At 40.8% G+C, this 141463-nt stretch overlaps 1 protein-coding gene and 2 long non-coding RNA genes across 7 annotated transcripts; all 3 read left to right on the plus strand.

Annotated features, from left to right (window-relative positions):
* Nucleotides 1–10881: 10881 nt before the first annotated feature.
* On the plus strand, nt 10882–20877 carry LOC309697459. Its single transcript, XR_014273832.1, has 3 exons — nt 10882–11078; nt 20487–20624; nt 20715–20877. It is a non-coding gene; the product is annotated as an uncharacterized lncRNA (long non-coding RNA).
* Nucleotides 20878–24571: 3694 nt separating this feature from the next.
* On the plus strand, nt 24572–95049 carry gata5 (GATA binding protein 5). Of its 3 annotated transcripts, none has more exons than XM_082519364.1 (7): nt 24572–24840; nt 81110–81770; nt 84548–84717; nt 86924–87052; nt 87268–87352; nt 87619–87746; nt 93528–95047. In XM_082519364.1, the coding sequence occupies exons 2-7, from the start codon at nt 81251–81253 to the stop codon at nt 93645–93647; spliced, it is 1152 nt and encodes a 383-aa protein (XP_082375490.1). In that variant the 5' UTR covers nt 24572–24840; nt 81110–81250; the 3' UTR covers nt 93648–95047. The 3 variants fall into 3 exon arrangements, with proteins under 3 accessions (XP_082375490.1, XP_082375491.1, XP_082375489.1); XM_082519365.1 differs by lacking the exon at nt 24572–24840 and adding an exon at nt 80146–80629 and having other exon boundaries at nt 86927–87052; nt 93528–95049; XM_082519363.1 differs by lacking the exon at nt 24572–24840 and adding an exon at nt 80147–80629.
* Nucleotides 63376–66483, plus strand: LOC309697246. Of its 3 annotated transcripts, none has more exons than XR_014273776.1 (5): nt 63376–63410; nt 63532–64148; nt 64525–64672; nt 65034–65121; nt 65703–66483. It is a non-coding gene; the product is annotated as an uncharacterized lncRNA (long non-coding RNA). The 3 variants fall into 3 exon arrangements; XR_014273778.1 differs by having other exon boundaries at nt 63382–63664; nt 64085–64148; XR_014273777.1 differs by having other exon boundaries at nt 63382–64148.
* Nucleotides 95050–141463: the final 46414 nt, after the last annotated feature.

Here is a 141463-nt window from a genome sequence, read left to right on the forward strand (position 1 = left end):
TGATAGGTTTGTAGCTTGAACCTATTCGCTGGAACGTTGAAGGCAATATAATTACACAGCAAGCAAGACACGAAGTAGGCAAAGTTCTTCATGTTTCTCGTGCACGGGAGAGAACCGGACAAACGCCGTTCCTTCGCTTGACCCCAGTTGCTCTCGTCCGTTCTCCCGTAACACTGCTCTTTTATTGAGGTTACATGAATATGCATAGGTTCATGTGTGTGTGTGTGTGTGTGTGTGTGTGTGCATGCATGTGTGTGTGTGTGTGAGGTCAAGATGTGACCCTGTGAAGACCCTCCCCAAAGCTGGTGCCAGGAGTCCAGCGGGTCCATCTGAACAAAAGGCTCTTATACTTAAAGAGATATATACGTGTGTTTGCTATGCCATATATCAGCAAGAGAAGATACGACCTCTCCTAGGAGGTGTGTGATCTATGCCAGAACACTCTGTAGAGGAGTGGACGCACCCCCCTCTTCATGCTACACAAAGTTGTTACAGACCTCCTAGGATGAGACATTCTTTCAATCTACAAATGATTATATACTTCTAAGCATATATGAGTAAATATTTCTAAGCATAAATGGCAATCAACAATACAAAACCTAACAGTCCCAGATATAAACCTAGTGGGAGTATCGCCCCACAGAGGGACAAAAGGACCCCCTGATGATCCTCTAATCGCCTGAGCCAAGGTGTGAAACTGGGTGTGGGTCCCAATCAGCCAGAGTTTCGGGTGTGTTCATTGTGAAACCTGGCCCCACCTTATCATGCAAATTCCTGAGATCAGATGGCCCAGGATGTGAGTGGGCGTTAAGGCGTCTGGGAAGGGATCTCAAAACTGGATTATAAATGGCAGAGAGTTGGTGTCGTAAACCACCGCCTCTGTTGAAAGATGGTCGCTCACAGTGGACATAGATGGCTTCTTTCACTCCTCTTTCAAACCATCTGTCCTCTCTGTCCAAAATGTGAACATTGGCATCCTCGAAAGAGTGTCCTTTATCCTTAAGATGCAGATGGACTGCTGAGTCTTGTCCTGTGGAGGTGGCTCTTCTGTGTTGTGCCATGCGCTTGTGAAGTGGCTGTTTGGTCTCTCCAATGTAGAGGTCTGGGCATTCCTCGCTGCACTGTACAACATACACCACATTGTTAAGTCTGTGTTTTGGCGTTTTGTCTTTCGGGTGAACCAGTTTTTGCCTGAGCGTGTTGCTGGGTCTGAAATGCACCGGGATGTCATGCTTGGAGAAAACTCTCCTGAGTTTTTCTGATACACCGGCTACATAGGGGACGACAATGTTGTTGCGTCTGTCTTTCTTATCCTCCCTCGCTGGTGTCTGATCTTCTTTTCTGTGCCTCTTTGCTGACTTTAAGAATGCCCATTTAGGATAGCCGCACGTTTTGAGTGCTTCCTTTACATGTGTGTGTTCCTTCTTTTTTCCTTCAGGCTTAGAGGGAACATGTTCTGCCCGGTGGTGTAGGGTCCTAATTACTCCAAGTTTGTGTTCCAGAGGGTGATGGGAGTCGAACAGGAGGTACTGGTCCGTGTGTGTGGGCTTCCGGTAAACTTCGATGTTGAGGTTGCCATTCTCTTCAATGTGCACAGCGCAGTCCAGGAAAGGCAAACAGTTGTCCTTTGTGTCTTCCCTGGTGAACTTGATGTTTTTATCCACAGCGTTAATGTGCGCAGTGAAGGATTCCACTTCTTGTGTCTTGATTTTGACCCAGGTGTCGTCTACATATCTGTACCAGTGGCTGGGTACTCTTCCTTTGAAAGAGCCAAGAGCCTTCCTTTCCACTTCCTCCATGTAAAGGTTGGCTACAATAGGTGACACGGGGGAGCCCATGGAACAGCCATGTTTTTGTCTGTAAAAGCCTTCGTTGTACTTGAAATATGTAGTGGTGAGGCAGAGGTCTAACAGCGTGCAAATCTGATCGGGTGTGAAGTTGGTCCTGTCCTCCAAGGAGCTGTCTTCTTGTAGTCATTTTCTGACAGTCTCCACGGCCTCCGTGGTGGGTACGCAAGTGAAGAGGGAGACTACATGAAAGGACACCATGGTTTCATCTGGATCCAGGGTAAGTTTCTGGACCTTGTCGGTGAAGTCGGTGGAGTTCTTGATGTGGTGTGGGGTGTTCCCCACGAGAGGAGCAAGGATGGTAGCAAGGTGTTTAGCAATGTTATAAGTGGCTGAGTTTATGCTACTGACTACGGGTCTGAGTGGGACAGCTTCCTTGTGGATTTTAGGAAGTCCGTAAATGCAGGGTATGGCATCCCCTGGGTAAAGGCGGTGATATGTAAGGCGGTCAATAATTTTGTCCTTTTCAAAGTCTTGAAGGCAAGCTATAACTTTCTTTTTGTAGCTGCTTGTGGGGTCTCGCTTTAAGGCTTCGTAGGTATTGTTGTCACTGAGGAGAGTAGTGATCTTTGTATTGTAATCTGTAGTGTTTAGGACCACGGTGCATCTTCCCTTATCAGCTGGTAAAACAGTGATGTTGTGGTCTTTGCTCAAGGAAGCGGCGGCCTTCTTTTCCTGTATTGTGAGGTTGGATGGAGGGACTTTGGCACTGGAGAGCGTGGCTGAGATTTTCATCCTGATTTGCTCTGCTTCTGTCTGTGATAATTTATTAATCCGTATGGCAGATTCTGTGGCTGTGATGAGGTCCACTATGGGCAACTGTGGAGAAATGGCAAAATTGAGTCCTTTGGCTAATACTCTCTTTTCAGGTTCGGTGAGAATCCTGTCTGAAAAGTTCTTAATCCATTTCTCCTGACTGACTTCAGGTGTGCTTTCTTCTCTGGGTTGTGTAGGTTCAGGATGAGGAGTGTGTGTTTTTGAAAGCAAGGTGTGAAATTTCCTGCGTTGTCTTTCTTTTCCTTTAGAGTGTTGGGCCCGCTGAGCCTTGTCCACAAACTTGAAAACCTCTTCTAAGATTGGAGAGGGTAGAAGGGTTTCCAGTTCCTGCAGGGTCTGGCTGATCTTGATCTGGAGGGCATCTATAGTGAAATGGACCTGTCTTATCCTTTCACTTAAAAGGTGATTTTGTGCTCTCTGTAGAATCAAGCCTTCTCTGTATCCCCTGACAGTGGATCCAAGGCGCAGGCTCTTAGGAACAACTCTGCTTTGTCTACATCTTAGGTTGAAACGGAGATGGTTCCTATAATCCGCTAGTTTCCTTGATTCCCTTTCATACTCCCGCACCAGTTGAAGGGTGTTCCTCCCAAAATGTACGGCAATATGTCTGTGAAGGTTCTCAGTCATCCAGGTCATCGTAGTCAAAGGAGCTTGCAAAGAAAAGCATCTGGACTTCTTTAAGTTACTTGAAGACGTTTCACCTCTCATCCGAGAAGCTTCTTCAGTTCTAAGGTCAAATGGTGGAGAGTCCCAGATATAAACCTAGTGGGAGTATCCCCCCACAGAGGGACAAAAGGACCCCCTGATGATCCTCTAATTGCCTGAGCCAAGGTGTGAAACTGGGTGTGGGTCCCAATCAGCCAGAGTTTCGGGTGAGTTCATTGTGAAACCTGGCCCCACCTTATCATGCGAATTCCTGAGATCAGATGGCCCAGGATCTTTCGAGGATGCCAATGTTCACATTTTGGACAGAGAGGACAGATGGTTTGAAAGAGGAGTGAAAGAAGCCATCTATATCCACTGTGAGTGACCGTCTTCGAACAGAGGCGGTGGTTTACGACACCAACTCTCTGCCATCTATAATCCAGTTTTGAGATCCCTTCCCAGACGCCTTAACGCCCACTCACATCCTGGGCCATCTGATCTCAGGAATTCGCATGATAAGGTGGGGCCAGGTTTCACAATGAACTCACCCGAAACTCTGGCTGATTGGGACCCAACCCAGTTTCACACCTTGGCTCAGGCGATTAGAGGATCATCAGGGGTCCTTTTGTCCCTCTGTGGGGGGATACTCCCACTAGGTTTATATCTGGGACTCTCCAACATTTGACCTTAGAACTGAAGAAGCTTCTCGGATGAGAGGTGAAACGTCTTCAAGTAACTTAAAGAAGTCCAGATGCTTTTCTTTGCAAGCTCCTTTGACTACGATGACCTGGATGACTGAGAACCTTCACAGACATACGAGTGCTAAACAAGAAGAGTTCCCAGATGGTACAGTGGACACATGTGCGACTCCTGTGATTAAAGCATCTTTCTTTCAGCTGAACGAGTGAACCGTCAGCTCATTCAAACACACGTTAAAGTCCGTTTGGCTCAACACCACCGAACAGAGGCAGCAATATAACATAGCTAACATTAACAGTGCAGTGAATCCTGTTTGTGCCATCATATTCAGGACTGCAAACCGAGCAGCATCACTGACTTTCAGCTTGTTGTGTTTGTGGATATATGACTGACTTTAATTATCCATAAAATCATCACATTCTCTGTAAGATTAAGGTCGACTATTGGACGGCGTATATTTTGAAGTAAAGGCTTAAAAACCAAGTTAGTACAAACATCACTAATGTCACATAACTTTGCCGACATGTGGCCAACAGTAATGTTTTATTGTTCCTCATTATTAAACATTTGCACATAAATAACTGACATAATATTCAGTACTTACTTTTCACATTTTACTCTTAGGCCGCTTCGCTTCTGCTGTCTGCGGCAAAATTATCCACACCGACTGCCGCGCTATGAATTGTGGGATATGTTGGGCCACGAAGTCTACACCGCCACAGCCTTAAAATTCAGGGAAATAAAGGACACATTTGAGGGCCGCATTTCAAGCAGCCTTTGAATTGGGACAGCATTCGGCGCTAAAATGTGGCCTTTAAGGCTGCAGACCCTGAATTGGGATACAGCCATAGTGAGTGAGAAAGGTGACTGGAAAGGAAAAACTCAATGCATCATGGGAATCCCCGGCAGCATAACATAACTAAGGGAGGATTCAGGGTCACCTGGTCCAGCCCTAACTATATGCTTTAGCAAAAAGGAAAGTTTTAAGCCTAATCTTGAAAGTAGAGATAGTGTCTGTGTCCCGAATCCAAACTGGAAGCTGGTTCCACAGAAGAGGGGCCTGAAAACTGAAGGCTCTGCCTCCCATTCTACTTTTAAAATACTCTAGGAACAACAAGTAGGCCTGCAGTGCGAGCGCGAAGTGCTCTAATAGGGTGATATGGTACTACAAGGTCATTAAGATAAGATGGGGCCTGATTATTTAAGACCTTGTATGTGAGGTGCAGGATTTTGAGTTCAATTCTGGATTTAACAGGAAGCCAATGAAGGGAAGCCAAAACAGGAGAAATCTGCTCTCTCTTTCTAGTCCCTGTCAGGACTCTTGCTGCAGCATTTTGGATTAGCTGAAGGCTTTTCAGCGAGTTTTTAGGACATCCTGATAATAATGAATTGCAGTAGTCCAGCCTGTAAGTAATAAATGCATGAACTAGTTTTTCAGCATCACCCTGAGACAGGATATTTCTAACTTTAGAGATGTTGCGCAAATGGAAGAAAGCAGTCTTACATATTTGTTTAATATGTGCATTGAAGGACACCATGCACAGGTTACCATCCCTCAGAACAGCATAACCTGTTGTCACATGCTCAGTTCAGGGGATTAATTTAAATGAACTTAAATCTTTGAACAATAGTGTAAATCATTTAGGGTGAGTGTGGGTTTTTTCCAGTTTCCACCCGTGGGCAGAGTCGCGGAATTCGTGTGTTTCTCCTCAACTGCTGGCAATTGAGCTGTCAGTATAAGACCAGCGCTCACCACCAACTCTTCAGCTTAACTACCATTAGTGGTGGTTATCACTGGCCATACTCACCATCGGTCGGTACGAGACAGCTCCGCGCAAAATGCTCTCTTTTTCACTGACCTGCCTGCCCTCGTGTCACAGCACCCACGTAAGACCCCACCTAGAAACAGCGCTTCCACACCCAGACCTCTTCCCCCTTTCGTGCCTAAAAACCTCCACCAACACCTTGCTGTATTACATGTTCAGAGGCCCCGTGCACATCCCCTTTGCCACTGAATTCCCTACTCTAGTTGTTCTAGTGTTTAATGCTATTCATAGTCATTTTAGTACTCTTTATTTTATTAGAGCTCCAGCTACTCATCAGCTTATCAGCTGTGACTGATGTTATTGTGTCCAGTGATCTATTATAAAAATCATGTGGATATTGTTTGAGTGACTTTGATCTATCTCCCAAGACCCATGGTATCTAAGGTAGTGTAGGACTACCCTTTTTTATTTTACCACTTTTCTGTTTCTCAAAACATCTTGTCTATCCTTTTACTTCCCTTCCCTTTGTGCAATAAAGCGTGTTTGTCAGTAGGAATGGAATTGAGAACCGGTTCTTGTAGAGAACTTGTTCCCTGTAGTCCAGTTCCTTGGAATTGTTAGTCAGCCTGCCTATTGATTCTGCTTATCAATTCTGCTTGCACTTGCACTACAGTCAGCTGATTTCAGTTCATTTGCTGGATGAGGAAAATAGTGGTGCAGTCTATAGTCCAACATGTGGATATGGACATTTTATTTATATTTTATTGCAAAAAGGAAGAGCTTGATGTTATGTGTGAACACAATGATGGTATTGTGTTCATACCTAAATGCTCATACGTATGCCTTCATGGACAGGGATTTGTCTTGGTGTGTAAGACTTTAGCCTATATGTTTATACTGTTAAATGGTAATTATGAGACATTATAGTCACATTATGAGCATTTCACAGCAGAGTAATGCAACAAATTAGCACATTTTACAACATATTGCATCCAGTCAATTTGCACGAAACGAATGTCTTTGATATGCGGCTTAGTGGTGATGCATTGCAGAGCCAATGAGAACCCAGTGAGAATCAATAAGGAATCGAATTGATGAGTTAAATGGATAATGGAATCAGAATCACTAAATTCATATCAATTCCCATCATTACGTGTCAGACATCTCACCAGTGCTGAAGAGAAAACAATATATAATGAAATGCTAGATGATGATGTTTATCTTATAATGAACAGAGATACACAGTCAGATTGTAAGGATCAAGTGGTAAAAATAACAGTGTAGGAATGTAGAAACGAGTATGTTTAAAAATCAATTACACAGTAAATATGACACGAGTCAGCAACAACGCCCTCGGGGGAACCCAGAAAATATGTTCCTGGCTGCATGTCAGTAAATCTGCACTCCCTACAAATGAATTACTAATTTTATGTACAGCAGTGAGAAGGGGGGAAAACAGCCCACCCAGTGTGTGGTAGTATATATACTGCTTATGCACACAAGCAAAAAACCCCAAGGGAGAGTATTACTAATTGATGGAGTAGAGTAAAGGATTTTTTTTCCTGCTGAGTGAGAGTAGGGAGGAGCAGAGCACAGACCCAGTGTTAACTCTGATCTTTGGGGATGTCAGCAGGTTGGTGAGCCAAAGGAAAACACTGCAGCAGCCGGCGCTTTGAACCATCCTCAAAGATTGACCTGAGGATGCTAAGAGACTTGGGGGAGAAGAGAGATTGATAAGGATAAGACCAGGAATAACTGTCTAGAGACAGAAAATGGGATGATCTAGAACCAGAACCTGTTACTGGATCATAATTAAAACTGAGATAAAGAAAGAGAACAATGGTTAAAAAAAAAAAAAAGCTACATCTTATATTGTCTTTAAGGAATGATAATTATGATAATGATAATTTTGGCTAGCAAGAAACAGGTTTGAAACTAAATGTACTTGTGTAAAAAACTGAACAACTGAGTTTAGACTGACTTTTAGTAAAACAAAATACAAACCAACACCACACTACTCAAATAGCTATATACTTAATTAAACAGATGACTTATATATAAGAATTAAAACCTAGCACTGTTTTAATTAAGGGGGAAATTGGCAATGTGACGTCTAGTATTATGGCAACTGCAGTTATGGGGTGTTTTGAGCCAAAAATAACTATATTTGGATGATAGTGTAGTAAAGTAGATTTTGGGGTAGGATTTTATGCGATGTGCTCGAATGCAGCAGCACTAACATCCACGCCTTCCCAGCTGATAATTAGTGGGCTTATAAGCAACAGCTGCACTTCACTACCACACAGAGGCATTTGGCAGTCCTTTCCCATCCAAGGTGGCTGAGAGCATTAGGCAGCTAAGCACTGCAGATCTCCTCAGGAAAGCTGCTCATTTTAGTATTGCCCGTTAGATAGTGGTAAGTGGGACCCTTGTGTAGCACTGGTGGTGCAATACTAGTAGTGGGCATGTAAGACCTGTTAGTGCTACTTCTAGCCTTCTTTGTATGTAAGTGGACCACATCAGTCCAGCTCTGAGGTCTTTACACTGGCTGCCTGTCCGTCAGAGGATAGACTTTAAAGTTCTGATGCTGGCCTATAAAGCTCTGAATGGTTTAGGACCAAAATACATTAATGACCTCCTGACCCAGTATGAACCATCCAGATCCCTCAGGTCATCTGGATCCGGTCTTTTATCAGTTCCCAGAGTCAGAACCAGACACGAAGAAGCTGCATTCAGCTTTTATGCTCCTTATATCTGGAACAAACTCCCAGAAAGCCTCAGATCAGCTGAAACACTCAGTTTATTTAAATCCAGGTTGAAGACTCACCTGTTCTCAGCTGCATTTGAATAAAGCACCAAATCCACACTTTAAGCTTAAATTTCAAAACTTACATTTAACTACTGATTTTATCTACTGTTCTGATTTTATCTGTTTTGATTTTATATACTGTTGTTTGTTTGTTTGTTTGTTAATTAGTTAGTTAGTTTATTTGCTTGTTTTAATCAATTTTAAATCATGCTTTTTATTTGTTCTTGTTTCTAATGTCTCTGTAAAGCACTTTGAATCGCCTTGTTGTTGAATTGTGCTATACAAATAAACTTGCCTTGCCTTGCCTAGTATAGGCAGTATAGTTACCTTTAGCAACAATACCAGAACAGAAGGGAAATATGGGCCAGATCAGATAGGTTCTAGATTCGTAGGAGCCAAGGGTGTCTGACAACAGAGGACTTGTACACAGTAGGTGTACAAAACAAAATTGCATTTATTAGCAATTATTAAAGTTTACCAGGTTGTGCAAATTAACAAAAGTGAGGGAGGTTCAGACCAGCCAATGATTGGTTGCTCAGTGGATCTAACAAGAACACTCTGAAGGACAAAGTCTTGCCTCCACACCATTTGTATATTACACATACATACATACATACATACATATTAATGAAACTTATGTTTACATGCTTTTTATCAGTATTTATCATATCTGGAATGGTAGTGCTGTGCAGGGCGGCTGCTGTGTTCGCTTCGGATTACTCCTCACCCCCCACCCAATCCTGTGGCTTGTCATGTCTTTCACAATGTTGTGCTGTGGACATTTATGTGCTTTTTGTGCAGAGGAGTTTTTTTGTTTCCTGTTCTCATGCTGTCCTAACATGGAAGCACAGCATGAGTAGAGGTCTCTTTTTTTCCTCTTGCACACAGCAAAATCTCCAGTGTTAAATTAACACTAGAGAGTGTCTATATGGGTCCACACTTTTGAGTGTTAAATTAACACTTTTGACAGTGTCATATGTTTAAAAGTAACCTAGTCAGTTTTGAAGATTAACAATGGCTAACACTGAGCAGTGCTGATTTTCTAACACTGGAATATTTCTAACATTTTGAGTTATTTTCCAGTGTTAGAAAATCAGCACTGCTCAGTGTTAGCCATTGTTAATCTTCAAAACTGACTAGGTTATTTTTAAACATATGACACTGTCAGAAGTGTTAATTTAACACTCAACAGTGTTGTATTTAACACTCAGAAGTGTGGACCCATATAGACACTCTCTAGTGTTAATTTAACACTGGAGATTTTGCTGTGCACTTTCCCGTTGTAGTGTACATTTCAGTGTTTTTCTGTAACCCTACCGATCTCCGACCTGTATCCCCATGTAATGTCTGTGTTGTGTGTGTAAGGTCGGGGGGGGTGTCCCATTTCACTGCAGGGCAACCTACATGTGGCGAATAAAGCTTTGATTGATTGATTGATATTAGATTTAATTGTATTTTTTTATCAATATTTATTCCCATTGTGAAATGAGTATTTAAATCAAAAGAGTATTAATATTTATGCTTTTAATCCCATTTTTAACACTGGGTTACACTTGTGTTTGTCTTCATGTGGCATATAGTAGGGTGGACCTTGATGACTGTTTCCCGCTTTTGTTACAAGATTGTGCCATACTGCTGCTGTCTTGTGCTGTCTTGTTTTATCCCGTTCTGTCTTGTTTGATTTTATTCTCTCTTGTTGTGGCCTGTTGTCATCTTACAAACGTTTATGGACTGGCCTCGACTGACTCCTGGTTTTATGGTCTTTTACTCTGAATTGTTTTATACATTTTAATCATGCTTTTATAAAGAACTGTAGCTTGGGGTGTTTTTGTTTTATTTATCTTTTACTAATTTGTTTAATGTTTTATACTTTGCTGTTTTGTTGCTTTAGTGGAGGTGCGGCCGCTTGTTGAGGGGCTAGGCACGTGAGGTGGAATCCCCTCCCCGATGCATGAGTGTACACACTGGGCATAGGTAGATTGCACCATTTAGAGTTGGTGCACCTCTCTATATAGGTGTAACTTCATATGGAGTATGAAATATTTCTGTTGTTAACTAACTCTCCAAGTGAAGATAAAGAAAAATACTTCCCAAACTGTCAAATTATTACTTTAAATAGTAGCACATGCAAAACGCGTGGAAATTATTATTACTGTTTTATGTTTATTGATTGGGTTACAAAAACAATCAAGAATCTCAAGTCTCATATAATTCAAACCACATCCTCTTATACCCTAAAATATTGTAATGCTGCACAGTGTGTACTATCACCACCAGTGTTGGGACTAACACGTTATTATTGTGGTAACGAGCACAGTAACTAGTTATTATGCCAAAATCAGGAACGCATTACTCGTTACTGGGATTTAGATAGGCTCGTTATTCGTTACTTCTCGTGGTGGCTATCGCGGAGCTTCCACAGATTCAGTAACATTAGCAAGTGGTGGAGGCCAGCAGGTGGATGAGAGAAAGGGGAGGCAAGAGGAGAGACCCGAAGCGGCCGCCGGTCCGAGTGTCAGGTGAACTGAACTTCAGGTAAGAAGTTATGACCTGCAGTCTATCTGGGTCAGATTTGAACCAAGTTTAGTTGGAGTTTATTTTCGTTGTGCTGACTTTTTCGTACTGCGTGCTAGCTAGCATGACGGGGTTTCTATACAGCTGGGTGGGTGCTATGTTACTGATGTTGAACTTTATTTTGTTCATACGGTTAATTATTAGAGTTGCCAACCGTTCCCTAAAAAACGAAATCGTCTCATATTCAGAGGAATTATTACGCGTTTCGTATTTAGGTGAAAAGGAACAGTTTGTCCCGGACTTCAGCTACAATGAAAAAGACACAAAGCTGGAGTTATTCTGTGTTTACGCTGCACAGCTGCATCTTCTCCTTTCATTCTCTCCCCCTCCCTCTCCTGTTGCTACTTTAATCATGAAACTGATCAATGATCAGCTGATCGGCTTTTCCCTCTTGTTTATCCTTTGCGCCAGAAAGAGGAAACCACCGGATGTCGCGTTAAACAACAGCAGCACGTTTGATCAGCTGTTGTTAGAATTTATTTAATATTACTTTCTAGTATCAGCTGATGTTGGCTGGAGCCACAGCTGTAAAGCTGCTGGTCATGATATTGGTTTGGTTATCTGGTGAGAGGGAAATATGAAGATGAAACCACGAGATGTCCTTACTGAATCATCAGAGCTGAACAGGTGATGGAGAAACAGGCTTACCTTTTAGGTGACATGAATGAGTTGAAGGGAAGTTATGAACTGTTTCTGAGAGACAAATAACACCAGGATCCTTTTCTAAGTAGCTGACAGCTGGTAACTGTGCAGGGGCGGATCTAGCAAAGTGTTGCCAGGGGGCCAGATAGGGCATTAACAGGGAAAGGGGGGCACAAAGAAATACTTTCAGAATCAGAATCAGAATACTTTATTGATCCCTGGGGGATCTTATTCTCATTCTTATTCTCATTTCAAATGTCTAGCTTTTAATAAATAATTATCTGAGTCTTACAACAAACGACTGTCACAACAGTGTTTGTTTTCATTCAAAGGCTTTATGATTTTTGCTATAATGGTGGGCCAAAATGCCCAGGCTGATTTTTTGTCCCAGTCCAGCCCTGTATGCAGCTCATCTGCAGTCTGGTGTTACCTACATCTTCCTATTCGGAAGGCAGAATTTCTGAGTTCTGAGTACAATCAAAAGCACCACGATTGCAGTTTTTGTGTTGGATGTAAAAAAGCGCACATGACGCTGTAACGTAGGCTAGAATCATGGCGGCGGTCAACGACGGTCCAGGCGTGGGATTTCTCTCGTGGAAATATGCACATTATTTTTTCCTTTGGTAGGTGTGCCACCTACCAAAGGCACTTGTGGCAAGTAAGCAAACTAGAAGACTGGCACATTAACAAGAGAAGTCTGAGTAAAACCAAAGTTACTTTCCCTAGTAACTAGTTACTTTGAAAGTAACGAGTAACTTGAAGTAACTGAGTTACTTTTGATGGAAGTAACTAGTAATGTAACTAAGTTACTAATTTAAAGTAACTTACCCAACACTGATCACCACATGTGTATGAGCAATATTGGTGTTTAGTAAAATAAATTCTAAATATCATTAGTACCATCACTGCTTTAATAACCGTGGACCATTAATCCTCCATGAAACTATAAGATACAAAATGACACACCCACAGAAACCTCTCTCTTTAACTATCTCTCTCTCTCTCTCTCTCTCTCTCTCTCTCTCACACACACACACACACACACACACACACACACACACACACACACACTCACACTCACTTAGTGTTTTTGCATTTTCACCAGCTCTGCATTTCCCCTCTAGTCTTCATCTGGGTCACTGGGTTGGCTTGGCAAGGCAGCAGTATTGGGTCCACCTTAATGAAGAGCATTGATCCTTGTTGGGTTATGAGCAGGCTTTAGTGGCTGTGTTGAGATGTTAATAAGCCTGGCCTTATTCTGGGGGAGCTTTAATTAGCCTGTTGGAAATGTGCTTACAGGCCGCACTGTCACTCTGTTGTGGCACACATTCCTTAGTGTGCACACACACTCACAGAAGAGGTCGCACACAATCTGTGCAAGGACAGCTAAACAGATTTGCTTGCACACGTATAGCAGAGTACAGTCAGTCATTTCATGGACCACTGAGATGGTGATCAAAAACAACATTCTCCATTTATTCAATTAATAGTTTCATTAGCAAATCAGGCACTGTGAATTTAGTTACTCGTGCCGCCCCCACACACACTCTAATCTTCAGCTACTGTATTTTATGTACTCTCTGTTCCTTTGTCTGCTTCTTTAGCTTTAAATGGGGAAATGACACAGATGCCCATGTTTGCTTTTGAGGTTAACTGTGCAGCTCATACACAGTTGGTGGTAGAGGTCCAAGAAGGATAATATTAAGGCTAGCAAAGGTTTAAGAAATCTTTAACAGCTTAATGAGCTTATCAGATTGACTGAGGTCTTTCTGTTAAACTAACAGTAACAGGGATTTTATTGCTGAAGCCAGTCCTTTGAAAAATAAAATAATATTCCAAAACACTCGGTCAAATTTTACAGCCTTAAGCATTAATTTGAGATGTTGACTGAAATACAATAGATTGCAGTGCTTGTAAAGCCACTCCAATCACAACTACTCTGCTACATGCTGTCGATTTTATAAATTCCACTTGTGAGCTACTTTTGTGGCTACAGCCAGGGAATCTCGCTCCATCATTTTTCGATCTAGACAATAATGCACAGAAAGGTTTTATAGACATTTATACTCTAAATAAAATTTTAATGACTTTGGTAATCTTTAAGTCTTTAAATCTAGCACCACCAACAGTATATTATTTTGTATTTCAACACCTGTTAGATGAACCATTATAAAATGTGGTTCTGGCATTCATAATATTATTGAACAAACCATGCTGTTATAGGCAAGTTGGTCGAGCACGCCTAAATTTCATCATAGAGTATGAAAGATGGAGAATGAGACAATAGAGAAATTATGTTGTATTCATTATAATTTGAAACAAAAAAACGAGTCTATAAATTCACTAGGAACCTGAGATCCTAGATTAACAAAGATGAGGGCCTTCTGTACAACAGCAAATCTTTTTAAGGTTAGTGAAGTGGTCCTTAAAGGCCATTTATAAAAATACTCACTCGTACAATGGCTTCATTTTTCAGATCCAGCAGCTATGCCCATCTTTTATATACCATCTATAATTCTGAGCGTTGTGGTAACTAGCTTAGTTAATCTTGTCCTTATTACTAAAAAGATGTTTCTCGAACAGATCACACTGTTGTGTGAAACTGTTGGCTACTTTACTGTAAGACAGAATAAATTAATATGTGGATAAATTATTAACTAACAAGAGCATAGAAGGAAGAAAGATGTTTAAAAGTCTGCATTCTCAAGTTGAACTATGTAAAATTAGCTGGTCCAGACCACGTTTAACTTGGAGACATGGAAAACGTTGTGAATATTCATGTTCTTGATTCCTGATGATCAGTGATTAGTTTAAACTTTGAAATTATGTTCTGAGCTAACCAGCCAAAAGCCTCCGCTCTTCCAATACTAACTTAATGGCTAGCTACTACTGATCATCAATGCCATCATCAGCGTGCACTTACAAAAAAAAAATATTTACTGAGAATGGGGCCTGTGGCAAAGATCTGTTAAACTTGTCGAAGACAACCTGGGCTACAAATTTCTACTAAAACCAGTGCTTGGGAGACATGAGACTGGTTAATGGTGAGACAACTTTACCTTTATAACTGTCTCCTGTGCAAGGGAAAGAGACAGTCTGCCACAGCCTTTACTTTAATCGATTTCCTTGCACCTGCCCTCTCCCACAATGATTCACAAAAAAGACACAGAATCTGTGTGAAACTCACATTTTCTATCTTTTTACACTGATACGGTTGTGCTCCTCAAGAGATGATTAGGATGTCTTCAAGATACACAAACACAACATGATTAATGAAATCCCATAAAAAGTCATTGACCACGGTCTGATATATTGCAGGGACAGCAGACAAAACAAATATCATAACAAGATACTCACAATCCTCTACATGTGTCCATATGTCCGCTTGCCTAATCCTGACCAGATGATAACTGTTGCGGAGGTCCAGTGAACATTGTGGTACAATCAAGTAGTTTGAATGCCAGGAGTTGACTGTGATTTTAGCTGGAACCATGAGGCTGGGCAGTAAGGCTGCTCAATTAATTGAATTTTAATCACTTTCAACGATCATTAAAAATGACTGAGCCGATTATTAGCCCCTCCCTCGTGCTTTATTCTCGCGCTGCTCCGTGTGGCAAATCGAGCGCACCTCTCTGCATTTCGAACACGCATCACAACAATTAAGAGGACCCAAGGGAAGCTCGGAAAGCTAAGCAGAAGTTATTTGGAGAGCAGAGTGATTGCCGTTGGTTGAAAAGAGAGATAAAAAAAAACTTCAGTGGTGTGAAAACATTGTGGGTTAGCGGAGTCAGACATGGATCAAGTAGACATAGTGTGTAAACTTTGCTACGGTGTCATAGCTGCACCACAAAGCAACACTGCAAAGTTCACTAAACATAGATGTTTACATTTTTCATTTATTTTTTATATTGCAAACATTTGCACTGTTATCAGTATTTGCACACTATTTTATATTATTTTTTAAAGTCATTATTCAATACATTGTTATTGTTAACCCTTTAAATCCATGTAGAACCGGAACCCCATAAGCTAGCGCAGGAGTTGTACTTACATCTTATGCCATCAGCTTGTCCTAGGTCACGGTTTCCTTCCACATAAAGCTTTGCAAAAATTGAATAAAAAGCGCTTGCAGGAACAACAACATAATATTCCAGAACCACGCTTTGCCGATCTGATCAGCTGTTTGTAACACTTCCCACATTGAAAAAGACCTCAACGCGAACTATCGCATGTCCGCCATTTCCTGTCCGGAACCAGAAGTGACGTCATTTTTGCGGAAAATGTAGTTTTTTACTTGTAGGCCTTAAAAGCCTATTCGAGTTCTAAGCATTCCAGAAACTATTCAGAAAAGTATAGAGTCAAACATGACATGTTTTTATAAGTCATGTTTGACTCTATACTTTTCTGAATAGTTTCTGGAATGCTTAGAACTCGAATTGCACTGCTGGAAATAGTTTATTTTGATGCACATGCTGTTTTCTTTGCAAATTTGCATCATAGGATTGTTTTTTGTTTTTCCTGCAGTATATAAAAATTGCTGTATCTCCAAAATAAAACTATGAAGACACTCAAAATAAATTTCCTGTGGTGGGAAACTATTTTTTGCAACTTTTTTGTATTTAAAGTTTTGAGGGATAAGCCTCTTAAATTTCCCCAAGTAGAAATATATGTAAAAAAAACAAAAATTTTCAATTTTTTTGTAGTTTATTGCACTTTTTTGCAATTAATGTAATTACTATGGACTTAATGCATACATATTATTAAAATATGGGCTATAACAGTTGTATTGATGTATAGCAACTTGAAATGCTCCCAAAAATATAAGCTCTGGCGGACTTGGTTCTATGGTAGGTCTTAAAGGGTTAAATAAATATCGTCAAATAATCGAGATCTCAATTTCAGTGAAAATAATCGTGATTATCATTTTTGCCATAATCGAGCAGCCCTACTGGGTAGGGAAGAGTTATCAGAAAACTTGCCCACCAGTATCACCACTGTCTAGGCATGGGAATCGAAAACTGCTTCTTGTTGAGAACCGGTTCCCACTGTTTCAATTCCTTCGAATTGTTTGCCATTTTTGCAAATGATTCCCCTATCGATTCCAGTCACCTCGAATGACGTCACCACATTCGTGTCATTTACCCAGCAGGAAACATGGCGCCTAAGCGGCATAAACACTCAAAAGTTTGGTTATACTTTATGAGAAAGGATGATAAAAGAGCAACTTGCGATACTTGCAAAGTAGATATTTCATCAAAGGGAGGACACACTACAAATATGCAAAAGCATTTGTTCACAAAACATACAACCTCCATCCATCCATTCATCAATCTTCTTCCGCTTTATCCGGGGCCGGGTTGCGGGGGCAGCAGCCTAAGCAAAGAAGCCCAGGCCTCCCTCTCCTCAGCCACCTCCTCTAGCTTATCCGGGGGAACACCAAGGCGTTCCCAGGCCAGCCGAGAGATATAATCTCTCCAGCGTGTCCTGGGTCTGCCCCGGGGCCTCCTCCTGGTGGGACATGCCCGGAACACCTCGCCCAGCAGGTGCCCAGGAGGCATCCTTGTCAGATGCCTGAACCACCTCAGCTGGCTCCTTTCGATGTGGAGGAGCAGCGTCTCTACTCTGAGCCCCTCCCGGATGGCTGAACCACTCACCCTATCTCTAAGGGAGAGGCCAGCCACCCTTCGGAGGAAGCTCATTTCTGCCGCTTGTATCCGCGATCTCGTTCTTTCGGTCACTACCCACAGCTCATGGCCACAGGTGAGGATAGGGACATAGATCGACTGGTAAATTGAGAGCTTCACTTTTGCACTCAGCTCTCTCTTCACCACGACGGACCGGTGTAGCGTCCGCATCACTGCAGCCGCAGCACTAATCCGTCTGTCAATCTCCGGCTCCCTTCTCCCATCACTCGCGAACAAGAACCCGAGATGCTTAAACTCCTTCACTTGGGGCAGGAACTCATCCCTGACCCGGAGTGGGCACTCCACCCTTTTCCTGCTGAGAACCATGGCCTCAGATTTGGAGGTGCTGATCCTCATTCTGCTTCACACTCAGCTGCAAACCGTTCCAGTGCGAGCTGGAGGCCATCACCCGATAAAGCCAACAGAACCACATCATCCGCGAAAAGCAGAGATGAGATTCTGAGGCCACCGAAGAGAAAGCCCTCCACCACTTGGCTGCGCCTAGAAATCCTGTCCATAAAAATTATGAACAGAATCGGTGACAAAGGGCAGCCCTGGCGGAGCCAATCACCCACCCGTAACGAGTCTGATCGAATGGCCCGTAGCCATACTCCCGTAGCATCTCCCACGGGACACCCCGAGGGACATGGTCGAATGCCTTCTCCAAGTCCACAAAACACATGTAGTCTGGTTGGGCAAACTCCCATGTGCCCTCAAGTATCTTTGAGAGGATAAAGAGCTGGTCCAGTGTTCCGTGACCAGGACGAAAACCGCATTGTTCCTCCTGTATCTGAGGATCAACTAGCGGATGAACTCTCCTTTCCAGCACCCTGGGAGGCTGAGGAGTGTAATCCCCCTGTAGTTGGAACACACCTTCCGGTCCCCCTTCTTAAAGATGGTGACCACCACCCCAGTCTGCCAGTCCAGGGGTACTGCCCCTGATCTCCACGCAACATTGTAGAGGCGTGTCAACCAGGACAGCCCTACAATGTCCAGAGCCTTCAGGAACATGGGGCGGGCCTCATCCACACCAGGGGCTCTGCCACCAAGGAGTTGTTTAACTGCCTCAGTGACCTCGCCCCCGGAAATTGGTGGGTCCTCAAGTCCTCGAAACCAAACCACTGTACCAGGCACAGACAAGGACAGCTGTAGCAGAGGAGATTGATGAGATCATGGAGGAGTATGGTATTAAAGACAAGGTTGTGGCAGCCACTGTTGATAATGTGGCCAACATGGATATAGCTGTCAAAAAGCTACAAATTCTCAAGTTTCAATGCTTTGTGTAGTGAACACCAAATGTGCTACCACATTCTGGTAAATTTTATTATTTTTAAGAAGAAGAAAGTGTGTACATTATTGTACTTTATTGAGCCCCGTGGGGAAATTGCTCTCTGCATTTAACCCATTCACTCAGTGAAGCAGTGGGCAGCCATTGGGCGCCCAGGGAGCAGTGTGTAGGGACGGTACCTTGCTCAGGGGTACCTCAGGGTAGCTGTTAAGGGGAATCGAACCCCCAACCTTCCGATCATGGGGCAACCACTCTACCTACTGAGCTATCCCTGCCCTTAAAAACATATGTCAGCAATTAAGACAATTATTATTTTACATTCATTACGTGTAGTCCATAACAATTGAGGAGAGTAAAAGTGAGAAATAATAAGCGGAACTGTTGACACTGTAGTCGTTCGCCCGCGGTTGCCTAGAGTGGACCAACTTCCTGTCCTCTCAGATGCAATTCGGGAAAAGACACGAGTGCTCCTGTGATTCTTTCTCTGAGACTCTACCTTTATTTTTACAGGTCAGTATCGTCTTAAAAATACAGTGTATGAGGGTTTTGTGCCTTGTTCTACTTCGGTGTTTACTGAGAGTTATGTTGACACCGCCGATGTAACCTTAAGTGGGGTTTAGTTGAAAAGTACTGAAGCGCGGCACCGCAGCGGTGGTAAAGCCGAGCCGCGCAGCCCCAGGTCTCGCGAGAGTTACCGCGAGTTATCGCGAGAGTTACCGCGAGAGTTCGCCAGCCCGCGGGATGTATTTAAACTTGGTAAACTCCATTTAACAATCAAATATGTGTGTGTGGTGCTCCAATTTAACTGTAAAGGCCCTGACATCAGATTATTCGAGATTAAAATACCTTATATATACTTTAAGTGTCAAGTGATGTGGAAATGTTAAGAATAAGCTAAGAATGAATGTACATTTATGTTGTTACATTGCAAAGTAATACATTCAGGTGTGTTTTGTCTAATCTAGTAAGATTTATGCACTTATATCAGATTTGTGGATAAGCTATTTTGAGTTTGCCCTATATGTGAGAAAGAGCAATAAGACGTTTAAGGCATTATATGCTATCTGCACTGCTGATGTAAATGAGTGAAGGAATAGTGTGATTAACAGTGTAAACTGGAGAAATGTAATGACCATAGATGCATATATTTGCCAAATGCCTTTTATTTACCTTTTACAGTTATTGAGCATATCTGACAAGAGAAAGCACTGGATGTAATAATCCTTTCTGTCATCGTTGTATTTTTACTCAGTTGTATATAGTATTTGTATTTGTATTCTATTTTTATCTTATTGTATATTTATTTTATTTTATTCTACTGTATATAGTATTTTATTTTATTCTATTCTGTACAGTTGTGTACTGTATTTATTCTTATTGTATTCTAATTTTTGCCTCATAACTTTTGCACTGTCCACTTCCTGCTGTGACAAAACAAATTTCCCACGTGTGGGACTAATAAAGGTTATCTTATCTTATCTTATCTTATCTTATCTTATGTAAATTATATTTGTTGATCTGAAATAAGAGATGCAATTCGGGAAAAGACACGAGTGCTCCTGTGATTCTTTCTCTGAGACTCTACCTTTATTTTTACAGATTTGTATTCTTTTTGTTATTGTGGTCTTCACATCTGGGACTCGTAACATTTGCACACACCTAAGCTAAAGCAACACTACACTGTACAAGAAGACAGTTATAAATAGTTAAGGATAGTCATGATGTCACGTTTTCCTCCCTTTTAAAAAATTTAAGGACACTGATATCCTGAGATTCCTAGAGGAGGCCAACATCTTCGACCCCCAATTTAAATCCAAAGTGGATAAGGATGAAGTCTGGGACAGGATCAGGGAAGCAGCAATTGCAGCAGACACAGAGGCAGGCGAAGATGAGGTATTTCAATATGACAGTGTCTTTCATTGTGAGAGTGAGACCTTTCATCTGTGAATTTGTGGTACTTAGTTTGATTTGTTTGTTTGTCAGCGCCCTGACCCACTGGTGTCAAGACAACCATCTCACCCTCAACGTCGCAAAGACAAAGGAGTTGATAGTGGACTTCCGGAGGTGCAGAGAAGTACACACCCCCATCACCATCAACGGCGCTGCTGTGGAGAGAGTGAGCAGCTTCCGGTTCCTTGGAGTACATCTGGCTGAGGATCTTACGTGGTCAGTACACACAAACAAAACAGTGAAGAAGGCGCAGCAGCGCCTCTTCTTTCTCAGGAGACTGAAAAGATTCGGCATGAGCCCCCGCATCCTCAGGACCTTCTATCACTGTGCCATTGAGAGCATCCTCACTGGATGCATCACCACCTGGTATGGCAACAGCACCGCCTACAACTGCAAAGCTCTCCAGCGAGTAGTGCGGTGCTCTGAACGGATAATTGGAGGTGAGCTTCCCTCCCTCCAAGACATCTACAGGAAGCGCTGCCTGAGGAAAGCGGGGAGGATCATCAAGGACTCCAGTCACCCCAGCCATAAACTGTTCAGACTGCTTCCATCAGGAAGGAGGTTCTGCAGCATCCGGTCCCGTACCAGCAGACTGAGAGACAGCTTTTTCCATCAGGCCATCAGACTGCTGAACACGTCATAGACACCTCAGCTTCACTACTGGAACTTCAACATTATGCACTCCACACTGTATATAAATGCCACTTGTTTTGCACATATTCAACTCTGTATATTTTATATATTTTATTATTATTATTATTATTATTTTTTTTTTTTTACTATTTAATTTGTAAAAATGTGTATACACACACACACACACACACACACACACACACGTAGGAAAATATTTAGTATACACATCCAGAAATGCATACACTATTATATATTGTACATATATTTATTAGTTTCAGGTTGGCCATTCTTGTATTTTGCTCGTTTGTGTTGTTGTATTTGCACATCTCTGTTGCTTGTGGGGCTCACACACAAGAATTTCACTCGCATGTGCTGTGCCAGTGTGCCTGCACATGTGATGTGACAATAAAAGTGATTTGATTTGATTTGTTTGTCACTTTCTACTCAAGCACCTGGAGCAAGGAGACACAGAAGGAGACTTGTTTGAAGATGAAGTTGAGGATGAAGAAGACTATGTAAATTTCATTCATTGTGATGATAATTTAGATGTCACGGATTGTTCATTTTATGCTTAATTTTTTATTATGTCCATTTAATTTCAGGCGCCACCAGTAAAGAACAAAATGGTGGTGAACAATGACGGACAATGAGCTGCAGTCATTCCAACAACAGCAGCCCGTTCTTTCCCTCGATGCCCCACACCTGGGTCCTGGAATGCCTAGAACTGTACAAGATCAACAGGACACTAAGAGCTTTCATCGGGAACTCAGTGTGGATCTAGCATACAACAGTAGAGGCCAACTTCAAGCCAATAGCACAAATCATGGTCAAGTGCAGGATCTACCAAGGAAATGCTCTGTCCCCACTCCTGTTTTGCATGGGCCTGAACCCCCTTAGCGAGATCATTGGCAAGACTAGCTACGGATACCAACTACTGGTGCAGTCATCAGCCACCTCCTCTACATGGATGACATCAAGCTGTATGCCCAGAGTGAATGGGAAATCAATTCCCTGATCCACACCACAAGTATATACAGCAACGACATCAGAAAGTCATTCTGACTAGAGAAGTGTAGTCAGATGGTAACAAAGAGAGAGAAGGTAGTCAGAACCAGTATCACTCTACCAGAAGGCAACATTGCAGGTACCACAAGTACCTGGGAATCCCACAGGCAAATGGGAACCACAAAAAGGCAGATAGGAAAGCTGCAACTACCAAGTACCTGCAAAGGGTCAGGCGAGTCCCGATGAGTCAGCTGAATGGTAAGATCAAGATCCGGGCTAACAACACGTACCCTGCCCATGATCAGGTACCCTGCTAGTGAGTGACAGAACCACAGTCCAGGATGAGACAGCAAACATCAACGAGTACTTCAGGAAGATGGCCACGATCAACGACATGCTCAGTGAATACCTTAGTGAAAACCTCAGGCAGCAGAAACCTAAGAAATACGAGCAAAAGGAGGAACCATCATGGAAGGACAGCCCTGTGCACGATATGTACCACCAGCAGATAGATGAAGTGGCTGACATCCAGAAATCCTACCAGTGGCTGGAAAACCCTAGACTAAAAGATAGCACATAGGCACTAATCATGGCAGCATAGAACAAACTCTGAGCACAAAATCCATAGAGGCAGGGGTTTACCACACCAGGCAAGACCCCAGGTGCAGGCTGTGTAAAGATGCCCCTGAGACAGTCCAGCACATAACAGCAGGGTACAAGGTGCTAGCAGGCAGGGCATACATGGAATGCCATAACCAAGTACCAGGCATAGTATACAGAAACATAGGTGCTGAGTATGACCTGGAAGTCCCGAGGTCAAAATGGGAGACGCCTCCTAGGGTGGTCAAGAATGACAATGCTAAAATCCTGTGGAATGTCCAGATGCAGATGGACAAACTGGTGATCACTAACCAACTAAACATAGTAGTGGTGGAAAAGCAGAGGAAGATGGCAGCCGTGATAGGTGTAGCAATACCGAATGACAGCAACATCAGGAAGAAGGAACACGAGAAACTGGAGAATTACCAAGGGCTCAAAGAAGACCTCGAGAAGATATGGAGAGTGAAGGTAACAGTGATCCCAGTGGTAATTGGAGCACTCGGTGCAGTGACCACCAAGCTAGACGAGTAGCTTCAGCAGATCCCAGGAACAACATCCAAGATACCTCTGTCCAGAAGAGCGCGATCCTAGGAACACCAAAGATATTGCACAGGACCCTCAAGCTCCCAGGCCTCTTTTAGAGGACTCGAGCTTGAAGTATAAAGACTACCCAAATGGCTGACAGAGGATTTTTATGCTGCTATAATAAGGGGTTCTTTTTGTAGTTTACCTGCAATGAGTACGAGAGCATTACTGTCCAAAAAGCTGGTCTTAGGAGTTAACAGTTGAAAACAGCAAGAAACGCCAGAGGAGCAACAACAACCCAAACAAACACTGTGGACCCACAAATTGGATTTAGAATTTTTAGCATATATCTAATTCACATAGACAAGTACAGTGTGGCCAAGGCATGGCCATTCTCTTCTCCAACGACTTTCCTCTGAAGATCAGCAATAGAAATCAGTATTAGGTCAGAGTAAGTTAATTAGATGAGTATTCTATTGTATTGAGATCTGGTGACTGCGGAGGCCACACTATATGATTCACATCATTTTCACCTAGATCAGAGTAGTCAGTGAACCCTTATGTACTTTGGATCAGAGCATTGTCATTATTGAGGTAACCAGTTCCCAAGAAATAGAACTAGTAGAAATGTTTCCATGTGATCTCTCTGAACAATTTTGTATTGATTTGCTGTGACGATATAAGGGTTCAATTGTTTCAACAGCCATATTGTTATGGGTCATGTTTAAAACCATTAGAACATGTCTCTTCTGCCCTCAGCTGAATGTCCGGCTTATGCAGAGAGCTAAACATTAAATGGCTTCAGTAAACACTCAGGAGACCATGTGGCATTCTTCAGAGTTTTACTGATCCTTATTTTTCTTTTTGTAAAACTGTAATAACAGAAACAGAATACAGTGTATTCACTCTCCATACAAATACACAAAGATTACATTAAATATTGTTGACTTATGTAAACAGTCACTACACAATCTCAATATCAACACTACACCCGCGTAGCATTTCAAGAGATACAGCTAACACCACATGCTGGTATGTTTCATGCTAGCAGGCTAAACAAAGGGCTAACAGCTAGCTTGTGCTAGTAATGTAACAAACTCGCTAAACACCAGTGTTGGGACTAACGCGTTATTAAGTAACGCGTTACAGTAACTACGTTATTATTGTGGTAACGAGCACGGTAACTAGTTATTATTCCAAAATCAGGAACGCGTTACTCGTTACTGGGATTTAGATAGGCTCGTTACTCGTTACTTCGTGTGGTGGCATCGCGGAGCTTCCAGAGATTCAGTAACATTAGCAAGTGGTGGAGGCCAGCAGGTGGAGGAGGGAAAGGGGACGCAGAAGGAAAAGAGACCCGAGGCGGCCGCCGGTCCAAGTGTGAACTGAACTTCAGGTAAGAAGTTATGACCTGCAGTCCATCCGGGTCAGATATGAACCAAGTTTAGGTGGAGTTTATTTTCGTTATTCTGACTTTTTTCGTACTGCGTGCTAGCTAGCATGACGGAGTTTCTATACAGCTGGGTGGAAGCTATGATGTTAATGATCTTGAACTATATTTTGTTCATAAGTTATTAGAATTGCCAACCGTCCCGTCTGGTATTCAGAGAAAATATTACGCGTTTCTTATTGAGGTGAAAAGGAACAGTTTGTCCCGTAATTCAGCTACAATGAAAAAGGCACAAAGCTGGAGTTATTCTGTGTCTTTGCTGCACAGCTGCCTCTTCTTCTCTCATCCTCTCACCCTCCCTCTCCTGTTTCTACTTCAATCATGAAACTGATCAATGATCAGCTGATCGGCTCTCTTGTTTGTTTATCGCCCACTCTGCGCCAGAAAGAGGAAACCAGCGGATGTCGCGCTAAACAACAGCAGCACGTTTGATCAGCTGTTGTTAGAATTTATTTAATATTAATTTCTAGTATCAGCTGATGTTTGCTGGAGCCACAGCTGTAAAAAAGCTGCTGGTCATGATATCGTTTGGATATGTGGTGAGAGGGAAACATGAAGATGAAACCAGGAGATGTCCGTACTGAATCATCAGAGCTGTGATGGAGACACAGGTTTACCTTTTAGGTGACACGAATGAGTTGAAGGGAAGTTATGAACTGTTTCTGAGAGACAAATAACACCAGGATCCTTTTTTAGGTAGCTGACAGCTGGTAACTGTGCAGGGGCGGAAGGAAAGGAAATACTTTTCTTTCTTATTCTCATTTAAAATGTCTCACTTTTAAAAAATAATTATCTGAATCTTACAACAAACGATTGATAGATTGATGCATATATACCATCAGAACAGTGAACATCACTGTCACAACAGCGTTTAATGTGAGGCTTTATGATATTTGCTATAATGGTGGGCCGGTCGCTAGTCAAAATGCCCGGGCCAATTTTTTGTCCCAGTCCAGCCCTGTATGCAGCTCATCTGCAGTCTGGTGTTACCTACATCTTCCTATTCAGAAGGCAGAATTTCAGAGTTCTGAGTACAATCGAAAGCACCACGACTGCGGTTTTTGTGTTGGATGTAAAAGGCGCACATGACGCTGTGACGTAGGCTAGAATCATGGCAGCAGTAAATGACAGTCCAGGCGTGGGATTTCTCTCGTGGAAATATGCACATTATCTTTTCCTTTCTATTGGTAGGTGGCACAGTGCACTTGTGGCAAGTAAGCAAGCTAGAAGACTGGCAAAGTTATGGAAGCAACACATTAACAAGAGAATTCTGAGTAAAACCAAAGTTACTTTCCCTAGTAACTAGTTACTTTGAAAGTAACGAGTAACTTGAAGTAACTGAGTTACTTTTGATAGAAGTAACTAGTAATGTAACTAAGTTACAAATTGAAAGTAACTTACCCAACACTGTTAAACACACAAGAAACACATTACTTTGCTGAACAAGGTACTAATAAGTGAGAACAATCAACCGTTTTGCCACACTTACAGATTATGCCATTTCAAGAGCGCCAGATGCAAGAATTTGCAGAGACACAGCGCTCGACCTTCCCTGTCGAGCGCTGGGAGAAAAACATTGCTTGAGCTACCTGGCGCTACCCTGTCAACCCACTAGATGGCAGGTTTTGCCCAGACAAGATCAGGAATAAACATATTTTCTGACACGTTGCAACAGTTAATTACAGAACGAATGATTATGACCTGCCATGTAACAAACTTATAAAAAACATACCTTAGAAATAACCCGAGGGACAGAATATTGTCAGTCAATTCCATGTTGATTGGTTTTGAATCTACAGGGTGGGCCATTTATATCGATACACCATAATAAAATGGGAATGGTTGGTGATATTAAAGTCCTGTTTGTGGCACATTAGTATATATGAGGGGGAAAACTCCTCAAGATGGGTGGTGACCAGAGATGGGCAGCAACGCGTTACACATTACTGTAATCTGATTACTTTTTTCAAGTAACGAGTAAAGTAAGGGATTACTATTGCAAAAACGGTAATTAGATTACCGTTACTTTCCCGTAGGAACGCTGCGTTACTGCGTTACTAAAACCGTGATTTTCTTGCGAGAATGTCTCATGACAGTGACGTAAGCGAGTGCGACGTTCGTGACAACAGCTGTGTGCAGATCAACAGTGGATCATATATCGAGTACGGGAGAGAGTATGAGCATGCAGCGTTTAAAGCGTGGGAGTACTGACCTTACTTTAAGTTTGATTCCATAAAAAGTGACAAAAACATTAGTGTCCATTGTGCGTGGGACGAAAACTTCTTTTTACAGCGAAAAAAAGCCCCTAAACTTCCAAGCAAGCACCGAGTACGCTATGACGTAATGGGAAATTCACAGAGAAACTCGCGGATTCTTCCACTGACCGCTGCGGCACACCTGCACCAGGGTAAACCTCTGCCTACCCTGCTCCTGCTTTACAGGTGAAAATAGAGCAAAAGGACTGCTAGTCTTTGACTTTATTTATTTTCTGCTGTGTTTTACTTGCATCTATTTGAAAGACTGAGTGTAAACACACACACAAAAAAAAATATTTTATGTGCTGGAATGTGCAGAAAATAGGTTTAAATATTAAACAAATTTCTTCCAGTCAGAGAATGTTGCATATAATTAAATTTTTGCTTGATGCATAAAGTTAAAAGATTAAAACTAATATAACAAGTTTTAAAAAGGGACTTTTCCATTTGATTACATTTTGTATGATGGATTATGCAGAAAAAGTAGAATTGGGCTGAAAGATATTTCTTTATCACCTATTCAGGTTATAAATCGTGTTTTTAAAAAGTAACTAAGTAACTAAGTAATTAATTACTTTTGAAAATAAGTAATCAGTAAAGTAAAGGGATTACTTTTTTGGGGAAGTAATCAGTAATTAGTTACTGATTACTTTTTTCAAGTAACTTGACCAACACTGGTGGTGACCATGGTGGCCATTTAGAAGTCGGCAATCTTGGATACAACTTTTGTTTTTTCAATAGGAAGAGGGCCATGTGACACATCAAACATATTGGTAATGTCACAAGAAAAACAATGGTGTGCTTGGTTTCAACGTAACTTTATGCTTTCATGAGTTATTTACCAGTTTCTGACCACTTATAAAATGTGTTCAATGTGCTGCCCATTGTGTTGGATTGTCAATGCAACCTTCTTCTCCCACTCTTCACACACTGATAGCAACACCGCAGGAGAAATGCCAGCACAGGCATCCAGTATCCGTAGTTTCAGGTGCTGCATATCTCGTATCTTCACACCATAGACAATTGCCTTCAGATGACCCCAAAGATAAAAGTCTAAAGTCTAAAGACCAATCCACTTTCCAGGAAACTGTTTGTTAGGTATTTTAGTACCATGGTAGCATTTACTGGATATTGTTTTATAGTGACATTATGCAGGAAAACTCTGTCATTCAATAAGGCCCCTTTGTTTTAGTTATTTTTCTCTCTGACCCAAGAATTGATGTGTAAGACTCACAGGCTGGTACCCCAAGGTCGAAAACACCACAGAGATGAGACCACTTCCTTACTCCCATCCTCCCTTTTTCTTTATCTCCTGGAAAAGGCTCGTTAAAGGCTAGGTGGTTTGTTTCAGAATTCACTAATGAAAGAACTCTGTATTTTATGTCTAGGAGTGTATTTTGCTGGGATGATCATAAATTATAGCTGAACTGAGAAACTACACACAGGATACTTCTTTGCTCACAAGGCAGGAAGACGTTTCCTTATTTGGTCTGTACCGGTTTGAACTGGGAAAGCTGACACACGAACCTTTTTTCCTCTATATAAACTGCTGTGTATCAAATAAACCTTTGAGTCGATTGGGAGGGCAACCTAAAGCAGTCTCTGTTTTCTTGTTCTCCCAAGCTGCTCCCGAGCTCGTACTAACACGCTGAATGGCATACCTGAGTGTTACTTTAAATAATTAGGAATCTTAGAAGGAAAGGACAAAACTCTGCTTATCGCTCACGCCACGGAGGAAACCCGGGATGGCAATTTCCTTCAATTTTGGTGTCAGAAGTGGGATTACTGACAGAAGGTAAATATGCGTCTTTCATATTTATATAAAGACCTATTATACCTCTCTCAGTGATCGATCCATAAAAAAAACGGGATATGCTGACGAAGTTTCACTTAGTGATCCAGAGAGATACACTGACTGACTTCCTCAGTCCCCGAATAAAGTAAATTAACCCTTGTGTGGTGTTGGTGGACACAGGAAGTTGCCTGTTGTCTTGAATATTTTAATTTTGTTTAAGTTGCTCACTCAGAAAGAGTGACACAGGAAGTTGCCTGTTGTCTTAAATACTTCTCGTTAAGTGAGAAGTTGCTCACCAAAGAGTGACACAGGAAGTTGCCTGTTGTCTTAAATACTTCTCGTTAAGTGAGAAGTTGCTCACCAAAGAGTGACAAAGTTGAACGGGTCTCACAGACCCGATTACCATACAAGGGTTAAAAGCAGTAAATTAAAAGCAGAAAGACACAGGAAGTTGCCTGTTGTTTTACGAGAAGTTGCTCGTTAAGCGAGAAGTTGCTCGCTAAGTGAGAGTTGCTCACACAAACAAAAAATTGCTAGCAATAAATTTAAAGTGACCTCAGCTGTGCCGCAGCGAAAATACTAACCTAAATCCTCCTAGCGTGTAAACCCCTCTGGAAATCACTGAACATGGGTCAGAATTATTCAAAGACCACAGACAGGTCCGATAAAAAATCTAAAGTACCTGTAAAACCAAAAAATTAATAAAATACAAAATAAAGTCTCAAATAACGGCTCAGTACGACTCCCATTTCCGGTTACGTGTAACCTACGTCCGCGAATCGGTGAAGACGTCCATGATCACGTATCCAGAACATGCGGGAGTGCTTATGTGACTGACTTTGTTTACAACTTAAGAAGTTCAATGCATTCTAATTTATTTCCGGAGCCTTATCCCGAACGATTATCGCCAGAAAACAGGTCAGTAGAAATGTTGAATATCATTTGTGATAAGAAAAGTAGTCTGCTTAAAAAGTCCTGTAGAAAATATATGATAGAATGCCGCGACGTGATGCATCAAATGTTACCGCTATGGACAAAAGGAGGGTAAATAATGACAAAATCGCCGATTTCTTTAAGAATCTAAAGAAATTCCTGCTAACAATGTCCAGAGACAAAAGTGACTTAAATGCAGTAACTATGTGTAAACAGAAGCCTGATGAATCTATCCTAGTATTCATGAAACGCTTTATGCACTGTTGGACAAGCTAGAGGTGCAAATTTAGCTCAGTTTTCCAGCAGCCGCAGACACCCAGAGCAAAAATGAATTTGTGTATTTAATTTAACACAAAGGGTGAAATGTTTGCTGACACTGATAACAGCTTATGTTTTCTCTGCCCTATGTACCGACATGATGGAGAAGGGACATCCTCTGTGTCAGCTGGACCCTCAGCAGAGAATGAACTCAACATCCTTTTGTCCGGTACTCCATGTCACACACTGTGCCAAAAAAAACGTGTACAGACGCCACTAACAGGTAATCCCATGACTGGGAGCCACACTTTTGTTTCTCTCACACTGTTCAACAACATGATAACTGCTCACACAAGTGAAGGTCAAACAGTGATTTTGTTACATAACTCAGACATAGGTTACGAAAAATGTCGTCACATAGATCTAACCTACCCTATCCACTGTACTATTTCTGCAGTTACATTGCCAGCTGAATACCAGAATATGACATTGTGGTCTAAAAGTGAGAATGATATAGGATTTATTGACTGTACACTTTATCACGTACACCTATTAAAACACAACGAGCCAGTATATGTCAAGCAACATCCCATTTCTGCCGAAAAAGCCGCAGCTCTAGATGTCATCATAGTAGATTTATTGACTACAGGAGTAATAAAGCCCACACTCCTGTCAATCCTGTGCCAAAGCCTAACAAACCTGGCGTATGGCGTTTCATACAAGACTTAAGGCAAATTAATGCAGTCAACATTCCTCTGCCACCTCTCGTTTCAGATGTTCACAGCATATTGACATGCATTGTGTTACGTTTTGGTGTTGTCGGTGTGTTGCTTTTGGCGTGACTGTTATGTGTTTCCTGTTTTACTTTGAAAGTCTGTGTTATCTTAGTGTTTTCAGTTTACGTTTCCCTGTCTCGTCAGGTCTAATTTGCCCCAGCTGTGTTTCCCTCCTGTTGTCCATTCCCTGATTGCCCTTCTATGTATTTAAGCCTTGTGTTTCAGTGTGTCATGGTCGCGATCTTCCCCCCCGTTGTAAATAGTTTGACGTCTGGTGTTTGGTGATGTAAATAAATGTGGTATTTTGCTTTAAATCTCGTTTTGGGATTATTTTTATTTTCCTTATTTTTATTTTCCTGCGTTGCACCCCGGTTGCCTAGGCCGGGGTGTAACATATGGGGGCTCGTCCGGGATCGCTGGAGGGTCCGAAGGAGGGACAGCTTCGGCCTTCTGTCTTCGCTGGAGGATCCGAGGGACCGCTCCAGCCTTCTGCAGCTGGTGGGCTGCGTGTCCGTGTGTGCAGCTGGTGGGCTGCGTGTCCGTGTGTGCAGCTGGTGGGCTGCGTGTCCGTGTGTGCAGCTGGTGGGCTGCGTGTCCGTGTGTGCAGCTGGTGGGCTGCTCATCCGCCTTCGCTGGAGCGTCCGAGGGACCGCTCCAGCCTTCATCCGCCTTCGCTGGATGGTCCGTGGGACCGCTCCAGCCTTCGTCGTCCGCTGGAGGGTCGGTGGGGCCGCTCCAGCCGTCATCAGCTTCGTCTGCCTTCGCTTCAGCCATCCGCCTTCGCTGGAGCGTCCGAGGGACCGCTCCAGCCTTCATCCGCCTCTGCTGGAGGGTCCGGGGGACCGCACCAGCCTTCGTCGTCTGCTGGAGGGTCCGTGGGACCGCTCCAGCCTCCATCAGCTTCGTCTGCCTTCATCCGCCTTCGCTGGGGGGAGGGTCCGTGGGACCGCCCCAGCCTTTGTCGTCGCTGGAGGGTCCGTGGGACCGCTCCAGCCTTCATCCGCCTTCGCTGGAGGGTCCGTGGGACCGCTCCAGCCTTCGTCGTCTGCTGGAGGGTCAGTGGGACCGCTCCAGCCTTCATCAGCTTCGTCTGCCTTCGCTGAGGGGAGGGTCCGTGGGACCGCCCCAGCCTTTGTCGTCGCTGGAGGGTCCGTGGGACCGCTCCAGCCTTCATCCGCCTTCGCTGGAGGGTCCGTGGGACTGCTCCAGCCTTCGTCGTCTGCTGGAGGGTCAGTGGGACCGCTCCAGCCTTCATCGGCTTCGTCTGTCTGGATCAAACTTTTCACTTGGTGTTAAATGTTTGATTTTTGGGTGGGGGGAACTGTTACGTTTTGGTGTTGTCGGTGTGTTGCTTTTGGCGTGACTGTTATGTGTTTCCTGTTTTACTTTGAAAGTCTGTGTTATCTTAGTGTTTTCAGTTTACGTTTCCCTGTCTCGTCAGGTCTAATTTGCCCCAGCTGTGTTTCCCTCCTGTTGTCCATTCCCTGATTGCCCTTCTATGTATTTAAGCCTTGTGTTTCAGTGTGTCATGGTCGCGATCTTCCCCCCCGTTGTAAATAGTTTGACGTCTGGTGTTTGGTGATGTAAATAAATGTGGTATTTTGCTTTAAATCTCGTTTTGGGATTATTTTTATTTTCCTTATTTTTATTTTCCTGCGTTGCACCCCGGTTGCCTAGGCCGGGGTGTAACAATTGCATACACACTTTACCGTGGTGGATTTCAGTACCTGTGCATGAAGACACACAGCCGTTATTTGCATTCACACATAGAAATAAGCAGTACACTTGGACTCGTTTGCCCCAAGGCATGATAGACAGCTCTGCTGCTTTCTCAATGGTGCTTCACTCCTCCAGGGCTGCACCCTGATCCACATGTGGATGACCTCCTCCTCTGTGCTGAAAGTGAAAAACTATGTCAAACTGCTACACACATGCTTCTCCAGCACCTCCAAAAGACTGGCCACAAAGCATCAGCAAAGAAAATGCAGTACTGTCAGACTTCTGTTCAATATTTGGGATTCACACTGTCTCACGGAAAACGTTCCATGGCTGCAGACAGGGTCAAAGCTGTGACCTCCGTCCCTCGTCCCACTACACAGAAGGAAATGTCGTCCTTCTTAGGCATGGTGAACTATTGCAGACAGTGGATACCAGACTGTTCTTTTCATGACCACATTCTGCGTGACTGTTGTAAAAAAGAGAAGCCTCCTCGAATACTGTGATCCACAGAAATGACTGCCTCTTTCAATGCATTAAAGGGAGTGCTGACCTCCGCCACTCAAAGGTGCTGCCTGAATTGTTCAGGAATGCCGGCCTGCCTGAGGGCAGTAGCAGCTTGCTCTATCATGATAAGGGACTGCGAGAAGCTCACACTCTCACATGACACTATTCTATACACCAATCACCAGGTCACGACCATTCTAGCAAACATAACTACACAACATATGCAAATCTCACTATAAAAGCGAGCAGCACACCTGATTCGCCAGCACATTTATTGATCCTATACTGTGTTCTTCTGACCGACAGGATGGCTCAGACAGGCTTGACGTTCATGACTGCATGACACGTATACAGGAATCCACGGCACCACGTCCAGATTTAGAGCAAACACCTATCCCAGACTCAGCCACGGTTTATGTGGACGGGTCCTGTTCAAGGCCGAGTGACAACTCATTTCTTTGTGGCTATTCAGTGGTAACAGTGCCTGACATCATACTAGAGGCTCACTCATTACCATTTCACTCAGCACAAAAAGCAGAGCTCATGGCTTTAATACGCGCCTGTGAGCTACATTTGGATAAGCATGTGACGATTTACACAGACAGCCGCTATGCATTTGGCGTTGTGCATGACTTTGGCACATTGTGGAGACAAAGAGGATTTAGATCTGCTGATGGAAAATAAATTGCTAAATTCTGATTTTGTTCAAAGACTTTTTCAGGCTATACAGCTGCCATCGGCCGTTGCAGTTGTAAAAACGAATGGACACAGTACAGCTGACACAGACGAAGCAACAGGTAATGCCTTAGCAGACGTGACAGCCAAGGCTGCAGCTGCATCACAGCTCCCACCTCCACAGGAAGTATTATCTGTGCCCCTACAGCTGCCACTTGTTACACTCCCAGACTATTTAGACACAAATGTTGATTTAAAATTCATACAAGAGCAAGCCTCTGCATAGAATAATGACTGTACCTTAGAAGACAGAGATGGCCTATACAAAAATCTTAAGGGTTTGATTGCCCTCCCATATTCCCTGATGCCAGTCCTTGCCCGACATTTTCACTGTGTGAGTCATGTCGGACAAAGAGGGGTAATAGGGGCAATAAAATCAAGATTTGTAATTGAAAAAACATCACATGCAGTAAAAAGCATATTAGCAACCTGTCTAACATGTGCACGAACTAATGTAGGAAAATCAAAAGCAAAACATCAGCATTAAATAATTTCCCCCAGGGATCAATAAAGTATTCTGATTCTGATTCTGATTCTGATTCTGATTTACCACAACCAGATTTTCCATTTCATACATTACAAATTGATTTCACACATATGCCAGCACAAGGAAGCATCAAGTACTTACTGGTAATAGTGGATCAATTTAGTAAATGAGTAGAAGCTTATCCAACCTCAAAAGAAACTGCACAAGTAGTCTGTCAAAAGTTGAGCAATGAAATAATACCCAGATTCGGAATACCTCACCAGATTAACAGTGATAGAGGATCTTCATTCACATTAGAAGTAATTCAAAAGTGTGCTAAAACTTTAATGACCTGGGTCAAATTACTTACTCAAGTCCTGTGTGAGATTAGAAGGACTCAATCTGCAGTAACCAAATTATCTCCATTTGAAATAAGATTATTTCCAACACCATGGTCAGCTTCCAGAGGGGCACCGCTAGTAGAAGGTGATGTATATTGCATTGTCCACTGATGTTCACAACCTGGTAGAAAAACTGAATAATAACTATCAGAAAGTTTGTCTCTCTCAGCCTTTCCCCTCCACAGTTCCACCAGTGGAGACAAGGAGATGCATGTTGGAGAAGTCACTAAACCCAAGGACACTCTGGGAGGCCGCGCGTGTTCCAGCCCCCAGGCTTTACTGGCAGTGACGAAGAACCAGCATCCTCACGGACGGACAACCTCAGTGGATTCATGCCAGCAGGGTTAAGACCAGCCCAATCGGACCATCTCAGGCGTCGGATCAAGCAGACGACATCTCCGGCGAGCCAGCGCCCGGATCCAGAGCAAATAAACACACGGGTAGATGACATCTCAGGCGAGCCAGCGCCCGGATCCAATGTACACACACACACAATCACTGATTAACACACAACGTCTGAAAGAACAACAACAAGGTACTCAAACAGCCAGCAGGAACAGAAAGCCAAAAGTACCACATGATGTCTAACCTGATAAAGCTAGACTCATTTCATCCTGATAATGGAGAAAATGAAATGCCCATTGTCATCATACGACGCTTATTCTGTGTCTCTCGAACCTGGGACCAGGCCAGAAGACGACTGAAGAACTGTCTTTTTTATATATTTAGGTTATTAATCATATCTACTGCATTAACCTTAGGATTTTTATTTACTATTTCATATTGTAAAGTGCAACCCTGTTCACATTTCTGCAAGCCACATTTTCAATGATAACCCATATAGCTACCAGTACAGCCACTTCAATGTATTTGCAATTAGCACAAATTGATCCTGAGGATGTGTCAGATGTCACCAATGATGTTCCTGATGTGTATATTGAACATTAGGTTGTGAACTATTACATTTTATGATTTGCTTTTTATATTATGTTATTACATTTGTGATTTTTCCTTTCTATTTGAGTTATTATTTTTAAAAATAATAAAAGAGGGGAACTGTTAGGTATTTTAGTACCATGGTAGCATTTACTGGATATTGTTTTATAGTGACATTATGCAGGAAAACTCTGTCATTCAATAAGGCCCCTTTGTTTTAGTTATTTTTCTCTCTGACCCAAGAATTGATGTGTAAGACTCACAGGCTGGTACCCCAAGGTCGAAAACACCACAGAGATGAGACCACTTCCTTACTCCCATCCTCCCTTTTTCTTTATCTCCTGGAAAAGGCTCGTTAAAGGCTAGGTGGTTTGTTTCAGAATTCACTAATGAAAGAACTCTGTATTTTATGTCTAGGAGTGTATTTTGCTGGGATGATCATAAATTATAGCTGAACTGAGAAACTACACACAGGATACTTCTTTGCTCACAAGGCAGGAAGACGTTTCCTTATTTGGTCTGTACCGGTTTGAACTGGGAAAGCTGACACACGAACCTTTTTTCCTCTATATAAACTGCTGTGTATCAAATAAACCTTTGAGTCGATTGGGAGGGCAACCTAAAGCAGTCTCTGTTTTCTTGTTCTCCCAAGCTGCTCCCGAGCTCGTACTAACACGCTGAATGGCATACCTGAGTGTTACTTTAAATAATTAGGAATCTTAGAAGGAAAGGACAAAACTCTGCTTATCGCTCACGCCACGGAGGAAACCCGGGATGGCAATTTCCTTCACTGTTCATCTAGGAATGTTCAGACCTGGCACCCATAATGTGGTGGTGCACCATCTTGCTGGAAAAACTCAGAGAACGTGCCAGCTTCAGTGCATAAAGAGGGGAAACACATCATCATGTAGCAATTTCAAATATCCGGTGGCCTTGAGGTTTCCATTGATGAAGAATGGACTTACTATCGTTGTACCCCATATACCACACCAAACCATCACTTTTGTTGTTCCAACAGTCTTGGAGGGATCCATCCAGTCTGGGTTAGTGTCAGACCAATAGCGGTGGTTTTGTTTGTTAACTTCACCATTCACATAAAAGTTTGCCTCATCACTGAACAAAATCTTCTGCGTGAACTGAGGGTCCTGTTCCAATTTTTGTTTTGCCCATTCTGCAAATTCTGTGCGCCGATCTGGGCCATCCTCATTGAGATGCTGCAGTAGCTGGAGTTTGTAAGGGAGCCATTTGTGAGTAGCTAATATCCGCCCAAGGGATGTTCGACTAATGCGACTCTCCAGTGACATGCGGCGAGTGCTACGCTGTGGGCTCTTGCTGAATGAAGCTAGGACAGCCACTGATGTTTCTTCATTAGTGACAGCTTTCTTGCATCCACATTTTGGCAAATCCAACACTGAACCAGTTTCACAAAACTTAGCAAGCAGTTTGCTAACTGTAGCATGGGAGATGGGTGGTCTTGTAGGGTGTCTTGCATTGAAATCTGCTGCAATGACCCGGTTACTGCGTTCACCAGATATCAACACAATTTCGATCCGCTCCTCATGTGTTAACCTCTTCGACATGTCAATGGCGGTGAACAAAGAGAAACTCGTAAATAACTCATGAAAGAATAAAATTATGTTGAAACCAAGCACACCGTTGTCTTTCTTGTGACATTACCAATAAGTTTGATGTGTCACATGGCCCTCTTCCTATTAAAAAAACAAAAGTTGTATCCAAGATTGCCGACTTCTAAATGGCCACCATGGTCACCACCCATCTTGAGGAGTTTTCCCCCTCACATATACTAATGTGCCACAAACAGGACTTTAATATCACCAACCATTCCCATTTTATTACGATGTATCCATATAAATGGCCCACCCTGTACTTCTGTTTCCTATACCCCTTCTGATTTTTATTGCTTCTTGCTCCTTCTAAATTTTAAAAAATATGTGTATAATTCTATAAAATTAGTGGTTTGTGCACTCCAGCTGTGCTGTAATAACCCTCTGGACTAGTGTAGTCAATATAGAGACGGATTGCTGCATGTGGATTAGTGTGTATAAGGAAATTAAATATGTCCTATCCAATACAATTTCCATTGTTTTCTGTCTAAATGCAGATATCACTTTAGTCACAAAGACACTACAAGGCACTAGTAAGTTGAACAGTTATGTGAAGATAGCTTCTGCAATCTTTTACCACAACAATTAACTCTCTTTCAAAGTCACTTTTCCTGTTACTATTTACTGTAAGAGCTCAGAATGTTACACGATGTCAGTTCAAGACTGCGGAGCCATACTGCCACAGTAAAAACAATTTAGCATACCTCTTAAAGAGGTTTTCATTTAGGAAACAGCAACCCATGGCAATGCAGCCATCCTCTCAGCAGATAAACACCAGTATAACTCAAAGACCCTAAGTATTTTTACTGAAAACACACAAATCTGTCTGCTGACTGACTGATTTGATGTTACAGTGCATGTGTATTTACATGAACAACATGTCTGTGTGTGTTGCTGGGGGCGTGCAAATGTGTGTGCTTAGGTCTTTGTGCCATACCGCACTAAGTGCCTGTACTCACACACAACACTTTCTTTCAGTGTTTCCATTTTCTCCTCCTTTTATGCTTCTTAAAAAATAAATGCTAATGTAATACTCTAGGATAAGACGAGACTATTGATTCTCAGATGGCTCTCAAATGCACAAAAGCTAACTTTAACTTTACAAGCTGCAAAACTGATGCACACATGAGAGCATCAATAATTATAACCCAATGATATAAAATGCATTATTCTGAAAGGAAACATTCAGCATGACAGGCACTTTTACTAACTGCATATAAAGTTTTGTGCTTGTGCACCGTAAGAGATTTGAGGTTTAGTAAATTGCTGGTGCATTACTTTTACAGCAGATTATAAGGTGTATTAACATGTTTTACATTTCGTATACATATTTCGTTAATAATTTCTTCCCTGCCAAGGATACTAGTATAAGTTTGCATGATTTTTTAATTTTTCCAGACTTTGTGGGTTCGAAATTTTTTGTCCATCATTTTGTGGTTGGTTTGAAATGCTCTGCTGCTGTATTACGTCTTTTGTTGTTGTTTTTGTGGTTATTTTGTTTTCTTGAGATCAATTTACACCTTTTTTTAGGCAGATTTCACTGTCTTTGTAGTCCTTTAAATGTAGGGTTGCCAACTTTTTAACTATCAAATAAGGGACTCTGCCATGCCAGAAGTACTATGCACAGCCAGCTGGGCATAGTGTAAATATGCACTGTGTATTCATATTCTTACAATAAAAATACAATTAAAATGACAGAAATCACATGTGCTATTCCTTATAATAGGTAAAAAATAAAAAAAATAAAACAAAATATTGTAAATATAGGCCTTAATTACCCAGGTTATTATGCTGTCCAGTCCAAACGGTACTGCATTTTTACGTATTACTCCTCATATCTGGTGTGCTTGACGGGGCTGTCACTGACAGCTGTGTTGTCTTGGCAGAGGCACTCGTCTGATATAATTGCTCAGATAATGTTAAAATGAGCAGTTGTTTGTGTCTGATAAATCCATGTGTTTGTTTTAGAGTTTTGTTTTTGAGGTTTTTTTGTTTTTTCAGTCTAAAGGCCTTTATACCTACACAATCCTATTCTATTCTAAATGCAGCCATTTACAAAGACCATGTTATTACACTCGATGAATAAGCGACATTCATTTTTTCGGACCAAGCTTGATTTTTCAGATGAAAAAAAAAGGTTGGGCCAATCAAATCACTGCATTTGGCTAAGAGTGTGCTCATAGCTCAAAATGCACATCAGTACACTGAATATGCATTGATATGGAAAAAACACTGTTTGACCTCAGACACACAACTGCATGCTACACTGGGTCAATTGGCTCTCTGAAATGTTTTCTCTGCCTCCTCAGATGTAGTTCCAAAACTGCCAATGACAACTCAAACTGCAAACTGCCTCATTGACATCCTGCTTCAACTTCAACTCCTGGATCAAACTATGAAACTCTCCTTGCTGCTTCTTTTTAGAACTGGATGAACCCAGAAGTTCAGTTACTTACTATTCTTGTTTAGAAACATCAAGACCAGCACATCATCACTTAATATCAAATTTTTTACAGTGCATTTTTTAGGACTAATTTTCCCAAGAAACTGGATGCTTTTGGTGTCTTACATGACAAAGTCTGGAATTTCGTGTTGCTTTTCTGAACGTACTCAGTGTGTAATGGACTTAAGATGTGTTTTATAGCTAAATCTTGTATTTTATAAATTGGAGATTGGCTTTATTTGTCATTGAGAATACATTTATATGGAGATGTCTTTCTCCCATTTTGAAAAAGTGAAATTTGCATACTTTGGAATTGTATTTGCTACCTTGAGCTCAGTACTTGCTTTTGCTAAAATAGATATTTCAAGATTACCTTCTTTTATGCTGACCTTGTATAATAATAGTCTAAACCATGCTGATAAAACAATTCTTCAACAGGCTTGATAACTGTTCTTTGGATTATGTGTTGGGAGCTGGATGACTGGCTGTACATGTAGTGGCATGGTTTCTAATTCCTAAAGGAAATCTTTATTATTCCATATTGTTTTGTATATGCAAGGAGAGTGGCAGGAGGAGGCAAACATGGAATAATTTCTATGTCTATGTCAGGTGGAAAGAACCCTGAGCACGAGGAGGTAACCCATACAAGAACAAGGAAATGCCACACAAAGGGCTTCAGCTGATTTGTGGGCCACACTGGGAAATCTGAATATTCTGTATGTTGTTGTCATGATTTCAAAATGAACATGGAGATGAACATGAACATGCTGCTTTCTGGCAGGAAGTACCATGCCCTCCTGTGTTTTAAATGCACTTTAGAACAGCACACAGCAACACTGCATATGAGCAGGCGGAGGGAGGTTTGGGGTCTTCACTCACCCCCGTTGTGTTAATCGTCTGGGCTAGGGGGCTGGAAGGAGGTGCTGGCCGTCGGATTGGGGTCTGAGATGCAGGGCCTCCCTGCTACTGCAGATAAGGAGGTGGTCTGCTTTCCTCCACCCCAGAGAAAAGGATTACATCTCCTGGGTCTGGGTACGGTTTGCCCCTCTGGGGGCAGGGGTACCCGGACCTGGGACATAGACTATGTTTGGGGAGTGTGAATGTGTGTACAGTGTCTATTTGTGTCTGCCTCCACGTCGGGTGAGTGCCGAGTGTTTCTTTGTTTATATGGGGGTGGGAATGCCCCTTTGTGTCTGCGTGCGCCTGTTCGTCTGTATCTATATGTCAGCTTGGGTCTTAGACTCCACCTCTCTGGGAACATCTCAGGCTCTCTGAGGTATGGAGGCCTATCTCCCCTCACCACACTCACTGCCAGTGGCTGATGCCCTGAGACGTTGGTGTGTTGGTGGGTCTTGGTGTCTGGGGCTGGGCGCTCGTGTACGTACCGACTCACTCCTGGTGGCCGATTGGCAGGGCCTGGCGCCTGTGGCCCGGCTGGGCCCCTTTCGGGGGGTGGGGTGCCTCTCTGGCACAGCTGGCTGCCGGCAGAACCCATGGGCACGTCACTGCAACCCCCTCTGGCCTCTGCTACATGGCTGCTGGGTGACCTCTCATTTCGGGCTCTCCCCAGCTCTTCCCAGGAGGGTGGCACGGTTGCCCCCTTGGTGGTCCTCCTTGGGTCCTCGTACTCTGGGGCCTCTGGATGTCTGGGGCCTGGATCTCCTCCATACCTGCTTCATGCCCTGGGGGACGCAGCTATGGCTCCCCACACTCCCTAGCAGATCGTTACATGGAGAAACCTTTTGAATACAAGCGTGCTGATGCACACAGGTGTACACACGGGTGTTCACAGATACAAACTACACCTTTCTTGGCTGCTACCTCAAAGCACATTGTGTGCTGTCAATCTTGCGTATTTGTGTGTGTGTGTGTCTGTGTGTGTGTGTGAGGTGGGGTGGGGTAAGTTGTTGGTATTGTTGCTGTACATGGCTGCTCAATTAAAAAAACCACAAAAAAAACCCCAGTTTTTTGGAATTTTTAAAAAACTTTTTATGAAATCAGTCTCTATCAAATATTGGCTATTACTAGAAACTCAATGTGACGAGCACCACCACAGGTGGTAAAAAATCTTAGTTCTTTACTTGTCCCGATGTAGTGTGTTCTCAGTTGCTCAACTACAACTAAAAAAAGCTACCATAAATTACCCTACTGATAAAACAATGCTGTTTTTAATAGAACTAGAGAGAGGATTTCTCAAAAAATGATCTTGTAGCCCTTGTTATAGTAATCCACAACAGTAATCAAGCCATTGGGGTCTCCCAAGAATTCCCAATGGACTTCTTGATAATGTTTGGACTGATCTATATACTACACTTGATTTATCCCAAGAGATTGAATCAATACATTGTTGACCAGACTATAGTAAAAACTGTTGCCCAGTGTATCACCATATAAGAGGACAATATATTTTTTCACAGTGTCATTTAATCAGCATTATTCAGATATTCCCAAGTAGATATTGTCCTTGTACATGATTTGTCTTACTTATTTTTAATTTTAAAGATTTATAAATGAAGTGGAAATGTGAACAATAAATACTAAGTGTTGCTAACCTAAAAGAAGTGGCTTTCTTGTAATTATTCCTTTGAAATGGTATCAATGTAAACTGATTTTTTTAAATTTAATTATTACAATTTTAGTTTACATGTTTTGCATGTCAAATAAAATTAAATTAGTGACATTTTAAGCTTTCAGTTTTAAGTTCATGAACTTTAAAAAGTTAAGTTGCTCTAATTTTTTTAAGTTCTGCAATCTTTTTGGGGTTTAACGTGGAAGAATCCATAAAAAATATACAACTGCAAAAAGTGGAGTTTGCAATTGCTGGTTGGGTCTCAGGTCTGTAAAGGTCTTGTTGTTGATGATGTGCTGACCTTAGTGCTGTTCAAGAATAGCTACCTGGTCAGGACCCCTAGAGCCACATTCTAATAAACAGCACGGGGATCTCTAGGACAGTATGTATGCAAACCTCCCGCCTGTCTGCTCTATCTCTCTCTCTCTTTCTCTCTCTCTTTATAACAAGCTCAAATTTCCCTCATGCAGAAATTCCCTGTAGTCAAAAACAGCTTTGGACAGCAAACCTGCAAGTCCCAGGGCTGCAAGGACATGCTGCTCAAAACTGGATGAAGGATTTATTAATAGACAGGGAGTTTGTCTGTGTGTGTCTATGTGTCTACATACCATGTCAGCACATAAATTGCTCACAATTCTTAGAGGATTGTAGATTAAATGCAAAGACAGAATTACACAAAGAAATAAATTGCATTTTGCTTTGTGTGGTAAATTGCCATGTTCTGTTAAGATATGCATTTCTTACTCCCTACATCTGTCTTTCCATCAGACACATACACAGGCAGTCACACACACACACCTGACAGGGGTGCCGTAGTGTCTCGGAGGCCCACTTAGTGGATGTGTGGATTTGATGAGAAGGGCTGTTTTGCTTTATTTAGTGAAGTGCTGCCTAATATGATTATGTATGGGCTCAAAATGTGGTCATAAATATTTTGTACTTGTAAAAAAGATTTGTATGTTTAAAAAAGATTTGTGTGTGCGTAAAAAAGATTTGTTTGTGTAAAAAAGATTTGTGTGTGCGTAAAAAAGATTTGTATGTGTAAAAAAGATTTGTGTGTGCGTAAAAAAGATTTGTGTGTGGACTTAGAAAAAAAAACCCTGCAAGTTACAAGTACGGATTTTTGACCCTATTTTTCTTCCCTTCATCTGATTGGTCAATGTCATGTCAATCACAAATGTAACAATCCAATCAGAGAACAGATGGGTTTGGCTGCCGAGGGGCGCTTTTTTTGAACTGCAGGTCTTTGAAGGGAATAAATGCCCTTTTACATGCCAACCCAGCGTTTTCTTTCATCACCACGAAGGAAAACAGTCTGTGGTCGTCCGAGTTTGGTGATTTTTATGTCACAGGTCTACGTGTTTAATACAGGGACTTCCACAGCCTTTTCAACAGCGCTGCGGACCGCGGGGTGGGGGCGGGCAGTGTTTTGGAAATGACAGTCTTCATTACAAAGCTTTCTTCGTTATGAATTAGCATACATGTTTTTATTGAACATTTGAAGAACTAGCAAAAAAAACAAACTCTTGTAGAGGACATAAAGTCAGAGATAGAAAAGACAAGGAGCAGGTGCATCTAGTACAGGTAGAGCTGCTGCAAAAACCCATAGAGCCCAGCAGCCAGCGTAACAAATTCTGGATCCTTTGCTTTTAGTTAGCAGTTAGCATTAGCAGTTAGCATTAGCAGTTAGCATTAGCAGCGTATCCTGCATCCGATGTGAAAGGACTTTTATGCTGCGCACTGTGACTCACAGCAATGGTCCTGGGTCAGCCCTGACTTTGTGTTAAACTAATCCTAAAGTAATAATGTTATTTCTAACCACTGATATACCACAACTTTTTCCTTTCAACAGCTACTGAAAGTTAGGGGACCTAGCTGCTATCGGATATTTATATAGCGATCCTCCAGCTTCAAATGGTATCACCCTTCAAGGACCTGCAGTTCAAAAAAGCGCCCCTCCGACAGCCAAACCCATCTGTTCTCTGATTGGATTGTTACATTTGTGATTGACATGACATTGACCAATCAGATGAAGGGAAGAAAAATAGGGTCAAAAATCCGTACTTGTAACTTGCAGGGGTTTTTTTTCTAAGTCCACACACAAATCTTTTTTACACATACAAATCTTTTTTACGCACACACAAATCTTTTTTACACATACAAATCTTTTTTACAAGTACAAAATATTTATGACCACATTTTGAGCCCATAATTATGGTCAGCATGCCTCCTGTTCTGTCTCACATTGGAGCACACACACTGGGAACTATTACCCAAGTCCCCGCTGACCGACCCCTTTCCTGGAGAGACAAAAAGGTAAGTCAGATATCTGCAGGACAGCTTTCAGAAGAAGCCAATAGGCTTCACCTCATCAAGAATAAACAAACATTCAAGTCTGCACTGGGCCATAACTGATTATCTGTCATTGTCACACAGAGGTCACATTTAATGGGATATTGGCATGCAGCAGCCCTGATGTCTATGCCCAATAAGGAGAGAGCATTATGCATTATAAAAATGCTACAGAGCTGGGAGGTATGGCATGTCACAGTATAGACTATTGCTCCTATTACAGTGTGTAGTGACAAATGATTCAGTATTGTTTTACAAGTGTGCCAGTGTCATGCAACTGGCCAACATCCAAGTATAGTGCCAAGTATGCATTCACAACTCCAATTATAATCATCATTTGAAGAGAGCACACATGTTACTGCACATGTTACTACTTTTCATATTGTTGAATGGATACACTTTTATTACTGCAGATTTATATATCTGAATTCCACTGCCTGTGTATATAGATAAATATACTGAATATGTGTTGTCCATGGTGTGTGTACACATCCAGTTGTAGAAATTGCAGAGGCCAATGACATCCACCAACCTTTCTGCCATTGTTATGAGACCAATTATGAGACCCATTCCCTTAGATTTCTATTTTTGCCTCTGTGCTCAGCACAGTTGTTGCTGTAGTCTTTCCTGATAGAGAATTAAAGCTCTTGGTAATGTTGTATGGGACAGTTGAATTCCTTTCAGAATAGTAAATGTGTCTTTATAGGTCTAATTGCTTCACATGATAACCAGGTGTCATGTGATCAAGCTGAACACATGAGACACATTCATTTTCAACTCATTCGGTGTAAAATTAAGCTTTACATTCAAGCAGTCATGGGCACTCCTCTCTATTTTCAGTGTTTGCATATTAAGTTTATGCATATACGTATACTTTATGTATTTTAAAGAAAAACTGCAACATTTTTAGCATTTCCATACATCAGATGGTTATTTGATCCAACTCTATGTATATTGTAAATTATGATGATTTTCTCCCTCTGCAGCTATCTGTAGGAAAACTGAGAGGCAGCAGCACTTCAGCAGGCTTTGTTTAAATGAACTGTTGGCCTATTGCAAGAGTAAATATGCAGTAATGTTGAATCAGAACACTGAGTCCAGAGAAGCTACTATAACTTGACTGCAGTTTCTCCACTGGTAGACGCAGTGCAGGGACCTGCCACAGACACTCATGAGAACGTCCATACTGCCCCCTCCTGGTGACTCTTTATATAGCACCACCAACAAAATTCTTGCAGTAAGATAATTCTAATGAATTTGTTGAAGATTTTTCTGTCATTGAATTCAATATTTTTAATGTGGCGCTGTCTTAGACCAGGGATAACCTCTGACTGCAGCAGATCTTAACTAACCATAGATTTTAGATTAACTGGCATTGCTTTTATCAACTTATAATAGATTTTGGGATCATATCGGAGACTGAATTTCAAACAAAATCCTTGACATGGTAACACATCATGAATCATCTCACCAAGATGATTCATGAAGTCTGACACTGCTCAAACACCTTTGGAAAGCAGATTCTCCATATATAGATGTTCTATTAAGAAGAATATATCTATTATTCCAGACTGGTGTATTATATGTTGTGAAATTATGTTTCTAAGTCAATTTTCAGTAGAGAAGAACCTGTTGATGAACGTTTAATGGACAACCTATTACAGTCACAGCATCATAAAACGTCCATTCATAACAGCTTTAATAAAATCAGGTGATATGGGCAAGAAAAATGTTAGATAAATAATCCTAGACAAACTGTCAATTTTAAATATTCAAAATATTTTTCACCCCAGTCACCGCTTTATCCCTAAAAATAATAATACTGAAATATTTAACTTCCTTTTTAACTTTTATGTTATATAATGGCTGCAGCGGAAACTCATGTTGTCATGGTTTTGGGTCTTTGACCCAGCATTTTGAGTTTTTATGCCACAGCCCACTCCTGAGTGCCCTCAAAGCACCAGCTTTCTATGCCATGAGTTGAGTTGTCAAACTTGCCGATCTGCTAAACTGCTAACTCACATCAGAGGTTTCCAGAGTGGTCATGTGGAGACTCTCCACGACAGTCCTGACCCCAGTATCAATCAGATATCTGCAGGTTCAAGATGCTTGTGGGAATATATTGCAGAGATTCAGGAGTTGACTAATACCCAGGCCTGGCTTTATGTGGAGACATCAGAGAACCCAGCAGATGAGCTCACAGAGAAAAGCACTGTTGGATATTACCAGATAGCTATTGGTTCCAGGGACCTGCATTCCTGAAGCTGCCACTGGATGAATGGCCAGTGTACTCTATTATATCGCAGAGCGATGATGTCAACATTTTACCTTGTTATAGCAGTAACTAGTCCTGTACCTATATTACCTGATGGGTAGCAGTTTAGCAGCTTCAGTGAACTAGTGAAAAACAGTTCCAAGTGCCTTCATCTGGTTGCCCCCTTGTGGGCAGGCTGGCAACAAATTGGGGTTCAATAGATTAGGAACTGCCAAATCAGATGAAACATAGCTCAAGGGCTTTGAGCTAAGAATGCCTTCAATCTCAACCAGCACTTCTTTGATGACTTGCAAACACAGGGCTGCAGTCAGGGCAGCTTTGACAGACCTGTTTTCATATTTCTGGGAGCCTCCAAAATGAGGAACGCTAGGTGAGTTACAGTGGAATTTTATTTGATCTTCTGCTAGCTGGGTATTTAGGGTAAGATGGAGGGCTTTGAAAGCTTCTTGTAACTCCTGGTCCCCAGCTCTGAAACTGGTGCCCTGGTCGTATAGTAACTTCGATGACTTTCCAGGGCGGGACAAAAATCTCCTCGGGGCTAGGAAACAATGTGGTAAATTAAGGAAGAAAAAGCAGATGAACACATACTAGGAATTAAAAATGAAACACAATTTAACTAAGAAAAAACCCCCCAAGGGGTTACAATTCAATTTGAATAAATTCACTTTCCTTTATATAGCACCAAATTACAACAACAGTTGTCTCAAGGTGCTTTATATTATAAGGTAAATACAGAGCAAAAATACAAAGCAACAACAATCAAATGACCTCTTATGAGCAAGCACTTGGTGACAGTGGGAAGGACAAACTCCCTTTTAACAGGAAGAAACCTGTTTCTCAGGCTCAGGGGCAGCCATCTGCCATTACTAGCAGGGGTTGAGGGGAGGAAGGCAGGACAAAAGACACACTGTGGAAGAGAGATTAACAATGACTAATGACTAAATGCAAAATGGTGTATGAACACAAAGAAAGTGAAAAAAGGTGAGTGAAGAAGAAACACTCAGTGCAGGGAGCCAATAAAAAGAAGCTAGCATGGGAGAAACTTCTCACATTTTTCCTTTTCTCCTATAGGTTCAAATAGTGACGCTGCTTTTGAATTGAATTCTCTCTATCTGTGTTTATGTTTGAATGTGCTGCTGATAAGAGAAGCCAACGGTCAGCATAATTACCCAGGTAACACTGATCCAGGTAATAGCTCTTGCATAACTTCAGCTAATGATTAGAGAGTGCCTCCACAAACAAAATTCTCAACACTCAGTCTTTAACCATTTGTGAATGGTGTACTTTTATAACGGTGTAATTTATCATTTTAACTGAGTTCATTTTTTGCGTCCTTTTTTCCAAATTGATTTTTTTTTCTGGGGGGGGGGATTGCTAGAGACATATCAGTTTCCAAAGTCAGCACATTCTCAATCCCAACTCTTGATATACTGATGAATGGTCAGGATGTAGAGTAACAACCAACAAAAGGTGGGATTGTCACAGCCACAAGATTTTCACCTGGAGATCCTTGTTTTGGGCTTTTGTTTAAATTTTAACTTTGATTTTATTTTTTTACCAGTTAGGTAGTTTCAGGATCCAAAACTGGATTTTGGTTCAAATAAACTCCTTCATAACATTTATTGCATTAGAAGGGATTCTTTATCTGTCTCCCTAAGATCTCATTATGTCTATCAGACAGCCCTTCATAGTGAAAAATAAATGACCCAACTCACAGTCTTTTCCTAAACGTAATAATAAAGTGAAAAAACCTCCAGTATCCTGGCTGATAAACTAATGCCACCACTATGCACAGCTACTTTATAAAAAGAGGCCATTAGCTCTTAGTGACCAATAATGTTGTGTCTGGTCCATTAAGCACTGCCAAAAAGAGCACCTTATTCACTTAGAATTAGGCAGTAATTGAGAAAACAGCATCATGTACTAAGTCTGCACAGAACAAGTTGGGAGTAAGACTGCCCTCTGGCTGAGGCTGTTGCAATAAGCTGCTAACTTAATGTTTTTGATCAAAGATATATTAAAATAAAATCTATCAGTTTGAACTCTGTCCTAAATTCTTTTAATTATGACAGCCAAGTAAAATAGACTATTTCTATACAAATAAAAATAAAATTAAGCAATTAAGTGTTTATTTAGAAAAAGTTGTGACTTTTTGAAAGTATCCCACTCTAGTGTATTTGCCCTTACCATTCATTCAAAACCACAGAAATATTTTGATTACAGTATTGTTGGTGGGAACTATGTTTAAATGTCCAGTTACATCCATGGCAGTTAGAAATGAAGGATGACAATGCCACTTACAAAGGTCTGCAAAAAATGTTTTTTCAGAATTATACTGAAGTATGACAGACATTCAAACCCTTTCTGTGATAAACAGCAAAGAGGAGATACAAAGTATGAAAGGAAAAGTAGTAGTGGAAGCTAGGAAAAGAGAGTGTAACATTAGGAATAAGTAGTCCCAGAAAAGAGAAGTGAGCAGGAGGTAAACTGTAAGGTGAGCCAGGTGAAGTGCTTACTGGAGCATTCCAACAGCTCTCCAGCAGGCAGGGATACAGACAAATGTGTGGAGTAGCATTTACTCAAGATAAGATACTGATAGCTGGAACATGAAGCCCTGCCTCTCTGTTTGCCTGGTACGCACTTAAGTCCACGCAGGTGAGGAATATTCACCTATGCTCCTTTAAAGTGTCTGAAGAGCATCTTGCTCCACAGGCATAACTAAATCATATGTAAAATTCTATTAAACAGGATCACTTGGTTCATTTCACTTGATTTTAAAAGGCATACATTTTAAAATGCCTGTCCTGCCCAGCACTTAGAATTATTGTCTGAAGGCCAAGAGAAATGTTCAGCAGATTTATTTTCTCAAGTGGACCATTACGGCTTTCACCATACTGGTCCACTTACTCAGCAGCACACAAGACCAACAATGCAAAATATGTTTAGAGGAAGCAGCCAACCAAAATAGCATGTGTCTGTGAGTACCCATACAAACAGGTACTCAGGTATGAACACTTGTGTGAGCACCTGTGTGCACACCTGTGGGTGTAAGCTCGCTTGTATTCGCAAGGTTTCTTCATGTAACTGTCTAATAGTAGGTAGGTGTGGGGAGCCATAGCCCTGCCCCCCAGGACATGAAGCAGGCATGGAGGAGATCCAGGCCCCAGACATCTAGAGGCCCTGAAGAGCACAAGAGCCCAAGCAGGACCACTGGAGGGGCAGTTGTGCCACCTACAAAAAAGCTGAGGAGAGCCAAGGATGGGGGGTCACCTAGCAGCCACTGTGCAGAAGCCACAGGGGACTGCAGCATTGAGTCTGCAGGCTCCACCGGCAGCCAGTTAGAGCAGACTGAGCCCCAGGACCAGAAACCTGAGCCCTCCACAATCGAGAAGGGGCGCGACCGACCCATGGGGGTCTGACCATGCCAAGCAGCCGCTGGGAGTGAGCTAGTACATACCTGAGCACAGAAACAAACATGCATTCCCACCCTCAGGCACACATATACAAATACTCAGCACTCGCCCAACATAGAGACACACAGAAATTGGACTGGTTCTTATATAGTGCTTTTCTACTCTCCTGGAGTACTCAAAGCGCTCTATACAACACGCCACATTCACCCCATTCACACAAGCACTACCATCTACACGGTGAGTGCTTTCTAACTATCATTCATACTCATTCATACTCCGATGGATGCATTGGAGAGTGAGTCAGGGTTAGTATCTTGCACAAGGATATTTGGCATGCAAACTGGGGAGCCAGGGATCGAACCACCAACCTTCCGATCAGCAGCTGACCTGTCAGCTGAAGAGGCCCCCAGTTCCATCGATGCACCAGAGGCCTCCCCCGCCAGGGCTGGGCCCCCGTGCATGCACCCACCCAGGAGCAGTGCAGCTACCAGCCCATGGGTTGAGCCCCCTGAGAAACCTGTCCCTAGGGAATCCCCAGACACCCCAAGCCTTTACCCACCCCCCACATCAACTATGATAATGAAGATGGGACAAAACGCCCCAACCCCACTGGGTGATGGAGCCAATCAAAGGAGCCCAGAGAGATTGGAGAGATGGCACAGAGGCTGTATCAAAACTAATTTAATCTATCAGATGGTCTCTATATTGGATGGAATAAAGATGTTTTTTTCCAGTTCATGAAGACAGTTGGCAATGCATAGGGAGGTGAGAACCATGTGGATTGTATACATCTCTGTAGTGACGTCATCCAAGTCGCCCAACAAGCAATCTAAACGGGAGGCTGGAATGTTACATTTCAGAAACTTTGTCAGAAGGTCTTCACATATCAGGCGCCAAAACCACTGAACAGGTGGACAGGACCAAAGAGATATAATTGTCAGGTGTGTTGCCTTGTCAGTGTGAGCAGTTGTTAGAAGACGTAAAACACATCCTGAACATCAATTGATCAGTGCACTCTGTGTAGTATTTTGTATTGTATTAATTACAGACTGGGATTTCTAATCAATTTAAAGGTTTTAAGCATATCTGAGACCAGAAGTTTTGGTCTAAGATAGACAGTGTTGGGCAAGTTACTTTGAAAACGTAATTAATTATAGTTACTAATTACTTCTTCAAAAAAGTAACTGAGTTAGTAACTGTGTTACAAGATTCTAAAAGTAATTAATTACTTGAGAAGTAACTATTGCGTTACTTTAAAAAAATATGTTTAACCCTCTGGGGTCCAGGGTATAATTGGCTTATTTTAATGTTTCCTCTACATTTCACCTTTAAAAACTATTTACTTTGCCTTGTTTGGTATCATTGTTTTCAGCACAATCTCACGTGTCTGAATTCAAAGTAATGTTTTCAGTTTGACATACTGTATTAACACAATTGATCTAAACTAAAAAAAAAAAAAAGACAAAAAAACATAAAATTCGAGTAGAAAAAAGTTCTATTTTTTACTCTAACAACCATAAACATGAAAATAAACATTTTATAACTTTAAATGCAAATATAAATTGTCAATTTTAAAATCATATGCATAAGTTTTGCAAACAAAGTTATTTGCAGCCATTTTCCTTTTACCCTTTTTTTATAACCATTTCAAACTATTTACATAACAATCAGCTGTTCTGCATTCAATAGGATGCTACCTAAATTATTTGTGCCACTCCCAAAAACTAATTTCTGTCCTCTATAAAGGAGAACATCACAACCTGATACCTGCAGGTCTGACAGCAGTTGTATCATTGCTCCTGTTTCTACCTGGAGACAGCAGTCGCCTCATTGTTCTGACAAACAACACAAAACTATCCACAACATTACACACTAACTAGACAAGACAACACATTAACTACACACTCCAAACACGCTAAACGTCACAAATCTCTCACATCTCAAAACTCGCTCTCTCTTTTTTTGCTTTCTCTCTCTCTCTCTCTCTCTCTCTCTCTCTCTCTCTCTCTCTCTCTCTCTCTCTCTCCCGTCACTCCTAAAACTTCCCCCTCTTCCAAAACAACCAAATGTTATGTTGCCATATTATTTTTTGATTGGTCGACATGGTGCATTTTTCCACCAACACAAAAGGGCATTTTTTTGTTTTTTTGTTTTTAATTTTTACTCATAAAGCTGGGCTTACACTGTATGGTTTTCGGCCCATTTTGAGACGATTTTTCAGTCGTGCGACTGTTTTGGTGATCGGACGAGTTTGGCCTTCATCGTGCATCGTGTAGTATACGTGGGGGTAACGAGAAGCGATTAACACCTCACAACCAGCTCCTGATCATCAATCACTTGGTCTTGAGGATGGTTGAAATCCTCACGACCGTTGTGAGGGTGTCACCGCAGCTTCTCACACTGAGCACGCGCAAACACATAAATGTCGGTGAAAAAGACTGAGCAGCACGGCAGTGCAGCGTGTGATCTGGACACAAGCGATGGAGGCACAACTTGTAGAACTTTGGCAAGCTCATCCGAGCCTTTTCGATGTGGCCTCACAAAATTATCACGACCACAACAACCATGAAAATAGTTGGATTTACATTGCTGCTCAATCACAGCTGCCTGATCAGTGTTTTTCATTAGAAATTTAGCAAAGTTGATGGTGGTGGTGTGTCTGTGTGAGTGAAAGACAGAGAGGGAGAACGAGCGACAGAATTTCTGTTATAACCTTCATTTTATGGACGCACAGTGTGAGCACTCAGGTCGCATCAGAGCATCGGGCCGTATAGTGTGAGACCCTGCATCGTGACCTACGAACTTATAACCCCTGCGAGTCAATCGTGCAGTTTGAGCAGAAGCTGAATGCAGAGAGTGCTTGGTAGTGCTGTCCTTAGACACTAAACGTGACGAAACTATTGAGGAAAAAACGCCGCAAATATATTGTTTATCATGACTCTGGTTTTACTTGGCCTATCAACACAATTTAAAAACTGGTATACATCACCTTGTTGCTTTGTCATCTTGAAGGGGTCATGTGATTGGCTTACCACGACTACTTTATTCTTCCTCAGTCAATCAGCAGCACTCATGCAATTGTTTTGCCCCTGAGCTCCAGGTGTTGTGCAAAAAAGTGATCGTCTACCAGACAGTGATTGCCACCCACGGGAGCGCACGCAGCTGCTGAAAGCTGTAGCGCCCAAATTAGACAGCTACTTCCGTGCAACTGATATAAGATGCGGTAAGTTGAAGACAGCTTCAACCGACTGTTTGTTGAAAAATAGTAACGCGACCGCACCGCATTTTCTTGTTAGTAATGGTAACGCCGTTGTAACAATAGAAATAGTAATTAGTTAGATTACTCATTACTGAAAAAGTAACGCCATTAGTAACCCCGTTACTTGTAACGCCGTTATTCCCATCACGAAGCCAGAGTAAAATCTGTTGGAGCCCCATTGTGTTCCTGATATATAAACAGGCCACCTGATCAGTGTCATGGTCCTGGGCCATGTGGGCCCAGTATTCTTAGTTTTTTGTATTCTCGTATTTCGTTCCTTATTTAGGTCATGTTTCCTGAGTTGTCCTGTTATGTTGTTCCTTATTTGACTTCCCCTTGTGACTCTTATCCCCTGTGTGCCCCTCTATGTATCTGTGAGCCCTCATCTCCCCTCGTGTTTCATTCCATGTTTCCCCAGCCCACTATGCCCGTGCTCTCTCTCTCCACCTGTTTGCACCTCTGTGTACTTCCTGTTTTACTTTGACAGTCTCCCGTCAGTGTTGTTTACTCCTGCCATGTCTTGTTATGTTTATCTGTGTCAGCTGTGTTCCCATGTGTGGCCACTTCCCCTGATCATCCCTCTTGTGTATTTAGTCTCTGTGTTTCATGTAGTCTGTGTCGCGTCGTCTGTGTTCTCACCTCCATGTTTTCACGGTCAGTCCTTGCAGTGATCATCATAGTCTGAGTTTTCTTAGTTTGTCGCAGTATTAGTTTTCCCAGTTTAGTTATAGTCTAGTCACGCCATCCCTGCTTTGTTTGTGCACTTTGTCTTCAGCCATAATAAAGGCTCGCTTTCTGTTAAGTCCACCCCCGTCTACTCACTTGTGTATGCACCTGGGTCCATCACACACACCACCGCACGGCCTGTCTCTGCAGACCGTGACAGTACGACGCGACCATGTCGGACCCAGCGACACAAGAGAGGGAGATCCTCCAGACGGTGGAGTCGCTATGTGGTAGATGGCTGCGGTGCTCCGGAGAGGAGGAACGGGAGGAGTTGGCCCGCCAAGTGGGAGTATGTGTGTCTGTGTTTCCCTGGCTATGGGAGGCACTACACCCGCTGATCACCGACCTTCTCGTCACCGCTCTCCAACTCCGTCCGCAGCCACGGCTGCCTAGTGTGCAGGCTATGCCGCCAGAGCCCTGCTGTTGTCCCGTTTCCCCGCTGCTTCGCGAGCCAGAAGCAGTTGCAGTTGGAACGGTGAGGCTCGCCACCGACACACCTTCCGCTCGCGCCCCGTCGGCTTCCGCGTCTTCACCGCGGTCTGGCCGCACGGCGTGGCGCACGGAGACGACGGAGGCCATGGACTTTGGCGAGGAAGAGCGGCAGCAGGTGTTACGGGCGTATCGGGAGGACGAGCTACGCTGGAAGCCCTGGCTTATCTCCGAGGAGGAGCTTCCGCCAGCCGCCCCGCCTCGGACTGGCCGCCCGTCCTCGCCGCCTCGATCGGACTACTCTTCTCCCGCTTTGTATCTGGCGCGGATGTGGTCAGAAGACGAGGAGCCGGTCACCACAGAAATCCAAGTTCCGTCTGCGTCCACTTCAAGACGGAAGCGGCGTTCACGTCGCCGTCGCTCATCGCTACGGCATGTCTCGCCCTCCACTGAGCGACACGAGGAGGCTGTGGAGGTGATGGATCTCGACCTCGAGGAGCGGCAGCGCGCCGCATGCGCGCAACTGGAGGAGGAGCTACGGGGGAAGCCAGGGCTCGCTCCTCACTACGGTGAGATTTTCCGCGGGACACGCCTGGCCTTTGGGGGCCCCCGGAGTTGCCAGGAGCTCCCGCCTGATGCTCCGCCAACCCTCGCCTCCTCAGCCTCTGCGACGCCGCAAGAGGCTCCACTTTCCACGTTAACGGGGCTCACGGCCAAGAGGAAACGGCGTTCGCGTCGCCACCGCATCGCGCGACGACCGGAGGTGAGTGAGTGCAACCTGTCATCTCCAGCCTCCATTGAAGCCGTAGAAGATGAATTAGACTCAGAATTACAGAGCCACGGGTCAAATTTAACAGAGACACATAGTGTGGAAATGGCTGACTCTGGTACTGGGAATGGTGTGGTCTGTTCGTCTGGCTTCCACGAACAGGGAGTAAGACCCACTCAGACTGTGAGTTCCAACACTGGGGAGTCACAGCCGGCGTTCTTGTCACCGCCACCCGAACAGGTGTTTAACTGTCCAGCCTCTAAGCTGACCGGGGAATCCCCTGTTTCGTGTGTTTCTGTTTGCGAAAATAAAGTCACTGTTTCAGAATTACCCGCTCTGCTAACCAAGTCACAGCCAAGTGCATTTGTTTCAGAGAGGATCTTGGACAGGCCTAGTGATCTTGTAGGGGCCCCTGACACTACACTTGGGTTGAAAGAGAGTTCCACAGGCCGTGATGTTGCTTGTGTGGGGAGTGGGGTGGAAGTGTTTTCTTCTGTGTCATTTAATGTGCCTGGGGTTCCATCTAGGACTGAGTTACCTGTGGCTAATGCCTCCCTTCCCGAGCCCGCTCCGCTCACCAACGAGCTACTTAAAGTAGGCCCCTGTGCTTCCTTAGCACATAAGGATTATTTAAAGGAGGGTCATGACGTAAAGTGTAAAAGTACTGAGTGTGAGATGATGTGTAATCCTGTTTTGCATGCTGCTCCTATTCCCAATGAACTGAAAACTGAGAACGCGGATCATGAACTCACGTTGGAACTTAAAGATGACGACATGGAGTCAAATCAGGGTAACATGAACTGTGTAACATCACCCGTCTCAGCTAGGAATGCTAGCACAGCATTAGCCGTACCCATTTCACCATACACACTACATAACACCCTTGAGTTACAGTCCACCTCACGCATGGTTCCTAGTCACTATAACCCTTACCGCCATCTTGCTAGTCAGTTCTCATCGCCCAGATTCATTCCTGAACATTTCATGTTTGCCCAGGAGTTTATCCGTGAAGGCTTAAGTCGTGTTTTTCTGGGGAGTGTTGTAGTCCTTGTTTTCCCTGTGGCTGACCCGGCTTATCTGGGCCGTCAAGCCCTGTCATTGCTCGAGACTGAAGGGAGGAATATAGAAGCAGGACTTTCTGTTTTGGAGCCTGTTATGTCAGCCTACATGAGTCTTGAAGTGAATGAGCTGGTCTGTGCCTCAGGACATCTGACACCTGTTTGCTTCTGGACTGTTAACTGTAAGATGTCAGGTGAATGCGTCCAGCCTCATGTCTCGTCAGCTGGAGGGTCCGAGGGGCCCGTTCAGCCTCCTGTCTCCGCTGGAGGGCCCGAGGGGCCCGTTCAGCCTCCTGTCTCCGCTGGAGGGCCCGAGGGGCCCGTTCAGCCTCCTGTCTCCGCTGGAGGGCCCGAGGGGCCCGTTCAGCTCCCTTCCACGTCGGCCGTACAGGCTGCTTCTCAGCCTTCTAGGAATGGCGTGAGCTTTCTCTCCGCCTCAGACTGCCTTCTGCTTCAGCCGTCTCTTCCAGCTGGAGAGCCCGAGGAGCCCGTTCAGCTTCCTTCCACGTCAGCTGTACAGGCTGCTTCTCAGCCTTCTAGGAATGGCGTGAGCTTTCTCTCCGCCTCAGACTGCCTTCTGCTTCAGCCGTCTCTTCCAGCTGGAGGGCCCGAGGAGCCCGTTCAGCCTCACACCATGTCAGCTGGAGGGCCCGAGGAGCCCGTTCAGCCTCACACCATGTCAGCTGGAGGGCCCGAGGAGCCCGTTCAGCCTCACACCATGTCAGCTGGAGGGTCCGAGGGGCCCGTTCAGCCTCACACCATGTCAGCTGGAGGGTCCGAGGGGCCCGTTCAGCCTCCTGTCTCCGCTGGAGGGTCCGAGGGGCCCGTTCAGCCTCCTGTCTCCGCTGGAGGGTCCGAGGGGCCCGTTCAGCCGCCACCTGCGGCCGCCTCGTCGTCGCCTGGTCCAGCTTCTGCCTGTGCTTCACCTGGACCGGCCCCGCCGTCGCCTGGTCCGGCCCCTGCGCCTGCTTCGCCGTCGCCTGGTCCGGCTTCGGCTTCTGCTCCTGCTTCGCCTGGCCCGGCTTCGGCTCCTGCTTCGCCTGGCCCGGCTTCGGCTCCTGCTTCGCCTGGCCCGGCTTCGGCTCCTGCTTCGCCTGGTCCGGCTTCAGCCTCAGAGTCCTCGTCTTCGTCTGCCTCAGCCTGTGCTTCGTCTGCCTCAGCCTGTGCTTCGTCTGGTCCCGCCTCGACTGGTCCCGTGCCCACCGGGCCTTGGCCAGTACGCCTGACACTGCTTCGCCGCCGCCTTGCGCACTGCCGGCCCCCTGAACTGCTTCGCCGCCGCCTTGCGCACTGCCGGCCCCCTGAACTGCTTCGCCGCCGCCTTGCGCACTGCCGGCCCCCTGAACTGCTCCGCCGCCGCCGCCGCCTTCCGCGCGGCCGGCCCCCTGAACTGCTCCGCCGCCGCCTTCCGCGCGGCCGGCCCCCTGAACTGCTCTTCCGCCGCCGCTGCCTTCCGCGCGGCCGGCCCCCTGAACTGCTCCGTCGTCTCCTTCGCCGCCGCCGCCGCTGCCTTCCGCACGGCCGGCCTCCGGACCAGCTCTGCCACCTGTGCCACCCGCCTGGTCGGCCCCCCGACCGTGTGACTCGTGAACTCTTGTGCCTGTGGGCTCTGGGTCGGCCCCCTGAACTTTATTTTGACTATGGTCGTGTGCTCCCGTGTTTTCTGTTGTTTATTTTGTTTCCCGTTCTGGTCCCTCCGTCCTGGTCCCCCGCCTCCCGCCCTGGGTGGGTTGTTTTCTGTTTTTGTTTTTGTTTCTCGGGTTTGGGCTGTCGGGAGCCAGCCCTTTAGGGGGGGGTGGTGTCATGGTCCTGGGCCATGTGGGCCCAGTATTCTTAGTTTTTTGTATTCTCGTATTTCGTTCCTTATTTAGGTCATGTTTCCTGAGTTGTCCTGTTATGTTGTTCCTTATTTGACTTCCCCTTGTGACTCTTATCCCCTGTGTGCCCCTCTATGTATCTGTGAGCCCTCATCTCCCCTCGTGTTTCATTCCATGTTTCCCCAGCCCACTATGCCCGTGCTCTCTCTCTCCTCCTGTTTGCACCTCTGTGTACTTCCTGTTTTACTTTGACAGTCTCCCGTCAGTGTTGTTTACTCCTGCCATGTCTTGTTATGTTTATCTGTGTCAGCTGTGTTCCCATGTGTGGCCACTTCCCCTGATCATCCCTCTTGTGTATTTAGTCTCTGTGTTTCATGTAGTCTGTGTCGCGTCGTCTGTGTTCTCACCTCCATGTTTTCACGGTCAGTCCTTGCAGTGATCATCATAGTCTGAGTTTTCTTAGTTTGTCGCAGTATTAGTTTTCCCAGTTTAGTTATAGTCTAGTCACGCCATCCCTGCTTTGTTTGTGCACTTTGTCTTCAGCCATAATAAAGGCTCGCTTTCTGTTAAGTCCACCCCCGTCTACTCACTTGTGTATGCACCTGGGTCCATCACACACACCACCGCACGGCCTGTCTCTGCAGACCGTGACAATCAGGGCCAAAAGACTAATTAAACCATCTAATAGCAGTTTCACTGGCAGCTGGCACTCAATTCTTACAGTTTTATCTGGTAACAGGTGAAAGGATCTCAGCCTATTGTGAACTTTTAAATGGATAAAAGGTTTGCTGGCCTGGAACTGGGCATGGATGTCAATGTGTCCAGCTGGCTACTTGTGGGAAACAGAACTGGCATTGCTGTATGAACTAAATACTGGAAATAAGGAGCCTGATGACAACAGTCGTCAGAAACAGTTGCTGGTTGATTTAGACAGCATGACAGTGGTCAAAGAAGTTCTGCTATGGAGAAATGATCAACCCACCTACTAATTCAGCTGAAAACCGATGAAGCATTGGGCTCCTATCTAGCCATCACCAGCAAGAAGAGCCAAAATGGCTATGCCAGGAAAAGGAGTGCTGCTGCAATGAAAACAGAAGTCTAGTGTCTGAGCCCAGATGGAGTTGCCACAGGTATAAAAACACAAACTAATCCTTTACTGCTTCCATAAGGAAAGCAGTAAATCTTGGCTGAAATTGCATTATGCAACAGGACAATGATCACAAGCACACCAAATCTTTAAGTGAATGGCTGAAAAAGAAAAGATTAAAAGTGTTGCAATCGCCCAAAGTCCAGAAAACCTGACTAATCTGCTTTGGTGGGACCTTTGGAGAGCTGTGCATAAACAAATACCTGAAAACCTCAATGAACTGAAGCAATATTGTAAAGAATAGTGCGCCAAAATTTCTATACAAAGATGTCCGAGGTTGTCAAAGTCATACAGAAAATGATTACTTGAAGTTAGTGCTGCTGTGGGTGGTTCGACAGGCTGTTGAATCAAGAGGTGTAATTAGTTTTTCACACACAGGTTCTGAAGTGAGTGGTTTGATTCACAGTAGTGTTTATTAAGTAAATAATGACACTGTGTTATGTGTCTGAGAGTATATTGTGCTTGTTTAGTTGTGCATGTCTATACGGCGGTAGCTTAGGAGGTAGAGCTGCTGATCGGAAGATTGTTGGTTTGATCCCTGGCTCCCCCAGTCTGCATGCTAAATATCCTTCAGCAGGATACTAACCCCAAGTTGCTCTCTGATGCATCTGTCAGAGTGTGAATGTCAGTATAATATATCTATGTTCACAGCGGTTGTCTTTAGGAAATGTGCAACGTACAGAGTGTTTATGGTTTATATAACTACTGTAGTCAGCTACCAAGTCTTGCTGTTGCTGGAAGAAACTAAACATTGAAGTGTGTACCACTTAACTTTTATGTAAGGTCCATCAAACAGGACTTTCCTGTTTCCTATAGGTGGCAAGTCATCACTATTGGTTCACACCCTCAGTGGTTACATGTTGTTAAGTACATCAGTGTAAGCTGTAAAAGATAGCAAAACACATTCTTGACACTTTTATTATGATCTCTTTCTACAGTATTACAGTACAATATCCCTACTGTCATGTTTATGTAAGCACACTGGAGCTTAGAGGGGTAGCAGACGGATACAGAAAATGGGCATCGTATCTCAGTCCCACTTGGGTAAATTGTCCCACCTGTGCAAGTCTTAGGCCACAACAAATCTGTGACTGATTTTTGGTATATGAATTTATTACATTAATACAAACCCAATTCTATACAACTGGCATCCCATTTTTTGCCAATTGTAGATAAAAATAGAATTCACAATAAAGTATAAAACAGATCCAAATTTTAAACTGGTAAAAGTTAGGACGAGCCCTTTTTAGTTATCTCTTTTAGCACCCATTCATAAACAACTGGGAACTAAGGAGAGCAGCTGCTGGACTTTTTGGAGAGGAATGTTGTCCCATTCTTGTGTGATATAGGACTTTAACTGCTGTGTTTTTTATTTTATGGTGGACTCAGTGTTTTTAATTGGTGGAAGGAAGGAATTGCTGGTAGGCTGGACTCTTTTACTATGATGTTGTTGTAACAGATGCAATATGTGATATAGTATTTTCTTTCTGAAATATGAAATATGGAAATGTATCACTGCCAGAAAAAGACATCTGAATGAAGCATATGTTGTTCTTAAAACTTGTATATATATTTTTACCGTATGTACAATTTTTTCATGTGCTACAGATTTGTAGCCCAGTTTATAGTGGATGATTTAGAATTGAGATTCCAAACATTACTACAAAGTGACTGACTCGTTCTATAGACAACTAAAGTTTTCATATTCACTATCCTGTAAGTTGCTGTCCTGTTAACCACAACATCAACATCAAAGAAATATTCATTAGTGACCTTTAGATTCTGCCCACACTGACTGTATAAGAGCTAAAGATTAAACTTCCATTAGTACATGATACAGAAATTCTCTTTTAGCACATACACTCAGAATGGTAATAAATATTTAGTCTTTAAATAGATTTAGAAATTTGATAAACCTGAGAACTAAAATCCACAAAACCTTGAAAGGGGTGTTCGCATTTGTGCAAACTGCAGTAGCTGTTAATGGACAGATGCAAGGATGTGTCCTAGAAGGTATGTTTTATAATAAGACGCAAACTGTTTGATCCTGAAGTTGTGGAGCTGTTTTGCGTATTCTCTTAAAGAATCATGCCATGCCACTCAGAAGCCATCTTAGCAATGCCCCCAGGCACTTGATTCATCTGTTACTTTTGCTTTGTATGATGCATTACCATCACTCGATTATTGGGTTTAATTCCTGTACAGGAGGAAATAATTTGAAAATTTCACTTAATTCTCAACATTCCCACGTTTGTCTCAAAATGCATAATTAAAAAAACATCCTATTATTAGAATTTCTAAATGTAATTCTTATATTATTTTTTTACCTGGGAATGTAAGCAGCTAGAAAAAAAGGGTTTATTTCATTGTCATCTTCCATAGTATTAATTAACTGTTCTCAGCATTTTAACTTTTGTTGTTTCTTTAAAGCAAGTTTTATTCACTCCACTATTTATGAGTAAACAAATTTTATGAGAGCACTGTCTGCTGAGTACTCACAGGCTCATCTGTACATAGACATAAATCAATAACTGTGTTCTCCAACATACGCACTAGCACACATAATCACCATTCAATGCTTGTTTAGCTCATCTCATGTGGCCTGTGTTTGTGCTGTTTGACCTTTGAGATGGGAAAGACAGCCCATGTGGATCAATTCCTCCATTCTGGAGACTACGAGAGCTAATTGTGGGCATAGAAATCCTCACAAATACACGAGCAGAACTGCATTAGCAGCAAAACACCAACACATATCCACACACAAGCCCTGAAAAGCATGTTTTCATTGGATATATGTTTGCCTGCAGCCTGGGTGACAGCTGGCTGGGAGACTCCGTGTTATGCGATTGAACCACAAGTAAATGGTCTGTGTAAATTGGCCTTTTATGGGACTGTAGAGGAAGATGTTTCACACCCTATTTAACTCTTCATCATTGTTTGGACAAAAAAGATTCAATCTGCAGGAGATTAAGTAGAGTAATGGCAAGTAACAGCAATTTGTTCAGCATTACAAGGTACCACAGTACTCAGCACAGAGCAGGCAAGCAGCTCTGGAGTTGCGTGAAGTTGAGCAAGCCTTCTAATAGTACAAGGAAATTTAACTTCCTTAACATAAATAAATCTTCTTCTTCCAGTTTATTGAAAACCTTAAAACTGCACATTTACCTGAGAAGGCTTTTTAGTCCACACAACATAGTGAACACTATTGTTGGATGTCAGATAAGGGGAAAGTCAAAGTCCACAATGTTGGAAGAAAAAAAAAAGAGGAATACAATATGACAGACACATGCAATACAGGTCACACTAATATATAAATTTCTCATAGGAGGAAAAAAAAATCTTAGCAATAACCAGGACTTCATGATGAAGAGAAGAGGGACTACCAGGTAGGTAGAAAACATTAGAATTATGCTATAAACAAAAGCTAAGAAAGGGATATCCAAGGAAATAATAGCATCCAAAAGAAAACAGAAACCATTTAAAATGGAATAATCCAGCAAGGGAAAACTATACAAGCAAAGATTCAGAACAGCACAAAAATTCTGTCATGGCTGTGTGCAGGCAGGCAGGATGAAGGACCCAAGTGCAGGACTCATGGAGGCAAAAGTAAACTTAAAGAACTCAGCTTTATTGCTGGCAACTCAAAACAGACAACTAACTGGTAAGACTAGGAACAGAACTTGAAACAGAAGACATAGGCAATTTTGAGGGTCCAACATGACAACGAGCAGGGGAAGACGAAGAACATAGGAGACATTTGAAAAAGGGTAAGACAAATTCAAATTCAAATTCAAATTTTATTTGTCACGTACACAGTCACACTGAAAAAAAGGGACTGGCCATCTCTTGGATTTATGTAAGCATCTTGCATGTATTTAACACAATTGCCTCATGTTTTAAAGATAAATGTAACTATATAGTGTAAAAACTACATGATATGCAGAAAGGGTGTATTAAATTGTTTATATCATGTTCAGGTGAAGTAAGTCAATAAGATAGCAACGTTAAATCTCGTGAAACCACGCGTGATTTCATCTCGCGGGCTTTGGATCGTGGTTTAAAAAATGCATCCATCTCAGTCAAGTCGAGCAGCCAACTCTACGTTTTTTGGTATGTCTTGATTTTTTGAATTAATATTTACCATATTTCAGCCAAATGTAGTTAAACGTCTAAAGTGCCGCCATGTAACATGCTAAAAAAGAGCCGTTAGCTTATTTGCTGTTTTATCTGTTATCAAAGAATTGGCGCTTTTTCATTTGAATTTGTCTTTGGCACAAGAGCCGTAATATCACATTAAACCTAATTACGAGGCACTCATAACATAATTTGGTTTTCTGTGTGAATAGATTTGTCAACTGACTCTTCAGTTACATTGTGTATTTACTGCACCGTGGTGTTAGTGAGATTTTGGACATTGAACAGCTTTAGCTAATATCATCAGCGGTATTATGCTAGCTTACATCCCTACCCCTCCTGCCCTCACCTGCTGTCCTTTTGTTTTTGTTTTTGTTTTTGTTGATGCACATTGAGAGACCACATCTATTCTGCATTTCACCAGGAGTCAGCTGATGGATTGTGGGTTCAAGGTGTTATGGTAAGAAAGTATATTCTATTTTCGCTTAAGGTTTCTGTAACTTAATTATAATAGGTTTTTTATAATTATTAGGTGCATGCATACTCAAATAGACCACCCTATTAATACAACTGAGAAATCCAAAATCTGCCATAGGTTTGACTTATACCTGTATGTATTGTCAGAAAGGTGATTACTGGACTCACATTAATGCACACTTGAACTAAAATGAGGTTGTAACTTGTGGGTTCTTGGGTTGCAAATCAGAAATAAACATCTTTGGATTTTTTTAATCCCATAAGATCTGGAAACACAGTTTTTATTCAACAAAACATTACTGATTATTAACCAAGCACAGTGCCTGCTGTTATTTCAAAATAATTTTATGTCATTTCAGATGAAATGCAGCATTCCAGTGCATCCCAACCATGCCTTTACAGGTTTCTGACGGAGCTGAGTTTCTCTCTGACAGTCTGCTGAAAGTGTTTGCAAAGTGATCGGGGGAACAGGGCACAAAGCTAAAGGATGTAGCTGCCATGATGACAGTAAGAACTTTAAAATTCTTTAACTACAAAGTGTATATGTATTGCATTAGGTCAGTAAAAGATTTTTATGCTGCATCCATTGAAACAGTCAACTATTACCTGTGAGTACTGATTCCACCGAAAGGATGCCATAATTTTCGTCATGCATTTACTGGCCCACTGAGAAAAATTGATCTTTTTAAAAAAATAAATGTTCTGGAAACTATATATCCATAAAGTTGATGTCAAACAGGAACTTTTGATATTGCTTTGTAGATGCTGGTGTTGCATGTTGACTGGTTTAAGTTTTGGTCTGGGATCATTTTCTTCTGTGCTACTGAAAAGTTCACAAATCTCTGTTTTCTTTGTTATAATACTTTAGGATGACATTAATGCTCAAAGGGAGTCTCATCAAAGTGCTCCGCATCTGTGTGAAAGACAATTGCAACATCTTGGTGCAGGAGTTCATGGTGAGTGTTTTATGAGTAGATTGTGGCTTTGCAACATTTTAAAATGCATTTAGTTATCCACTTGATCCTCATTGGACCAGTTAGGACCAGTAGTCCTCTTTAATAATTTGAAGTTCACATGAGGCCTGGTAGTGAACTCAGCCGCCGGCCCTTGAGGCCCCACCCCTGTATTAGGGGTCACATCAGTGTGAAAAAACTTTAAATTTGTCATTCTAGTGAACAAAGGAAAATCCCACCAATATTTACATTAGCTTTTGTTTGAAAAAAAAAAAGACCAACAGCTAACCAAATTGTGGGGCTGAAAGTCTAAATTCTAACATCTTCTGAGTGACAAAACCTGGATTTCTGATGGGCCGGTGTCTTTCTAAGAAAAACTAATGTAAAGCATTTGAAATTATGTTTTTCACCCTCTCTTAGAAACTCTGTTAGACCATGAATGGCAGCATGGCAGGCCACTCTTTGGCTATAGCTATTTACTATGTTGCTTGCATTGGTTTAAATTACTCTAACATTAGAACTGGTAGATTCAAAAGAGATGAGTTTAAAAAGGAATCTTAAAGAAATGTTTTGTGTTTAACCAGGACTTGACTGAGGCCACTGCACAGATTGAGAAAACCACAATGAACATCTGTCTCCAGAGGATGCACCAGGCAATGACTTTTCTGACGTTGGCATCATCATCGAGGGTATAGTAGTTCTTCAAGATCTGGATAACGTGACCTTTGCAGTAGCCATGCTGTTTGGACCTTTTTTATTCCTTCAATATGAGTTACCCATCACAACTCTGCTACACTTTTGAGGTGATTCAAAGGGTGGTAATGGAGTTGGAAGCAACTCAGCTCTCAAGAAAAGCTCACAACTAAGACAAAACTGCTCCTGCAACGAAGCTCACTGTTATGCATGTGAGGTGACCAGCTCTAGGTGAGAAGACATTTAAATCTCACACTTGTTCTGCTGCATTTTTGAAGCTCAATTCCAGGAACAGATCGCAGGGTTCATTTTTATATACACTGCAACTGCCATGAGGACGAGCCGTTTTTTTGTTGTTGTTGTTGTTTGTTTTTCCTTTTGCTCTGTACAAGTTCTCTGTCTGTTTGGCAGCATTTTTAAATTTCTCTTTGTATTTTTTCTTTCTTTTACTAGTGAAGAGATGTAGCATGAACAGTTATGCAGTCTAAATATCCCATATGGGCCGTGTGAAATGGTATTTTCAGTTTCATTCAGTTGAAGTAAGGAACGTTGAATATTTCTAAGCTTGCTGTTTTGAACCAAGATGTCACAGTATGATCAGTGCCGTAATTTTTGACAGTCACTGTATCAATGTTATTTTTGCATCTCTTGAATAAAGGTTTTGACCTGCAAGTGCTAATTTCTTTAGTTATTGGGGTAAAATGGGTAATGTTAATAGGAAGGTGTTTGCCAATTCAGTAACCTAATTTAATGTTAATGGAAACTAACATTACCTCAAATTGTTTAGTTATAATTGTTGTTTAACTGAATCTTGACGTCAGAGGCCTTAAATAGAATGTTTTGTATTGTTCTTTCCCAACATTTTTCAAAAGAAAGAGTCTAATTTCTTTGCTGTGATTGATTCCAGAGAACACGGAAGAACTGACATTATTTAACTGTTGGTTTATATAGATTCAGTAGTGGAGTAATGTCAGTTTAATTCTTTACCTACTGTCAATGCAGTGAAATTAGACATTTTGTTTTGAAAGGTTACTGGTGGATGCCAGCAACCATCTTGGAAGAGAACAATATAATCTGTTATAAGGCCTCCATTTGAAAATTGTGTATTTGATACTAGAATATAATAGCAAAATGTAATTTGAAGATAACATGTAGTATTTAAGTGACCAAGTAGTATTGGGTAAAAGTTATTGAATGGTGTTGGGATAAAGTGAGAAAATTGTGAAGGATTAAAATATTTCAAGAGCTCAAATTACTTCATCAAAACATGTTTAAGTCACATTTTATCAACACAAATTGCACAGGTTTATTGAACATGAATAAATTGTGTTAATTTAACTCAATTGTTTAAGTTGCTGCCAAAGCAAAACATCTGTGTGCAACAAATGTCCACCATTGAATTAAGTAAATCCAACAACATATTTTTTTCAGTGCATACACAGTACGATATGCAGTGAAATGCTTAGACAACTGCTCGTGACCTAAAGAAAAAAAAAAAGGAAAAGGCTATGAATAAGATAGGAAATAAATATGAAAAATTAAAAAGGGTAAATTTAACTAGGAAGGAATAAAATATAAATTAAGGTTAAAAATGAAATAACTGTACAACAACAAATTAGAATGAAGGGTAAATTTAACTGGGAAAGAATAAGATAAAATATATAAATTAAAGTTGAAAATAAAATAACTGTACAACAAAATACACAATACACAGTATAGAACTATATAAGAATGTATGAAGAAATATAAATAAATATATACACAATAACAGCAGCTGTACAAGTATTAACTGGAAATTAAGAATATAATGTCCAGTGTTGTGCAATCCACATTATGTCTTCTGCAGTGCAAATATGCTTAAAGTGATTTAAGTGATGAAGTGAAAACAATGTCCAGAATGTCCAGTGTGTGTGTAAGAACTGTATGTGTGGGTCAGTACTGTGTGGTGGTGTGATTGAGAGACCGTATCGCCTGCGGGAAGAAGCTCCTCCTCAGTCTCTCTGTGTTGGTCTTCAGGGAGCGGAATCACTTTCCTGACCTCAACAGAGAGAACAGTCTGTTGTTGGGATGGGATGGCAAGGATGATAATAAAAATCAATATTTAAAAGATAAAAAGAAAGAAAACTAAGCATTCTAATCACAGATAATGAACAAAGTGACAAAGTTTTATCTTAACCATTTTACATGTCATTAAAATCAGCAGGCGCTTTGTATATAAGTGATGTTTCTTTGTTGTTCATTACAATTCCCAAGCAAATATTTACTGTAAAACTAAAACCATTAACATGATTTAATTAAATAGCATTGCAATGACAGATTATAATATACCATTACAAGTACTGTCCAGTCTTACTTCTGAGCTTGTTTATTCTACCCCACTGTCCCTGGGCCTGAACCCAGAAGTAGCAGAGTTAGGGTTAGCCAGATAGGGCCTGACAGGCTGTAATGCAACACACAGATAAAGAAGTGGCAGACAGGCAGATAGAAGCCAGTCTCTCATAAGCGCTGGAGATTAGGCTGACTCCTGCTTTACATTCCCCAGTGAGCAGAGCACCAGGAACATGGGCCATCCAGCCCACTAAATCCTTTCTTCCCACTCTGTCTGTGCTCTGGTGGAAATGTTCTGAATCTGAATTGGTAAGAGAAGAGAGCTCACATATTTGTGATGATCTGACCACTGCATAGAACAGATGGAAAGAGAGGAAGTGGCCTGCTGCCAGCAGTCATGCAGAAGGTCTGGCAAATTTTTGTGCCTTGAAACAATGATTAATTTGAAAAGAAAACAACCACGGTGGGAATACACGATTACATACAAATTCAGCTTCTGTGTGACTTATCTGCCATGACACCCTGGCGATCAGAGAATTAATTTCTTGACAGTGAGCATACATTATGCACATATCACATTATAACACCAGGAAAAGTCTTGCTTGTGATCATAGTATCTGTTTTAAAGCTGACTGAATAAGAATTTTCAGCAACATTCGTTCTTGCCAAGACTTCAAAATTATGCATTTTGGAGTAGGAATCTCATTATCAAGCAACATCGTCAAGAGATGTAGCACTGAAAGAACTATATTAACAAAGTTACCTTAAGCCTGGTTTAATTATTTTTACTGTCATTAGAAGAAACAATCCCAAGATGAAGGTTGCAAAGTGGCTTGCAGCTAGTCAATTATGTAGAAGGGTATCAGCAAAGCTATCAGTTGCTGGGATTAAGATCAATTTATTTCTGTGTGGGCTGCCTGAACTAATGCTATGGTTAATTAATGAAATGGTGAAGGGGTAATTAGGAGGTTTCAGCCTTTTATTACCCATGTGGTTGCCACTTGCATACATTAGACATTCAATCATTAAATATGAATTAATCATTGGATTTTAGCAGATCATTTGCATTCACTGACCTTAGATTTTCATTCAGTATATATGTGTTTTTATATAAATAGACAGTAGATGCAGTATCAGAACTGGGCAACTTCAATACACATCGGCATGCATTTATGCATCAGCATCAAAGTTTCTACAACTCTACCAAAGAGGAAGAGTACCTACATCTATTAAAGGATTTACTAAAGTATATTTCCTCATTTGGTGTCTTCATGATTGTGGTGGAGAGTACAGTCTAAGATACTGTATCTGTTCAAATTCTCCTAGATGTACGACACATACGCAACTGTCCACTTACTGAGAATGTGGTCAGTGATGACTCATCTGACATATCACTTCATGATGATCAATGCTGCATCATTAACTCTCAAATGTGCATTCACATTTGTAATGAGTGGTTTATGCGGTGCAGTTGCTACTATAATATAAAATGCATCAATATGAAATTGACAAAGAACTATTTCTTCTTGATAGATGGACTCCATTCCTACAAGAAGTACTTCTCTAAACTATACGTTTAAGGAGATAATTCTTCTACACTTATCTCCTTCACTGCAATTCAGAGACACTTGACTTGCAGGTATAATTCACAAATGCACACCTTGTGAACTGGAGAGGAACTAACATTTCACTAATTCAGAAGACCTTTAATTGGCCAGTTATTCTATTTACAAAAAAAAAAAAAAAAACACTATGTAAAGATAACTTAATATGTATCACTGATAGAGGAAAACAGAAACAACCCCAGGTCTCATGTCAGCTCTCTAACCAGACTGACAGAGAATCAGATCTCAGTTGAAACAAGTATTCCATTAACTCGTAATGACTTTTTTCTGTATTAATGTTTATGTTTACTTCCTCCAAATGATCAGTATGTTGATTAGAGGCTATTTCTACAACACTGTTCAAAGAAGTCTTACCAATAAATAATGATTCATTTTTAAGTATGATCAATCTATCTTTATTATTGCCTGTGGATTAAACACCACAGGTTTTTATGATAGTGGTAATTAAACCACTACTTTAAAATTCTAACTTAATACTTGATCCAAGCGTCTTAGCTAGTTATAAGCCAGTTTCTAACCAGTCATTATAAAACACCGGAGTGACCATCTGCAGAACAATGGCTTATTTGAAGAGCTTCAGCATTAGTAATAGCATTAGTAAAGGTTACAAATGACCTTCTCACACCTATTAGACCTCAGTGCATCATTCAATACAATATTATTATACAGAATATTACAATATTACACAATATTGTACTACAGAAATCGGAACATACAGTAGATATTAAAGGAACTCTGATGGTTTGAATCATATGAAGCTGGTAGACCTGAGTTCCACAGGCCTTTGACCAATGCTTTTTATGTTATGCACTTCCTTTCCTCATACAACACTTTCAGAGGTTTAAACAAGCGTTAGTAATAATTCAAATTTGGCTGTCTCCCATAGTGTGCCTTTTGTCCTCTCTACCTCTGCTCTCTTTTCGTTCCCCTCACCCCCAGCCGGTCACAACAGTTGTCTGTCCCTCCCGGAACCTCATGGAGGTTTCATCTTCCCACTGGTCTCAAGTGCTTGCATATACGGATTTGATTGCTAACTACTATAAATGCCTTGCAGCAACTGTTATTGGGAAATGGCACTACATGAATCAAATTTAATTAGTGCTGTCAGCATTAATCTCGTTAAAATAACGTTAACGTCATAACCACATTAACACAGCAAATCTCTGTTAGCGAGTTAGCGCGGATCGCCCCGAGCATGGGGCTGCACAGCGTCAACACATTAGCGCGGTTAGCTGTTAACGCGTTAGTGCTGTATGGCATTAATGTCATTTTAACGAGATTAACGTTGAGAGCACTAAATTTAATTTAATTATTCTTGCTGATAGTTTGATCACATCATGTTTTGGCATTCTCCTCCACCAAAAGGAATGTTACCTGGATGTTCTTTGTTGCAGACTATTGCATGAGTATTCCACTCATCAAAGGTGTGCTGTCAGCCATAATTTCTGACCTTATTTTCTAAAGTTTGTCCCTTACCTTAAAGATGAGACTTTAATCAGCAGTGTTGGGACTAACGCGTTATTAAGTAACGCGTTACAGTAACTACGTTATTATTGTGATAACGAGCACGGTAACTAGTTATTATGCCAAAACCGGGAACGCGTTACTCCTTACTGGGATTTAGATAGGCTCGTTATTCGTTACTTGGTGTGGTGGCTATCGCGGAGCTTCCACAGATTCAATAACATTAGCAAGTGGTGGAAGCCAGCAGGTGGATGAAGGAAAAGGGAGGCCACTGGTCCGAGAGTGTCAGGTGAACTGAACTTCAGGTAAGAAGTTATAACCTGCAGTCCATCTGGGTCAGATATGAACCAAGTTTAGCTGGAGTTTATTTTCGTTATGCTGACTTTTTCGTACTGCGTGCTAGCTAGCATGACGGAGTTTCTATACAGCTGGGTGGGTGCTATGTTACTGATGTTGAACTTTATTTTGTTCATAAGGTTAATTATTAGAGTTGCCAACCGTCCTGTAAAAAACAGAATCGTCTCGTATTCAGAGAAAATATTACGCGTTTCGTATTGAGGTGAAAAGGAACACAGTTTGTCCCGGACTTCAGCTAGAATGGAAAAAGACACAAAGCTGGAGTTTTTCTGCGTCTTTACGCTGCACAGCTGCCTCTTCTTCTCTCATTCTCTCACCCTCCCTCTCCTGTTTCTACTTCAATCATGAAACTGATCAATGATCAGCTGATTGGCTTTTCTCTCTCGTTTATTTATCGCCCACTTTGCGCCAGAAAGAGGAAACCAACGGATGTCGCGGTAAAAAACAGCAGCACTTTTAAGCTTGATCAGCTGTTGTTAGAATTTATTTAATATTACTTTCTAGTATCAGCTGATGTTGGCTGGAGCCACAGCTGTAAACCTGCTGGTCATGATATCGGTTTGGTTATGTGGTGAGAGGGAAACATGAAGATGAAACCAGGAGATGTCCTTACTGAATCATCAGAGCTGTGATGGAGAAACAGGTTTACCTTTTAGGTCACATGAATGAGTTGAAGGGAAGTTATGAACTGTTTCTGAGAGACAAATAACACCAGGATCCTTTTCTATGTAGCTGACAGCTGGTAACTGTGCAGGGGCGGATCTAGCAAAGTGTTGCCAGGGGTCCATGCAGAGCATTAAAAGGGAAAGGGGGGCACAAGGAAATACTTTCTTATTCTCATTTAAAATGTCTCACTTTTAAAAAAAAAAAATTATCTGAGTCTTACAACAAACAATTGATAGATTGATACATATATACCATCAGAACAGTGTACATCACTGTCACAACAGCATTTATTTTCATTCAAAGGCTTTATGATTTTTCCTATAATGGTGGGCCGGTCAGTCAAAATGCCCGGGACGATTTTTTTGTCCCAGTCCAGCCCTGTATGCAGCTCATCTGCAGTCTGGTGTTATCTACATCTTCCTGTTCAGAAGGCAGAATTTCTGAGTTCTGAGTACAATCAAAAGCACCACGACTGCAGTTTTTGTGTTGGATGTAAAAAGCAGGCTAGGATAGAATCAGGTGTGGGATTTCTCTCGTGGAAATGTGCACATTATTTTTTCCTTTGGTAGGTGGCACAGTGCACTTGTGGCACGTAAGCAAGCTAGAAGACTGGCAATCTTGCTGGGGATTACGGGGAGTTACGGAAGCAACACATTAACAAGAGAATTCTGAGTAAAACCAAAGTTACTTTCCCTAGTAACTAGTTACTCTGAAAGTAACGAGTAACTTGAAGTAACTGAGTTACTTTTAACTAAGTTACTAATTTAAAGTAACTTACCCAACACTGTTAATCAGTGATATGGAAACAGCAGCTAGTTAAGTGGTAGTTGTGACAGAAGCTCCTAACTTCTTTGCCCCATCAATGAACTCTTTTTCAAAGCCACTCAGATCTCTTTTCATCTTGCCATCTTCATATAAAATCAACAGAGCCTGCCTGGAATTTTTATACATAATACAGATGTGGTTCTCTACCTATTTATTCAGGTTTACGTGGCTCACAGATGTCAAAGAGGGAGGATGAAGAGGCCGATTATTAATTTATATATAAGAGGAGAACAAATAAATATGAGGTATGTAGAGTCAAAGGTACCAATAATGAAATATATGTATATGAAATATATGTATATGAAATATATGTATATGGAGTCAATAGAAAGCAAAGCCAATGAAAACCATGAGGTCTGGATCCTTGGACTCACAGACAGAATAATTACACCATCTTACTAATGCTTTGAGTATGGACCTGTGCCCACAGACTCTCTCTGCTGCTATCTTCGGAAAACCCAGGTATAGCAGAAAGAGGAAGGGCTATATCTGTGTTTCTGTGTGTAGCGACTATGTGTATATAGAAACTACAAGAGTGCAGACCTGCTGGGTACTGGTCTTCCTCCTACAGCCTTAACACATTCTTGTTACTCATTAGTGATTCTCAACTGGCCGTAAGTGTGAATGTGTGTGGTTGACTAGAGTGTACATTTATTCTCCAGATCCACAACACAAGCACACAGAGCAGAATGATTATAACTATACTTCACAATCTGCTGTATCTTCAGACCAGAGCTAAATATCTAAATATCTCAATTCCAGAAGACAAACAAGATGTGAACCTTGGGACTCTTCATCTGCCATCAAGAGGAGAAATGCATCTCTGACCTCCTGCTGAGCTGGAGTCAGCTGTGGCGATAGCACCTATCTGAGCCTCAATCCTGTCTGAGCACCGGCTCCTCTGTCAGCCTTCTTTTACACCATTACCAGCAATATCAGAGCTGTTTTAGCATGCCTCTGTCAATTGTTCATTATAGTTTTAGGGTAGGTCTGAGTCGGTAATGCTTAGTCTATGATGAATGAAGAATTTATCTGAAGTGATCATGCCATCAATTTGCAACACTGACAAGAAATTACTGTCTAAAAACAGACAGACAGCTCACACAAACACACTGTAGCCTGCTTGCTACATAGACAATAAATACCACTGGTAAAATTCTTCACTTATCTTACAGCCATGTGTATGCAAAATGAAGACAGAGGCTAAAACTCCATTCCAGTCCATGGAATGCAGCTGTAAAGGACAGTGGTGTCACATTATAGGGTGATCAAAGTTAAAAGGCATTTCTATGTACACACAAAGCCTCCCCGGTGGATCACCCTATCAGCCAGCCTGTAGAAACATGACCAAAAACTGACAGCAGATATGCAGCCTGTGGTGGGAATGTGGCATATTTGTGAATTCTGTTTTTTGTGGACATAACCATGGACTGACTGGGGGGAGCAGAAAGAAGCTGTGATGGAGCAGGCCCCTCACCAATCACCTCATTCATAAGGCCACTATCTCACTCCTATACTGAGAGATGAGAATTACTCCATGTGTTAAACCGTCTCATTGCCTTCTTTTCATCAAGGGAGAGAGAGTGGTCTTACAGCAGGCAGTGACATATACTTTTACTGTTGGGGAAATCAGATAAATTAATTCTATAGTTTTGTTCAAGATGATGGAAGTCCAATATTTATTTTATTTATAATTCTATTTTGAATTATTTATGTGGAAAAATAGATCAATTTTAAAAAACTACACATTTTAAAATTCTACCTGTCAAAAAACAAAACAAAAATGTAAAAGTCATAAATTTATAAGATTACATTTTTTATTTATTTCAGTTTCATTTTATAGCACTAGTTCATCCAGTTCCCAACAACTTGTAGCTTTTATTGTGAGTTTAAAACTGTTCAAAATTAGAAATGATGATAAGAAAGCTTTTAGCTTTCTGTGGTCACACCCCAGTGTACCTATTTGAATAATTAATAATTTATTCATTAATGATTTTATCATTGCTATTACTAGTTGTAGTGGTAATAATCATAATCATAATCATTTCCACACAATAAAATAAAACTTCACAAAAATCTTTTCTATTAGTTGAAGATGGAGCCAGAGGAAAGATTTCCAGGAACATCAATCGTGTTTTTAAAGCTCCCACAGAGGCTGGGAGATTCTTTTATTAATTATAAAATTACATATTCAAGTTCTAATTTTCCAGTGATTTCACATGATCTATTTAGCTCTGATTTACTTAATGATAAATGTGATCACTCCATACGGTGGAGGTCCTAGAAGTCTGATCCCCAGCTACTGAGGCTAGCTGCAGGAACACTGAATGCCACCTCCCTGGTGGGGAAGGAGCCTTAGTAAGTGAGTAAGTGAGAGATACCAGGTAGAATGAATGAAAGCTGACAAACATGCCCCTCTATTGAGGTATAGCCTTCTAATTTAACCAACAGGTTGTCCACACAGGAAGCGATTCACTTGTCATGCATCACTCTCTGGCAGTTGGTAGCTAGTGGATATTCAAGGCTCCAGTTGATGGGGTAACACTGTAATGGATTTACCACCCTGTTATTTCTCAATCAACCATATCTTTTACTGCCATTGATAGTCATTCCAATCACTGGCCTCAAAATTAAAGAAAGCTTAACTCGAATGTCGGAGCCCAAAAGCATTTAGAGTAATACACTGATATGCAATTAATGTTTTAATTTTATCATTTTGTTTCCAGTCTTGTTTTTTTAATGTGTTTGCCACATTTACTTTCCTAGCCTTTTGCCACATTGCACAGAATTTCAACTGAAATAATATTTTAAAACAAATTAACTGGAGATTAATGGTTAAACCTTTGCTTATTCAAAAAAAAAATCACAGTGACAATTAGTTGTTATCAGTACCATGAAATGGCCATATATTTTATTTTATTTTATATTTGACATTATGTAATAAATGCCATCTAGCTTGTTAATCTATTAACATTACCATTAAAGCGTTTAGTATGACAGTGTTAAACTGGCATTAATACTTATCTAGAGAAATTCTCAGCTTCTGCAACTATTTAAACATCTCATATATTTTCTAACATAACTTCTGAAGTACGATCATGTTAAACGTATAGTTGTGTTAACATAAATGCTGCTGTTATTATAATAGAGCAAACCAATACAAGTCTCTTCTCATATGACACCAGCAAGACTGGTGTCATATGACACCAGTCTTGCTGCTTGTTTCTCTCTTATTGTTAAATATAACATTTTTCCTCTACAAATCCTGCTTTAAAATTATTTCTACTCATATGCACTACCTGGTGGTGAAATCCATGCAGCACAGCCCCACATATTTATAATGCCTATATAATTTATACTACTTCAGGGGAGGTGCAGGAGGAGCAGCAGTGGTATCCTGCAAAGTTGTAATGACAGTAGAAGACACTTAACCCACCCAACAGGGAGCCACCTGACTCCACTATCTACCACTGAGTTAGTGGAAAGAAGTGTTCATGATGAATTAAAACAAATAACTAAGGAACAAAAATGAATGCTTCAATAACTAAATCACGCTATTTTTCTCTTAGCTGTGGGGGAAATGAACCTGTCACCTCCACTAGCAGCTTAGCTAACAAAGCAGCCTGGTCGGTCCACGTCTGCTGCCATTGGTGACTAATTCGAGTGTGTGCAGCCAAAAGTCAGAGCTGGGACATCGGCAGTTTACTTGTTACTGTGTGCAAAAGCTAGTAATTACAGTAATAACACTTCATGATCAGTCAACTTGGTCCTGGGTTTTGTTGTAAAAATAAATATAGAGGAATTTTGCAGTACACCAGTAAAGCTGTGTCTGACAAAATGACTGTCAAGTTATGAATGCTAAGTTATGAAATTTAGACTAAAAGAAATTTAGTCAAGCACTAAGGGGTACTGGTGTAAATTATTAATTATTGTGTTATTGTGTATTTTATTGTATTTTTCCTATAGGCTGGTTTTATTGTTCTTCGTGTTTGTTTTTAAAATGAAGGGTTTTTTTTATGTTTTTTTAATCTTAAAAATACTCATTTTGATTTTATATATATATATATATATATATATATATATATATATAGATAGATAGATAGATAGATAGATAGATATCATATTTTTATTTTTATGTCAAATTATTTATAACATAATGTTAACAAATAGCAGTTGAAGTTGTTCCCTGTGAGTTTTTTTCCTAGGGCCCCAACAGACCTTTTGAAAAAGGATGTCTTTCAAAGAAAGCATGTGCTGCATGTAGAAGGACGACACATTTTTGTTCTATTAACATACTTATATTACACAATGCTACAAATCCTGAAGCCTACATCTCTGCAGCATTCATTTCTTTACAGCATACATGCTTGATATATTTAAGACATTGATTAGTTTTTTTTTTCCTTTGGTAGTGACATTCACTTTTTCTATTCATGCAAGTTGGTTGACATTTCTGTGATAATGCCTCATTTGCATTTTAACTATATATACTGAAATATATTGAAAAATATTCTTAATTTAAGGTGTTCAGGTTTTGTTGTGATACGTGTTGGCTAAATTGTTTACAACTAAATACTAGAATAGTATTTTACAATACTTATTGGTGAGCGAAATGCAGTTGGGGTAATCCTGGAAGCAACATAACATAAACAAATCATGTCTGAGTGAAAGTAATCAACTATGGACATATTCTGTATAATACTTTCATCTGTTGGTTAAAGGTTTTCCTCTTTTAACCTGAAGTGAATGAATTTTTGACCCTGAAATGTCATGACCATAGATTCTCGATCAGAATAAGCAGCCTAAAATGTTAAACTGACTATCTTTAAGCCACTTTTCACTTTTGCCTTGTGATGCAGTCACCATCATGCTGGAAAATGAAGAGAATTTCACATAATTGTCCCTAGATGACTGGAAGATGTTAGTCTTTGAGGAAACATCTGTATGATCAAGAAGCAGCCAGATAAGCCAAGGCCCACAGAATGTTTTGAACACCGATAAGGAAAAGGAGAGGGACCAGATGCTGATAACCTGCATGCTAGAGGGGTGCTGTTATGAGAAAGAAGACTCATCATTATATTGCTGACTCTTTACATGAATGCAATTTATTTGCCAAGACGTTTTTGAAAGTTGTGAAATAATTACTAAATTGGATAAAGATGATAACAGATAACTTTTATCACTAATGAAATAATATCTTAGATGAGGTAAATGAAAATTACATATACAACAAATTTACCTAAAAGTGGTGGAGAATACATTTGGAGGAGGAGCTGTTCTAAGAAGAAGCAGGAGAGAGGAGGGCCCTGTCTTGATCAGACATATTTTGCTGGATTGAGGTATTACCTGCAATTACCTGAATGCTGTTTGACTGAAAGTGTGAGTTCCTTAGCTTTTAGCGCATTTATTTGATAATCTCACGGTACTTAATAAATTTCACTTCACTTCACTTGGGTTGTTTATGTTATTTTACAATCATTAAAGTGAATGTATGCTGTGATATAAGAAGTCGTTTAGCGAAAAAAAAGCAGCATCAACTCTATCCTACCACAGCTGAAGAGGACTCTCCCACAGTGTTGATCACAATGTCTATATCACCCTCTTCTTAAACAGCAAACATGAACCGAATAATGATGTAATGGTGATGGGTTATATTTGATAAGACGTGACCAGCTTATAAATGTGATCTGAGGCCGAGCTTAGACTTGTGCAGAACTCACTCTATTTAAAGCGAGCGCTGTTTGGCTGCTGCTCAAGGAACCCATTCTTTTCTTTTTCTTCTGTTTTCTTCTTAAAGGAAATTAGCTTTTGAAACTACCGATAAAGTGAAAACATTATCTTAGTCCTGCATTATTCATTCAATATAAAACACTGAATGAATGATCTTTCTTTGTCCTGCGCTTCTAAAATGGTCCCATTATCCTTTATTTCGTTGAATATTTAAAATGAGAAAATATGCTCTCAGCAGGCGACAGACATTGAGTTTGAGGATGAGATGTCGACACCAAATGCTCTGTCATTAGAAGACGAAAGGAAGGAGACCACTCCACTCCACTGCTGCTCTGCGCAGATCGACGGATGTAGAAGACCAGAGGAAGGATTAATTAATAGACACCAGACAGAAGTCTGTTACGGTCTCAGATGCTGATCAAATTAAAGCATATCCATACAGGAGACGGAGAAAAGACGCCCTTTGAAAATATTTACTTTTGATTTTGATGTAACAAGCTTTGGTTTCTAAATTGAAAACATAGTTGTTAATTACAAGCTGTCAAATACAATATATTTTTCTCTTTATTTGCTGTATGTTACATTTTCATTATGAGTTTAACTGAATTAGCCCCGTGTTATTCCCAACCTGTTGTTGATTTTGCATTGTTTTGTTTTAATTTGATATATATTATTTACCAGTTTACCCCGCCTACCTGTTCTAAAAATGAAACGTTCATGCATGTTTTTATTATTATTATTATTATTATTATTATTATTATTATTATTATTATTATTATTATTATTATTGCAGTGAAATGTAAATTATACAAATAACGGAATTAACTTCCGTATATTTCTCTGTATATTTTGTATTTTTAACCTGCTATTTTTTTTTAGTCAAAGGTTAATTGACGCTTAAATCACCAATAATTCCCATTGGTTTCTGTGAGCTACCAGCTACGCCTAAAGTGATTGTTTTATATACAGTAGGTTATTGTTCTAGTTCTATTTCTTTCTCTTTTTCCAATGGACAGGTAAACGTAATAGTTTTAATCTAAAAAAGTATCTTTCAGTTTCATTCTGCACTTTTATACCTTGAGGAGCTGATTTAATTGTTATGAAAATGGAAACCTTGGGAGCAGTAAGACGGGTATTTTTTTTATTTGTTTCAAATGTGGAAAACCTTAAAACATGATTTTCCAGGTGAATTTTAAAAAAAAGTCGTGCATTAAATTCCCCTGTAGAATGAAGCGTAAAGGCAATGATCGTGAATACTGCTGTGTATAAAGCGCCAATGGAGCCTCCATATCCTTCGTCCTATCAAACAGAACAGGGTTTTATTAGTTTACACTTTAGAAGTCCTCAATTCTCAGGTTTGAGCTCTCCTGCCCTGTCATACCCAGGGGTCCTCCCTCCTTAGCGCCTTCCTTCCCTCCCCTCCGCCGTTCCCACCCAGGTCTACATCAGATCGCCGATCTGTGTCACGTGTTTTACTCCCGTACAAATTTTCCAGTAGGAGAGCGAATAGACGCACACTCATAACAGCAATTATCAGCGACAGTACCTATCTCCAGATATACGCAGAGGAAGAAGAGCGCTCCAGTGATCCCGGACTCCCCCTCCCCCTGGAAAAAAATCATTTTACTTTTGCTTACATTTATCTTCCACCACTTGTGAGCAACTTTAACGCACTAAAACCGAGCTATTTGGAGAGGCTCGGCTGAGCTCCATCGTCTGTCTGCGTGGGTACGGAGGGAGAAAGTTTGCCTACTGCGCTTGTCTGCTGAAAATTTTGACTGGTAAAAGACCAGACTGCTTTATCACCCGACCGTCCTTATCTGGTGAGATAATGCACTGAGAGCCCTTGGAAAGAAACTGCGTTCCTCTTGTACACGGCGCAGAACCATTATAAACGTTTTATGTGTTTTGATTTACTATTGATAGAAAGTATATGCATCACAGATATGGAAGGGGAGCTCGCTATCTTTTGTGGTGTTTGATTGAGTTTCCGTTTCTGATTTAATGAGCCAACTGCGGAGGCGCAGGATGTGTGGGGTTGCTGATAGTCGCCTCCGAGTGTGCAGATATCCTTGATCATTAATGTCATTCTAATCCATTCCATGTCTCAAGGTGATATAGGTGAAATATGTCTGACGCGGATTGTCGAACTTTCCTTTTGGCATGGCTCATTGATTGGGGAAAAATAGGTTTTATTTTTGCGCAATAAAGCTTAAGGCTGGGTGGGTGGATCAGTTGCCCATGAAACCTTTCCAGTGTTTTTTTCAGCTATCTTCTTTCTCTGTACATTTATAACAATGCAGGATTCACATCAAGGCACAAAAGTTCCTCAGGAGAGTGTGGATGAGATTTGTGGACATCTCAGCAGTCCTGCGACTGGCTGAGGAAGCCCTCCCCGTGTTTTTCCAGTTTTCCGCCAGGAAGTAGATTTTAAAGAGAGAAAAATGTATCAAAGCCTGGCCTTTTCTTCCAATCAGTCCCATTACACGCATGACACCGGGAATTACATCCATCCCTCGGCCAGCTCTCCCGTCTACGTCCCTTCCACCAGAGTTCCTGCCATGCTGCCCACCCTGCCCTACCTGCAAACCTGCGACTCGCCCCATCAGTCTCACGGCCTCAGTGGTCATCACGGCTGGCCCCAGGCCGGCACAGACGGCTCTTCCTTCACGCCCAGCAGCCCCCATCCCTCACATGGATTCTCCTACTCGCACAGCCCGCCCGTGAGCACCAACACCGGGCGAGATGCAACCTACCAGAGCCCGCTGGTTCTCGGAAACGGAGCTCGCTCTGACCAGTACGGAGGCGCTCTGGTGCGCTCAGTCGGAGGTTCCTACTCCAACCCGTACGCCTACATGAGCCCCGAGATGGCGACATCCTCCTGGACGCCGGGACATTTCGAAAGCGGGGTGATAAGCCTGCAGGGCCGACAAGGTGGTCTGTCGGGGAGAAGATCCAGTCTGGGTAAGCACATAAATCAAGTTTCTAAAACTACTGCGAAATCCCGGTTCCCTCTGATTTACTGGAATTTTTAAAATTATTTTTTTTAACGAAGTATGAAAGACTGACAGTAAATATATTTTTATTCATAAAATAATTTTTCATAATTTGATCATTTTTAATATGTTTTCAACGGGGGGGGGGTTGATGTTTTCTGTTTTTTTGTAGCCACAAGATCATATTACCGCTTGAAAACACTCGTAAGCTAAATTGTTGCATTTTCCTTCCAAATATTAAGAACATAATAACAATCACGTCAGTCTATGCTTGCTTTATGTCTTCTAATTATTGGTTGCTTAATGTCCAAATGTCAGCATCAATAAGACGAATTGAATATTCTGAACATTTTGTTCGTGAAAACGGTGTTGTTGTTGCTCCACAATCATTGTTATTGTTTTTAACATGGCAGAGGTTCTTTTTAAACCTCATTTACCGGTTGTAAAGGCCAGGCAGTTATTTATTACAGCGGCTGACAGAGAGGCCTGTAAACATAATGCTTGTGTCATGCGGTCGGTGATTGAATCAAAGTCCCCTAACAATCCCACATTAGATTTAAACAATACACATTCATCAAGAAGAGAGTGACGCTAAAGAGGGATCAATTAAAATGTTAATTTAATTCCCTGGTTTAATCACGACCTTCACACGGGGAGAGAAAAGCTCAGTGAAAAGGGCCACTGCCGTGACAATAAGAGCGGTTATCACCTTGATCAGACAGTCGAAACGTCTCTAAGTGTAGCCGTCAGCATTTATTTGGAGGCCACGTGTTGGATCGGGGAGACAGGAGTGTTTGAAGTTCATGATTTAGAAGAGTTTGATGGTTTGACACCACTTAAAAATGTTAACAGATAAATGAAACCCAATTTAACTCTTTAGTGTATTGTTGGTTTAATTAAAGAGTCCATTATTATAGAAAGGATCAACAGTGAGTTCAAATGGGTTTATCTTTTCATTAGGTAAACATGATAATTGAACATAAATGTTCATACAAGGATCTCTTGCAGTATTCTTAGTGGTAAAGTATTAATATCTTTATAAACGAATGGGGGATCTCTGGCCCACATTTGTTAGTGGGCCCTTTTTTTAGGTCCCAAGATTGACATGGATATTTTACATATCAGGCATTTAAATTTGTGCACAAAGGAAAACAAAACTAGTCGGTCTTTATGGCCTTAAATACTTGGGCAGAGTTTATGGTCAGAACAGTCTTGATAGTTAAAATGTGTTAACAATAAAGTTTCCATCGCCCCTATAAAGAAATAAAAAAAACATTTATTGGTGCAGTTTTGCTTCTTTCCTGCTTTCTTTTAATTTGATTGACGGGGACGAAACAAGCTTTGATGTTTTGTGATTCTGCATTCAAATATTTCAAAAACGATTAAATAATCACTGGGTAGAGCTAAAGTTTAATGCCATAGCAATGAAGCGCACAGCCGATTACTTATTATAAGTGCATTAACCGAATGAACATTTGGGGACTTGAACGCATAAATTATTTTAATTTGAACAAAAAAGAAACGTTTTCAGCCAAGGGGATAAGTCTAACCATGAGGCTATTCAACTTATGGGACGTTAACTTTTTTTTACAGAGTTCATTTATCTCATCATGGCTAGTTTTATCATTTTACTACTCATAGATCACTATAAACGCTGCTAACTCACTTTCTAAGCGCATGTATTTTTTATGTAACATATGTGTTTAGTTTAAGGGTTTTCATGTTCTAAAGCAATCTAGTGTTTTGTGTTTTGATCTCAAATCCAAATTTTCATGTCATTATTTCCAACCCTAAGCATTGGAGATGATGATTATCTTTAGGCTGACTGTGAAGATTAATTTGGACCGTTTACGGAAACATAAACCCATTAATTATTCTCAGTCATCTTAAATATGAATAACTAGTATTTCAGAAAATCTTTCGGTTAATATTATTCATGTAAAGTGTTTGGTAATTAAAACGCAATGACCCTTTTCAGTTTTACTCGCCCTTTATTTTGTGATGAATTCTTTTCTTCCGAAACGATGAGAAATACAATCACAAGTTCAAAGGGTGAGTCCGGGACAGCTTTGTCCCGACGGACGTGGTCTACTTCAGGTCTGGCTCGCTCTTTCTGTCTCTCTTTCTCTGGTTTATCGATGGAGGGATTAGGTATTTGAGCAATTAATGCCAGGAGTCCGTAGTGTGTCAGAGAGTGATGAATGTGGAGGTTGAGGTGATGGCGGAGGGGGTGGCGGGGTGGGGGGTGGCCGCTGAAAATGCTACCCCCCAAACAGATTCCTCTATTTGATTCATTCGCATGCGTTTGAGCGCCCTTCATCATACGGACTGGGATGGGGGGTGGGGGTTGCGTGGTGGCGGGTTACATTCCTCCCTGGCTATTCATCAGGCACTGGACCGTAGCCACGACAGCGCCACGCACGCCCGCGTACGCTGTAAAAGTTCAGAAGAAGGTGTTGTAATAAGGCATGTAGTCTTTTGAATGTATTCATCTAAGGGTACCAGAGAGACCAAAACGTCGTGAAACCACGGAGATAAGAAGTGTTAGAGATTGTCAGAGATTGGTCACTTTGGACAAACTGGAAGTGAACACGAGTACCATGTAAACGTTTAGGCCTAAATAATCTCCTAAACTCAAATGAAATAAACTGGCCAACAGCCATGAAATAATCATGTAATGTGCAGAGTTATGGTATATGTGTACATGCATTCAGTCTAATGTGCGTTTTCCCTGTCTGTGTTCAGACCTGATAGACGACATGCCCACGGAGGGCAGGGAGTGCGTCAACTGTGGCTCCGTGTCGACCCCGCTGTGGCGCAGAGACGGGACCGGGCACTACTTGTGTAACGCCTGCGGCCTCTATCACAAGATGAACGGCATCAACAGGCCCCTCATCAAGCCGCAGAAACGGCTGGTAAGACTCGCCGATAGATCGAAAAAACATAGTATAACTATGTAGCCTATATTACACTTGGGCGATACCGAGTCAGCCTACCTCATGATTTGCATTTTTCAAACCACTCTGCCATTCAACAGACTCCAAATAGTTTATTTATCGATTCCTTTTAGCTGAATTTATCGTCTGGTGTAATTTAAACTATAAAATCATTTGGAAATCATCAGTAAATGTAATCCTCATTAATATTCAAATATTCAATAATTTAAAAAATACATAAACTATTACTATGAGGGGGCCTTTCCGATTTTTTTTTCAATGGATTGTACACACACATGGATTGTGTGTTGCACTTTAATGTTGCAAAAGGAGAGCAGAGTCAGCAAAAGAATCAAAGCAACGGTCTTGAAAATAAAAGACTATTATTCATTCTAACAAGAAATAAAAAAAAAATATAGACTTTTTCAACTACCTTAATTTACCAGCAGATAATCAAAAAGCATAAAGATGCAAATTCATATTTCATCTCTGACACACTTATATTTTTACCACAAAGTTAAACAACTATACATTTTTCTAGTACTGTAAGCTGTTGTGTTCCATTTTTTTTCTCCAGAGGCTCATTTCTAGACATCTTTTTGAAATTATTTTGTCCTTAAAATCTTCGAACAGGCATAACATCTCCTCCATCAAACTGGGGTAACTGCATGCAACAATTATTATTTAAGTGCCTGCAACCATATTTGACTGTAATATAATGAGAATAAACACTCTGTTGTGAAACTTTCTCTCATGGCTTACTCATCAAATGGAAATTACATTGCACATTATTGCTTTTATAGCTTTTGACAAGCTGGTTACAAACTGAACCTGCAGTTATGTTAAGACTGTTTTTCTTCAGTCTACAGTTTAAAACCAACCATGTTCTATTTATACTGATACAGCAAATCATCACTCTGGGGGAAGCTGGGATAAAGAAAAAGAAAATTTTTGCTTTAAAATTGTTCAGTTTGTTTTTGTAATCTGATATTATATTTTTTTAAAAACAGTTATTCCAGTGACACTTCATTAATAAAAATGAAAGTATCTTAATGCACAATTATGAAAAGAAATCCAAAATAAGCAAAGACTTGATAACAATGAGAAGAAAACAGGGGACGACTGAAGCAGCTAAGCAGGGATTCAGATAACACCCATGCTTTCCTTAAATGGCCAAGTTATATTGTTATTAGTGTATAAAGTTAAATGTTGAAATGAATTACTGGTAATCAGCAAGATAAGCAAAAATGCATCACTGTCAAAGTATTAAATCTCCAATAAGACACTTATTGAACACTTTACTTTTCTCATGTGACTTAGGTCTTTATGCCCAGATTCTTTGGTAGATCTAATACATCTTGTTTCTTGTTTTAACCTCCTGAGACCAGAACTCTTCCACGGCATGCATTTTTAATTTCTCTTTGATATTTGGTCACATTGGGGCCTGATGAAAGTAAAAACAAGGAATTACCAGATTTTTTTAACCTTATTTTTGTTTTTAAGAAAAATGAGAGCCACATATTTGTTTACAATTTTGACAGAACAGTAGCAGTATAATGTTCTCGTAAGTGGATATCAGGCCCATGTAGACCAAAACTGAGTATTTTGGTCTAAATAACCCAAAATGTGATGTCCACATATGTGGACGCTAGGTCCTGGGAAGTTAAAGGAGATATTAATTAGTAATAATTCAGAAAATGTGAACGGCAATGTTAGTGCATGGAGGCTTCAAAGGCTCTGTATTTCCCAGGAACTTCCAGCTCCAAAGCAACTGTGACTGTCAGCTACTCAACAAACTATTTCCACAACAAGGCTTTTTTTTTTACTGTTTTTTATTTGTCCTGTGCTGACCTTGCCCTTGATTCGAGCTGTTTTTAGACAAGTTTCTGCTTAGCAACGGGATTTTCTGCTGCTGCTTTTGTTTCGCCCCAAACCAAACAGATATTCACACATGAAAGAATTATTTATGTTGCCTTTACATGTTGCCCAGCTAATGAGTTATTATTTTCTCTTTTGCATGGGCCTGGGGGCATTCATCATTGTTATACCAAACATACCAGCATCCTGCAATTCATTGGAAAAGTTGAGGGAACAGCTTAACGCCAATTTCTCAAACCTTACTTCAAGATGTGATCTGTGATTTCAGACAGTTGATAATTTACCATTCAAATATGTCCTCCTGCAGCAGACCACATCACGCCGGGCCGGCTTGTGCTGCACTAACTGCCATACCAGCACCACCACACTGTGGAGACGCAACGCTGAGGGAGAACCTGTCTGTAATGCCTGTGGCCTCTACATGAAGCTACATGGGGTAGGCCATGCTAAAAGGCTCTTTCAGCAAGCTTCTTGCTCCAGCAGGGAGCAGCTCATTATTTGCACAGCGTAAAACCTCTCCAAGGGCACTGTGGTCACTGTTATCAGAGTGTGGGAGGAGAGGTTGTGTGGGTTGTCATGACACTGTAGCCTCTGTTGTATTAGGGCCTGGGAGGTAGACTGAACTTATTTGTGTTGCTGTATTCCTTCCAGGTGCCCAGACCTCTCGCAATGAAGAAAGAGAGCATTCAGACAAGGAAGCGGAAACCCAAGATGCCCAAGAATAAAACATCCACAGGTAGGTCAAACAGACACTAAAATATGTAGGATGTTGTGTAGAAGAAAAAGCTGGTTAATGAAAGCAGTGTCAGTCATGTGAGTAGCTACTAACAAGAAATGAAATAAGCAAGAAAAACAAAAAGATTATGCCAGAATTGTTTGAGAATCTGCCTTCTCTAACCCTTTCTGGGTTAAAACTTTTTCAGAATCTGCAAACCATTCTGAAAAGTATCTCAGTGTATTAACATAATAATAGCTCATATTATCATCCTGCTGATTCTTCAGGATCTATCACCTCTGACACCGGCTCCCCAACCTCCCTGTCAGTCTCAGAGCACGCTTCCACTATTAAGAGTGAACCCAACATGGCCCCGTCACCCTATGCTGGACAGACTGTCACATCTGCCACTCAGGTAAAAGGTTTTCCATGCAAATTCTATGTTTGACTGTGTAGAAACTAAATTGAGCAGCAATTATTTAAACAACTGCTCAACAGATTTTAGTTTTGGCTATTCTTTTGTGTTTTTTTAATGCATCTATTTTTTCTTTTTAAACTCTCCTTGCACATAAGATAAGATAAGATAAGATAACCTTTATTAGTCCCACACGTGGGAAATTTGTTTTGTCACAGCAGGAGTGGACAGTGTAAAAGTTATGAGGCAAAAATTAGAATACAATAAGAATAAATACAGTACACAACTGTACAGAATAGAATAAAATAAAATACTATATACAGTAGAATAAAATAAAATAAATATACAATAAGATAAAAATAGAATACAAATACAAATACTATATACAACTGAGTAAAAATACAACGATGACAGAAAGGATTATTGCACTTAGTATTATTGCATATGTATGGATGTGTGTGCTTGATCAGTTAGTCTTTATTATGGAGTCTGACAGCAGTGGGGAGGAAAGACCTGCGAAATCTCTCCGTCCCACACCGTGGGTGCCGCAGTCTCCCACTGAAGGAGCTGCTCAGTGCTGTCACAGTCTGCTGCATGGGGTGGGAGATGTTGTCCATCAGGGATGACAGCTTAGCCGCCGTTCTCTTGTCACTCACCACCTCCACTGGGTCCAGAGGGCATCCTAGAACAGAGCTGGCCCTTCGGATCACCCTGTTCAGTCTCTTCCTGTCCCCAGCAGAGATGCTGCCGCCCCAGCAGACCACGCCATAAAAGATAGCAGAAGCCACAACAGAGTCATAGAAGGTCTTCAGGAGTGGGCCCTCCACTCCAAACGACCTGAGTCTCCGCAGCAGGTACAGCCTGCTCTGCCCTTTCCTGTAGAGGGCGTCTGAGTTATGAGTCCAGTCCAGTCTATTGTTCAGATGAACACCAAGGTACCTGTAGATGTCCACAGCCTCAATGTCCATACCTTGGATGTTCAGTGGTTGCAGTGGAGAATGCTTGTGCCTGCGGAAGTCTACCACCAGTTCCTTGGTTTTACTGGCGTTGATCTGGAGGTAGTTCAGCTGGCACCAGTCCACAAAGTCTTGGGTTAGACCTCTGTACTCCTTGTCGGCTAGTAAGTGGCACATGAAATTTGCTGAAGCATCTGTGAAAAATATCTGTCTAGATGTCTCTCCCATATCCCTCTGCCAATGGCTTGTCAATATTTGGAATTTCTCAAGCTGTTAAAGGTCCTTCAGAAATGTCTGACCTTTATGAAAATGCTCTTTTCAGCTTGATTCTAACATGCTAAAACCACATCAATAAGAGCAATGGTGCAAAAGTGATTGTAGGAAGTAACCATGTTTAAGACGTTAAGCTCTGTCATACTCACAAAAAGAGATGTGAAAGAAGAGGTGACTAAAAATTCCAGGTCGTGAGCATATAAATGTTTTAAGTCTGAAGGATTTTGCTTGCTCTTCTACTCCCAAACCTTCACGGGTTTCTTTTTGGAGTTTAATCCACTGGATCCGAATTAACTTGTCAATGAAGGTGATGATATAGAGCCTAATGTGCTATAATCACATGCATTCATCGACATGACTCCATTCATTCAGTTACTTTAAGGAAATGTTCTGCCTAGATTGCTTAAAGCAGAGGTTCCCAAAGTGTGGGGCCCGCCATTGCAGGAGGGGCGCGTATGAAAAGGAAAAAAAAGAACGCTTCCGGGGAGCGGGGAGCACGCGCTGGGCTCTCCAAACCACGGACAGACAGTATCCCAGATTCTTGATTTTTAGTTCACAAACACTTCTTGTAATGACTAACTACTCCTGACATTTTGGAGATGTTTGCTCTTTATACAGTAACGTTACAGTGGGATACAAATAACATCAGGCTGATCCTGCCACAGTTTGTTCCCCCTGTCTAAATCAGGACAAACAGTATCCCACAGCTGTTTATGTTTTTAAACCCATTTTGCACAGAGAGGCATTTTTTTGAAAAATGTATTGATAGCAATGTTGAACATTATTACACAGGAAAAAAACAACTACATGTAAAATAATCACACCATGACGCCCCTGCCTTTCTAAATGGAGGGACAGTAACTGCGTGTGTATATGTAAGCGTGTAAAAACTGCAGGTAGATTAACAGTATTTTGTCTCTATCTGCCATTGTAGAAATTCATCTCATGTAAACAATAACGTGACGCACAGCGTAACGTGAAAAAAGGCACATACCTTGCGTGACGAACTCTGTATTCCTCGTCCACACGTAAACGCAAATACGGAGTTAAAAAAATTTTGCATTTTTCGGTGATTTCAAAAGCCGTTTATGTGTGGACGAAAGGCCCAAACGCATAGAAAAACAGCATTTTCAAAAATACCCGTGTAGGTGTGGGCGTAGTGTAAAAGAGTTAGTAGGCTAATTTATTTCATTGCTACCTGTAATTTATTGCAGTTTACTTTTATTCATGTAATTGTTTACTAAATGTTTGTGGTGTGAAATAACCCGCAATGGAGTTTGAAAACAAAATATGGGTGTGTGTGGCTGGAGGATGTGTTTGTGCTGGGGGGGCAGGTGGGTGGGATTAGGTGTTGTGGGGTCACGAAGATTTTTCTTGTAAAACAAAGGGGGGCCTAACGAAAAAAGTTTGGGAACCACTGGCTTAAAGAAACATTAGATTTCAATCAATAAATTTAAAGGGGTGGAAAGAGCATGTCTGCAATTGACTAACATCGTTACTTCCGGGGATACTAGCACTACCCAGTCCAATCAGTCAGCTAGCCAGTTACATCCATAGAATTTACTAGTATTTTTCTTTAATAAAATAATGTTGTGTTGATTATGGTGGTTTGTTTAGTAGTAATTTAAACATGTAAGGTTTATTATATATTCCACATTCATTTTATATGAAGTATAATAAATGAATCCTTTTTGTTTTGATGAATATCGCTTACAACTCATAAAAAGAGTGACATGCCGAAGAACTGATGGTGTTTAAAGTGCAGTGTGACGTTTTCAGTCTTTCTTGATTTGTTGGTTGATGTTGGTGGTTGTTAGTTGAAATTGGACACAGCCACAATATTTTAGACACTTGCTTTAGAACATGTCCCATCTGCAGACACTGTAGAAGCTTTATCCCAACTTTCTTTTCCACAAGGAATCAGCACCTGCCCACAGTGCCAAAACTATTTCCCAATGGTTTGTTTGCCTATGCTCAATTGGCCAACCAACTCCCCTGACCTTAACCACAAATCACTGGTATTGTCAAGAGGAAGATGAATACCAAAAGTAAAATTCAAAAGTAAAGATGGCTGCTCCCAAGGCAGTCTGGGCTTAATTAATATCCAAGCAATTCCACAAGTTGATTGCCTCTTTTCCACATTGCTCTGATAGAAAGCATAGGAAAGGAGCCTTCAACAGAGGTTGAATATTTCTGTAATTTTTGGTGTAAATCCTTTTTTTGATTCATCTTCTGAAATATTCTGGTAATTTGAGATACTGTGTTTCTGATTTTTGAATAGTTTTAATCATCAAAATTCAAAACAAAAGGCTGAAATATATAAATATATGAAACTTTGCCTTTTTTAATGAAGTTCTAAATACAGGAACTTTGACAATGTTGACATTTTTTGACATGCAGTAGCATATAAAGATAGGTGAAATTTCTGGGTATGAAAAGTGAACACAATGCCTTCAACCTACAATTCAATTCAATTCAATTTTATTTATATAGCGCCAAATCACAACAAAAGTCGCCTCAAGGCGCTTCATAGATACAGAGAAAAACCCAACAATCATATGACCCCCTATGAGCAAGCACTTTGACGACAGTGGGAAGGAAAAACTCCCTTTTAACAGGAAGAAACCTCCGGCAGAACCAGGCTCAGGGAGGGGCGGTCATCTGCTGTGACCGGTTGGGGTGAGAGAAGGAAGACAGGATAAAAGACATGCTGTGGAAGAGAGACAGAGGTTAATAACAGATATGATTCAATGCAGAGAGGTCTATTAATACATAGTGAGTGAGAAAGGTGACTGGAAAGGAAAAACTCAATGCATCATGGGAATCCCCCGGCAGCCTACGTCTATTGCAGCATAACTAAGGGAGGATTCAGGATCACCTGGTCCAGCCCTAACTATATGCTTTAGCAAAAAGGAAAGTTTTAAGCCTAATCTTGAAAGTAGAGATAGTGTCTGTCTCCCGAATCCAAACTGGAAGCTGGTTCCACAGAAGAGGGGCCTGAAAACTGAAGGCTCTGCCTCCCATTCTACTTTTAAATACTCTAGGAACAACAAGTAGGCCTGCAGAGCCAGAGCGAAGTGCTCTAATAGGGTGATATGGTACTACAAGGTCATTAAGATAAGATGGGGCCTGATTATTTAAGACCTTGTATGTGAGGAGCAGGATTTTGAATTCAATTCTGGATTTAACAGGAAGCCAATGAAGGGAAGCCAAAACAGGAGAAATATGCTCTCTCTTTCTAGTCCCTGTCAGTACTCTTGCTGCAGCATTTTGGATTAGCTGAAGGCTTTTCAGTGAGTTTTTTGGACATCCTGATAATAATGAATTACAGTAGTCCAGCCTGGAAGTAATAAATGCATGAACTAGTTTTTCAGCGTCACTCTGAGACAGGATATTTCTAATTTTAGAGATGTTGCGCAAATGGAAGAAAGCAGTCTTACATATTTGTTTAATATGTGCTTTGAAGGACATGTCCTGGTCAAAAATGACTCCAAGGTTCCTCACAGCGTTACTGGAGGCCAAGGTAATGCCATCCAGAGTAAGAATCTGGTTAGATACCATATTTCTAAGCTTTTCAGGGCCAAGTACAATAACCTCAGTTTTATCTGAATTAAGAAGCAAAAAGTTAGCGGCCATCCAGGTCTTTATGTCTTTAAGACATTCCTGCAGTTTAACTAATTGGTGTGTGTTATCTGGCTTCATGGACAGATAGAGCTGGGTGTCATCTGCATAGCAGTGAAAATGTATGCTATGTCTTCTAATGATGCTGCCTAAGGGAAGCATGTATAATGTAAACAGAATTGGTCCTAGCACTGAACCCTGTGGAACTCCATAATTAACCTCAATGTGTGAAGAGGACTCTCCATTTACATGCACAAAGTGGAGTCTATTAGATAGATATGATACAAACCACTGCAGCACAGTACCTGTAATACCTACAAGCATGTTCTAATCGCTCTAATAGGATATTATGGTCAACAGTATCGAACGCTGCACTAAGGTCTAGCAGGACAAGCACAGAGATGAGTCCACTGTCAGAGGCCATAAGAAGATCATTTGTAACCTTCACTAAAGCTGTTTCTGTGCTGTGATGAACTGAAACCTGACTGAAACTCTTCAAATAAGCCATTCCTCTGCAGATGATCTGTTAGCTGTTTGACAACTATTCTTTCAAGGATTTTTGATATGAAAGGAAGGTTGGAGATTGGCCTATAATTAGCTAAGACTGCTGGGTCTAGAGATGGCTTTTTGAGTAAAGGTTTAACTAGAGCCAGCTTGAAGGCCTGTGGTACATAGCCACAGGCCTTCAAGCTCTCTGCTGACCATTCCAATGGTCAGCAGAGAGCGACTTCTCTGGTTGCAAATACACATCTGGTTGTATAGAAATCTATGGGAAAACTGACTGCCCTTATTAGACCTCACCAAACACTTTGTTGATAGGTTTGTGTGTGAAATGACTAGTTTCCGGTAATTTTGAGCAAAATATGATGCTCATTTTGTAAAAAACAAAAAAAAGGTTTAGTAATTTTTTGAATGTCTTTTATTCCTGTAGACTGCTTCTCAGTTGGACAGCACAGCCTCAGGACACGTGGACATTAAATATGAGGATTTTCCATTTACTCCGACCTCCTTGGCTCCACAGAATTCCTGGTGTGCGCTGTCTCAAGCATGAACAAGCTCTGCCACAAGGGCAATACTGACCCGACTTGACTGATCAGTAAGGTTATCCCACCATCCTGAAACTTCTCCTTAACAACTCTGAAGCTGTGGAGGGCCAACATAGTGGGTCATAACCAGACAGTTATGACCCACTGTTATCAAGAGGGACTGTACAATTTCATTCTAAGGACATCTAATGTATTTTCTATATTATATATTGTAACACACTGGCTATGTAATGGAAGCATAAACGGCTCTCCTGGACTGCATTTTTGAAGGATGCATGTGAGCTTTCCAAAGAGTCTGGACTGGCCTTGGCTTTTCTAAGCTCATATCTAGCAACTTCATTTCCTCAGAGGGACAACAACTACTACCTATTGCTAAAAGATATTGCTGTTTTTGGTAATAATCTACACAGCAAACCAATGCAAGGATGATTGAGTTTGATTTTATGAGCTTTAACTCCTTTAGCCCCCTTTTTTATGACTTCCATCCAACTTCGTGTGGGTCATTCGTTGCTTCAGTCTGAAATTGTCAGAGGGGAAAGCAAAGTTTGTTGTTAATGGTTATGCACAAAACAACTTGGTTAGTTTTGGTCAAGATCATATTTTTTATTGCTTAAAAAATGCTCCAGACTTTGTTTCTCGGGTGCCAAGTTCCACCTCTTCTATAGGTAAGAAACACCTGGCACATTTTATATGCAGTTATTCATATAGCTATTAATGCTACTAAAGTTTAAAACCTAAGGGTCATAGCAACTTGCAAAGACTACTCATAACAGTTTCATTCATGTTCCTTACTGTCACTAATGTGATAAAATGTCATGGTTTTCTATAAGGTTTTCAAGAACATGTTTTCATGTTGTTGTCACTGCAAGAAAGAAATCCAGAAAATGCCTTTATGGCTGTTGAACATGTCTCATTCCCTTGTAGATAATTAACTTTTATAGGCACATTATTTGTGTTGAGATAAGGACTGTTAAAAGTCATTGTAGACACTAAAACCAGCCAGTTATGACCCACTGTTCTCCATGTAGAATGGCTTTTGTGCTCTATGTCTCTAAGTGGTGATGCTTAGATTATGGTAGATTTATTTTTACAAGAAACAGAAGAGATAAAATGCATCCTGCAAGAGTTATTTGAAAACCAGGAGCAGTCATTTTAATTCTGACATGATGACATATCAGAATTTTTACCATTTTACTGCTCTAAAATTTGATCTTAATGAAAGTGCAATTTTTTTTTTCTTCAAAAATCGAAGACAAAACAAAGTGTGAAATTGTTGTAAACATTATTATCTAAATTTATTATCTGTGTTTTGTTAATATGTAAGGAACTATTATTTTGTTAGGAGTTGTTTTGGGTCTTTGAATCTGTTAAATTTAATAAAACTGATTCAAATTTTGAAAATCTGATGAATGGAATGATTTTTGAATGAATCTTTATTGTACAAGCGAACTGCCTGCTCAGCATCACTCCAGTTTTATTCATGTAGGTGAATATTCTGAAAATGTTTTCAACACTTTTAACTATCAATCATATTGGCGAAACTGTTCACCAACTAAAACATTTAATTAAAATAATTGAACCTACTCTATTTTACCTACTTAATGAAAGTGTTACTACTTACAGATGTATTATTTTTAGTCGCAGTTCAGCCTGTTAGCCATTACTTTTATTTCTTACCATTATTATTTCCAGCTATTTCAACAGTCAATCTCAATACTTGTAGATATTTTTACTTTTTTATAAACATCAATTTTTGGGTCAGTATTTCAGGCTGTGGTCCATATTAATAAAGTAATGTGTGTAAAGTAAGTGTTAGTAAAACTGAAGCAGAAATTGGGAAGTTTAAGCTGTTTTAATCTGATTTGACTTTATTTTTTTCCTTTTATTGTTACAATGACCATCAAAAGAAAAGTTATTTTGAAACATTTTGCCCATTAACCATCCACTGAACTGCCAAGAGGTATTTTATGGCCAGGGATTTTATACCACATTGCAAGATTTAATTTTAGCAAAGAGCACTCCACACTTTAGGTATACATGTCAATTTTTTTACTGCCTTGCAATACTTGTTGTAGGCAGTTGTGTGTATTTGTGCAGGTATTAGTCTACAGTGGGCCTATGCAGACACACACATGCTCCTGTGCAGTCCTCTAAAAACCCAACATCGTGAAACTGTGTGTAAGCTGATTGGCTGAAAGTAGACTGGAACAGAGACGGAAACCAACCAACAATGGAAGAAAGAAAAAAAGAAAAACAAACAAACAAACACAAAAATACAGCATGAAAAGCACAGACAGTGGCTTCAGTGGACACTTCATTGTTTTTAAACACTGTTTCCCTTCAGCTCTTCTCCAGGCCTGCCTGAAGGGCCAACGGCAACCTGAGGAACAGCATCCCAAAGACTAATTGTACCACATACTTTAGACACTGCCTCCATCTGGCAAGAGATGTTCTCTGCAGGTAAAAGAGCCTGTCCATAGCTCCCTACTGTCTGCCAATGCAGTGCCAACAGAGAACCATATTCAACACATAAGCTGGATCACCAGTGCAGTGAATTGCTCATTATAAAAGGTGTCAGAAAACTGAGAGTTGGTTTACAGCTATATTGCTTTGATTATTTCTTATGATCTTTATAAATGCACACACAAATGTGGATTGCTCTAGTTTTAATAATCTATAACTTTATTTATTTCTGCCAGCTCATGTGAACTTCATTCATACGGACTTGCAACAGAAAGTCAGGTTAATGTTTATTTTAAATTTTTCCCATACTGGGATCACAACAGTCTTTCTTCCAAAGGGCAAAGGTGATAATTGTTAACCATATCATATGTTTTATGATTACTTTTTATTTATTTTTTTATTTAACTTTTTCAATTCAATTTTTTTTTACATTTCATGCCCCATGCTAACTTCTAAATACATGGACTTTAAAACTATCAGGTAACTTTCTCTTGATTCAGATCCCTGGTCCACTGTCATTGTGCATTTCTAATAATACTGCTTGCCTTGGTGATTAGGCTTTACTGTATACTTTCATGTATATGCTTGCATTAATACTTAATTTTGTGTATATAAGCAGGGTGTGTTCCCCTGTTAGTTGCTTAAGCCAGCACTGTCGACCAAAGGTTGCATTCCAACTCCACTTTATGATAGCTGGGTCAGAATTAGCTGCACAGTCTCGGAAATTACAGACATGTCAGCAACAAGGCTGCTGCTTTACTGCTGTCGTGGCGACATCCAGGCACCACCAGCAATGCCCAGCTTTATGACTGTTGGCCAAGATTTTGCTGTCTTATCTGTTGCCGGGAGAGGCCTGTTACAGTGTGATGCGAAGATGCAGACACATGAATTCTAAGTGTGGGAGGAAGAAGAATAAATTGGGTGCTTAAAATGAATTCCAGGAGATTTTGAGAACAGGAGGGCATTCTACCCACAGAAAGTGGCAATTTTGCTTGTTTTGAAGTGTTGTTACTTTATTCTCTTATATATAAAAATGTAATTTATTATTGTGTAATTTCACCTTAAAGGAGTGTTGAATAACATTTTAACTTCATGTTGTCCAAATACATTCTGAAACTGTAAACTAATTGATTTCTAGAGTTAGTTTAGCACAGTCGAGCTTCTGTACTAAAAGAGGATATTAATAGGTTTAAGAATTTTTATAGATTTTTTTAAAAAAAATCTAGGTGCTCTTCTAACAGCAGATGAACAGAACTGGATAGCAAATAAATATGAGTTGTGCAAGATGACTAATTTGTTAAACTGAGTCTTTTTGCATCTCAGTCAAAGTTGGTGTATAATTTAATGCATTAGAGTATAAAGTCACAATGGTCTGTTGTTTGATGAAAGTACCAGCACAGGAATATTACCTCAAGCCTCACATTTAAAGCTTCAGATATTGTGTGAACGATAGAGGGTTACTTGCCATTATTATGCCGAGTTCCTCTTGAAGTTGGAATTCATTATAATTTTCAACTGGAACCTGGGAAAGTCAGGACTGTCATGACATGGCAGTAAAACTGTAAACTCATACCCTGTACTAGGGCTGGGCGATATGACCCAAAATTCATATCTCGATATTTTTTAGCTGGATGGCGATATAAGATATATATCTCGATATATTTTTTTAAAGCAATAAAGTAAGAACAAAAAGAGAGTTCTTAGTCAAAGCTGTGTCCCAGATGTCACACAGGCACTTTTATTAACATAGAGCAGATGTACATAAAATTTACTCAAAAATAAATTATGAGCATTTATTAAATAATAATGCTCCATAAATAAAAGAAAACAATGTTGTTTTTGTGCATAACAAAAAGCTCACAAATGTGCAGTCAAAATGTAAACTAAAAGACGCTGAGCACAATAACAAAGACAGATTTCACAGCTGCTCTGTTCCCAACTTGTACTGCTTGACTTGACAGCCTGGAGTTTGTAATCCGCTTCGCAACCACGTCTCTTAACAGATGACATTTATGGTCCTTATACACAGTAGGGTAATATTACGTTGAAGCACAGTACTTATCACTCCGCGAGGCTCAGCCGTAATGCTCCGACAATCCATCAAGCGGTGCAGCTCCGTAGCTTACCAAAGTCGTACTAAAACATTTTTTGACAGATTGCTGAGCGCCGTGTACCACATAAAATCGGTTCGCGGCCATCAAGCACAACCAGAATTCATACATAAGGCGCGCTGTCAACTTTTGAGAAAATGAAAGGGTTTTAGTCCGTGCAGCACCTCTGGGCTGCATGGCGTTAGCGTGGTTAGCTCGTTAGCGTGGTTAGCTAGCTAACACGTTGACGCCGTCCAGCCCCACGCACAGGGCGATGCGCAGTAACTCGTTAACGGCGATTTGCCGTGTCCATCTTGTCGCTTCCTGCAGGTGAAGCGATGGGGGAGGAGGGGGAGTTGTGTTCAGTGAAGGAGAGGCGAGGCCGAGTAACGTTGCGTAAAGACGAAAGTGGACGAAAGAGAGGCAAACTTGCGGCTCCGCAAGTATAATTATAACGTAACATAGACTATATCGATATAAAGGATATGATCACATCTTATATCTCGTATAAAAATATATCGATATTTTTTTAAAACTCGATATATCGCCCAGCTCTACCCTGTACTACCACTGCTGTCTATTTACAACTCTCTAAATAATATTGTGCTTTTGAAGCACAACAGGCATTGCACTTTATTGCAAGTAATGAATGCCTCTACTTTGCTAGGGAGTAAAACAAAGGCTTTCTTATAGCACTACTGGAATGCAGTCATCAGCATTTTGTAAATTCAAGTATATTTACTCAGCCATAAGATACGCAACCCTTCTGTTCTGTTCAAGATGGTAAAATAAGTTTTGGAGCACTATAGGGTCATCTTAAATTAATATTAGGATAATATCAGAAATTATACGCTAAAGACGTAACCTTTTTTAAAAGCTGTCTAGTACAACACAGTACACTTGGTATTCCATCTTTAGGATGGATATTTGAGGGTTTATATTGAAAGACCTCATTTTTCCCGAACTGCAGTGTGAGTGAAATAGATATAATCTCAAAGTCAATACTTGGACTCCCCTCATACCCACATAATCCCAAAACAAACACACACACAGTGCTACCAGCACCACCTCCTTTCTTCCACTGACACCTAAGTACTAAAGAGACAGCTTCACCACATAAAAACAATCCCCGTTTACACTCAATTGTCTGTGAATTGAGGGGCTTCATTACAACAGTATCAGAGTAAAACCACAGGCGTGTGACTGGAGGATGAGGGGTAAAGATGTTTGAGGAACCCCTCATCTGTGACATCGACCTTCCACTGCAGTGCCTCTTGGTTTTAGTAAGTTTTTGTTTTATTCCCTGTAAGGAGGAGTTGTAAATTACAAATGCCTGTAGAAGGAAATGTGTTTTTCAGAATATCTCACACAGTGAACAACAATATCACGTGTTTCCATCTGAATACATTAAAAAAAAATTTTTTTTAAAGCTTCTAAAAATACTTACATCTCTCAAATACTTTTCAGACTGCCATGAAGAATCTTCGTGGTTGTGGTACATCTGGTGGTACTACCTGAAGTTTCTTTTTGCACAATCATCAGGTCATGTGGAAATCTTATATTTCTGAACAAATGCTCCTAAAACTAATTGTACAAGAATTACATTCAAACCATGAAATTCTCCCTGCTGCTGCCTAAATGGATGAATCTTCCCCAAAAATGCAACGGCAAGTTTGATCCAGAAAATTTTGAATTTTGTGTTATTTTTTTGCAATCCAGTTTTTAGTCTTGAATAAAAATGGAGAGGCTTCTTTTATGATATCAAGAGAATTCTACTAAAGCTAGAAGCTTGCTTCTAATTCCTCATATCTTCCACACACTATTCATTTTTGTAAAGTCTCTAAATATATAGTGTTTCCTTCTGCTTTTTTTTCCTCAGATGTAGTCTAATTTAATGCTTTTAGGTTAAATAATCTAATGTGTTCATTTCACCTGACAGCCAGTGCTGACAAAGAAACCTTGGGTTTGATTTGAAACTGCAAGCATCAAGGCTGGGGTCATAGTGATGTCAAGGCAATGATGACTGCTCAGTTTCTGTAACAATTTTTAAGTTTCGTGTGTCGGAGCTCCCCGTAACCTGACTCATTATTCAAAACAGCGGTTTCCTTTTTAACTCTTTGGATGCTTTTAAGAGTTCTACGTTTCCTCTTCCTTCATCAGCTTGGCACCGTTCTGTCTTCCTGGTCGGCTCTGTGACAGCTAAGAGTGTGTCTGTGTGTGTGTGTGTGTGTGTGTGTGTGTGTGTGTGTGTGTGTGTGTGTGTGTGTGTGTGTTGCAGCTCAGTTCCTGGACAGACATGGGGGAAATGGCCACAGACCGTTCAGTTGCTGCCTTTAACTAACAACTAACTAATAGCACACACATTTATTGAACTAATTTCCGGCCTTTAAATCGAAATTTCTGCCAGCTGTCTTGTCAGTGGTTTGCCCAGAGGTCCTATTTTTTCTTCACTGTGACAGGACCAAAAAGCTGTACGTGTATGTGTATTTGTGTTTCACTTGAATATCTCATGTAATCTACAACTTTTCCCTTGCCAAAGCCTGACGTTCTCCTTGTGGGATGTGTTTTTTCACATAACTGTAATTACTGGCTGTGGAGCCCTTTCCACTGTTTCCTCAGTACAAAAGTGAGACAGCGTAATGCCAAGAGGCCTGTCACTCAAACACAATGGTCTCAGATCTACAACAAGCAAACCACAAACTCAGTTTCACAAAGTTTTAATACAGTGTTGCTTAATACTTGCCACAAATACTTTTTGGAAACACTGGCTATAGATAATGTTTTGGTGGACCTCTTCTTTCTCTTTTTCTTTTTTTTTAAAATGTTGGTCGACTGATAGTTGCTAATTCAAACTTAAATTATTTACATCTGATGAAAATTTTAACACAACATGGTATAGTTCATATTAAATCATTTATATTTAGCTTACATTAAAAGCAAAGATAAATAGGGTGATATTTTGTGGTAATTTTGAAACTTGCCACATGACATTTAATATACGGTTAAGGTTATTCTCAGCAAATGTATCGGTGGCCCTGTACTTTTGTCCATAGTGTAAATAAAGATTACTGAAACATGTGCAAATCAAAACTGCTCTGATCAAGTTCAAGGATCAACACATGGAGTGGAGATCCTTTTTGTACTTAATAGTACTTTCTCCCTGAAGGAAAGCCAGCTATAGGTATTGTTTGTGTCTTGGCCAAGTTCTGCAGAGAATCTGTGAGTTCATTTGACCCAGGGAGCATTTAAATAGACAAACATAATTGTATAGTCAGAAGCCAGAGGAAACCAGATAAAATATAGATAAAATGATAGTGTATCTGTACGACAAAACGATGACTATAGTAAGAATACAGTATTTTGGTAGGTTCTACGGCTGATTTGTTAATTGCTGTTGTAGAAAGAAATCCTCCTGTTTTCTGGCTCTGTCTCTGAAGTGGCAGGTTACACTGTCATGCTGGTGTGGTAGAAAACGTTTGAGGGGGGCTAGCTGCATGTCATCGCATGATTTGTTTCACCCCAGAAACCCCCATTCTTTTGTGATTTATTGTTCTGTTCACTGATGAGCTCCCAGCAGAGTCACATCTGTTTCTACTAACCAATGATCAGCATTCATGAATATTAACTAATTACAGGTACGCTTTTACAACCAAAGTCATTGAAATGTATTTATCTGACATAATATCAATTACTGTGCATGTGTAAGGCTGAATAAAGACTACTATTGTTCACAGAGGAACACGTCCTCAAGTGGTTAAAGGTCACACAATGAGCAGGGCAAAGGTTATAATACAACAAGGGCCCCATAAACCAAAGTACATGTTATCTAGGGAGAAGTGCACAGGAGAAAAACACACTGTTTTTTTTTTCTCCTTACAATTGAAAGTAACATTGTAATCTCTACTCATACTTCAAAGAATATGTACTTGTGCAAAAATAAATCATCCCACCTCCTTGATTTATATTTCATTTGCTGGCAGACAAAGCGAAGTAATTTAGTAAATTATGATTTCAACTTCTTTTAAAGAATTGGTGTTTAGCAGAGACTACCATTTACTTCAGCTCTGTGTGACTTGTGCTTTGAGAGCATGGATGTGTCTGATTTGTCACCATTGTTCCACTCTGCTATAGAGGCAGGTGAAAGAAGCATTGTTTTTCAGAAGGCTCCTCATTCCTCACCTCTCTGTGGCTCCCTCCCCCTCATTAGGAATCAGGTCAGAATCAGGTACTCATAACCATGGAGACTAATGACAGAATTTCCACACTGTAATCACTTGCACCAACAGTTACTAACCCATGAGCAAATACTATTGAATTACTATTGAAATACTGAAAACCATATCACAAAGCTCTAGCTCTGCATTGTTATTCCGCAGTTATGGTCAACACATTTATAACCATTTATACTCACGCTTTAACCCATTACTGACACTGGAATAGGAACAGCCAAAATCAAACCAGCAAGGCAAGAAACTGCACCGGATGCATGTGTGAGGTTACAAAAATTGCCAAAATGACAACAAACATGCCAAAGCAAATGGTGGCATGCCCCAAAAGATTATATTATAAGTGTTGTGCACACCAGATTTGCAGAGATGGCAGTGGCAAGCATATGCTGCATGTTAGAGTCCTTCCAATTCCAGCTGCACAGCACTGTTGTGTAATTGTTGTACATTTGTATGTTGGTTAGGTTGGTATGGTAAGATAAAACAATGAGGTCATAGGATTCAGAATCAGAATACTTTATTAATCCCGGGGGATTAATAACATTTTAAATAATAACCCAGAAAGAACATTTAGTGTATGGTAAGTGAAGGACCTTGCTCATATAACATTGTGGACATTAGAACAATCCTCATTTTGGGAAATATGTACCAACCTAGATGCCATGTCGTGGATTTCCTTTATATAAGAGCAAATTTCTCAAAAGAAAAAAATTAATATGAGCTTTGACTAGAATTAAAAAGAGCTCTTTTAAACTGGATTAACATCTACAAAAGGCCCACGTGATGAAAGCACTGAAAGCAAACACTAATCACATAGCCCTACCTACGTATAACTCAATAGCCCAACCCTAACAAGCCAATACTAAATTGTTCAGTTATTTCAAGGGTCAAATTGAGCCCACTTCAGTGATACATGCTTTATTCACACTTTTATCTAGAGCCAACACCATTCAACTTGCACAACAGGAATACAGCACAGACCTGTAAGCAGAGCGCTTACATACTGGTAAATGTTTTATCATGTGTCTGATGACCTTGTTCCTTGGATAGCTGAGTGAGAAAGAAAGCCTTACTGAGCAGGCACACATGCACATGGATTTATTTTCTCTGTGCAAAAACCATAAATCACACAATCTACTGATATTATTAGCTCTTAACTCAGACAGGGCCTATTCACAGACATTATCTTCCATTTTTAGGCAGAAAAACACAAAACATGACAACAGCCAAGAACGAGAAGGGCCTAAAATAAGACAGGAAAACAACAGGGTGATGGATTACACGGAGACACCTGAGAACGATGACTTCCGTGACTGTGGGTTTGATTGTTTCCTTGAGGAAAAAAAAAGGTTACAGGAAGAGGGGAGGAGGGGGTCACAAAAATCTAGCCTTGAAGGGGAAATCTGTAGAGAAAACTTCCTCTATTTGTGCACTTACATATAATACATTAATGCTTTCCACTCATGCAATTACTCTAAAGTTGGTCCCAAACAACTGCCTGACACCTAGCACCATTGCTCTGTAGCACCCCATATCATTCCATATCACTTCATTGCACAAACCAGCTCCTAACATCCATAACTAAAGCACCTGGCACAGACATCTATCCCTAGCTGAAAACTATGTCTAAACTATATACACTGCTGTGATATTTATTGTTATTTGGCACCAGCAGCTCTGAGTAAAACTGTCTATGAGCTGGAGTCATTTTGCAAACTTTGATTCCTTGTGTAGATTTCAGAGGTGAATGGGATTTTATGTATGAAGATGACAAGACTAGTGTGCCTCGGTGCTGACCTTTTCATTCTTGCTGTCTCTTTAAGGTTGTTGAAAGGTTTGGAGCTGCCTGCTCTGTGATGTATCAGGCATTAGAAAGATCTCAAGCAAATAGCTGCACAGCTAAGAATGCTTGGCTGTTTTCATACATACACTGCAACATAAAACAAGAGAAAAGGCTAAAATAAAACCTCAGAAACTGCAAGATATTGCTCTCCATTAAAGTCTCAAACATTTTAGCATTGTGCTTTTCAACACCTTTTTCGAAGGTGTTCAAGCAGATGAATAAAATGGGTGTTCTGAACATAAACTTTGCTTCTTCCCTTGGTAGATGTTGAAAGTTTCGTCTGCTGGTGTAAGATTTGTTTGTGCCTATGTGACAATATTAAGGCCCAGAAAAATTACAATATTTAATCAAAAATAAATATAGTAGAGCATGGCTGTTTTGCAAGGGTGTGAACTAAACCCTTTACACAATCCTTTATCAGGCAAGGGACCTATATATTTACCTATATCTATATTTTATATTCTACAAAAATCAATAACTTGTACAAAAGATGCAGTCTGAAAGAAACACGACACCTCGAGGTGCTGTCAGGGAAAAATCTACTCAGGCAGCATCATACAGTATCTGCCACCACACATTCACTCTGGCTACAAGTTTCGGCCGCATTAGCCTCACCTGCCTGCCCGCCCCTTCACTCTGGATCTCTGGAAATGAAGAATTTGATCAACCATCTCTCTCATCCTGCTTTTCAGCTGGACACTGACTTGGTCACCTTTCCTGGGGCTTATTTCCCTTAGGTTGGAAAGTAAGCCATTATATTAACTCACTGCTCAAATTTTGAGCCAAACTGCCTTTCATTCAGAAGTTAATCTCCCTCTCCCTCTGTTTCAGTGATTCCCACATCAGAGACTACATTTTCCACATTTCCAGTTTTATTTTCCTGTGTTCAATAAAGCATTGTTAACTGCTAGTCAGTTGTCCCTTGATTCTGCTTTTGGGTCTACTTCTATGTGTTGGCCTTTAGGCCTCTAACAGTACAGACTGGCCTAAAAGAATGGGACCCAGCAGACCCAATGCAGAATGTGATCTCCAAACTAGTCTCACTGGGAATCCATTTCATTTTTCACATTTGCTTCACCTGACACTCCTCTGATCCTCTGCTATTCATGGTTGGAAAAGCACGATCCACATATTGATTAATAAACTTGCAATAAAAAAGCAAGTTGGAGTCTCTTCTGTTTGGCAAATTGCTTACAATCACTGCTCCTCTGACTCATTGCCACTGGTCAACCAACCCTCGGACCTATCCTCCTTTCCAGAGGACCATAACCTGATAGAAGTTTTCAGAAAAGATTAAGCTATGTTACTTCTTCCCCACAGGCCCATTGTGCCATTGACCTCCTTCCCGGAGCCCTACTACCCTAGGGCCGCCACTACAACTTGTCATGGCCTGAGAGGGAGGCAATGAAGATGTACATTCAAGAGCCACTGGCAGCTGGCATTATTTGCCTCTGTGTAGGTGCAGGTTTCTTTTTTGTGATAAAGAAAGATAAGACACTATGGCCATGCATAGATGACCAAGCATGCAGAGGATTAAACGACATCACAGTTAAAATACCCCCTACTTCTCATCAATTCAACTATTGAAATCTCTCCATAGGGCAAACATTTTCACCAAGCTTGACCTCTGCAACACATCAGGGAGGAGGATGAATAGAAGATGGTGTTTAATATCCCGTTGGGTCATTTTGAATATCCATGATTCCTTTTGGACTTACCAATGCCCGGGAGGTCCTCCAAGCACTTGTGAACAATGTGTTGAGATACTTCTTGAACATTTTTGTCTTTGTGTCAAAAATCCCTACATGAACACCAGATGCATGTTCACACAGAGTGCTACAATGCCACCTGTTTAGGCTGCATAATCATCACTTATCCACTCAGGCTACATGCTTTGGCCCATCCGACTCACCTGCCTGCCCTCCTGTCCGCCACTTCATTCTGGATCTCTGGACCACTCTGCTTTTGGGTTCACTTCCATGTATCTGCCTTTCTGCCTCAGACAGTATAGTGTATAGAGTAAGTATGGAAATGGAAATGAATGAAAAAAGTTTGCTGAGAAGGTGAAAGGAATATCTTTGTGGATCTAGAGAAAGCATCTAATAGGGTGCCAAGAAAGGAACTTTGGTACTGCACAAGGAAGTCAGGAGTGGCAGAGAATTATTTGAGGGTAGTTCAGGACATGTATGGAGACAGCAGCACAGTGATTAGGTGTATGATAGGAGTACAGATGGGTTTAAGGTGAGACTGTGAATGCTTTAGGGATCAGCTCTGAGCCTCCTCTTATTTGCAATGGTAATGGACGTGTTGACAGATGGGGTCAGGCAGGAGTCTTCATGGATTATGATATTTGCCAATGGCATTGTGATCTCTAGTGAGAGTAAGGGGTAGATGAAAGAGAGCCTGGAGAGGTGGAAGTATGTTCTGGAGAAAAAAGCTAAGAGAGTCAGTAAAGGAATACAGAATATGTGAGTATGAGAGGGATACAGGTGTAACAGTGATGAGATGGTAAGGGTAGATGAGTTTAAATACCCGGGGGTATTGGAAAGCAGAGAGAGAGTGGAGGCAGGGTAAAATGGGTGGAGCCAAATGCCAGGGTAATTTGTGACTATAGTGAAAGGGAATATTTACAAAGTCATGTGATCTGATATGATTGTTTGGAGATGGTGTCAGTAAGAAAAAGGCAGGAGGCCAAATTGGAAATGGAAGTGCTGAAGATGTTAAGATCTTCAAAGATAGAAAGACAAGGTTGAAATGGTTTAGACATGTGCTGAGGAGGAATAATAAATCAGAATCAATTCAATTTTATTTATACAGCACCAAATAACAACAACAGTCACCTCAAGGGGCTTTATATTGTAAGGTAGGCCCTACAATAATACATACACAATCAGAGTACTTTATTAATCCCAGGGGAAATTACATAGTAACAGCTGCTCCAAGACAGTAAGAACAGTAACTAACTAAACTAAACTAAATAATACACTATATTACAAAGTTGCAAAATATAACAAAATAGTTCTAATAAATACAAGTAACTGTATTTATAAATATCCCATATACACAAAATTCAAGATATATAGTTGTATAGAAGTTGTACAGAAAATATGCATGTGCTTACATGTCTGCATTTACAGACATGTAAGCGCAGGCATGATTATGCTTTTTTTTTTTTACCCCTGCAAGACTGAAGTTATATGTTTTTAAAACTTGATGAGGATGGTTGCTATTGGTATTTTACCCTTGGGAGTGCAGTAGGGTAAAGAGAAATCACTTTCCCTGTTTGTGTATGTGTGTGTGTGCCTAGCTGGCTCTCCATCTGTCATAAGCCCATGGTGGAGAGGAGACTACTTGGAGCCCAGAAAGCAGAGGTCAAGTCCAGGCTTACACAATCCCTGCTGCCCTCCTCCCACTTTCCTCTCTCCTCTCTCCATCACCTCTCAGATGAGGGACAAACACGTGGGGGTGGGGGGCTGAGTTAACAGGGGAGTCAAGGGAGGTGGGATGGAATGGAAGAGAAGAGCTGAAAGCAGGAGGAGATCTATGAACAGAGGGAGCAATAAAAAAGGAGCGAGAGGGGAGTCTTGAGAAATAGGTTTGAAGATTACTCTTGGTGAAAGGAACAGATGTATGAAGTCAGAGAAGTGGGGAGATAGATGTGGAGACTGGAGAACTGATGAGGAAAATTCAGAAAGGAAAAGCAATATGAAAAAGGACCACAAATGTCTTTCATTTATTAAAGGAAGAAAAAGAAGAAAGGAAATGAGAAAATACTGAGGTCATTTCTATGCTTTCACCAAGGGAGGTGCTGTATCATATAGATACACCAAGTGCTCAGATTCAGACCATGCAACAGGTTACAAAGGAGGAGAAGCTAGCAGCTGGAGCAGTTAAATGATTCTGAGTGTCACTGGGGAACTTGCTAGGTGTGCTCCACATGATGCTAAAGGATGGAAGTTACTGATGCGGTTACTTGGTGGTAAAGAACCATATAACCACTTTACACAACTGTCTGATAAGGTGGAGCAAAAATAGAACATCCCAGGTAGAAAATATATTTCAGTTTTAGTTTGTGATGCTATTGTGCAGCTCCTTTACTTATTGTTAAGCTAAATTGTTATGTTTTAAACTTTTAATAGCCTTGGGCAGGGAAAACACAGTGCAGGCTATTTTCTACTTCTACTTCATTATGCTGTGTCACTGCTACTGCTCTATAATGCTGCCTCTGCTGGCACCTTGTTTCATAACAGTCACACTTCTAATGAAGTAATGTGTCATCAATGATGGATGGAATTTACTTATACTTACAAATGCTGCTGCCTCCCAGCTGCAAGCATTGATAAAATTCTGCTCAGTATTTTTCTTCTATGTCGTCAAAAAAAACATTGTCACAAATATTCTTGGAATATCATCTTATAATTTTGAGACTATATCATCCATTCTTACTTTTGACCTCAAATTCATCTGAGATAGTAAAGATAAACTCATCTAGTTATTTCACTGCTCATAGTAATGGAGATTTACATTTCTAAAAACAAACCAATTTCTTTTGTTTTCAATCAAATATTCCTAAAAGATAAGGTAAGCTTTGTCAGCTTCCAAAAGTGAGTCAAAATAAACGATAGCATTTGTGTATGTAATAATAAAATCCATGTAGGTTAGAGTTACTGTGAAGTTCACTGATGAGTTTCACAACTGACCATCAGTTTTTAGTGTGTTTCTATCATGTAGCTTTACTTTGTTGTAAGTTGCGGTGTCTTGAGCTCTCAGGGCCAACATAAAAATCGCATTTTATCCACTGAGTAGACACACACACATTTATATTTATATTACCCACCTAAACATTGCTTCAGACTGAGCATTCCACCTTTCGGGCAGTTGCTGTCTATGACAGCTGTGTCTTCACAAAGTCACGGGAATGGCTCAAGGAATACAACACAGCCTAAGGTGTTGGCCCAACCTCCAAACACCCCAGATCCCAATTATACTGATTGTCTACTGTATGCAACAGGACATGGTATTCACTGCAAACGTCCCACCCTAGATACCAAAGAATGATCCCAAAGGTCCTGTGTCCATGAGCAAAAAGGTCAAAGATCTTTTGGTCATATGAAAGAATAATGAATAATATTAGGTAAGTGGTTTATGATGTGGCTAACTGCCTTTTAAGTGAAAAACTTACTGTAAAAGATAAATAATTTTTTTTTAGAATCTAGACAATTCAAGTTTAAATTGATGACAATTTAATGATGGGATTACACCCACCACTATGCCAAAAAGTAAAATTTAGACCATACATTTATGTCATGTCTCTTTAAAGATTTATTTTATTTTATTTATCACATTAAAAAAAATGCTATGACTATCCTACTTTAGACTTTCTTCAATTCTTTCATGTCCTTTTCTTCATGTATCTTTGATCTCAGCTTATTTCATTTATTTATTTATTTATTTATAGAATTATACTGTTAATATTAGATATTGACAGTAAAATCTGGGGGTTGAACCAGAGGATTGAAAGATAGAAAAATGGGTATTTAAAATAGATACGGGTACAACAATGATGAGCTTAAAAGAAAGGGTAAAGTGTAAAGAGAGAGAGAGTGGGAGACAGAGAGAGAGGTGCAGAGTGATGGGTGCCAGGTACAAACCTGTAGAGTGGGCATAACAAGCGTTCTCAGAGCACCACCTCGAAGTCGATGGCAGGGTGGCGTCACAGATGGCCAGCAAAGAGGCTCCAAGGGTCTGCTGGAATTTTTAACAAATACTCTCTCTCACACACACACACACATGCTGACACTCATGGATGCAGTCTCACACACATTCTATCACCTCTTGTTTGGCCTGCAGGTCACTGACTCATCAGAGATGGAGTTCTGCCTGATCTCCAGGACTGGTTTTGTGGGGGGTTTTCTCCTGATAGCACGCTCCACTGTGGCTGTTTTCGGCCTTGGAAGCTAACATAACTACTTTAATTTTCCACACCTTTATAAAAGGAAAAAAATTGAAAACAAAAAGATTCTAATGGAACTTAAAAAAAAAAGATAAGGTTATTCTAAAGCTGTATGTAGAATGCCAGGGGCCTGGCTTTGAGACTTATACAAATATAATACTTACAGGAGAAAAAGTGATTCACGAAATGAATAGTGGTTAAGTTGTTCACCATACATGTGAAAGATCCCCAGTTAAAGACGGGGAGGAGAAAAAAAGCAATGTATTGCACATTTTCATGAAAGTAATGCAGCACATTATTTAATTATGTCTTGAAAAATTTTTTACACTACTTGTTGCATACTTTTGCATTACTTACTTACTTTAAGCCTTTTCTTAAAACTTTATGTTAATGGTAATTATGTGACAGTGCAATAGTTTTTTTTAAGAATGACACAAGAAACATTAACATTACGTTAACATTCCGAACAAGAAAATGCGGTGCGGTCGCGTTACTATTTTTCAACAAGCAGATGGTTGAAGCTGTCTTCAACTTATCGCATCTTATATCAGTTGCACGGAAGTAGCTGTAAGTAGTCTGGGCGTTACAGCTTTCAGCAGCTCCGCGCACTCCCGCGGGCAGTAATCACTGTCTGGCACAACACCTGGAGCTCAGGGGGGCAAAACAATCGCACGAGTGCTGCTGTTTGACTGAGGAAGAATAAAGTAGTCGTGGTAAGCCAATCACATGACCACTTCAAGGTGATAAAGCAACAAGGTGACATATACCAGTTTTTAATTTGTGTTGATAGGCCACGTAAAACCAGAGTCATGATAAACAATACAGTGGGGCAAAAAAGTATTTAGTCAGCCACCGATTGTGCAAGTTCCCCCACCTAAAATGATGACAGAGGTCAGTAATTTGCACCAGAGGTACACTTCAACTGTGAGAGACAGAATGTGAAAAAAAAATCCATGAATCCACATGGTAGGATTTGTAAAGAATTTATTCGTAAATTAGGGTGGAAAATAAGTATTTGGTCACCTCAAACAAGGAAAATCTCTGGCTCTCACAGACCTGTAACGTCTTCTGTAAGAAGCTTTTCTGTCCCCCACTCGTTACCTGTATGAATGGCACCTGTTTGAACTCATCATCTGTATAAAAGACGCCTGTCCACAGCCTCAAACAGTCAGACTCCAAACTCCGCCATGGCCAAGACCAAAGAGCTTTCGAAGGACACCAGGAAAAGTATTGTAGACCTGCACCAGACTGGGAAGAGTGAATCTACAATAGGCAAGCAGCTTGGTGTGAAAAAATCAACTGTGGGAGCAATCATCAGAAAATGGAAGACATACAAGACCACTGATAATCTCCCTTGATCTGGGGCTCCACGCAAGATCTCATCCCGTGGGGTCAAAATGATCATGAGAACGGTGAGCAAAGATCCCAGAACCACACGGGGGGACCTGGTGAATGACCTGCAGGGAGCTGGGACCAAAGTAACAAAGGTCACCATCAGTAACACACTACAACGGCAGGGAATCAAATCCCGCAGTGCCAGACGTGTTCCGCTGCTGAAGCCAGTGCATGTCCAGGCCCGTCTGAAGTTTGCCAGAGAGCACATGGATGATACAGCAGAGGATTGGGAGAATGTCATGTGGTCAGATGAAACCAAAGTAGAACTTTTTGGTATAAACTCAACTCGTCGTGTTTGGAGGAAGAAGAATACTGAGTTGCATCCCAAGAACACCATACCTACTGTGAAGCATGGGGGTGGAAACATCATGCTATGGGGCTGTTTTTCTGCCAAGGGGACAGGACGACTGATCCGTGTTAAGGACAGAATGAATGGGGCCATGTATCGTGAGATTTTGAGCCAAAACCTCCTTCCATCAGTGAGAACTTTGAAGATGAAACGAGGCTGGGTCTTCCAACATGACAATGATCCAAAACACACCGCCCGGGCAACAAAGGAGTGGCTCCGTAAGAAGCATTTGAAAGTCCTGGAGTGGCCTAGCCAGTCTCCAGACCTCAACCCCATAGAAAATCTGTGGCGGGAGTTGAAAGTCCGTGTTGCTCGGCGACAGCCCCAAAACATCACTGCTCTCGAGAAGATCTGCATGGAGGAATGGGCCAAAATACCAGCTACTGTGTGTGCAAACCTGGTAAAGACCTATAGTAAACGTTTGACCTCTGTTATTGCCAACAAAGGTTATGTTACGAAGTATTGAGTTGTATTTTTGTTATTGACCAAATACTTATTTTCCACCCTGATTTACGAATAAATTCTTTACAAATCCTACCATGTGGATTCATGGATTTTTTTTTCACATTCTGTCTCTCACAGTTGAAGTGTACCTCTGGTGCAAATTACTGACCTCTGTCATCATTTTAGGTGGGGGAACTTGCACAATCAGTGGCTGACTAAATACTTTTTTGCCCCACTGTATATACGCGTGTTTTTTCCTGAATACTTTCACCACGTTTAGTATCTAAGGACAGCGCTAGCAGCACTCTCTGCATATGACCAAAAAATAAATAAATAAATAAATAAAAACAGCCCTTTCGTGTTGGTGGGAAAATACACCATGTCAACCAATCAAAAATAAGATGGCAACATGACATTTGGTTGTTTAGGAAGAGGTGAAAGTTTTAGGAGTGACCGAGAGAGAGAGAGAGAGAGACAGCAGAAAAAGAGAAAGAGCGAGTTTTGAGATTTGAGAGGTTTGTGATGTTTAGCGTGTTTGGAGTGTGTAGTTAATGTGTTGTCTTGTGTAGTTAGCGTGCAGTAAAGCACTTCTGGATGGATGCAAACTGCATTTCGTTGCCCTGTACCTGTGCATGTGCAATGACAATAAAGTTGAATTCCAATTCACTAATTCAGTGTTGTGGATAGTTTTGTGTTGTGTGTCAGAACAATGAGGTGACTGTTGTCTCCAGGTAGAAAACAGGAATCATGCACCTGCTGTCAGACCTGCAGGTATCAGGCTTGTGATATTCTCCTTTATAGAGGACAGAAATTTTTGAAGTGGCACAAATAATTTGTGTGACATCTTACTGAATGCAGAAAACCTGATTGTTATGCAAATAGTTTGAAATGGTTACAAAAAAGGGTAAAAGGTAAATGGCTCCAAATAACTTTGTTGTTTGCAAAACTTATGCATATGCTTTTAAAATTGACAATTTATATTTGCATTTAAAGTTATGAAATATATAATTCATTAAACATGTTTGTGGTTGTTTTTCTATTGATATTTTTTGTCTGATTTTAGAGCAATTATGTTAATACAGTATGCTAAAATGGAAACATAACTGGAAATTCAGACACGTGAGGTTGTGCTGAAAAGGATTACACCAAACAAGGCAAAGTAAATAGTTTTTAAAAGTGAAATGTAGAGGAAATATCAAACGTAGTTAAAAATTGCCAATTATACCCTGGACCACAGAGGGTTAAACATCTTTTTCAAAGTAACGCAATAGTTACTTTTCAAGTAATTAATTACTTTTAGAATCTTTTAACTTAGTTACTTACACAGTTACTTTTTTTGAAGAAGTAACTAGTAACTATAATTAATTACTTTTTCAAAGTAACTTGCCCAACACTGGTTGTTGGCAGTATTATTATTACTGCAGTTGTTTCTGTCTGTAATATAATTTCTGTAATGTAATTTCTGTAAGCGTGTCTTTGTCCTGTCTTCCTCCCCTCACCCCCAATTGGTCGCAGCAGATGGTCACTCCCTGACCATCTGCTGCTCCCTGAGCCTGGTTCTGCTGAAAGTTTCTTCCTGTTTAAAAGGGAGTTTTTCCTTCCCACTGGCGACAAAGCACTTGCTCATAGGTGTCATATGTCGTATGGGGTTTTCTCTGTTTTCTCTGTATTATTGTAGGGTCTTTACCTTACAATATAAAGCACGTTGAGGCAGCTGATGTTATGATTTTAAAAAACACCACACAGGAAACTGTAGCAAATTTGAATCACCACACTGGACCTCTCTAATGTTTCATGTGTTGTTGGTCCTTTGTGGAGTGTTTTCAGTTGAGCTATTTGACAAATAACAAGCTAGCACAGCCTCTCTAAGAAGTGTCTCACTATGTCCCAAGTATTTGTAACAGACACAGAGCATCATATCCATGGTTAACATACAACAAACTGAGTAGAGCTAGGTTGGTAACAAGAAAAGAGGTTCGGACTTAATTTAAGCCTGGGATGGAAACTGATAGGAGCATTGCAGAATGAAATGTATATTGGACCTTGTTTTATAAGAGGGGCTACCAAGTCCGTCCAGAATGAAATTTTCATTGTGTTTTTGATAGATGGTTTTAAAACAACTGAAAAAATTGGCATTTTTATAGGTTTCAATTGGAGTAAAATACCTTTTATAAGTATCAAGGTGATCACAGCACCAAAAGCCACTTTATGATGCCGGCATTTCTATTTCAAACATGCAGCAATAGAGAATTTTCAAGCAGTGACCATCAGATAGCATTCATCTCAACCTGCTGTGTCCTACACACTCGTGTTTTCTGTTGTGCACCACATAGTTAACATCTATTTATTGTTTGGAAAAAGGCACCTTTAAGGGAACGTGTCCTAGTACACCAGTAAGAACACTGTGTAAATCTACATGAACGTGTGCAAACAGAAGAAGTGGAAGTCAGACACATTGTCAGAGTTGCAAACATGGCTGCAAACTCTTGTCTTGCTTCATCACTTTTTTCTCTTTCCTTTGTCTGCTCCAGGCTACACAAGGTTGAGGTATTACCTTATGTGTATTCTCTGCTCCTCTCGTGCTTTGAAGATACATCAGTGGAGTTAAGCTGAGCACTGTGTGCTGCCAGCAGCTTCGACATGCACTGTGTTTGATCTTCTGACGAAGCTCCACTTGGTGAAGTCATCCCCTCTGCCACTGCGCTGCACCTAAGCGCTGCACTAAATAATGATCATTATGACTGTCGTAAACTGCTGCATGTCGGGTTCTCTCTCATCCTTCTCTATTATCTCTCCCTTCCCCTCAGCTCTGTGTTCTGCCAGCTGCCAGAATCAAATTCTGTTCACCTCAGAGTATGAGACTCCTTGTAGATCACTCATGTTGATGTTTTCATCTTCCGATTTGCTTGCTGTGCATCTCATTCAATTCACATCTGTCTTGTTCCAGTGTTTGTTGATTTCCTTTTGTTTTAATCTTCATTTTCCCCAATTCCTCACTGCACATTTTGGACTAAGTAAGTCCCTGTTGTCATTTTAACTTGATCCCCTGGACACTCTTTCTCCATTCCTTTTACCTTCATCTGTTTCTCTCTCCCCCGCCTTTTGACAGCTGCCTTGTTTCCTCCGTCTCTCTCCTCTCTCTCTCTCTCTAACTTCTCAGTCTCTACCTTCATCAGTCTTTCTGGCTCATCTGTTTCTGTCTGAGCTTCTGAATGTGCACTCTGGATAACCCGCAGAGCAGCCTCCCCTCCGTTTCCTGCACCGAGATGCACGCTATTTATTTCATTGATTTTCAGGAGGGAAAGAATGCGCAGACCAACGACTGACTGTCTGCAGTGGGTTTAGCCAAGTGTAGCCGATGGGTTACTCAGGGAGGGAGAGAGAGGGAGATGCTAAAAACTAGCTCTGCAGATTTGTTGTGCAATCATTTCTAAATGTTTTGGGTCATATCTGTTTAATATGAAAGAAAATGAACAAGAGATTTGACCCAGAATCTTCTCTTTTGTGACATACTGTGTTTTTTTTTAACTTGTTTTTGTCGTGATTTGTTTGATTAGATGACGTGGTAGTTCCTGCTTTTGTTTTTTTGATCCTACTGCTTTTCTCGGTTTGCTCATCCTTCATTTGGGATCAAAAGTTCACAGAAATGGTTTAATGGGTGATCAGTCCTTGTAGTGAGTTGTTTCTGGTAATGATGAGTAAATCTCAGGGCTTGTCAGACCCAGGTCAGATTTTTGGGTAACAGTAGACTCTGGGTAACAGTTATTACCTCTGCCGAGAAGGTTATATTTTTGTTAGTGGTTGTGTGTTTGCGTGTCACTCTTTCTGCCTGCAAAGATGATAGCTGGAAAAGTTTTGGATGAGTTCTAAAAAACTTTGCAGGAGTGTATAGTAGGGTCATGTTAACAGTCCATTAAAATTTGGCTTATATCCATCAAGGTTTTAAAAGTCAGCTTCGCGATTTATTGGTGAAAAAAAACTAAACTGACAAAAGGCCTTACAATTGTGATTCTTATAAGAGTGGTGTGTGCTTTCAGCATATAAAGATTTGAAATATTGTATCACATTTGGTCTCTGACCTCTCCTTTAAGGCAGATAGATGGAACTGAAGGCCAAAGTGATAATAATGCTATACAGAGGTATTTATTAAAACTATGTTTCTTACTGACATTGTTTGTTTAGGAATATGGGGAATGTCATACATATTTGGACCTTTGACCTCCTCTTCAGGTCAAATAAGGTCAAACTTTCATAAAAAGATCTTTTATCTTTTAAACTATGGTTACAATTTGCTTCCTTTGTTTGTATTGGCAATATTTGAGAAATAATACAGCTACATTGGGATTCTACCTATCACATTTCTGCCTTTCTTTCAGGTTGACCCCAAAAGAGTTGAGTTGTTGGTGCCTTCTTATTTTTAAGATTTCCAGCTTCTGTTTGTGTTTAAGCCACAGGCTATATATAAAAAATGGTTGAGCACAACATGATGTCACCAATTGCTTTCTGGACTCTGTATTATGAAACTTCAATTTATGGGAGCCAGAGAAGGTGGCTTGATAAGCTATCGCATAAGGCTAATGAATGTGGTTAGCAAACACATACTTAGACTGTACAACAACACATGTGCCTGCTAATGAATGATAACATAACACACTAATAAAATGCTAGGACTTCACTCACAAAACTCCAGGTTCTTTACTCAGCTGTGCTGCAGTACCTGAGGCCAGCCAGAAAAAGAAACAATGATAATGATCCACTCGGTGAGCTTGCTGAGGTGAAGGGGAATAAAACAAAAACAAAGAAACCAGCAGAGGTTTGCAGTCAGTTCTTCTTCTGCTTCAAATACACCTTGGACAGAATCTACTAAACACATCCACCAACAAAGAAATGTGACCCATTCATAGATATACACCGAACATTTTTTATACATCTTCTTTATACCACATGCAGAAAGATAATCCTCTTCCTCTTCCTCTCAGCTGACACACAAACAAAGGCTTATTGCACCATTCTTTTCATTCATCAGCTAAACATACAGATAACAGGCCAACTTTACAGCAGCCCGGAGAAGAGGCTCAAAGAAGAAATAAATAGTTCTGGTCAAATGGACCAGAACAAGAGTTCTGTGCAACAGTTGTGTCAGATGGTGTCTTCTAATCCTTAAGACTTAAGCAGAAACATGAATCAACAGTAAACAATAACAGTGGTGTCACATTTCTAACTATAAGGATAAATTCAAATGCAAGTCAGTCCATTATGCATATTTGGGCACAAGTCATCCAGATTAAATATTAAGTGAAAACATGGGTTATTACAATGATAAACTAAAGCCAAATTAAAATTTAAAACTACATGTAGGTAACATTTTAGTCAATTAAGTGAAGTAATATTGTACACTTACAGATGGAACTAAAATAGCTATTTTGGACAAATTGTGTAACACATGACCAGTATTGGTTCATATGTTTGACTGGAGTGAGTCAGGTGTTTATATTTCATATATTTTTCTGAATTTTCTAAATCTGCTATTGACAGGTACCATTTTCTGCCACTCAACTGGGCAACGGGTAACAGAGGCAGAGAGATGCCTCAACCCCCTCTGAAAGCTCTTTTTAATGCAGAGGACTTTTACTGTTTAATCAGAGCCTCTCCTGAATTTCCTCCTAAAACTATCAATGAGTAAGTGTATAAATGTGATTTAACAGATCCCTATCAAGAAGAAAAATCACAGAGGGAAGTTACACTTTTTTCTGGAAGACAGTTATGGTTCTGTTATGCTATGATGGTGTCATCTGTTTGCATTGGTATTTGACACTGGACAGTATTTGCCACTCTACAGAGTGGGGGTTCCAACCTTTTCAACGTGGTCTTGTGCAGCCCCTCATAAGCCCAACAGCACATAGCTTGTTTATGTATAGGCGAATGCTGACTGGATGACGATTGTGCTGGAACTGGAAAGTTAGCAGCAGCAGAAGTCACCACTACTGAGAGAAGTCTGAAAAAGGCATCAGAGAAGAAGAAAAAACAGCATGTGAGTGCAGTGGACATTGTTTTTATAATCTGCCACTGCACTGCCAATAGGCAACCATGTAGAGCCCATTACAAAGGCCTCACTCTGGACCATGGCCGGGGTGAGAGGTTTGAAGGTAGGCACCTACTAGCCAGTCCTTAGCCTATGAGAGTTGGTTCATCATCCACATGAAGACCTGCAGCAATGTAGTGCTTTGTGCAGTCAGAGGTAGAGTCCAGTCCCTGGTTTGTGGAAAGCATTCCTGTCGTACACATTTACACACAGCAGTTATTGCAGTCAGCTGCAGCAGATTGTCTATTCCTCTCCTTTGAAGCAATGGAATGGAAAGAAAGGGAAGAAGAACGCGTGATATTTTTCTAGCAGGAATTCTCAAAAAAGTTGGGAGCCAGTCTTTTGGGGGAGTTTCTTGACTGATTTGCTATTTTTCTAACTAATAAATTAGTTAAATGTGCATGATTTTTAATGGATATTCTAGAGGACCAATGTAAGTACATACACATTTGAACATAACAGAAATTTTGTTGCTGAGCTAATAATGTCCAGGAGTTTGTAAATTAAATTACATTTATCATCAAAGTGAGTGCACATTTAGACAAGTTACTTCCCAAACGAAAGACATTGAAGTAGCCTGATATCAGACAGAACTGTCAGCTGGTACTTGGACTCCTGGAGCTGGGGAAACATAAAAGAAAGTGTGTGTATGTTGACTCAGCATGGATGATATTTTTTTTTTAAATGAACAGGATGCAGCAGATGAAGTGTGATGCACAAGATTTCCTGGTGAGGACCACCAAGACCTTCTACCGAATGTGTCCCTCTCACTCTTTAAACCAAACCCATCACAGTTAGCCACAAATCTTCTTGTGATGCTATCAAAATAAGTAACTAAGTTCCAAGATTTATTTATTTTCTGCTTTTGGATGTTCACTTATCACTTGTTGTGTACTAACCAGCTGTTTATTGATCTCTCTTGAGCGAACACAGACAGCAAGGAGTATTTCACTGAACAAGCAAATAAATTCAGTGCCAGTGTTTTGCTACACAGAGAGACATTGTTTATAGTGCATGAATTTATTTTGGAGCAGAGGAAAATTTTGAGGAAGGAGTTCCATTGAAAGAATCATGTTCAAATCAAATTTAGTTAAAGATGTGCGCTTCAGTTCCACTTCAGTATGACCTTCCTCTAGATTATTCAATGATTTGTTCTGTCAACTGTCTGTGAAAAGAAATTGTAACCATGAACCTTGTTAAAGATAAATATATACTATAAGATTTAGTGTTTGACAATTGATTAAAATATTATATAACCACAACACGACAGGATGGAGACAACTCGACGTGTGTGTGTGTGGGTGTGTTTGTGTGTGTGTTCATGCTGGGATTCCTCATGCCTGGCTTATTGTCCTGAGCCCTGTAAGACAAAGGGTTAAGTAAATGTTTGGGGAAGATAAGGCCACTCACCCTGACAGGCAGCAGGCCCCGCTGCCCAGAGGGATCCAGACCCAAATACATCACACAAACACATTTGTACAGACTTGCTCTCTGTATGCGCTTTCACACATTCTGTTACAATTATCCATCCCTCGTTTTCTGTCTTTAACACGCACACATTTATATTGGACTCGTGGAATTACTATTTTCCTTTCAGCCACTAAATCAGCCAGTGAGTGTTTGACGTTTGACGTGCAGCACCGTATAAGCCAGCACCTCCACTTTTGAACTTGGTGAAAGTGCTGCATGTCTGGCAAACACAAAATGCTAATTCCTACTTCACTTGTCCCACTGTGAGGGTTTTAGCGTTGGCAGAGAGAGCCTTATGTCACAGCTATCTGATAATGTCTGCAATGGTGCTGTGGGCTTACAGAGAAGAGGAAGATCATCAATTCTGGAACTTTGATGTCTTGAACCAGTTAGTTTTTGAGTATAGGATCGCCTCAAACAGAAAGGCTATTGACATCTACCCATTCACTCTTTTTTGTTTTTTTAAGAAAATAGAGCTTAAAGCCGACTATCCTTCTGGCATTTCATTCCCTTTATTCTAAAAACACTGAAACATTTTTCATGTCAGTGTGATATGGAGGACGATTTACTGCCCAACAGTCTCTGACTTTTGTTTAACTCAGGGTCTGAAAATATTCATTTGAATTACTGAGCATGCCATCTTATAGCAACACAATTTAATTTTCAGCTTTATAACTGAGCTGCTCATCCTTTCTGCTAATGGTTCATGACATGTTCATGTTTATGGCAGCAAAACATTGTGTGGTGGGAATCTTTTAGTCCTGGAGTGTTTCGCTGCTGCACCAAAATGGTTCCTCCCAAGAAGAAGAAGCACTCCCTATTTCAGGGACATTCTCTGTGCATCTTTCTGAAGCAGCATTAATGCCAAGGCAGGATAAGGAGTCCTAATATCCAGTACCAGTCAAAACATTAAAGCTTTGACTAATCTCTTCTGACTTTCAGGGCCTTTCCTTAACAATTACCCACTGAACATTTAAAGAAGGACTTCAGCTGATTTTTAGTGATGACTTAAATCTGCGTTGTAAGTATAATGGAGGAAAATGTCCTACACTATAGGATATGTGTGCAAAAGTCTTGAGCCATCCCTCAACTCTTTATTCTTTATATTAAAACAAACATTTATATTAAAATGTTTCATATGTATAAATACTGCTCAAAAACATTAGAGGAGCACTTTGAAAACACATCAGATCTCACTGGGTAAAAAATCATGCTGAAAATCTATACTGATATAGACTGGGCGTGTTTGGAACAAAAGGTGCCATCTGTCCTGTTTGTAGCAACTGAAAATAAAATAAATTCATAATTATAATAAAGGTAAATCAAATGGACCAATATGGCAAGGCCATGATGATCCACTTGGTAAAATAAATCCGCTTGGCATCTTTCTTGGCTTTAAGACAACAATTCTGATGGCTAAAGATCCAAACGGGACACAAAAAAGAAAAAGAAAAAAAAAAAAGGTGCCACATCATTTGATGGACAAGTAAATTATCAACATACAGAGGGCTCAATTTAAGACACCCTGAAAATCAAAGTGAAAAAAAATTATACAGCAGCTTAGTGCATTTTGCCAAAACTGGACTGCAGCAATGTAATGCACCAATTCAAAATGATACTCAGGAGTTTGTGAGCTTGTATGCCTTCTTGACAACATAAGGGAATGATCGAAATGAGACAACAGCTGGTGTCCTGGAGGATCGCCTCCCAGACCTGGATCAGGGCATCACTGAAGTCCTGGACAGGTGGTCCTTCAGACTTGGCAACAAAGGATATACCGAAGCATAATGTCCCAGAAGTGGTCTACTAGATTTGGGTCAGGCGAGCATGAGCTCAGTCAATGGTATTATTGATGTATTGTCGTACACCATGAGGAACCCAGGACCCACTGCACAAGTGTAGGCTCTGACAGTGGGCCGAAGAATTTCATCCTAATACCTAATGGCAGTCAGGGTGCTATTCCCTGTTCCCTCTATGGATATACCTCCCCGGACCATCCCTGACGCACCACCAAATCCATCATGCTGAACAATCTTACGGGTAGCATAACATTCTTCACATCTTCTCTAGACCGTTTCACGAGTGTCACATGTGCTCAGGATGGATTTGCTCCTATCTGTGAAGTACAGGGGACCAGTGGTGGATCTGCCAATTCTAGTATTCTATGACAAATGCCAGTTGGGTTCCATGCTGCTGGGCAGTGAGCACAGGCCCATTTCTGTTTGTTTCATCAGGCATATTCACATCAGTGGAGATCATTTTATAGTGCAGTGGCAGTGGTGGTCCTGTTCAACATTCCACAAAGGAGCAGACATTGGTAGTACTGATGGTTTGAGTCCACTCCCTATCTGTCTCTTGAAACCTCCTCCATGCTCTTGAAACTGTGCTGGAAGAGACAGAACAGCACATCAATATACCAGAAGTTTAACTGAAATGATGCTATACTCTGAATAAAAGTGTAGATTTAATTTTTTGAGCAGTGTATAAACTATGTCTGCAGCACTTGTTTAATGACTAAAAAAGTGATACATATTTTGTAAATGTGTTAAATGAAGAACATATTAAAATAATATAAACACACATTGTAACATTAATTATCTACTTTTTATATCGTAATTTCAGTATAGAAAATGTAATACCAAATGGGTTCATAAAGTGTATCATGACCTGATGATACCCATCAAACGTTTGTTTTCTCTCCACATTGCTGCCATTAATTTTTTCACCTCAATATTCTACATAATACCCTATAGTGAGAAAGTGAAAAAGCTTACTTGAAATTTTTGCCAATTTATTAAATGGTAATAAATGTAAAAGCAAAAATGTAACATGTACACAGGTATTCACAAACTTTGCTCAATACTTTGTTGATGCACCTTTGACTACAATTACAACCTCAAGTCTTTTTGAGTATGACCTATATTAGGGCACTTTGTCCCATTCTTCTTTGCAGAACATCAGGTTGAATGTGGAGCGTCTGTGCACAGCCATTTTCAGATCTGTCCTGCAATATTCAGTGTGGTTCAAGTCTGGGCTCTGGCTGGGCCACTCAAAGATGATCACAGAGTTGTCCCAAAGCCACTCCTTTGATATCTTGGCTGTGGGTTCAGAGTTATTGTCCTGTTGGAAGATGAACCTTTGTCCCAGTTTGAGATCCAGACAGGGGTTTCACTTGAGACTTAAAGTCATGTTTTTATTGATTTATTTGATGACTTACACTACTGCTTTGTGGACAGTTGCTTTGAAAACAATTGGAAAACCAAAATGATGACATCACTGTCTGCAAGTATGAGCTCCAAGGCCTCCTCCAAGGAATGATGAACTGTCCATTTATTATCATCACACTTTGCTTGGCTTTTAGTGGCTGTCACACTGATGATACAGACCCTCTGCAACCACGGAGTGCATTTCGGTATACAGAGAGACGTTTCGTTTTTGTAACAAATTAGCCACTTGAGTAAACAGTTCATTTAAGTCCCACGGCAGAAATATGGAGACGTCAAACAGTTTATGAATCTCCATTCTTTCACTGTGCCCGCAAGAGTGAGAGAACAGAAGCAAAGGGAGGAACTCCTCGTGGAGATCACTGAAAAAGGAGCTGTTTATCAGTTTGAGGAGTGCCTGGATGAAACCGAGTCAAACAGGAATGGCAAATAATTCTTAAGTAATTCTTTGTTTAAACTTACTTGAATTATCAGATGATTTAGTCAAACTTAAATAAGTAGTTGATTATCAAATGCTGTACAAAGCTGACATTAAATTTGTGTCTTGAGATTGCATATTCTTTATGACCAGTATTATATCATCTGATGACAAAATAGATACAGTCTAGTGAAACTACTGGCAGCAGTGGATTGGCTACAGGGGCAAAGTCATGTGAATTTATCATGTCCTTTCTTAAATTTGGTAAACTTTGGTTGAAATTTCACATTGATCAACATTAAGTTGCTTTGACACTGGTGTCACTCAAGTCAAAATAGACTCTTAATAGAGTGCTACTTGAGAGGGGAATTGTTTGCTGACAGTTGGTTAGTGTCTACAACTGTGGAAATTGTTACAATGTCCGTTATTTTACATGAGAGACAGGAAATTTGTATTTGGAGTCACGAACACACTCAAAGCAATGTATAGGTCTAGGCTGCGGGGGGCTCCCATGGTGTATTGTTTCTTCTTCACTCACTATGTGTTTATACACCACTTTACATTTGATCATTAGTTATTATTAATGTGTGTTTTTTCACACCCCTCACCTCTAACTGGTCACGGCAGGCTTCATGTTGTTGTGATTTAGCGCCATATAAATAAAACTGAATTGAGATAAATTGAATTGAATGTTGTTAGTTTTCACACTTTGGAAACATCCCGTGCTACCAAAGCAGTCATTAGTTTACATGAACAACTGAGTGTAGCTGTTCACATTTGCACTAATGTAAGGTGCTTGATATAAGAGGGTAGATTTCAAGATAGCATCCACTGAAGGCTTTGCTAATGTAACTCATACATAGACACAGGAGGAAGTCACCATTTAAACAGAAGTGGCAAATGTCTAACATATGCTATTTATGATACTGTTCAAATTTAGCAATCGAGACCATAACAACTTGAAAACATATGTCTAGAGTAGACTGACTTTCTTTGACAAACTGATACATCCATGTTGCCCACAGTTGTGAATACAGTGGCTGAGACAGACATTGACGTTTTCTGTGTCTGGCTAGAGACTGGCCACATAGGTACTAAGTTACATTAAATTTAAAGATCACAAATAGCTCTTTCAAACTGTATATGACCATTTAACATTTTTACATGTACATTTCCATCATCTCTACCACTGCTCTGTCTACTCCCTCATTTCCACCTGCTCCTCATCTTCTCTTCCTGAAATGAAATCAGGAAACACGCATAAACGTGGTTATGTGTTACAGTGTGTTACAGTTATCACAGTTGTGAGCAGATAAAACATGTTCTCTGCAGACAGTTGACATTAAGTCAACTAAACAACAACAGCCGGTTATAAGCTAACATTATGCCAGCTGATGTCAGGCTCGAGCAGAGATGGGCAGTAACGCGTTACTGTAATCCGATTACTTTTTCAAGTAACGAGTAAAGTAAGGGATTACTATTGCAAAAACGGTAATTAGATTACCGTTACTTTCCCGTTGGAACGCTGCGTTACTGCGTTACTAAAACCATGATTTTTTGCAAGAATGTCTCATGACAGTGACGTAAGCGAGTGCGATGTTCGTGACAACAGCTGTGTGCAGATCAACAATGGATAATATATCGAGTGTTGGAGAGAGTGTGAGCGTACAGCGTTTAAATAGAAAACAAAGAAGAAAGTGTACTTTATTGATCCCCGTGGGGAAATTCCTCTCTGCATTTAACCCATTCACTCAGTGAAGCAGTGGGCAGCCATTGGGCGCCCGGGGAGCAGTGTGTAGGGACAGTACCTTGCTCAGGGGTACCTCAGGGAAGATGTTCAGGGGAATCGAACCCCCGACCTTCCGATCATGGGGCCACCACTCTACCTACTGAGCTTTCCCTGATGCAAAGTAAGTACTGACCTTACTTTGAGTAAAAAGTGAAAAAACATTAGTGTCCGTTGTGCGTGGGAAGAAAACTTCTTTTTACCACCAGGATAAACCTCCGCCTACCCTACTCCTGCTTTACAGGTGAAAATAGAGCAAAAGGACCGCTGGTCTTTGACTTTATTTATTTTCTGCTGTGTTTTACTTGCATCTATTTGAAAGAGTGAGTGTAAACACACAGAAAAATTATTTTATGTGCTGGAATGTGCAGAAAATAGGTTTAAATGTTAAACAAATTTCTTCCAGTCAGAGAATGTTGCATATAATTAAATTTTTGCTTGATGCATAAAGTTAAAAGATTAAAACTAATAAAACAAGTTTTAAAAAGAGACTTTTCCATTTGATTACATTTTGTATGATGGATTATGTAGAAAAAGTAGAATTGGGCTGAAAGATCTATTTCTTTATCACCTATTCAGGTTGTAAATCGTGTTTTTAAAAAGTAACTAAGTAACTAAGTAATTAATTACTTTTGAAAATAAGTAATCAGTAAAGTAACGGGATTACTTTTTTGGGGAAGTAATCAGTAATTAGTTACTGATTACTTTTTTCAAGTAACTTGACCAACACTGGGCTCGAGTGTCCTAAAAGTCCCACTTTCCCTCTGATAAACAGTTCGATTACATCCTCACACTGAGCAAGTATATGTTGTCTGAGTGTAACAATGTTAGATCCACTTCAAAGAAAGCAGATAACAGCAGCAAAAACAGAAAAGTTCAGACAGAAGTAAAGACCACCAAGCATGCAGCATGCTTTAACAAACAGGTAACGTTTTCTTTTTATCCTTCTCAATTAAAGTCTATTAAATAAAATAATTTCTATTTCTTAGAAGATAAAGGTGAAAAGGGTGTAAACCCAGAAAGCTTTACAAAGACTAGCATGTACATGTTGGTTCGCCAACCTAGCAGTTCAGTATTTAGTTCTTGCCTTGCAAGAAAATGAGTTTCATATATATTATGAAGACGTATAAAGGGACTGTTACTGAAACATGACACCGGCCAAGAAGCTTGGTTGTCCATCCCAATTATGCAAACCATCTGCACCAATTGACACTGATCTCCCAAAACTATCAGTTCACCTAACAGACAATATTTCTTTTAGAATATGAGTTCATGAGGTTCCCAACCCTTACACAACACTAAAACCAACTCTTTGTTACAATGGAAGACAGCAACAGCAGACAGCTGTATTAAACAATGCCACCCACTCACTGTAGAACTTTTACAGACTCACTCATTAGTGGTCACTGTTTGCTGGAGATTGGGAGTGTGTAGGGGTAATAATAACCTGAAAGGGCCTCCTCTTCTTCTTCTCCTCCTCCTCTGCTTTTTACTTTGCACTCTCTGTATGTCTGTCTCTCCCGCTCTCTCCCTCCCTGCTGGGTTTTATCAGTGGTTCTGGTCAATGTCCTACTGTCATGTCTTGATGTGATTTATGCCACAGGCAGTGATGTTGACTTATCTCCCTACCTCTCCCCTGTTCTCGTCCCCTCCCCCTCTCCACCCTCCTCATCTCCTCCACCCTACAGAGACTTGGCTCCCTCTGTCTCAGCCAGTCTGGCTCCTCTAACAGAGACTGGGAGGAGTTTTTTCCCTGTGTGTGTGTGTGTGTGGGGGGGGGGGGGTTAGTGGAGGTGTGAAAGAAAAATTCCCTCCCAAGCAACCACCTGTCACCTAAATTAGGATCTATATGGGCACTCGGTGCAAGTATATTGTTTTCTGTGTCAAAAACAGGTCAAGTCTGCAGATGACTTTCACTAAAAGAGCAAAAGAAAAGCATTCTGAAAGAACATTTGCATATAAATTATATGAACAGTTGGGTGGGTAATCCTTAAATTTTCACACTGCACTATATAAGTTCTAGGTAATAGTAAATGGACTAGTATTCATCAAAGCACTTTCTTCTACAAATCTCATTCACCCATACACTGCTGTTATGTATACCTAAGAAACTGTATCCGACATTCGCTTAAACACACACACAAACACACTCTCTGATGGATTCATTGAGGATAACTCCAGACTGGTGATGACCCGCTCTCCCGCCTGGTCCACAGCCATCCCAAGGTGATGTCTTTGTATTTCTATACAAGTGTACTGTATTCTTAATTATGTTACATAGGAAAAAAACGTTTTCCTTAATCAGTAGCTATATTATCTAGTGGTATGACATTTTTTCTGAAAGTTCACCTATGTCATATTGGCAGGCCTTAGTGCTTTTTGTCGTAATGTTTAGTTACTTCTGTTTTAGTCTTTGGCTTAAGTTATTGTTTAGTTAGTTATATTTAGGAAAGTACGTAGGGTTCAAATTCACTTTATCACAATGTCAGTCACATGTTATTCATTACACTCCATTTTCTGTTATTAGGCTTATGAGTTTGTGCCTGAAAATTTGCAAAATAGTTACAATACTTATAGTGTGGAGGAAAAAAAACATTATTTATCTCCAGCAGACAATATAAATAACACTATTGGTGCCATCATTAGAACTTTTACAGCCTGATACAAAGAATGATGTGGGGTGAAGAGCAACACCTGCCTGAGATAGAACACACCTTTCAGTCAAAGAAGCCACACCTTTAACTTTAAGCCTTACCACAATGCAAAGTGGTGACTTCACCTCTTTGGATACTGGATACTTTCATAATGTTATGAAAACTATCCTTGGAGGCCAAACTTTTTTTACCAGGCTGCAAACATGTTTTTTAATCTTGGCCATTTTGATGTGGGAGTCTGTAGGCTCTGACTCATTCTTGCAGTGGCCTCAAGTGGCCATAGAAGAACTGAAGTTTTTTGGCACTAACATGTGTGCATTTGTCAGGCCAGGACGTTGCTGATTAGTTAGATCCTCACAGTATGTCAATTACTCAGTCCTGCAAATGACTGTTTGCATCATTTGCACAGGGACAGCTTTTAGCACGATGAGGATAGGTTGAATGCTGGCTAGTTGAAAAGTAAAGTAGGCTTGAACAGGGGAGAGAGCAACAGTGGGCTTTATCATGAAGAGGGAGAAGCACAAAAACATATATATCAACGTGTCTGTGAAGGTTCTCAGTCATCCAGGTCATCGTAGTCAAAGGAGCTTGCAAAGAAAAGCGTCTGGACTTCTTTAAGTTGCTTGAAGACGTTTCACCTCTTATCTCAGAAGCTTCTTCAGTTCAACATTTGATTGTGAGACTACCCCCTGGTGAAAGCTAACAGCCAAAGCATGTTTAAAGCTTCTCAGTTTTCTTGATTATAAGGCTGATGAGTTGTGTCTATGTAGGTAACACTCTACATAGCACACAACCATGTGGGTCCCTTAAGTCAATAAATGTCTTTGTTGAATGACTTTTAGTATTACACAGATGTGGCTGAGGTGGCTGTAGCTCAGGAGATAGAACAGGGCATCTACTGATCGGAAGGTTAGTGGTTCGATCCCTGGCTTCTCCAGTTTGCATGCTAGGTATCCTTGGGTAGGACGTTAACCAAAAGATGCATCCATCGGAGAATGAATGTCTGTCAGGAAACACTGAAAAGGGGATTTGGCTTTCAGTACTCCAGAAGAGTAGAGAAGTGCTATCCAAGAATCAGGCCATTTACCATGTGTTATTATTTGATACTATTCAATAATTTAGTGTCTGATATTTTTGGTTGAATATATTAGTTACCTCCTCAGTACATGGTGCCTTCTCTTTTCCATGTTTATAGGAAATGAAAGGGAAATGGGGTTTTTTTCTCACACTACTATGATGAACTTGTGGTGCTCTGTTACCTTAAAAACTTTCACATGCTCTTCTTTTCAAAGTGAGTCTGGCAAAATTTGTGGTTAGTTTGCTAACAGCAGGTGTAATTGAGTACTGCAGCAGAACTCACTGAGAAGTTCCTTTGTCAGAAACAATGGTTTTAAAAAAGTATGAGAAGTAATATTCAGTGTTCCATCATTAACTTTCAACATATCCATCCCCTCAGCATTGACTCTGGTTCCAAATACATTATAATTTGGCTTTTTCACAATAAAAGCTTCCCTGTTTTTCATCAGTTTAACTAACTTTCTAATATGAAACAATGGCAGTAGTAAAAATTCCACTACCAGTAATGAATATAGCTGATATGGCTGCAGAGTGTGAACAGTAAACACTGACGCTGATATCACTGAGATAAAACTCACTTGTCTTTAGAGAGCCAATCTGAATAAAACACGCCTCTACCAATAAAATCAACTCATTAAGAGATCATTATTAATGTACATATAATGCAAAAGTGCTGACTATCTTTGATGCATTTCACATGCTTGTGATTTTCAGTTTATATCTGCACGTGTGTGTATCTTCTACCATCCACCTTTCCCCATCCTCATGCCTCTCCTTTCTGTGGCCTTTGATGTGCTTTCAAAGTGGTCCATACTCACTCTGCTTTCCCTCTCACTTGACAATTGTTTATTAGATTTGAAATGGTCTTTGAGGGCCATATGTGTCTCTCAATGGCATATTTTAAGAGAGAATAACTGGCTTTGAAACAAAGAAAGTCAAAAGATAGGAAGTGGTGGGGAGGCAAAAAAAAATGAAGAAAACTGTTTACGACTTTTATCTTGATTCTTCAGTTGAGGTTTGCTAGCTGGAGAGGCACGTTTCTCAAAGAAATAGCAAAATGTGAGGCACAGAGAGCAGGAGAAGAGAGAATAGAGAGAAAGCAGTGGAAGAGTGTGAAAGAGAGAAGCACTGATGAACAGCAGAAGAGGAAAAGAAAGACATACAAGGAGAGAATGAGTGAGAGAGATGCCTGCAGACCACCCAGGCTCCTCACTGCAGTCAGATGAATGATTTTTGGTTCACTGCCGACTTCAGATTTTCTCCTGTGAGTCAGCGTATAGAACCGTGACACTGCATATAAAAACTTCAAATCAGATGAATGACATGCATTTGCTCCTTCATAAAGAGGCATGCTTTCTATTCATTTTCCTACACTGAATTATGTGATTTCTACAGCAACCTTCAATTAACAAAATCAGCATGTGGAGCCCTGCCACAGTGCCTTGTTTTCAGCTATCTGAATGAAATCTTGCAGTTTTATCTTCTTTCTTCCCCTTATTTTAATTTTGCAGTTGCAGTTGTTTGCATAGGAATCACTAAAGCTGACAGTCAATGCCAATGATTCAACTAAAGTATTTATAAGAACTAAGAACTGTTTACACCTGGCAGTGTGTTTGAAATACACTTGCAGTAAAGCCACTTCTCCTTTGTTTCACAAAGGGTCTATATTGACTTGGCTTGGGAACTTCATCAGGATACATCCTGGGCACTGCAGGGTCCCCACAATGACAGAGTATTGTTTTATGAGGTTTGTCCATAAAAAGCCTTTACATCTCAACTGAATCCAACTGGAGCGGCTGGAAAAGACTGCTGGGGAGACCAGGATCTGGATTACCTTCCATAGTGTTCAACCACCATAACTCAACTTCCATAAGAAAATAGTAGTATGTACAGTAAGTTGCTAATAACCCTCAGAAAGCAAAACTACATCAGGCCTTTAGCATTTAACCTTTCATTCTGTCCCTTCTACTCCGGTTACTTTACCCTGTCACACCCTCTCTGAACTCTAGCACTCATTTTCCTTTCTTTTTAATACTTCTCCCCTCTTCTTTCGCGTTTGTCCTTTTTAATTCTCTTAAAGCTCTCTATCATCCAGCCTTTCTCTATCCTTCTCTTCCCATTCTTCTTCTCTGCCATCCTCTGTGCCTTGGCTGCGGCCGTCTCTTATCGGCTCTCAAAGAGGCTAAGAAAACAGTGTGATGTGGGATCCTTATAGGACTAGATGGTGTAATTGCCTAATTGCTTTTTTTTCCTCCCTTCAAGGGGTTCTGCTTTCTGTCAGCCAGGCAGGAGCCCATAAACACAGTCCAGCTATTCCCAGCATCTCCCTCAATGTCACCGCTTTGTGCTGTGTGATTGGCTTAACTCAGAGTCTGAGCCTATTGCTCATTGGCTTCTCCCAGTATGAATGGCCCCGCTGACAGCCAATGGGGCCAAAGCAGGGTGAGAAGGGTGAGTGAGAGAGTAAACAGCATATTTCTGGAGTCAGGGACACGCAGGGATCTCTTTGTTGGGAATTCCAAGTAATGTTTCTAGTTTGGGTTCCCAGGAGACCTAAAGGTGTTTGGAATTGTAACTGAGTCACACAATGGTTAATCATTAATCTCTGCAATCCGCAAGATTTTAACTATTTGCACACAAAATTTGATGTAGAAACATATGAGACGATTCATATGGTTTAGGGCATTTTAAGTAAAAATGACTTCACAGACAACAGGGAGATTAGAAGCTGTATGGTTGTAGATGAAGGCCGTGGCCTAGAAACAGAGCATGAATCAGGGTAAAAGTCTTTGCTTCTCTCCTCCAACGCTCCCACTACTCAAGCACGCTCACTCCATCCAAGGCCAAGCAATCTGTCTGCAGAGGCAGAGAGGCCTGGGTGATAGAGGTGTCTTCTGTATCAAGTGGAAGAAAAATTTGACAAAAGCATGCCTATTATTCTCAAAACCATCCTTTATGCCCCCTCCTTCTGAGCCAATCAATCTTCAGTCCACTTGTCAGCTGCTGTTATAGATGTCCTATATATCTCTCAGGCCCTCTGTCCTCTGTCCATCTCTATCAACTTCAATGAAGATAGATGTGAAGATTGTATATGTTCCAAGAGCCATCGATTTCAAAGCATTTTATTGACATCAATGTGCTAGTATGTCCTAAAAACTGCATTACGAGAACATGGAAAACAGAAATAGACTTGGACAGTACCATTTTATCAGCAGAGCCACACACTAATCCAGGGGAGGAAGCTCGTAGGCGTCCTGTCATAGAAGCATACAGGAAACAGGCTGGTACAGAAAGGAAGTTAGCAGCAACACAACAACCAGGTTCACACAGTCCTGAAACAGCTCTGAACTAAACAAGTCTAAGCTCCTGACACACAAACAGTATATGTACAGTACAGATCATACAGGTAACACTGAATAAACAACTCTGATTTATTTACAGATTTATTTATAGTGCGTACCTCAACATTGGTCCATGCCTAGCAGTAACACCTCTAGTGCTGAAAAGTTAAGCTCACAAGGAATTGTCAAAAACTGCACACAAGTCCCCACACACTCCCATCTTCGGTTAAAATGCCGAACTACACCCATGAAAAAACATGAACATACCAATGAAATACTTTTAGTCTCTATAGCTAGTTGCAATGTTGATAACAACCATTTTAAGGCTATCCCATGGGCAAAATGTTGATACATAGTCTTGAAAGTGCAAAGTATAGGAAATAATTGGTGACGTGCATCTTTTATATACAGTCTATATCAGTCTATGGGTCTTGCTGAGGTGAAAGGTTTTCTCTCTATATATATTGTCCCTAATCCTTTACAATGTGAAAGCACAAGCAATGAGCTACGCAAAAGGTTACCAATTGGTAACCATAAACCAGCCTTTAGACTGCTGGCACAAGTGTGTGTGTGTTTGTGTGTGTGTGTTAAATAGATGGAGCACAAGGAGAGACCTTGAGACATCCTCAAACTCTTTGGTTCTTTCCTGTATTTCTACTGTATACACAGAACCTGATAGCTAGATATGATAAAAACAAATATCAGCCTCAGACACACATAAACAAATATGCGCACCGACATAGTGAATGGCATGTCAACACCTGTGGTATTGTGCCATAAAACCCTGGAGACACCCTCTAAAATACACACAGCCATACACTCACACGTATTTATAAAAAGGTTCACCACACAGAAACTCACATTTTCTCCCCTAATTCACTTCTTTTATTCTTTGTTCTTGTTATTACACACTGTCCTTCTCACCACAGCCTGTTCGGGCTCTCTTCTCCTTCCGTCCAACTTGGCTTTGGCATATTTATCCTACCTTGCTTCTTGTTTGACATCCTAGGTTTATTCATCGCACTGGGTGGCCTGGACTATGCTGACAGCTCCTGATCCTCACTGGCTCAACTATAGAGAGGACTACATTATTCACATTCACAGTAATATGTATACTTACAACAGTGCTTTTTATATCTCAGCAGGCAATACAAGGGGAATGAAATTGCATGTGACATTTGCATTTGTCATGTGCTCTCAAATGGTCAGGAGGGTGGATGTTGCTGCTCAAATGGTGAAAGAAGGTATATAATGACTGTGGAAGGTGAAATAAGTGAAATAATGAATATAAATGTGGAATCATGTTGTAAGTAAGTAGCACTGCCATGGCTTACCTAAAAATAAGAAGCACAAGAGTAAGTATTTTCACTACTTAGAATAGTGGTGAACAGCAATTATTTTTTTCTCAAAATAAACCAGGAAGTAGGCAAGCCATCAGTGAGGTGTGTTACATTTGCTTTCATAGTTAGGAAATTGTTAAGGCTTAGTTAGCATTTAGATGGGCCCAGTTTTGCCATCTACTGATTAAAATCTAAGGAAATTAGCAAAAGAGTGTAAATCATCATGGTTATTGAGTTCAGTTCAGTTTTATTTATATAACACTGATTCAAAACAACAGCCACTTCAAAGCACTTTATGTTGTAGAATAACGACTCTACAGTTTTAAAGTCAAAACTCCAACAGCAACAATGAAGAAGTGCCTGGCAAAAGTGGGGAGGAAAAAGCTCCCTTTTAACACAAAAAAGTCTCCAGCAGAACAAAGTTGGATCAGCTGGGGTGAGGGGAAAGAACAATAGAACATTACCAAGTGACTGTTGATCTATTATAATGATTTAATTATGATTAAACATAATTACATTATTAAAGCATTGGGTGATTTTTTTTAATTTAAGCTACAAATTTTAAGCTATTTAATGTGTGTAATTATCAAGTTTCTTACAAATTAAAGAAAAAGAAGAAATGCTGTTTATTGACAGACGCATGTCTTGCATATTAGTAGCATTTATGGCACATGTATATGTTACAGGAGTGACCTTTAATTCATAATTTTAGATGTGTAGACAATTTTCGATTAAAAAGTATTTTCCCCCAAAAAGTACCCTGAGATTCAGATTTCGTTTTGCCGTGCTGTTCTTCTCAAGATTCTGAAAAAAAAAATCATGCTCATTAGCTTCTGTTCTTTATTGTGTTCTTTCACCTCACTATGCTTGCCATCAGCAGAAAGTTTTATATTAATGTATATTTGGGCCACAAATTAACGTTGTTTTTTTTAAATTAAATTTTGGGTGACCATTTGAGGCCATGCTCTTAAAAAAATAACTGTAAAAGAGACAGTTCTTCATATAGATTCACAGGTCTCACTGATAGATCATCTCCCACATTACAAACAAAGTTTGAGGTACTGGGGTTGATTTGAAGGAACCAGCTGTTGTTGTTCATTATCACACTATGAGATCAAGTTTGTTTCCACTGCCCTCAAGTGGCTCCGTTGATGTACATTCTGCATTTTATATTTTAAAATTCATTCAGAAAAGACCAAACGAATTAATAATACAGAAAATCATACTCCATATATTTTTAGTACTACACCCAGTCCCTGCTTTAGTGCTGCAGTATTGTTACTGCTTTGGTGTTCAGAGGTGAAATGTTGTACCTTTGGTTCTTCCAACGTGCACATGTCACCTGGGATACCCTACAGTTTATATCTAAACAAAGGCATGGATCTACTGTAGCAGTGGCCCCTCCCTCTCATCAAAGCAGTGTTTTAGCTTCCTACACCCATCCTCGCTCTGGTTGAGTCCAATGACCGAGGTTTGCTGCCATGTGCGCACCAAAACAAGCTTACAAACACACGCAGAGGGTGGGAAGTATGAAGGTCAATGAACTGGAGATAATCCATGCAACCTTATCTGGAGATCAGCACAGGGACTGGCTGCCTGCTTGGCAGAAAAGCTCTTGGCACCCTCGTTTCATGAGGTCATTTATTACAGCTGTATATTGCTGGCCATTTATGTTCATTTATACTGTGTTGTACTGTACTAATGCAGTAATAGGTTCAATGCATGTGTCATATTTTTCAGAGATTTTTCAAGAGTAAATAGTATGGGCTTTAGGAGTAGAGAGAAAGAATATCTCTGTATGTTATTCAGATGTTTACACAACATTTTTCTAGCATTAAATATATGTAAGACTGACTTAAACAAAGGGGGTTAGTGTATAGGCGGGCTCTCATGTGTCCTGTAAACTTCACACCCCTATTCACTATCACCTCTGTATTAAAGTACTTTCACAGTGCACCTGTCAGATGAGCTGGGGCCTCACTAAGGAGGACAGATTTACACCATCAACCATTTAAAGCCATTACAGTGACTCCCTCACAGAAATGCAAACTCTCCATCAGATTCACGGCAGTTGTTAATTTCCAAAGTGCCTGGTCCTGCACTGCTCGGTCACGCTCTTCTCCCCCTAGTGCCTGACATAGAGAGAGCTCCATAAACATTTATGCAGTAGTATTTTTAAAGGCCCTCTGCAGTGTCTTGTAAATCTGCCCGCTGCTTTGATGTCTTATCTGTGTGTGCGTGTGTGTGCGTGCGTGCGTGCGTGCGCGCGCGTGCGTGCGTGTGTGTGTGTGTGTGTGTTTCTAACTATTGTTGTATATTTAGAAATATCTGTATTTTATGAGTATTTCTTAACACTCACATCTAATCACTTTAGAATTTTACAAAATCTATAACCAATATTTAAAAAAGCTGAAATAATATTTGTCTACAAGATGATTAAAATACAACAGCTAGGGATGTGAACAATCCATCCCATTTATTGGTTCCAGTTGTACTTGTGCAACAATAAGCTAATTTCAGTTCATGTGCTGGAGGAGGAAAATAGTGGCACAGTATGTGGATATGGACTTTACTGTTTTTTTAGTGCACAAAAGGATGGAGTGCAGTGTTAAAGTGGAAACTGTATCCAGGGCTGACCCAACTGCATTATGCAGCCAACACAACTTTGGTTCTTTGCTAGCACCTACCTGCTAACACTAAGGAACAATAAACTAATGTAAGGAGTATCATAACAAATTTAATTTATCCTGGCAGTAATTAAGTAACCTATGTAATATGTGCAATAATTACTTTCTTTACAGACCCAACACTAATCACAACAAACAGAGGAAATACCTCCAACATGCACAAACATTGACCACACAGTAAGCAAATAAATTACATGAATGTAATGTTTTTGACATGCTGCTTAGAGATGGTGGTTACTCTCAAATGAGTCATCGAGAAGCCATTGAGGATTAATAAGAGAATCAAAAACGAATCATTTCAAGTCTTATTTAATCCCATGTCTAATAACAGCCATCTCTCATGAGTGAAAACAACCATTTCCTGTATATTTTTTATTATTTTAAATTTCACAGTTATTGTCATTTTCTGTGCCGCACAGCAAGAAGGTCCTGAGTTCAATTCCACCATCAGGCCGGGGTCTTTCTGTGTGGAGTTTGCATGTTCTCCCCGTGTTTGCGTGGGTTCTCTCCGGGTACTCCGGCTTCCTCCCACCGTCCAAAGACATGCAACTTGTGGGGATAGGTTAATTGGATAATCCAAATTGCCACTAGGTGTGAATGTGAGTGTGAATGGTTGTCTGTCCCTATGTGTTAGCCCTGCGACAGACTGGCGACCTGTCCAGGGTGTACCCTGCCTCTCGCCCTATGACAGCTGGGATAGGCTCCAGCGCCCCCCGCGACCCTGAAAAGGATAAGCGGAAGCGAATGGATGGATGGATGGATGGATGGATGGATGGATGGATGTCATTTTCTGACAAATAGATTCCTTTATTATAATCCTTTCAGCTGCCCTGACAGCCACTTCAAGTATTTTATAAATCTGTGGCAGTAAGGAACAGGAACAGTTTAATCCACAGACATGACCCGCAACGAAGTACAGCATTCAGTTGCTGAATGCTAAAACCCATTCTGGTTGCACCAATTACTGAATGGCAAAGGGAAAGGACAAATGTCTCACACATGCACGAATTAAAGAGGTTAGGGAATGGTAGGGAGTGGATCAAACCATTTGTGAGGAATATGAGGGGGCAGTGTATTTTTGAAATAATGATAATTATAAATACATATTTATATTTACTGTTTTACATATAGAATTTTTGCTTTTAGCATTTTATAAAAATATTTGTTTATGTGTTTACCAGCATTTATCAGCAGTAATTCACCCTGTTGGAGTGCTCTTGAGCAATACACAGAATCCCCTACATGCTAACAAAAAAGTTTGACTGTGATTTATGCATGTCCAGCTTAACTGTGATTTAACCTTCAGCCAACGGAGTAAGAACAAGCTAGCAACTGTGTCGAGGCCCTGAGTCAATACAATAACCGAAAGTTTTAGTGAGACACATTGTCCCTGTGGGAGCGTTTCCACCGAAAACCACAGAAACTTCAAGCATTGATGTTATAGTCTCTTAGATGGGAAACAGATAAATTGGTTCAGTGAAAACAAACTAAAGTATCCAAACATTTTCTTAGTATTCCCAGAGAGAAAATGGCAGTGTCTGTCTGATTAGTGCCCCTCAAAGAGCAACAGAGAGAGAAAGAGAGCGAGCGAGTAGTGATTTACAAGCCTGTGAGTGTTTTAGTGATGGCTGGTGCAGGTCAAGGTAATGATCATAAATATAAGGCACAGGAGAGAAGAGGAGGAAGAGAAGAAGGAGGGTGGGGGCAACAAGTGAGAGAGTGCGGAAGAACATCATAACAAGTCTAACGACAGGTTCAAATTCCCACAGCCCGCACATGTGGTAACTTGCAGCAGCATGTGGTGACCCAAAAAAAGAGCTTTGAAAGTGGTTAGTGGGTGAATTGGCAATAGGTTCTTCACACTTCGTTGGAAACATCTGAGACTATATACCCTATAGCGCCATCTCTTAGTGGAATAGTTGATAGCAAAATACAAAAGAGTCAAGAATTTACAAAACTAAAGTTCAAAATGGTTGAGGTCCAAAAGATGGCATTAGAAAGAGAAATATCATATTCCCATTGTGATTTTGATTTTGATGTCATAGTTTGACTAGTTTTACAGTGACATAAAAATGGAGATTAAATGGTACCATCTGTTTATCTTCAACATCTTAACTATATAACCAAACTTTTCTAGGTCCAACTATGTCAGGTTAAAATGTAGCTTACTTGTAATGTGTCTGTTTACTAAATAACAATTTATGCACTTTTTCAAAACAAGCTGCACAGCACAAACTAGTTGTTAGTATGAGATTGATCATTTCTTTATCTTTAAATGAAAATACCATATGACTTTTGCGTCTCTTCTTCACTTCTTTTTTGCTCCTTATGCACCACTTTGCATGTAATAATTAGTCGCTATTAATCTTTGGCTCTCTACCACAGTGTGTCTTTGTCCTGTCTTCCTCCCCTCCACCCCTATATGGTTGGCTCTCCAGGAGCCTAGTTCTGTCTGACGTCTCTTCCTGTTAAAAGGAAGTTTTTCTTCTCACTGTCACCAAGTGTTTGCTCATAGGCAGTCATATGATTGCTGTGTTTTACACTGTAATGAAGCCCATGTTTATATTCAGGAAGATCTATAGTCACACATCTGTCTGCCTCCCAGGTATTTGTTGGCTAATCTATGCTTTACATCACTTCCACTTTCCCACGCTGTCAAGCTCATTGCTGACATCACTGTAGTCCAGTCATCTTTCTGCCCACCTTCCTTAGGCTAATCAGCCTCCATTCTGTGTACTTTAAATCTTACTGCTCATTTGTCATTGTCCCTTGCAGATGCCTTCGTGCAATCCACCGCCTCCCTATCTCCGCCTCTCCCATTTAATTCAGGCTTCATTCATTACTCAGTCGTCATCTCCACCACCACGTTCAAGACTCCAGGGGGTCCTGCCATAATTTCTATCACTGCTGGGATTCCATTCTGTTGTTACGGGCCATTGGAGTCTGATCGCCAACTATCTCAATTGAGTTCTATGTGTCAATAAATTAATTCTCCTTATTGAATTGTTGTAGGATCTTTAGAATCAGAATCAGAATCAGAAATCAGAATCAGAAAGGGGTTTATTGCCAAATGTTGAGCAGGTTTACAACATTAGGAAATTGCTGCGGTGCTTCAGTGCAAACATAGTGTCATAAATAGCACTTAAATAGACATGAAAAAAATAAAAGTAGGAATAAGAATTAAAAGTGCTACGTAGAAAGATATGTGCATGAGATATACATGAGATATATACATGAGAATAAGAATTAAGAGTGCTACGTAGAAAGATATATACATGAGTGCAGGTGGTGATCAGTGCCAAACATGGAATGATGCAGTGACACAGCGTAGGGTCATGTGTTAGTGGTGGGAACAGTCATATGGTTATTGTTCATGTGTCCAACAGCAGAGGGGAAGAAACTGTTCTTATGGCGAGAGGTTCTGGTGCGAATGGACCGGAGCCTCCTGCCTGAGGGGAGCAGGTCAAACAGACTGTGTCCAGGGTGAGAAGGGTCAGCTGAGATCCGAGCTGCACGCCCCAGTGTCCTGGAGGTGTACAGGTCCTGCAAAGATGGGAGTCTGCAGCCAATCACCTTCTCAGCAGAGCGCACAACACGCTGCAGTCTCTGTTTGTCCCTGATAGTGGCTCCAGCGTACCACATGGTACGATGATTGCAGTGTAGAACTGCCTCATCGTCCGTGTTGGCAGGTTGAATTTCTTCAGCTGCCTCAGGAAGTACATCCTCTGCTGGGCTTTCTTGATGACGGAGGTGATGGTGGGCTCCCATTTCAGGTCCTGGGTGATGGTGGTACCCAGGAAGCGGAATGAGTCCACAGAGGTGATGGGGGTGTCAGTCAGGATGATGGGGGGGAGTGGGGCTGTGTGCTTCCTGAAGTCCACAATAATCTCCACTGTCTTCTGTGGAGATTATTGTGCTTTACCTTGCAAAACAGAGGGTGACTGTTGATTTTGCTTTGTATATAACCAAAATTGAATTGAAATGACTTCAAATCAGGTTTAGCAACTCAGCAGCCATCTCAAAATGCATCAAATCACTTTTTTAGCAGTTGTTTTCCAGCATATTATTAAATTGACCTTAATGCAAAATATGTTTTTTCAATGTTTGTGTGTGTGTTTTGTTTTGTTTTCTTCCTTGCAACTTAAAATACTACCAATATGTATGCTGCTGCAAATTTCTCCTATACATTTCAATTAAGGATTTTTTTTTGAGTACCAAGTCTGTCCCTGTTATGTCTCTGGCCTGACGGGCAGAAAAGGTGGAAGCAGTTTGATAAAAAAATTAAATTTTCAGGCCAACAAGACAAAGCCCAACAGATGGCGGGTCTGTTTTCCCGTGAACAATGTATTCAACTGTAAGGCTCAGACAGGTAAACATAGTCTCACACCCACATCCATGTGCTCAGCAAGCCTGCTGAGGTTTGCATTATTGTGCCAGAAAGCCCTTGAGACAGACTCACCCTGTAAAATCCACACAGGTCCTGATAGGATTGTGTGGTTGCAGCTTTCTGTTTGTTCATGTTACTCATGCTCTTGGATTGGCAGTGTTGAATCGAGGAACAGCCTTACTGGACTTCACTGAACCTCTCCCTTATCAGTTTATGGCTGCACAGACTAAACCTGGATGGAAAATAAATACTGTACTTTTCATTTACTTGGAAACTAAAGTATACACAGTTAGCATTAGGGTGTTTTCTTGCTCAAAAAACAAACAAAAAAAATGAACACATAAATAATTTTACCTTTACTTTTGTATTATTTTGAATCCAGCATTCAAAATGCTGATAAGTTCTGTTTCCAGTCACTGTTGTTACATTAATTTATTCTATTACACAATTAATATTAGTTATGATTTTCAACTCAAATATTTCATTCGTCAATGTGTGATTTAAAAATCCACCTCATCTGCTTGTCCAGATAGAAGAGGGACAACACTAATTAAAATGTTGGCTTAACCTTTCACCTGTGACTGTCCAGTAC

Source organism: Aulonocara stuartgranti, assembly GCF_965226115.1.
Source record: "Aulonocara stuartgranti genome assembly, chromosome: 20".
NCBI lineage: Eukaryota > Metazoa > Chordata > Actinopteri > Cichliformes > Cichlidae > Aulonocara > Aulonocara stuartgranti.

Bases quoted from the DNA above. Each gene is read 5' to 3' on its own strand.
- gata5 (XM_082519364.1), top strand. From the start codon at position 81,251: ATGTATCAAAGCCTGGCCTTTTCTTCCAATCAGTCCCATTACACGCAT. The intron at 84,718-86,923 runs GTAAGACTCGCC...GTCCTCCTGCAG, and splicing joins TCAAGCCGCAGAAACGGCTG to CAGACCACATCACGCCGGGC. The intron at 87,053-87,267 runs GTAGGCCATGCT...TATTCCTTCCAG, and splicing joins TCTACATGAAGCTACATGGG to GTGCCCAGACCTCTCGCAAT.